Source organism: Coffea eugenioides, chromosome 3 (assembly GCF_003713205.1).
Source record: "Coffea eugenioides isolate CCC68of chromosome 3, Ceug_1.0, whole genome shotgun sequence".
Lineage (NCBI taxonomy): Eukaryota > Viridiplantae > Streptophyta > Magnoliopsida > Gentianales > Rubiaceae > Coffea > Coffea eugenioides.
Genome location: NC_040037.1, coordinates 6,678,781 through 6,780,789, shown reverse-complemented (window position 1 = coordinate 6,780,789; position 102,009 = coordinate 6,678,781). Strand labels below are relative to the sequence as shown.

General features: G+C 35.2%; 13 protein-coding genes across 14 annotated transcripts; 4 read left to right on the top strand and 9 right to left on the bottom strand.

Moving 5' to 3' along the window:
- Nucleotides 1-12,580: 12,580 nt before the first annotated feature.
- Nucleotides 12,581-13,392, bottom strand: LOC113767098 (late embryogenesis abundant protein 1-like). Its single transcript, XM_027311273.1, has 3 exons — nucleotides 13,296-13,392; nucleotides 12,889-12,990; nucleotides 12,581-12,775 (listed from the first exon to the last, which is right to left on the bottom strand). The coding sequence occupies exons 1-3, from the start codon at nucleotides 13,341-13,343 to the stop codon at nucleotides 12,686-12,688; spliced, it is 240 nt and encodes a 79-aa protein (XP_027167074.1). The 5' UTR covers nucleotides 13,344-13,392; the 3' UTR covers nucleotides 12,581-12,685.
- A 6,876-nt stretch (nucleotides 13,393-20,268) lies between these two features.
- Nucleotides 20,269-21,220, bottom strand: LOC113764522 (late embryogenesis abundant protein 1). The gene is made up of 3 exons (XM_027308444.1): nucleotides 21,124-21,220; nucleotides 20,716-20,817; nucleotides 20,269-20,619 (listed from the first exon to the last, which is right to left on the bottom strand). Exons 1-3 carry the CDS (start codon nucleotides 21,169-21,171, stop codon nucleotides 20,530-20,532), a joined length of 240 nt encoding a protein of 79 aa, XP_027164245.1. The 5' UTR covers nucleotides 21,172-21,220; the 3' UTR covers nucleotides 20,269-20,529.
- A 1,675-nt stretch (nucleotides 21,221-22,895) lies between these two features.
- Nucleotides 22,896-26,336, bottom strand: LOC113765198 (beta-amylase 1, chloroplastic). The gene is given in 5 exon segments (XM_027309288.1): nucleotides 22,896-23,933; nucleotides 24,015-24,125; nucleotides 24,235-24,445; nucleotides 25,557-25,838; nucleotides 25,840-26,336. Coding segments are annotated over 5 exon segments (1,749 nt in total). The 5' UTR covers nucleotides 26,178-26,336; the 3' UTR covers nucleotides 22,896-23,126.
- A 10,240-nt stretch (nucleotides 26,337-36,576) lies between these two features.
- LOC113764868 lies at nucleotides 36,577-46,327 on the top strand. The gene is made up of 15 exons (XM_027308901.1): nucleotides 36,577-37,018; nucleotides 38,289-38,447; nucleotides 38,586-38,702; nucleotides 38,950-39,034; nucleotides 39,313-39,421; nucleotides 39,520-39,587; nucleotides 39,659-39,784; nucleotides 39,863-40,791; nucleotides 41,082-41,285; nucleotides 41,380-41,440; nucleotides 42,689-42,802; nucleotides 43,979-44,092; nucleotides 44,179-44,265; nucleotides 45,338-45,384; nucleotides 45,854-46,327. Exons 1-14 carry the CDS (start codon nucleotides 36,873-36,875, stop codon nucleotides 45,362-45,364), a joined length of 2,346 nt encoding a protein of 781 aa, XP_027164702.1. The 5' UTR covers nucleotides 36,577-36,872; the 3' UTR covers nucleotides 45,365-45,384; nucleotides 45,854-46,327.
- Nucleotides 46,328-50,918: 4,591 nt separating this feature from the next.
- LOC113767141 (pyruvate decarboxylase 2-like) lies at nucleotides 50,919-54,098 on the top strand. The gene is made up of 6 exons (XM_027311319.1): nucleotides 50,919-51,458; nucleotides 52,409-52,572; nucleotides 52,667-53,317; nucleotides 53,395-53,512; nucleotides 53,600-53,788; nucleotides 53,928-54,098. Exons 1-6 carry the CDS (start codon nucleotides 50,919-50,921, stop codon nucleotides 54,096-54,098), a joined length of 1,833 nt encoding a protein of 610 aa, XP_027167120.1.
- Nucleotides 54,099-61,729: 7,631 nt separating this feature from the next.
- Nucleotides 61,730-63,451, bottom strand: LOC113765883. Its single transcript, XM_027310127.1, has one exon. It carries the CDS (start codon nucleotides 63,449-63,451, stop codon nucleotides 61,730-61,732), a length of 1,722 nt encoding a protein of 573 aa, XP_027165928.1.
- A 3,447-nt stretch (nucleotides 63,452-66,898) lies between these two features.
- LOC113765882 (F-box/LRR-repeat protein At3g58900-like) lies at nucleotides 66,899-68,590 on the bottom strand. The gene has a single exon (XM_027310126.1). It carries the CDS (start codon nucleotides 68,588-68,590, stop codon nucleotides 66,899-66,901), a length of 1,692 nt encoding a protein of 563 aa, XP_027165927.1.
- Nucleotides 68,591-72,507: 3,917 nt separating this feature from the next.
- LOC113765175 (cytochrome b561 and DOMON domain-containing protein At2g04850) lies at nucleotides 72,508-74,056 on the bottom strand. Its single transcript, XM_027309262.1, has 2 exons — nucleotides 72,803-74,056; nucleotides 72,508-72,753 (listed from the first exon to the last, which is right to left on the bottom strand). Exon 1 carries the CDS (start codon nucleotides 74,037-74,039, stop codon nucleotides 72,825-72,827), a length of 1,215 nt encoding a protein of 404 aa, XP_027165063.1. The 5' UTR covers nucleotides 74,040-74,056; the 3' UTR covers nucleotides 72,508-72,753; nucleotides 72,803-72,824.
- Nucleotides 74,057-82,004: 7,948 nt separating this feature from the next.
- Nucleotides 82,005-82,907, bottom strand: LOC113765881 (NAC domain-containing protein 18-like). The gene has a single exon (XM_027310125.1). It carries the CDS (start codon nucleotides 82,905-82,907, stop codon nucleotides 82,005-82,007), a length of 903 nt encoding a protein of 300 aa, XP_027165926.1.
- A 379-nt stretch (nucleotides 82,908-83,286) lies between these two features.
- On the top strand, nucleotides 83,287-84,399 carry LOC113765880. Its single transcript, XM_027310124.1, has one exon. The coding sequence runs from the start codon at nucleotides 83,287-83,289 to the stop codon at nucleotides 84,397-84,399; it is 1,113 nt and encodes a 370-aa protein (XP_027165925.1).
- A 2,434-nt stretch (nucleotides 84,400-86,833) lies between these two features.
- On the bottom strand, nucleotides 86,834-87,289 carry LOC113765191 (small acidic protein 1). Its single transcript, XM_027309281.1, has one exon. It carries the CDS (start codon nucleotides 87,226-87,228, stop codon nucleotides 87,028-87,030), a length of 201 nt encoding a protein of 66 aa, XP_027165082.1. The 5' UTR covers nucleotides 87,229-87,289; the 3' UTR covers nucleotides 86,834-87,027.
- Nucleotides 87,290-88,474: 1,185 nt separating this feature from the next.
- On the top strand, nucleotides 88,475-91,043 carry LOC113765317. Its single transcript, XM_027309450.1, has 2 exons — nucleotides 88,475-88,882; nucleotides 90,313-91,043. The coding sequence occupies exons 1-2, from the start codon at nucleotides 88,508-88,510 to the stop codon at nucleotides 90,841-90,843; spliced, it is 906 nt and encodes a 301-aa protein (XP_027165251.1). The 5' UTR covers nucleotides 88,475-88,507; the 3' UTR covers nucleotides 90,844-91,043.
- Nucleotides 91,044-91,755: 712 nt separating this feature from the next.
- LOC113765591 (carboxyl-terminal-processing peptidase 2, chloroplastic) lies at nucleotides 91,756-97,940 on the bottom strand. 2 transcript variants are annotated; one of them, XM_027309821.1, is made up of 13 exons: nucleotides 97,835-97,940; nucleotides 97,443-97,737; nucleotides 96,976-97,125; nucleotides 96,227-96,309; nucleotides 95,891-96,099; nucleotides 95,422-95,490; nucleotides 94,903-95,021; nucleotides 94,172-94,247; nucleotides 94,013-94,054; nucleotides 93,404-93,512; nucleotides 92,610-92,707; nucleotides 92,415-92,508; nucleotides 91,756-92,329 (listed from the first exon to the last, which is right to left on the bottom strand). In XM_027309821.1, the coding sequence occupies exons 1-13, from the start codon at nucleotides 97,934-97,936 to the stop codon at nucleotides 92,204-92,206; spliced, it is 1,572 nt and encodes a 523-aa protein (XP_027165622.1). In that variant the 5' UTR covers nucleotides 97,937-97,940; the 3' UTR covers nucleotides 91,756-92,203. The 2 variants fall into 2 exon arrangements, with proteins under 2 accessions (XP_027165622.1, XP_027165623.1); XM_027309822.1 differs by lacking the exon at nucleotides 95,422-95,490.
- Between the last annotated feature and the right edge of the window lie 4,069 nt (nucleotides 97,941-102,009).

Sequence of the window (102,009 nt, the reverse complement as noted above, 5' to 3'; positions counted from 1 at the left end):
ACATGCGAAGAGAATACAAGAAAAAAGAAAAAAAAATTAAAAGAATTCAAAATCAATAAAAATTTGAAATAAGTAGTACCTTTTTTTAGATATATATTCCACATTAACTAAACTCTTTTCTAAAAAACATATGATCATGACCTCTATAAATAAATCTTGTAAACAAACTATAATCTCCTATATTTGTAATACTATTTGCTCAATGAAATTGCTTATTTAACTCTAAAAACATTATTTTATAGTACGTGAATAAAAATTAAAAATAATATATATGTGTGTGCGCGCGCTAGACAAGTCAAGTATTCGCGAATTTTCAATTATATGACCCTAACTAGCCTAAAATCTAATTGGGTACTCGACCCTCTTTTAAACCATCAAATAATACAGATCGGATATTCTAATTTTCGGATCAAATTGGATCAAATATAGTTGGTTTTTGAGTTGACAAGTATTTTTGTTCACCCCTATCTTGTGGCCCATGGGTACAATATTTCTTATGCATTTTTTTAATGCAATATTTGTTATATTTAGTTTGCAAATAAGCTCAATGGAAAAAATTTTGAGCCAAAAGTCAAAGTGTCCCTTCTTGGGTATAGGTATGAGATTCAAAATCCCTTGCTTATATTTTTCGTTCAGGACTTCTAAAACATTTTTGGAGATAGTTTAGTCCTTTTTGAATTTTCAAAAATTTAGTTAGATCCATTCCCATTCCCCAACATATACACAGGACCAGTTATAAAATGTTGCATTTAAAAAAAAAAAAAAAGTGTCCAAACCAAACACATAATCAAGGTAGTATCGAATTTCTGTCCTAGCAAGTACATCGAGTAGTTCAACGAGAATGGATTTGGAAATTATTTCCTGAAATCTTCAATCCCGAGTAGGCCTATCAATGAGTCGGGTTCGGATCTGATCCAGACCCATTTTAATGTACTAGCCTCGGACCCGACTCGTATACCAGATGGGTCTTGTGCTTAAGATTCCAGAACCAAATTCGATGGGTCGCGGGTTGGGTCCAGATCTATCTGGAAAGAAAATGTCTAACATGTATCATTCATTTTTTTTTTTATCCAAGTTAGCAAAAAGGCCTAACATGATCTCAAAATATTTAGCAAAAAGCACTTATATGCAACTTGTGATAAATACATTTCTGGTCAAACAAGTTTGCCTTTACCAAATCCTAATTTCTTAGATGTTTCATCAAGGATACGGCTAATTTGGTTAATTTGGTAAAAGAATACTTTTGTTAATTTAGTAAAAGAATATATTTAGAAATATTTATATTTTATAATTATTAATGTATGGTTTGGGTCCGAGTCCGATAAGGGTCGGAATCATATATTTCGTATTCGACCCATATTTTTTTAGAGTAAACGGGTACTAGTCCAGATCCGAGTACTGGAATTATTTCTCAACCCATACCCGGAAAAATTTACCAAAATCGGGCCAAATTCGGTTTTGACAGCCCTAGTCCCGAGTCCTTGGCACAAATTCTGTGAATCAAAAAGGTAAATTATCCTAAGATGCGTGCAAGTTAGATAGAAAGCATATTATATAGCAATGACAATGAAAGGGTAAATAGATAATATTAGTAGTCAATATTAACTACTACAAATCTCCATTTTGCAAACGTAGCTGTAATTTCAAAACGTTGGACTTCGGTTCTGTAACTAGTCTTCTTGTGGAAAACCTGTTTTGGAATCTTAACAAGAAGTCAGAAAAAAGACCAAGTTGTCTCATTTTCTTCATGAATTCAGTATCTTTTATTATGGTCAATACTACCTTATTACACTTGAAAGAGAGTTCTCTGTATCTAGAGACTCTTCAAATCAATGGAAAATTAACATGCTCCCAACTCTAAATAAGCTAGAAACTGAAGCAAATCCTAAGCTAACCTAAAAATCATCAAAATGGTATAAACTCCACACTAGCAACAAATTCCTAAAAGCTCTTATTACATCATCTGAGAAATCCTTAAAAAGAAATCCCTACTTATGATTTCCTTATACCATTCGAGTGTAGGAAACTCCTAATTATAGGAAATGACCAACAAATAAATCAACTAAGTCATGATTCACACGAATGATTGACGTGTTTCTTTCACTTCTTAGTGCTGTTGTCACCAACTCCAAGTGTGTTCTTCACACCATCAATAGCACCCTGAGCCATGCTCTTCACTTGCTCGCCAGTCTGAAATAAAAAAGAAGTAACAATAATAAGAAGAAGATAACAAATAATTGAGTGTCAAGAAAAAGAATTTTAATCCTGAATTCTTCTTGGACAAAACTGTAAAAGTTGAAAACCTGTTGAAGGAATCCGGCACTCTGATCTGCAGCCTGGGCAGATTGGTCACGGGCTGCATTTGCTGCATCCTTGCATGAATCAACCAACTGCTCTGTCTTGGCCTGCGTATAAAAACTTGTTAGTAATAATCTTGGGATGGAGAGTCCTACGAACGAGTCTTCAAGAATTCGTCCCAAATCAAGAATTCTCGTTTTCTTATACTTGATGTTTGATAAGATGTCTCGAAAATAGAAACATATATCAGCTGTATATGACGATCTTAAATTAATGCAATAGCCGTCTTATACATGTAATTGAGAGGATAGAAAACTCATCTAGCATCTTATATATCATCAGCAAGACAAATTCTTTTTCCAACAGAGGAAGAATAGTACAGCAGTTTTATGCCATGAACAAAAAGTAGAATAATACTACAATGTCTATGGATAGCCAATCATTACAAACAGGACAAGGCCATGAAATTTGCTGCAACAACGAGAAAAGAATGATAATTGCTAACACTTAAATGGAAGAGGTTCAATCACCTGAGTTCTGCCATGGGTTTCGCCTGCATTAAACTGTGTGCTCGACATTTTTCTTAAAGATGAAATGAAGTGACTAAATTGTTTGATATCTTTGTAAATAAAACCGAAAGTCTGCATTTTTGCTTGAATTAAGCTCTTGAATTTATAGTAGAACATGATTGCCTTTTGAGGTATGACCGTATGAGGTAATGGCTCGTAGGAATAGCAGGTTGTTAGGTGTTGCATATTATGCTGCATTTGACCTGGACAATAGGCTTGTTTCATGTGGCTGTGGAACTTGAAGAATTTTCTTTTTTCGCCTTCTTTTTTCATCAATGAAGGGGTTTTCACTTTTCAAGAATTTTGCTGTTAGAAGGCAATAGAATTTAGCTTGAGATTTGGTAGCAAGAAGGCGGAGTTTAGTGGCATATTATTGGATGGTGGCGGTATAAGTGGCAAACAAACACATTTAACTAAATTTACCCATACTCACCCAAGAATAGATGGGTATGAGTATCTTAAATTTTTGTATATGAGTATAAATGGGTTATCCAATAATACCCATTTAATAAATGGGTATTATTGAGTAACCCATTAAACCTAATTAACCCATTTAAAATTGTCTTCCCCCAAACTTCTTTTCTTTCTCCACCCATTTTTTTCAAATTTTTCATTTTATCATGATGTTAATTACTTTTGTTTAATTATTATTATTTTTATTTTATCTTATCATTTTATTTTCTTTAGTTTGTTAATTTGTTTATTTTTCAGCATTACCAATTTATGATAAGTTTTAGCCTCTTTTCCTACCTTTCCAAAATGAAAATTTAAATTTATACACGAAAAAAATGCTAGGGTTTCAAAATTTTGGATTTAGTTTTTATGTTAACTTTTATAGTACTTAATTCAAAATTTTATATTCTTATTGTTCAATTATTAAATAGTATGTAATTTTGTGACATAGAGTGCGGATGCGAAAAAAATTAGTAATTAGGCTTATTGAGCATTATAAATAAATATTTAAAACTAATGATGGGTGCAAAGGGTAGTATAAATTTATAACTTAGTTTGCAAAAATAAATTAAAATGAGTTTATAAAAAGTTAAAATAAATGGCTTATAAATGGATAATTGGGTTACCCAATTCATTTTGGACTTACTCATTTATACCCATCTAATTAAATGGGTATAAATGGGTTGCCTTTTATACCCATTACCCATTTTAACTAAGCCAAACCCGTCTAAGTCACTCATTTGACACCTCTAGTGGCAGGAAAGTTAAAATGAGAGTTCTCACAGGAGACAGCCATCGCGCCAATCGATTGACGGTCATTCTAGATTTCTTATTTGGTTTTCTAATTTTTTTTATTTTTTGGTTTTGGACTTGAGAATTTTGGTTTAAATGTCTTTCATTAATTTTAACATTTCATAAGAGGTAGTTAAGATTTTTTTTTTTTGGTGGTTTATAAATACAACTAAGAAACATAACGATAGGTGCATTTTTTGTTGGAAAACTTGAAAGTGACAATTATTGGATCGGAGATGAATTATGATGTCAAGAATGCGTTAGTCCAGTGGTTAAAATTGAGATTCCGTGAATCAGAAATGTTGGTTAAATTGCACCTCTCCCCAGTTGAAAGATGTTAAAAACAAAAGAGATGTATTATGAAATTTTCTATTGAGAGTTGTTTTTAGAATATTGGCATAAGATTATAAAGATCAGCAGTGGGCCGGATCCTAGCAAGAATTCTAGGAGATTTTTGTGAAACATGTATTTAATTTTAATCGAGTGTTTTTTTTTTGTAATAAAGTATTTAATCCAGTTAGGAGTCTATAAATGTTAAGTATATGCAATGAAGAGAGATACATGGGACCTTATGGAATCGTCATAGGGGTGGGCATGAGTTGAATACCTACCCCGTGCACCATTTGACTGACCCACCCCACATCTTGCGGATCAGCAATATTCTGAGTCTTATCCGCCCCGCATATCAGCGAGTATCCAATTACATAGAATTGGGTCAACGGATACCCATCTCAACCCGCTTATCATTTAATTTTTTTTTAAAAAAATGATCTATACTAATTTAATTTTATATTTTACACATTCATTTAAGATTTAATAAAGATTTCTTCACAAAAAAATTATCCCACCAAGAAACGAACATGCGAAGAGAATACAAGAAAAAGGAAAAAATTAAAAGAATTCAAAATCAATAAAAATTTGAAATATGTAGTACCCTTTTTTTAGATACATATTTCACATTAACTAAACTCTTTTCTAAAAAACATAAGATCATGATGTCTACAAATGAATCTTATAAACAAACTATAATCTCCCATATTTGTAATACAATTTGCTCAATAAAATTGCTTATTTAGGTCTAAAAATTTTATTTTATAGTATGTGTATAAAAATTAAAAATAAATAAATAAATAATATATATATATATATATATATATATATATGCAGCATAAGTCAAGTATTCGTGAATTTTCAATTATGTGATCCTAACCTGTCTGGAATCTAATCGGGTACTTGACCCTCTTTTAACGCGATCAAATAATACGAATCGGAAATCCTAATTTTTGAATCGAATTGGATTGGATACGGAAAGTTTTCGAGTTAACAAATATTTTTGCCCACCCCTATCTTGTGGCCCGTGGGTATGATATTTCTTATGCTTTTTTTTAATGTAATATTTCTTATATTTAGTTTGCAAATAAGCTCAATGGAGAAAATTTTGAGCCTAAAGTCGAAGTGCCCCTGCTTGGGTATAGGTATGGGATTCAAAACCCCTTGCCTACAATTTCCATCTAGGACTTCTAAAACATTTTTGGAGATAGTTTAGTTCTTTTCCGAATTTTCAATAACTTAGTTAGGTCCATTCCCATTCCCCAATATAGGACCAATTATAAAACATTGTATTTTAAAAAAAGAAAAAAGTGTCCCAACCAAACACATGATCAAGGTAGTATCGAATTTCTGTCCTAGCAAGTACATCGGGTAGTTCAACGAGAATGGATTTGGAAATTATTTCCCGAAATCTTCAGTCCCGAGTAGGCCTATCAATGAGTCGGGTTCGGATCGAAATTGAAAATTTCGGATCCAGACCCGTTTAAATGTACTAGCCTCGGACCCAACTCGTATACTAGACAGGTCTTGTGCTTAAGATTCCAGAACCAGATTCGACGGGTCTCGGGTCGAGTCCAGATCTATCTGGAAAGAAAATGTCCAACACGTATCATTTATTTTCTTTTATCCATGTTAGCAAAAAGGCCTAACATGATTAGGGTGGCAATTGGGTCCAAATCAGGTTGGTGGGTCGGGTTGAGACTCAGGTATAACAGAAAATCCGCTGATCCGAACCTGACCCGCCAACCCAAAACGGCTCAGGATAATTGACTCGAACCCAAAAATTTCGGGTTGGTGGGTCGACTCGAATGACTCGAAACTTAATTTTAATTTATTAATTTACCAATGTAATTTCTAATAAAACTAATTTCGCACAAGACTAATTACATAATCAAGTAATAAAAATTTAAATAAATAATCCCAAACCAAATCTAAAATAAATTAAAACACCGTAAAAGTGTTTTATTCCAAACCAAATATAAATAAATTAAAATAGTATAAAAGTAAAAAATAATATAATACATTATTTGTCCAAATATAATAATTTCAACTTCACACAAGTTAAATAAATTCATTTAGGATTAAGCGATTAATGCCTTTGAAAAAAAAAAGAATAACATAGTTTAATTAAATAAAATAATTTTTATGTTCATTAAATTATTTTTAATTTGTAAACGGGTTATTGGGTCACCCACTGGTTGAATCGAATTCGACCCGTTTTCTTTTCGGGTTCGACCCGAACCCGCAAAATTTCAACCCAAACCCATTTTCGTGTTAGATTCGTGTCGTGTTTTCAGTTTCCACCCCTAAACATGATCTCAAAATATTTAACAAAAAGCACTTATATGCAACTTGTAATAAACACATTTCTAGTCAAACAAGTTTGCCTTTACCAAATCCTAATTTCTTAGATGTTTCATCAAGGATACGGGTAATTTGGTTAATTTGGTAAAAGAATACTTTTGTTAATTTAGTAAAAGAATATATTTAGAAATATTTATATTTTATAATTATTAATGTATTGTTTGGATCCGAGTCGGATACGGGTTGGAATCCTATATTTCGTATTCAACCCGCTTTTTTTTAGAGTAAACGGGTACTGGTTTAGATCTGGGTACCGGAATTATTTGTCAACCCATACCCGGAAAAATTTACCAGAACCGGGCCAAATTCGGTTTTGACAGCCCTAGTCCCGAGTCCTTGACACAAATTCTGTGAATAAAAAAGGTGAATTAATCTAAGATGCGTGCAAGTTAGATAGAAAGCATATTATATAGCAATGACAATGAAAGGGTAAATAGATAATATTAGTAGTCAATATTAACTACTACAGATCTCCATTTTGCAAACCTAGCTGTAATTTCAAAATGTTGGACTTCGGTTCTGTAACTAGTTTTCTTGTGGAAAACCTGTTTTGGAATCTTAACAAGAAGTCAGAAAAAAGACGAAATTGTCTCATTTTCTTCATGAATTCTATATATCTTTTATTATGGTCAATACTACCTTGTTACACTTGAAAGAGAGTTCTATGTATCAAGAGCCTCTTCAGATCAATGGAAAATTAACATGCTTCCAACTCTAAATAAGCTAGAAACTGAAGCAAATCCTAAGCTAACCTAAAAATCATCAAAATGGTATAAACTCCACACTAGCAACAAATTGCTAAAAGCTCTTATTGCATCATCTGAGAAATCCCTAAAAAGAAACCCCTACTTATGATTTCCTTATACCATTCGAGTATAGGAAACTCCTAATTATTGGAAATGACCAACAAATAAATCAACCAAGTCATGATTCTCACGAATGACGTGTTTCTTTCACTTCTTAGTGTTGTTGTCACCAACTCCAAGTGTGTTCTTCACACCATCAATAGCTCCCTGAGCCATGCCCTTCACTTGCTCGCTAGTCTAAAATAAAAAAGAAGTAACAATAATAAGAAGAAGATAACAAATAATTGAGTGTCAAGAAAAAGAATTTTAACCCCAAATTCTTCTTGGACAAAACTGTAAAAGTTGAAAACCTGCTGAAGGAATCCGGCACTCTGATCTGCAGCCTGGGCAGATCGGTCACGAGCTGCATTTGCTGCATCCTTGCATGAATCAACCAACTGCTCTGTCTTGGCCTGCGTATAAAAACTTGTTAGTAATAATCTTGGGATGGAGAGTCCAACTAACGAGTCTTCAAGAATTCGTCCCAAATCAAGAATTCTCGTTTTCTTATACTTGATGATTGGTAAGCTATCTCGAAAATAGAAACATATATCAGCTGTTTATGATGATCTTAAATTAATGCAATAGCCGTCTTATACATGTAACTGAGAGGATAGAAAACTCATCTAGCATCTTATATATCATCAGCAAGACAAATTCTTTTTCCAAAAGAGGAAGAATAGTATAGCAGTTTTATGCCATGAACAAAAAGTAGAATAATACTACAATGTCTATGGATAGCCAATCATTACAAACAGGACAAGGCCATGAAATTTGCTGCAACAACGAGAAAAGAATGATAATTGCTAACACTTAAAATGGAAGAGGTTCAATCACCTGAGTTCTGCCATGGGTTTCGCCTGCATTTAACTGTGTGCTCGACATTTTTCTTAAAGATGAAATGAAGTGACTAAATTGTTTGATATCTTTGTAAATAAAACCGAAAGTTCTGCATTTTTGCTTGAATTAAGCTCTTGAATTTATAGTAGAACATGATTGCCTTTTGATGTATGAGGTAATGGCACGTAGGAATAGCAGGTTGTTAGGTTTTGCGTATTATGCTGCATTTGACCTGGACAATAGGCTTGTTTCACGTGGATGTGGAACTTGCAGAATTTTCTTTTTCCGCCTTCTTTTTTCTCAATTAAGGGGTTTTCACTTTTCAAGAATTTTGCTGTTAGAAGGCAATAGAATTTAACTTGAGATTTGGTAGCAAGAAAGTGGAGTTTAGTGGCATATTACTGGATGGTAGCAGGTATAGGTGACAAACAAATCCATTTAACTAAATTTACCCATACTCACCTATGAATAAATGGGTATGGATATCTTAAATTTTTGCATATGGGTATAAATGGGTTACCCAATAATACCCAATTATTAAATGGTATTTTTGGGTAACCCATTAAACCCAATTAACCCATTTAAAATTGTCTTTTCCCAAGCTTCCTTTCTTTCCCCACCCTTTTTTTTTCAAATTTTTCATTTTATCATGATGTTAACTACTTTTGTTTCATTATTATTATTATTTGTTGATTTTATCTGATCATTTTATTTTCTTTTAGTTTGTTAACTTGTTTATTTTTCAGCATTGCCAATTTATGACAAGTTTTAGCCTCTTTTCCTACATTTTGAAAATGAAATTTTAAATTTACACATGAAAGAAATGCTAGGGTTTCAAAATTTTGGATTAAATTTTTATGTTAACTTTTATAGTACTTAATTCAAATTTTTATATTCTTATTGTTCAACTATTAAATAGTATGTAATTTTGTGACATAGAGTGCGGATGTAAAAAAAATTAGTAATTAGGCTTATTGAGTATTATAAATAAATATGTAAAACTAATGATGGATGCAAATGGTGGTATAAATTGATAACTTAGTTTGCAAAAATGAATTTCAATGAGTTTATAAAAAGTTAAAATAAATGGCTTATAAATGGGTAATTGGGTTACCCAATTCATTTTTGGACTTACTCATTTATACCCATCTAATTAAATGGGTATTAATGGGTTGACTCACTTTTACCTATTATCCATTTTAACGAACCCAAATCCGGCCAAGTTACCCATTTTGACACCTCTAGTGGCAGGGAAGTTAGGAGAAGCCGCAAGAGACAGCCGTCATGCCAATTAATTGACGGTCATTCTAGATTTCTTATTTGGTTTTCTAATTTTTTTATTTTTTATTTTTTGGTCTTGAGAATTTTGGTTCAAATGTCTTTCATTAATTTTAACATTTCATAAGAGGAAAGTTATTTTTTTTTGTGGTGTATAAATACAACTAAGAAACATAACTATAGGTGCATTTTTTGTTGGAAAACTTGAAAGTGACAATTATTGGATCGGAGATGAATTATGATGTCGAGAATGCGTTAGTCTAGAGGTTAAAATTGAGATTTCATGAATCAGAAATGTTCGTTAAATTTCTCCTCTCCCTAATTGAAAGATGTTAAAAACAAAAGAGATATATTATGAAATTTTCTATTGGGAGTTGTTTTTAGAAAATTGGCATAAGATTATAAAGATCAGCAGTGGGTCGGATCCTAGCAAGAATTCCAAGAGATTTTTGTGAAACAAATATTTAATTTTAATCTAGTTTTTTTTTTGTAACAAAGTATTTAATCCAACTAAGAGTCTATAAATGTCGAGTATATGCAATGAAGAGAGATATATGGGATCTTATGGGGTCGTCATAGGGGTGGTATGAGTCGAATATCTACCTCATGCACCATTTGACTGACCCGCCCCACATCTTACGGATCAGCCATTTTCTGAGTCTTATCTGCCCCGCATATCAGCGAGTATCTGATTACATAGGATCAGATTAACGGATACCCATCTCAACCTGCTTATCATTTAATTTTTTTAAAAAAAATGATCTATACTAATTTAATTTTATATTTTATATATTCATTTAAGATTTAATAAAGATTTCTTCTCAAAAAAATTATCCCACCAGGAAACAAACATGCAAAGAGAATACAAGAAAAAGGAAAAAATTAAAAGAATTCAAAATCAATAAAAATTTGAAATAAGTAGCCCTTTTTTTTAGATATATATTGCACATTAACTAAACTCTTTTCTAAAAAATATAAGATTATGACGTTTACAAATGAATCTTATAAACAAACTATAATCTCCTATGTTTGTAATACAATTTGCTCAATAAAATTGCTTATTTAGCTCTAAAAATATTATTTTATAGTATGTGTACGTATAAAAATTAAAAATAAATAAATAAATAAATATATATATATATATATGTGTGCGGGGTAAGTCAAGTATTTGAGGATTTTCAATTATATGATCTTGACCTGCCTAGAATCTAATCGGGTACTTGACCCTATTTTAACGCAATCAAATATTACGAATCGGAAACCTAATTTTCAGATCGAATTGGATTGGATATGGAAAGTTTTCGAGTTAACAAATATTTTTGCCCACCCCTATCTTGTGGCCCGTGGGTACAATATTTCTTATGCTTTTTTTTTAATGCAATATTTCTTATATTTAGTTTGCAAATAAGCTCAATGGAGAAAATTTTGAGCCTAAAGTCGAAGTGTCTGCGCTTGGGTATAGGTATATGGGATTCAAAACCCCTTGCCTACATTTTCCATCTAGGACTTCTAAAACATTTTCAGAGATAGTTTAGTTCTTTTTCGAATTTTCAATAACTTAGTTATGTCCATTCCCATTCCCCAATATAGGACCAATTATAAACTTTTTTTAAAAAAAAGAAAAAAGTGTCCCAACCAAACACATGATCAAGGCAGTATTGGATTTCTATCCTAGCAAGTACATCGGGTAGTTCAACGAGAATGGATTTGGGAATTATTTCCTGAAATCTTCAGTCCCGAGTAGGCTTGTCAACGGGTCGTGTTCAGATTGAAATTGAAATTTTCGGATCTGGACCCGTTTTAATGTACTAGCCTCGAACCTGACTCGTATACCCGACGGGTCTTGTGCTTAAGATTCTAGAACCAGATTCGACGGGTCTCGGGTCAGATTCGGGTCTATCTGGAAAGAAATTGTCCAACAAGTATCATTCATTTTCTTTTATCCATGTTAGCAAAAAGGCCTAACATGATTTCAAAATATTTAGCAAAAAGCACTTATATGCAACTTGTGATGAATACATTTCTGGTCAAACAAGTTTGCCTATTCCAAATCCTAATTTCCTAGATGTTTCATCTAGGATACGGATAATTCGGTTAATTTGGTAAAAGAATACTTTTGTTAATTTAGTAAAAGAATATATTTAGAAATATTTATATTTTATAATTATTAATGTATTTTTTTGGGTTTGAGTCGGATACGAGTCGGAATCCTATGTACCGGAATTATTTCTCAACCCACATCGGAAAAATTTTACTAGATCTGGGCCAAGTTCGGTTTTGACAGCCCTAGTCCCGAATCCTTGACACAAATTCTGTGAATCAAAAAGGTGAATTAATCTAAGATGCGTGCAAGTAGATAGAAAGCATATTATATAGCAATGACAATAAAAGGCTAAATAGATAATATTAGTAGTCAATATTAACTACTACAAATCTCCATTTTGTAAACCTAGCTGTAATTTCAAAACGTTGGACTTCGGTTCTGTAACTAGTTTTCTTGTGGAAAACCTGTTTTGGAATCTTAACAAGAAGTCAGAAAAAAGACCAAGTTGTCTCATTTTCTTCATGAATTCAATATATCTTTTATTATGGTCTATACTACCTTATTACACTAGAAAGAGAGTTCTCTGTATCAAGAGACTCTTCAAATCAATGGAAAATTAACATGCTCCCAACTCTAAATAAGCTAGAAACTGAAGCAAATCCTAAGCTAACCTAAAAATCATCAAAATGGTATAAACTCCACTTTAGCGACAAATTCCTAAAAGCTCTTATTACATCATCCGAGAAATCCTTAAAAAGAAACCCCTACTTATGATTTCCGTATACCATTCGAGTATAGGAAACTCCTAATTATAGGAAATGACCAACAAATAAATCAACCAAGTCATGATTCTCACGAATGACGTGTTTCTTTCACTTCTTAGTGTTGTTGTCACCAACTCCAAGTGTGTTCTTCACACCATCAATAGCACCCTGAGCCATGCTCTTCACTTGCTCGCCAGTCTGAAATAAAAAAGAAGTAACAATAATAAGAAGAAGATAACAAATAATTGAGTGTCAAGAAAAAGAATTTTAATCCTGAATTCTTCTTGGACAAAACTGTAAAAGTTGAAAACCTGTTGAAGGAATCCGGCACTCTGATCTGCAGCCTGGGCAGATTGGTCACGGGCTGCATTTGCTGCATCCTTGCATGAATCAACCAACTGCTCTGTCTTGGCCTGCGTATAAAAACTTGTTAGTAATAATCTTGGGATGGAGAGTCCTACTAATGAGTCTTCAAGAATTCGTCCCAAATCAAGAATTCTCATTTTCTTATACTTGATGATTGATATGATATGTTGAAAATAGAAACATATATCAGCTATATATGATGATCTGGCTATATATGCTGATTTGGCTATATATCAACTGCAATGTCTATGGACAGCCAAATCATTACAAACAGGACTAGGCCATGAAATTTGCTGCAACAGCATGAAAAGAATGGTAATTGCTAACACTTAAATAGAAGAGGTTTAATCACCTGAGTTTTGCCGTGGGTTTCGCCTGCATTAAACTGAGTGCTCGACATTTTTCTTAAAGATGAAATGAAGTGACTAAATCGTTTGATATCTTTGTAACTAAAACTGAAAGTTCTGCATTTTTGCTTGAATTAAGGTCTTGAATTTATAGTAGAACATGATTGCCTTTTGAGCTATGAGGTAATGGCACGTAGGAATAGCAGGTTGTTAGGTGTTGCATATTATGCTGCATTTGACCTGGACAATGGGCTTGTTTCATGTGGCTGTGGAACTTGAACAAGTTTTGTGAAATTGCCATCCCAGTGTTGTTTTTGGTTTATTACTTGGTCAATTCAGGTTATTAGTGAAGTGAAGCTGTGGAAGCCAACGTAACAACGGAAGTTGAGCTGCTAATTAGGAGGAACACACACACACGCCAATATGCAATAAATAGAATAATTTTAGGATCCATTTAGGTGTATCCTCTAATAAATTGATTGATTAACAAAAAGAAAAGGTTGATTAATGTCATTTATTTTTTGCAAGACTAGCAAGAGATATGTTTAACTATGTTATCGCTTGTTTAAATAGGCCCAAAAAGTATTTATTTGGATGGAAGATTATTTGAAAAATTATTTAAAGTAGTACTATAACATTTTTTATAATGTGATCTATGTAAAGTGGAAAGGTGCTAACAAATATTAAAAAAAAAGTGATTGAAAAATATATTTGTGATGCATTTTTTTTTTTTTTTTGCAAAAAGAAATGTGCATTCATATTCAAACAAATCCACCTGACATAACCATGAATCATGACAATAGGCCCAAAAGGCTAATCTTTAATACAAGCCAAAAATGGTGACGATTGACAAAAAAAAATACAGACCGAAAAATTGAAAAAAAAAACCAGTGATCATGATAATAGGCCCAAAAAGAAAACAAGAAATAACCTTTTAACCACGAGGATATATGTTGGGAAAATGCTCAACCTTTAACATTTACACCCTTTTTTTTCCTTGATTAATTACGCTTATGACTAGACTGGAATGTTAATAAATAAGAATATTGTTTCGACCCCCCTTTTTTTTTCTTTTCCTACTAGACTGCAATGTTAATAGATAAGAATGGTTCCACTGATTCTCTTTGTTCTCTACGCTATCTACATGAAAAATCACAATCTCATAGTTTTGTCGAAATCTTGCAAGTGCTCTACCTTCATTTACCAAATAGAATTGCCATTAATGGTTGTTGAGTCAAGTAACAAAGAGCTTAGTAGTCTTTAATCAAGGTCTCGATTTTGAGTCTTGTGAATGGAAAAAATAACATTGTCAAAATCTTCTCAAAAGGAGTCCGATAGTATTAGATTTTGAATTAGTCAAAATCTAAAAAGGAGTGTTTAGATTGCAATTTTCCAAAGAAAAATTGGATTGTAAATTATTTGAGATATTTTTACTGTAGCACTTTTTGTGATGCGATATATCTGCGATAAAAAGGTAATTGGGAAGATAAAAATGTGTATTGGAAATTGTAATGGTGATGTAAGCAAATATATTTGGGCAAATAATCTCCTGTCCAAACACAATATTTTCCATGGACACATCTCTCAATCACATTTTTACCTCACATATATCAAATCATTACAATAATTTTTCTATAAAAAGTCCAGAAAAATGCAATCCAAACAAAGCCTTAGCAGTCACCGAAGGCCAGGATTTAGACCAACAAAAAAATATATATAAAAGGACAGAATTGCCAATTACCCACCTTGAAAGCAACTTTTAGTCACATGGTTCTTGATAGCATATAGTTGCTTGCAATTTACAAAGTGGTAAATGGTCGGCATTAACAAGCAGAAGTGGCCTATTAAGTTTATGTGATGGGGAATAAGGTGGCAGTAGTTTAAATCATACGGTACCCAGTTTTCAAGCAATCAGCAGATTCACGTGAGAGTGTGAGACACCATAAATCCATCGCTTTGCTATTGAAATGGGCGGCAGATAAAAATCTTACAAGTACGTCAAGTCCTTGATGCAAGACAGCAGGGACCATAGACGTCTTATAAGAGTTCTTATAGATCACTAATAATGAGTACAATTCTCAATTCTTGTTGATTACCAGAATCTAGGGGAATTCTTATAGATAGTTTCATAACTGGATATTAATTTGCTTCTCTAAGAAGGCATTCAATTCATTATTCTTTTCTACCTTTTCTTTTGACATACGAATGAATGACCAAAACAGTTCAACATTCTGACAATTCATACATCATAATATATGCACGACAAATGAAAAGAAATACTACTTCTATTATTAATGCATCATTGATACTTGCATCATTTTGTCACTTTGTTACTAAACACCTTGGAGAATTTCTATATGGTTCTTGAAATAGGCCTAATGATATGCGTACAACAAAACAGACATCCATGGCCACAAAACCAGGCATCAGGCATTCTCTGCTTCTTGTTCATACATACAGAAACATGCATTAACCTGCTGCAGTACTAGTGCATCAGAGCTACAGCAGCTTCTTGCACAAATGGCTGAGTTACGTGTACGAAATGCTCAGCCTCGCGCTCCACTTGCTCCCAACACCGGTGGACGTCTTTTCCTTCCTTCATTTTCTTCACAAATGCCACAAACCTTCTCCAGTTATCAGCGTGGAACAAGTCTGGGTTCATCCTCAAGTATGTGAAAGCACACATTTCTCTATTGGTCGAGTTACCGTCAATATTTAATGCTGCTGTCTTTAGTATCTGCTCATGTGCATATTCATCATATCTTGGCAATGCATTTTCTCCAGCGAGAGGAACTTGAGCTTGCTAATGAGTCCCACTAATGAGTCTTCAAGAATTCGTCCCAAATCAAGAATTCTCATTTTCTTATACTTGATGATTGATATGATATCTTGAAAATAGAAACATATATCAGCTATATATGATGATCTGGCTATATATCAACTACAATGTCTATGGATAACCAAATTATTACAAACAGGACTCGGCCATGAAATTTGCTGCAACAGCAAGAAAAGAATGATAATTGCTAACACTTAAATGGAAGAGGTTCAATCACCTGAGTTCTGCCATGGGTCTCGCCCGCATTAAACTGAGTGCTCGACATTTTTCTTAAAGATGAAATGAAGTGTCTAAATCATTTGATATCTTTGTAACTAAAACCCAAAGTTCTGCATTTTTGCTTGAATTAAGCTCTTGAATATATAGTAGAACATGATTGCCTTTTGAGCTATGAGGTAATGGCACGTAGGAATAGCAGGTTGTTAGGTGTTGCATATTATGCTGCATCTGACCTGGACGATAGGCTTGTTTCATGTGGCTGTGGAACTTGAAAAATTTTCTTTTTCCGCCTTCTTTTTTTCTGAAAGAAGGGGTTTTCACTTTTCAAGAATTTTGCCGTTAGAAGGCAATAGAATTTAGGTTGAGATTTGGTAGCAAGAAGGTGGAGTTTAGTGGCGTATTATTGGATGGTGGGAGGGAAGCTAGGAGAAGCTGCGGGAGACAGCCGTCGCGCCAATTGATTAACGGTCATTCTAGATTTCTTATTTTGTTTTCTAATTTTTTTATTTTTTATTTTTTGGTTTTGGACTTGAGAATTTTGGTTCAGATGTCTTTCATTAATTTTAACATTTCATAAGAGAAAAGTTAAGATTTTTTTTGTGGTGTATAAATACAACTAAGAAACATAACTATAGGTGTGTTTTTTGTTGGAAAACTTGAAAGTGACAATTTTTGGATCAGAGATGAATTATGATGTCGAGAATCCGTTAGTCTAGTGGTTAATATTGAGATTTCATGAATAAGAAATGTTTGTTAAATTTCACCTCTCCCCAGTTGAAAGATGTTAAAAACAAAAGAGATGAATAATGAAATTTTCTATTGAGTGCAATGGTTTTAAAAATTGGACCGGACCAGCCGGTTTGACCAGTTGAATCGCGAATCGGCCATGCCTCCGGTCCGATTCAATTAAAAATCCAAAGAATTAATCAAACCGGTTGAACTGGTAAAAACCGAGAGATTCAACCGGTTTTTATTAAGTATTTATTTTCTAAAATAAATATTTTAATTTTATTCAAAATTTTTAATACTAAAATGAATAAAAAATTATTAAATCTTTGAACCGGGGTCGAACTGGTTGAATCATGAACCCGGAGGTTTTCCGGTTCACTCCCCGGTTCGGGTTTAAAAACATTGATTGAGAGTTGTTTTTAGAAGATTGGCATAAGATTATGAAGATCAGCAGTGGGCAGGATCCTAGCAAAAATTCCAGGAGATTTTTGTGAAACAAGTATTTAATTTTAATCTAGTGTTTTTTTTTGTAATAAAGTATTTAATCTAGCTAGGAATCTATAAATGTTAAGTATATGCAATGAAGAGAGATATATGGGACCTTATGGAGTCGTCGTAGGGGTGGGTATGGGTCGAATACCTACCCTATGCACCATTTGACTAACCCGTCCTGCATTTTGCAGATCAGCCATTTTCTGAGTTTTATTCGCCCTACATATCAGCAAGTACCTAATTAGTTAGGATCGGATCAACGGATACCCGTCTCATCCCGCTTATCATTTAATTTTTTTTAAAAAATGATTTATACTAATTTAATTTTATATTTCACATATTCATCTAAAATTTAATAAAGATTTTTTCTCAAAAAAATTATCCCACCAAGAAACAAACATGCAAAGAGCATACAAGAAAAAGGGAAAAAATTAAAAGAATTCAAAATCAATAAAAATTTGAAATAAGTAGCACCTTTTTTTAGATATATATTCCATATTAACTAAATTCTTTTCTAAAAAACATAAAATCATGATCTCTACAAATGAATTTTGTAAACAAACTATAATCTCCCATATTTGCGTACAATTTGCTCAATGAAATTGTTTATTTAGCTCCAAAAATATTATTTTATAGTATGTGTATAACAATTAAAAATAAATATATAAATATATATAAATACATATATGCGGGGTGAGTCAAGTATTTGTAGATTTTCAATTATGTGACCCTAACTTGCCTGGAATCTAATCGGGTCCTTTACCCTCTTTTAACGCAATCAAATAATACGAATCGGATATCCTAATTTTCGGATCAAATTGGATCGGATATGGTAAGTTTTCGAGTTAACAAGTATTTTTGCCCACCCCTATCTTGTGGCCCGCGGGTACAATATTTCTTATGCTTTTTTTTTAAGGGTTATTATCAGTTTACCCCCTTAAACTATATCACTACTATCAGTTTACCCCCCTAACGTTATCTTTTAATCGCTTTGCCCCTATAAGTAATTCAACTCAACACGTTAATAAATTTTGGACAAAAATATCCTTTTATTTTATAGCATTACTACGTTGTTATTATCACTTTATTCATTTGAATTATAGTAATACAATCATTTTAGTTCCTAACATTATTTTTTAGGCATTTTACCTCATCATTAATCTAACTAGTATGGTCAAAAAATTTTAAATGTATTTACCCTTTTTTATATATAATTAAAAACAAAAAGTTAGAATAGTTATTCTTCCTTTTTTTCACTTTAAGAGATTGAAAAACATAAAAATAAAAGAGTTTCTGAAATTTCTTTTTTCACACTTATTAATACTAGGAAAAGAAAAAGAGATAGGAAAGAATGAGACAAAAAATTAGATTTTGTAAAAAAATAAAATAAAGAAAAGTCTAACATTATCGCATTACTTTAAGGTTGTCGGGATTAGAATTGAAATTTGGTGGTAAACAAAAAAGTGAAATAATTTTAAAATAATAAAAATATTTAATTCTTTCTTATTTGTAATTTTTAAAAAAAGAATTGAGTTCTCTCTCTCCCCCTCCCCCTCTCCATCTTTCTATTTTTTTTTCAATATTAATAAGATTGTCAAGAAGAAAAAAAATTAATACTTTGACTTTTTTTCTTGATATTAAAAAGGAGAAGAGTCACTCTAAATTTTTTATTATTTTTATTATGCAAAGAGAAGAGTATTTTCTTCTAAAGTTTTTTAACTTGCTAAGTTGGTTTAATGGTAGGATAAATTGTCTAAAAAATAACTTTATGGGGTAAATTGATAATGAGACTATATTTTATGGAGGTAAAGTGATAATAATTTTAAGAATTAAACATGTCTTTTTACTTTAATTAACAAACTCCGTTAAGTTTGATCATTAGTTTTGGGGGTAAAATGGCTAAAAGATAACGTTAAAGGGGAAATTGATAGTAACACCAAACTTTAAGGGGGTAAAGTAATAATAACCCTTTTTTAATGCAATATTTCTTATATTTAGTATGCAGATAAGCTCAATGGAGAAAATTTTGAGCCTAAAGTCGAAGTGTCCCTCCGTGGGCATAGGTATGGGAATCAAAACCCCTTGCCTACATTTTCCGTCCAAAACTTCTAAAATATTTTCGGAGATAGTTTAGTTCTCTTCGAATTTTCAATAATTTAGTTAGGTACATTCACATTCCCTATTATAGGACCAGTTATAAAATGTTGTATTTAAAAAAAAAAAATGTCCAAACCAAACACATGATCAAGGTAGTATTGAATTTCTGTCCTAGCAAGTACATCGGGTACTTCAACGAGAATGGATTTGGGAATTATTTCCTGAAATCATCAGTCCCGAGTCCTTGAAACAAATTCTGTGAATCAAAAAGGTGAATTAATCTAAGATGCGTGCAAGTTAGATAGAAAGCATATTATATAGCAATGACAATAAAAGGGTAAATAGATAATATTAGTAGTAAATATTAACTACTACAAATCTCCATTTTGCAAACGTAGCTGTAATTTCAAAACGTTGGACTTCGGTTCTGTAACTAGTCTTCTTGTGGAAAACCTGTTTTGGAATCTTAACAAGAAGTCAGAAAAAAGACCAAGTTGTCTCATTTTCTTCATGAATTCAGTATCTTTTATTATGGTCAATACTACCTTATTACACTTGAAAGAGAGTTCTCTGTATCTAGAGACTCTTCAAATCAATGGAAAATTAACATGCTCCCAACTCTAAATAAGCTAGAAACTGAAGCAAATCCTAAGCTAACCTAAAAATCATCAAAATGGTATAAACTCCACTTTAGCGACAAATTCCTAAAAGCTCTTATTACATCATCCGAGAAATCCTTAAAAAGAAACCCCTACTTATGATTTCCTTATACCATTCGAGTGTAGGAAACTCCTAATTATAGGAAATGACCAACAAATAAATCAACTAAGTCATGATTCGCACGAATGACTGACGTGTTTCTTTCACTTCTTAGTGTTGTTGTCACCAACTCCAAGCGTGTTCTTCACACCATCAATAGCACCCTGAGCCATGCTCTTCACTTGCTCACCAGTCTGAAATAAGAATGAAGTAACAATAATAAGAAGAAGATAAAGAAAAGGAATTTTAACCCCGAATTCTTCTTGGACAAAACTGTAAAAGTTGAAAACCTGCTGAAGGAATCCTGCACTCTGATCTGCAGCCTGGGCAGATCGGTCACGGGCTGCATTTGCTGTATCCTTGCATGAATCAACCAATTGCTCTGTCTTGGCCTGCGTATAAAAACTTGTTAGTAATAATCTTGGGATGCAGAGTCCTACTAATGAGTTTTCAAGAATTCGTCCCAAATCAAGAATTCTCATTTTCTTATACTTGATGATTGATATGATATCTTGAAAATAGAAACATATATCAGCTATATATGATGATCTGGCTATATATGCTCATTGGGCTATATATCAACTGCAATGTCTATGGATAGCCAAAATCATTACAAACAGGACTAGGCCATGAAATTTGCTGCAACAGCATGAAAAGAATGATAATTGCTAACACTTAAATAGAAGCGGTTTAATCACCTGAGTTTTGCCATGGGTTTCGCCTGCATTAAACTGAGTGCTCGACATTTTTCTTAAAGATGAAATGAAGTGACTAAATCGTTTGATATCTTTGTAACTAAAACTGAAAGTTCTGCATTTTTGCTTGAATTAAGGTCTTGAATTTATAGTAGAACATGATTGCCTTTTGAGCTATGAGGTAATGGCACGTAGGAATAGCAGGTTGTTAGGTGTTGCATATTATGCTGCATTTGACCTGGACAATGGGCTTGTTTCATGTGGCTGTGGAACTTGAACAAGTTTTGTGAAACTGCCATCCCAGTGTTTTTTTTGGTTAATTACTTGGTCAATTCCGGTTATTAGTGAAGTGAAGCTGTGGAAGCCAACGTAACAACGGAAGTTGAGCTGCTAATTAGGAGGAACACACACACACGCCAATATGCAATAAATAGAATAATTTTAGGATCCATTTAGGCGTATCCTCTAATAAATTGATTGATTAACAAAAAGAAAAAGCTGATTAATGTCATTTATTTTTTGCAAGACTAGCAAGAGAAATGTTTAACTATGTTATCACTCATTTAAATAGGCCCAAAAAGTATGTGTTTGGATTAGAAGATTATTTTGAAATAGTAATGTAACATTTTTTATGATGATGTGATATATATAAAGTGGAAAGGTAATTACAAATACAAAAAAGTGATTGAAAAATATATTTATAATGCAAATTTTTTTTTTTTTTTTTGCAAAAAGAATATGTATTCATATTCAAACAAGTCCACCTATCATAACCATGAATCATGACAATAGGCCCAAAAGGCTAATCTTAAATACAGACCAAAAATGGTGACAATTGACAAAAAAAAAAAAAAATACAGATCAAAAATTGAATAAAAAAAAATGGTGATCATGATAATAGGCCCAAAAAGAAAACAAGAAATAACCGTTTAACCACGAGGATATATGTTGGGAAAATTCTCAACCTTTAACATGAAGGATGATTAATTACACCTATTGTTTTCCTTGATTAATTACGCTTATGACTAGACTGGAATGTTAATAAATAAGAATATTGTTTCGCCCCCCCCCCCCTTTTTTTTTCTTTTCCTACAAGACTGCAATGTTAATATATAAGAATGATTCCACTGATTCTCTTTTTTCTCTACGCTATCTACGTGAAAAATCCCAATCCCATAGTTTTGTCGAACTCTTGCAATCTTCACCTGTGTTGTTTAGCCATGTTAGTGCTCAACCTTCACTAACCAAATAGAATTGCCATTAATGGTTGTTGGGTCGAGTAACAAAGAGCTTAGTAGTCTTTAATCAAGGCCTCCATTTTGAGTCCTGTGAATGAAGAAAATAACATTTTATCAAAATCTTCTCAAAAGGAGTCCGATAGTGTTAGACTTCAAATTAGTCAGAATCGAATGCAGTCACCGAATACCGGGGTTTAGACCCAAACAAAAGAAAAGGACAGAATTGCCAATTGCCCACCTTGCAAGAGAAAGCAGAAGTGGCCTGTAAGTTTTTGTGATGGGGAACAAGGTGGCAGTAGTTTAGTCATTATGTGATGGGGAATAAGGTGGCAGTAGTTTAAATCATACGGTACCCAGTTTTCAAGCAATCAGCAGATTCACGTGAGAGTGTGAGACACCATAAATCCATCGCTTTGCTATTGAAATGGGGCGGCAGATAAAAATCTTACAAGTACGTCAAGTCCTTGATGCAAGACAGCAGGGACCATAGACGTCTTATAAGAGTTCTTCTTATAGATCACTAATGAATACAATATATGCACGACAAATGAAAAGAAATGCTACTACTATCATTAATGCATCATTGATACTTGCATCATTTTGGAATTTTGTTACTAAAACACCTTGGAGAATTACTATATGGTTCTTGAAATAGGCCTAATGATATGCGTACAACAAAACAGAGATCCATGGCCACAAAACCAGCCATCAGGGCATTCTCTGCTTCTTGTTCATACATACAGAAACATGCATTAACCTGCTGCAGTACTAGTGCCTCAGAGCTACAGCAGCTTCTTGCACAAATGGCTGAGTTACGTGTACGAAATGCTCAGCCTCGCGCTCCACTTGCTCCCAACACCGGTGGACGTCTTTTCCTTCCTTCATTTTCTTCACAAATGCCACAAACCTTCTCCAATTATCAGGGTGGAACAAGTCTGGGCTCATCCTCAAGTATGTGAAAGCACACATTTCTCTGTTGGTCGAGTTACCGTCAATATTTAATGCTGCTGTCTTTAGTATCTGCTCATGTGCATATTCATCATACCTTGGCAATGCATTTTCTCCAGCGAGAGGAACTTGAGCTTGCTGTGTAGCTAAAGCCACTTGCCTAACAAGCTTCTCAGGTGCGCAAAGTGCATCTTGTGGCTGCTCATGGTCTCGCATCTCAATGCAAGTAAAGTTGAATATTGCACCGTGGCGCGCCAGCATCTGAGCAATGGGAAGGTATCCATCACGCAATCTAGTATTGTAATATCCAGCTGTAAGCTCAGGGGCATGGGACCTTGTTCCGTAATGCCAGTGGATTCCAGCAATTTTCACTGATATTTTGACCCCTCCATTCTCAAAAATAGCTTTAGCAGATTGCAGTATCCTCTCGCCATGATCTAAAAGCATCTTGGAATACCAGGTGAGGAAGAACTCTCCATATTCACTGTCCCAGCCACCACCTTCCTTTCTGAAGAAGTTTGTGTCATCTGGCCAGTTGTTATAATGGCCAGCATCTGTTGGGCCAGTGCTTCCCCATTCAGGCTTTCCATATGCTTCTGCTGCAGCTTTTAAGCTACTTAGCATGTACTGCAAGAGATACATAAAGTTAAGTAATCAATAAGCACAAGTAAGATGTAAACTGAAGAACAAAACTGAATGAGAACATACCTTGTCATAGCACTGAAAAGCTCCAATCCCAGGGAACTTCCACGTTCCGTTCTGTTCAGGATATGAAGGATAGCGGAGCTCACCAGCAGGACCCATTCCAACCTGTATTTCCTGATGTCATGACAAGATAAAAGGGTAAGACAATAATGACTACTTATTCAAAGACAACACTCCAGATTAATCTATTCTAATGTAAAAAATGCTGAATTTATTTGCTTACCACAATGGTATCTCCCAGCAGGTGCTCAAATTTGTCTCTGAAAGCCAGCATAAAGTCAGAATAACACTGGACAGGTGTCCTTCCTTTGAGTACTGGAAGGGTGTCACATCCAAGAGAGATGTATTCATAATTTCTCCTCCCCCATTGATCTGTGTATGCAAGGCCAGGATCTTTGTCAATCTCTTCTGTCGCCCATCTTGGGAGAGGGATACTGAGAACCCAAATGGAACAATCAGCAAAAAGAATATGCAGCAGAAAATTAAAGACACATTATGACACCATGAAAAGAAGGTAGAAGCTACACACCCATTAATCACTGACCAAATGCATGGAACTAACATTTGCAAGCTTTACCCTCTGATAAACCATACAATAGGTTTAATTTCAGAAAAGCAGCAATTTTTTCAAGAGTATGGACAACACTTGTGCTAAAACTAATATGCCCATTCATAAGTTCAAAGCACTCAAAGGTTATTCATCCAAATTACCCACATGAATATTAGAATGACCTTTCCTTCTACAAAATGCAAAAATTGTTAATTTGAGTTTCACATAAAGGCAATAAAGCATTCATGGCCATGTTCATTTTTTTCCTGCTTCAATTCTAATATCTTCAAGAAAAGGCAAGTCTTACACGAAACAGGGAAGAATTTTCCGAGGATGAGATATTATCCATACTGAGGAGTTTTTATTACAGTACTAACTTATGCAATCTTCAAACAAATAGGTACCTGGGCCTTATTTTTGGTATTAAATTATCAATTTGGTTTCCTAGTCCCTAGACAGACAAGAAACTACACAGTACCTACTCGCCTTGACTTCAATAGGAAAATAAGTACGACAAAATTTTACATCTTCTTATCAATTGATATATCCCTCAAAAACAAAAAATGAAAAAAACCAACTCCAAGTTACAATCTTTAATTAGATACTACTTTGTTGTCTTTTGAACCCCAAAAAAAAAAAAAAAAAAAAAAAACTACTTTGTTGTCGATTACAATTAAAACTCTAGCACGTCTCTTTCACCCATTGCCAATTTTCCATTTTACATTAGCTTCTTGTGACCACTAAAAAAGTGAATAGGAAAAGCTAAATTCGACTTTTCCAGCTCTGAAGCCGCTACCACCACATGTTAAAAGCTCAGATAAAAGCAACATCTTTTTCAATCCATATTAAAACAACCAACAAAGAAAATACAAAATTTTGCCAGAATATTCCAAATCCAGACAATATTTACTACTTATTATTCAACCAAAATGAAAAAATTAAAACTTTTTCCAATAATTAAAAAAAATGATGCAGTGAAGTTGAAAGTAACATACGTGCAAGAATCACCAACGTTTCCTCCACATTGATGGAAAGACATGACCGCCTGAACTTTCAACCCATGTTTTTTCGCCATTTCCAAGAGCTCAACATAGCCACCGAAATTATACTTCCCTGGTTCATCCCTCTCTACTAATCCCCACCAAACATCCATCATTATCCCTTCTACCCCAGCACTCTTCAGCGCCTGCAAACTTGCATTCATCGCCTTTCTCCTATTCACCGTGTTATCCATTTTCACACTATCCAACGGCATCATCACGAAAACCGGCAACCCTTTTTTCCTTCTTCTGGGTAGAACTTTCAGGAAAGCTATGAACTTTTTCGACCGCCGTCTCTGTCTCCGCGGCGGTCGCAAATGCTTGGCATGCAACCGAGAGATCTGGTCGCATGCCGGCCCTTACCGGGCTCAACGGCGGCGACGAAAGGGGTGAAACCCTTTCTACATCTCCCGGTTTCTGCACTGAAACCCGGAGATTCGTCACCGGTGATCTCCACACTGCCGACGTGCTAACTGTTGCTGCCGATTGAGCTCCCTCTCCTGTTAGTCCTCCGGACTCCGCTGCTATCGGCGTTCCGGCCAATGCTCCGATCTGATGCGGCATACTCATTGCCATAATAGAAAGAATCAATCACAGAAATATTTCAAAAAATGGAAAATGAAAAAAAGTGGAATATCAAGAATTAATATCCTTTGGATTTCTGGGGTTTTCTCCCTTTTCTTCTTGTTTTTTGCTTTGCTTTGCAGCGAAAATCACAGCTGGTGAAGTGTTGGAAACGGCGGAGGGACAGGGATATATATAGGCTTAGATGGGAGATGGGATAAGATTTTTTTTTTTTTGTCCCGGAAAAGGATAAACCGTTAATTTGGGGCCAAGTGGCGAGTTGTGAGCGAAAGCGGAGGCGACGGCTGGGATGGCTATAGCGACAAGTGAGAAGGACGGTGGAGATGGGTTGGAGAATCCGCGTGAAGGTTCAGGTTGGAAGCGCGTGATCAAGTTGAACCAGCTAAATATTTTTATTTACTAATGAAGGTTCGGATTACTAATGAAGGTTCGGGTTGGAAGCGCGTGATCAAGTTGAACCAGCTAAATATTTTTACTAATTACTAGTGTGCTAGTATAACAGTTGAATTGAGCTGATCCTGAATGTTTTTTTTTTATGTTTGATTTCGTCATTCTTTGAGCTGAGCCAGGCAGATTTTATTGCATTTGAAAACTTTATTTTAAGAGTAGATTGATTTTTGGTCACAAAATTTTTGTTTTTTTTTCAATGCTATGATATTTATCAAAATCATACACATTGAATGAGATTTTATCGAATCAAACTTAAATTCAATTTGGAGAATAAGACTTTAGGGTGCGCGTTGGATAAAACTGAATTCTAAAAAATGAAACATGAAATTTGAATTTATTAAATTTTTAAATATTAAATTTGATACATTTAAGTATAAATTATATTAAGTGATAAATGAATAAACTATCACATTTATTTTTTGAAGCAAATTTTATTTAAAAAATTCAGTGTCACCTAATTAATTCAAATGTTACCCTTTTTTTTAATTAATTTGAGATTTCTCACTAACGTTTTTTCCACCGAATCACCCAATTCATCTATACCCCTACCCTTTCCTATATTTCTCTTCAAATTTTGAATGCTTTCTTATTCCTTTTTTATCCCATAAAAAAAAAAGCTTTTGAATTCAAATAACAAAGTATGTATAGTAGATAAAATATCTAATAGTTACGTCCATGAGAGTTTTGGCGAGAACTGTTGGTAAGGCAACTATTTATGAACGGTTTTACAAATATTTCAATAAGTTATAATTAATCACAAATAATTTACATAATTTCGTAATACTAATGTTAAAAATCTAACACTATTCATTCATAAAGATACATTGCTGAAAAGGCTCTAGTCCAGTGATTGAGGTTAAAATTTCAATTCTAAAATTTAGAAAGGCCCTGAATTTTAATTATTCTTTTCCTTCCTCGCTTCTTAAATCTCAATTTTTCCCTGCTAAAAAGATGCATATAATTTGAGTCAAGGTTTTGTGCCGTAAACATCGTTGTACATTTTGAATTGTACTTGATGAGCCAAATCTTGACCATTAAACACTCGTATTTGGATAGTTGATTATTTAAAATAATTTTTTAAGAAAAATATTATATTATATTTTTAATATGATATATTTGAGATAAACAATAATTTAAAAATATTTGTATGATACAATCAAATAAATTTATGCAAATATCAGTTTGGGAGGCAAGTTTTTTACCTAGTTTTTCTTTTACAAAATTTTTAACAACTTTAACTATAATAATCTTAAAAAACTCCCCAAAAATTTTAAAATATATACCTTATATGCCAAAAAACACATAAAAAAATTTTTCCCTTGCACGTGAGTCTATCAACACTTCCAGACCAGATCTAGTCCAGATCAGGGTAGGGGAGGGATCTGGTCCACATCAAAGGTGAGTCTATCAACACTCCAGACCAGATCTAGTCCAGATCAGGGTAGGGGAGGGATCTGGTCCACATCAAAGTAGGGGAGGGAGGGTCGTGAGAAGTGAAGGGAGAGCGTGGAAGGCAGGAGAAAGGGGGGAGAGGGAGGAGGAGAGGGAGGGAGAAAAGGGGAGAAAACATTGTCTACCAATTGTTCTTTAAATTTAGACCAATTTTTATTTGTTCTTTCTGAAAATTAATAACGGAAATGGAATTTACACGAAAAATGGAGTGAAGAAGTGTGAAATTTAGTCAATGAAGAAGGCAGCGGCGGACGGCCAACCAATGTCGGCAATGGCATCACCGCCGAACACTCCATAGCTGTTGTTGCTATGTGAGCAAAGAAAGAGAAGAAGAAGAAAGGAAAGGGAGGAGGGAAAAAAAAAAGAAAAAGTGAAGGAAAAGAAAAAAAATGAAAAAGAAATCTTTTAAAATTTTTCCAAACCCTTAAATACACACAGGCTTTTTCTGCTGATTTTATGGTAAGTTGTAATAAAATTTTATACAAACAACTAAAAAAACACACCTTCCATGCGGACGCAAATCCGAGCATGCTATCGCAATCTGCAACTTGCAAGTTGCAACCAGTCTTGGAACCATCCCTTGTAAACGAAAGTTAGAAAGAGCGTACGAATATTACCGTCATAAAATCAAAAAATTAGTGTACAGTTGGTTCCATGGAGTGAGCTAATGGGACCGGGACATGTGGAAATGGCGCGTCACACGTCGGGTTAAAGTCACCTTGGGGGACAGTTCGCCAATTTGGGTGGCTGTGTCCTTTATCTTTCAACGGCGGTTTTAACGTCCACGAAATAGAGAGAGAGGAAGGTGGAAGTGACACGTGTCTGGTAGGAAGGTGCAAGGGTAACAGGCTCACAGGCTCACAGTCAGTAAGTTTAAGACACGTATGTAATGACTAATGAGGCAATCTTGTGTGGATGACGTCCAGTGGATTTTGTGTGGACGTTTCTTTGAAGATTCTGATGGATGGAATGAAGTATCCGTGAATGGCGTCCGATTCAGGTCTGATTCACTTGTGGGCCATCGCTCTGTTAATGGTGAGCTTGATTGAGGTCTTGTGTACTTGTGGGCCCGTGTGATTATCAAGATTTTGGAAAATGGCCGGGAACTTCTGTACATCTTGGAGAAGAAGTTTGATCATCTTTCTGTGATGGTTCTCAGTCACTGGTCTTGTGGCATGTGTACACGTAAATGGAGGTTGGAAATTTGGGGGAGTTGGGGAGATTTGCAGACCACATCATTTGCTTGCTTATGGATTTATTTATTTATTTATTTTTTGCTTGCTTATGGATTTAGTTCTGCATTTTTCTTTTCTTGGACATTTTTAAAAAAAGCTAAGAAGGGGTGGTGAACATTGAGCCTTGAATGTTAGAACTTATTTGGATCCCTTTTTTTTTTGAGTTTTTATAAAAAAAATTTACTATAATGATTTGATGTATGTGAGATAAAAAATAATTAAAAAATATGTTCATGAAAAATATTTTAAAAAATTTTGAGAAGAAACTAATAATCCAAAAATTTAAACAACTTCGAGAACATTTAGGTCTAGTAGTCGATCATAATTGTCATGTGGATACGTGGATAATAGAAGTGAACTATTGTTAAGATTTAGCTCTTGGACAAGAACATTGATTAAATAATTGTGTGGTCGAATGATGGACCCGAAAAACACGAGGAAAGAGCAATTTTCCTTTTGATTGGTTTTGGAGCAACAAAATAATGATATGATTGTGAAATAAATTCTAATTACAGTTAAATGAAAAGATGACAGAAAGCTAATTATATATGCCTAAATAAATCAATTTCTTTGTCATATGTGTCTTGTAACTACTCTTCGATTCCTTTTTCTTGACAATCAATTGGACGAGATAATGATTTGTCGTGCCTTTTCTTTTCTTTTTTTCGCTAGTAATTTTTCAACTCCCACATGACCGTGGACCATCGAGCAGGGAGAACCCCCTTTAAAATTCTTTCATACACTTGTCGTTTAATCTTTGATAACTTCAAACTCTGTCGGTGCATCATACAAAATGCACTAATTTCACCTGGTAAAAATAGAGAGGGTGCAGTAACACTTATTTGATTTCGTAATTTACCCCCTATCTCTACACAAGCCTCTTTAGTTTCCTCCCATTGAAGCAGGAGTAGATTATTATCGCCACCAAAAAAAAAAAAAAAAAAATTCTACATGACCGTGGATGGAAATAATAGACAAATACCTACCTATTGTGTGAGAAAACCTAATATTCAAGCTTTATATTCACCAATTGGCTGAACAGTGGTTCTTTGTGGGTTCCCCTTAGATTGCTTTCGGGCCGATTTCTCGATTAACTCCTGCGTTTGTCTAAATTAGTTGGGTGTATGTGTTTTTTTCGTTTCGGGAAAAAAAAAAAAAGATTTACATTCACTTAAAATGAGAAGAAGAAAATAATTAAACTTCCAGCGGCAGCTGGCAACGTGATCCACTGAAATAACTTTGCGAGCCAAAAGCTAGTTGAATTGTTGCTGCATAACCATTACCAGAGAGGCACCTCTTTGTTTTGGTCACAAACGTATTTGGATATTTGAGAAAAAAAAAATAAATCGCATGCTTATAAATTACGTGATGCCATTTTCAGCATTTAGTCGTCCATAAACATCATATTCTTCATTACAAAATAAAAAAAAAAGAAAAAGAAAAATTTGTTTGGTGTACAAAACTCCAAAAGAATGTAAAAAGAACAACCAAATGTTTCTTTTGCATCTGATGCTGAGTTATCATCAGTTTGCACTTTTGTGTTGGTATAAGATACTGAATTTGCAACAATAAGGGCAAGTCTCAATATCCCAAAAAAAAAAAAGAAGAAGAAGAGGAAAAATTCATATATTGTTGGATGTGATGGTTAAGTTGTTTGATTTACACTTGGAAGTTAGATTAATAAAATAATTAATGTCGTGACATCTGTTTCGAATGTGATTCCAGAAAAAGATTAACCAAATCCAAGTAATCTAAGATACAATATATATTCTTTAGAGATTATAAAAAAAAAAAATCATACATAAAAACTATTGTTAAAATCATACATAAAAACCTAGGATAATCCACGTATACAGTATACTTATGAATCGATGATATTTTTTAGCCACTCAAACCTCCAAGCTATATCCCCTCTTTTCTTTTTCTTTTTCTTTTTTTTTCCCTTAAATTGTATTAGTTCTGTGGTTAGTGTTATAATTTTCTTGATTTGGAAAACTTGAACTTGATTAACTTCGAATTAATGGAACACGAAAACATATACATATTCATAACTCTTGGTCATTATAAATTTTAAGAATTTTGAATGATTATCATCACTTAATTGTTGATCCCACAATATTATTGTTACAATACCTAGGGTTTGGCCTCGTACAGTCTATAGCTTATTAGGTTTGGTATATGTTGATATTGGTACTTGATTGGAAATAGGAGAAAAATTATAATCCATTCCTTTTCCTTGAAACGACAATGATATACAAACACAAGTCGATGGGTGTAAAAATCTACTTGAGTTGGTTTTTATAAAAAAATGTATTATATTGATTTGATGTATGTGAAATGAAAAATAGTCGAAAAATATGTTCGTAAAAAACATAATAAAAAGTTAGCGCAAAACTACGATCCAAATAAGGCCAATTGAAGACTTTTGAGTTAACAATTTTATTACATCTAGTTGCTGGTTCCACATCCTAACAAACCTCATAATCAAGAATTCGAGAGAAGTCATGCGACAAAACTTTATCCTAATCTCAGTTTTTTTGCTTTCTTTGTGGAAGCATATAATTGTTCTTACATTTCACATCCGTAAAACAGTTCCTAGACACCAGCATATTCGAGTTTAATCACGTTGAATCTCAAAGGATTGAGACTTGATGACTTCTGTGTTTCTTTGCATGGCAAGAGAGGGAGAAATTAGAATGAACTGTCGGACTGGAATTACCGAAAACTGATTTAGTGGTTGTGAGATTCTACAGATTCGAGGCAATTGATTTCTATTTTTAATTGGAGGTTGGCTACTTCAAGGAATCTGCTGCTCAAATCCCCAACAATTCAGTAGATTCGAGAAGAAAGATAGCATATTCCGTAATACTTGATGAAGACTCTGTGAGAAGAAAAATTTACGAACGAAAATAACCATTCAATGTGTTGTCGCGTTGCAAGATGTGATGGTGTAATGATGTCCCCTTCAAAGTAGTGGAGATTCTACCCTTTGGGCTTTTCTGGCCTGATCTTATAGAGATGAAAAAGAAGCAAGCAGACAAATGAATATCTACATCAAGGGATCAATAATTTAGATATGGTTTCATCTAGAAGTGACTATTGGAATTGAAAAGCATGGCTACACGAGTTCTTGTTTATCGAATTTGGTGTTCATGGAAGATGTAGGACATATGGTTGAAGCATATTACTTCGATTCAGAAGGATTTGATTTTGCTACCACTTATAAGAAATCAACTCTGAGTTTAGCAGTAATAGTCATAGTTTTGAAATTGAAAACTAGATGTAGGGATAACAATCAGGTCGAATTGTGGGTTGGTGGGTCGGATTGATACTCAAGTATACTGAATAACACGTTAACTTGAACGTGGTCCACAAAATTAAATGGATCAACTTCCTTGATCCAAACACGATCCGTTAATTTCGCGAGTTACCTGATCTAAATAACCTATTTGCTTAACTTTGTTTTTTTTTTTTTTTTTTTGAGCTTCTCACCTTAGTGGTAGTAGGTGGACTTTTCTATAAGAGCAAATTATCTAGATGCCCACCAAACTTTTGGAATTATCGAGTTTTGATCATTGAACTATTAAAAGTTTGATTTTGCCCACTAAACTATCTAAAGTTTAGATTTTGGTTATTTCGTTTGATTTAATCGTTAAACATGACAGATCTGAGTGCTTGCACGATTCACTAGACAAAAGAAAAGGGTATAGTTAACGATTAAATATAATGAAATGACTTGAAATCTAAACTTTAAATAATTTAGTGGTCAAAATCAAAATTTTAATAGTTTAGTGGTCAAAATTCGATGATTCCAAAAGTTCAGTGATCATCCAGATAATTTGCTCTTTCTATAATAAAGTTTCCATAAAATTATAGAAAATTTCACCCTATTCCTAGATTTCATGTATGTTGCTTATAGTACTTTTTTTTGGCTTTTTATGAAAAAAAACATAAATAAAAATACAACTTTGACACTTTCACAAATAAAATCTATCGTTTTCACGTACAATTCATGATTGCATTCTCGTAATACTAGTTGATAGTCTAGATTAGTTTTTTTATTTACTTTATGTCCCCAAGTTATTTATTAAATTATAAAATTACACATTAAATGGTTCAAACAGGTTGACCCGTGATTGAATTGATTTGGATTTGTTTGCTTGGCGAGTTATTTGGGTTAGACCTGATTTTGACCCAAACTCGTGAAGGGTAAACCTATAGGTCGTACCTGTAAATTTCGTGTTAGGTTCGAATTATATTTTTTGATCATGTCGAGAATTGCCGTCCCTAAATGAAAATCATAAGTCAAGAATAAGGATCCACAATAAAAATGGGTTTAAGAACGAGGATGAAGATTAAGACGGCTTTATGAGACGCAATATTCTCTCATTTTCCTTTTATTCGTTATGTCTTCCAGAGGAGGGTTGTTAAATCAGAAGTAATGAGGTGGAAATGATAGTTACGTTCTAGGACATGAAGTAAGAAAATTATTCACCTTTGTCCTATTCCTGTACATTAAATTGGTATCGTTTTCAACAAATTTTATAAGAACTTTTTGACAAAATTAGTAACTTTTAATTAGTCTTTGAGCTAGTTTTTCCATACAAGATCTGCATGATTTCAAAGTACTAATGTAGAGTTGGTGCGGAACATCAAGAGAGGAGAATATGATAGTTGTCAAGTTCCGAGCCCCATCTGGCACTTTGTACTGGGCAGTGGGGAATAATAAAGACCGGCAATTGCGAACTAAAGCATGTCAATTATCTTGAATAGGACCAAGGGCATAAATGGTTATCAGTAAAAATCATTCCGAATGATGTAACATTTTTTGAATAAGGTGTAATTCTACGTAAACTACTTGTAAAATATATCAACAGAGATACAATTATTATATACAGGACCCACATGAACAGTAATAAAAAAAATCACACTTCTATTATAAAAGTGTACAAGAAATTTACATAGACTTACAAAACGTTCAAAAAATATTATATTATGCAGGGACGGTTGCCCCACTTCCTCCTGAATAAGGCCCCGTTGGGATTTTTAGTTTCTGTGGAAAAAATTTGAAATATTCTCCTCGCGTGTTTTTAAATGATTTTTTTTATCTCACATATATTACATCGTTATAATATAATTTTCTACAAAAATTTCAAAAAGTGATCATCCAAATGAGACCTAAGATTATTCAAGCTTTAAAATGCAGAAGGGGAAAGGGGAGGATTTGAGCACCAAACATCCTAGAAGTTGAGCTGAATTTTAGATATTTAAGTTTTAGGTGTAATATAAACGTGTTGATAAGAGCTTGTATATTGCCCTATTTGAACTTAGCTCAAATAATTTTGTATTTGAATTTGAACTCGAATTTGATCAAATACTAAATTAAATGCTGGATATGAACATGGTAGTATCTATTTAAACTCAGGGCCTGTTTGGAAGTGAGTTTTTTGACCAAGTTTTTTACCTACTAGTTTTTAACAACTTTTGCTACAGGAACCCCAAAAAACTTCTTAAAATTTTTTCCCTACACACTTCAAAAATCTAATACACAAAAAATTTTTCAAAAATTTTTCTTCTTTTTCCTCCCTCATCCAACACACCATGCTAGCCACCATCTCCACCACCTGTATCGGCATCGGTCACCTCAAAAAAAATTTTTTGTCCCTCACCCTCACCCCCTCTCCTCTGCAGAAAGAGGAGTAACGCTGTCGTTTATGCCGGAGGTTGGGCCGACTGTCTCTCTTTATTTATTATTTTTTTTTTTTTACAAATCACCCAAAGTGGAGTTAGGGTTGGGGGATCCGTTATTTCCATGGCGGGCATGGAAGGAATTGCAGCGGCGGGAGGAACTGGAATTAGAAGTGGAAGTGGAATAGGGGGGAGGAGGAGGTGTCTCAGTCTCAGAGGGGGGGAGAGGAGAAAAGCAAAAAAAAAAGAACAGAGCCAAGCAGGGGCATGGAGGTCGAATGACTGCGCGCACGTTACGACTGGAGTGCGCTGTGGTCGCGCTGTGGAGAAGGCGCACCAGGAGCTGGGCTAGCTGATGCGCGTGTGGAGGAGGTCGGGGGCGCTGGCGCTCTGGTGCACCTGCGTTTCTGGTCGAAGAGGAGCCGAAGGTGGTGGTCGGCGCTCCAAGAAACAAGGGGAGGGAGAGGGGGAAAGGGGCAGTGGGGGAGGGGGTGGCAGGGCAGAGGAGGTGGCGGGGCAGCGGGGGAAGGGGTGGCGTGCAGAGGGGAGGGGGAAGAGGGGGAGGGGGTGGCGGAGCAGCAGGGGAAGGGGCAGCGGGGAGAGGGGTTGGCATGCAGAAGGGAGGGGGAAAGGCAGAGGAGAGAATCGAAGGGGAAAGGGAGGAGAGGGGTGGCGGGAGGGGGAAGGAACAAGAAGAAGAAGAAGAAGAAGAAGAAGAAAGAGAGGAAAAAAAAGAAAAAGGAAAGAAAGAAAAAGAAAAAGAAAGAGAAAGAAAAAAAGAACTGGGAAAAAAATTTCACCTTACAAAAACTTCTACAAAAAATTTTTCCACCTTTCAAAAATTTCTACAAAATTTTTTCAAAAACTTCTACAGTACACTACAGTAAAGTTTTAGACAAACCCTCAAAAAACTCAGGTTTCAAACAGGCCCTCAAACTCTCGCGCAAACTCGCTCAAGCTCAACTACTCTAGTTCTCGATCAAATTGAGCTCCTTCAGTCAAAGATCGCGCCATCTATTGTATAGTGCGATTTGTATAGTCAAAGATTATTGCAAAGTGTCCTCATGCTTGATTTTGATTTGTTAGTCTCAACAAGTGGGTTTAGACTTGCTCGAAAGAAACTTCAATTCTTTGACAACCTAAAAATTGCAAAATTAGATATTGTACAAATCTTCTCCCCCTCTTACTTCGTGGGAGTAACCCTCTTTCAAATCTCCGGCAACATCATCAAGTATATTTTATTCATCAGATAATACAATAAACCAACTAGACTACTACTTTAGTAGGTTTATAATTTAATTTTTCTTAATAAATGGTTAAAGTACTTCTAATGAAGAAGAAAAATCATAAACAAATCAAGCTAACAAATATATACTCAAAACCTAGTTGTCATAATTTGATCATAATCAATCATCACATTAATCTTAGGTACCGTCCACTTTTTTTTTTTTTTTTTTGGAAGGAAAAACCGTCCACGTTCAAATCCAGTAAAAGGATATTTCCAGCCATTTAACACTAATGTATCCCCAGATCAGCCGATACAAACCCATCCCATCCCTCAATAACTTTTTAACTCAATTCCCAAACACCCCCTAATTTTCCTCACGCTCCGGAGTCCGGACTCATTTAGCTCCATCTCCATCTTCTTCCTCCCCACCCTGTTTTATTTTCTCCCCCCAAAATTTTCTTCCCATTCTACCCTTCTCTTCAGTTCCTCAACCCTCAGCATCCTTCGCCGTGAAATTGAATCAAAATTCTGAGGTCACTTCAGGCAATTCACCAAAGCCCAGCTCTCTATTTAAATTAATCCGCTGAAATTTTTCAGAGCATGCAAAATTTCTTCTGGAGAGGAGAATAAATAATGAGGTCGTCGTCGTCGGCGTTATGGCCGGAGAATTCGAATTCCTATCCAAATACTGCTCCATCGACGTCGTCGTCGATGAATCTGCAACAGCCGCTGCTGCAGGCGGCGGCTTGCGCCACCCATACAGCAAATCCGAAAAGCAGGTTCAGTTCTGAACCCTAATTTCATCTGAATTCTGGTTATTGAGTTAGGTTTTACTGCGTAGATCTGAGTTTTGATCCCTTCTGGAAGTTATTTTCGTGTTTTTAAGCTGAAATTTGAGTTTTTGATGGGTATTATATTGTAATTCGGGGAAATTTTGATGTTTGATCTGAGCTATCGGATTGAATTGTTAGATATTTATGTATTTGTTGCGTGTTTGTTCAAATTGTGGTCCTGATTATTGGAATGCCAATTCAATAACTATCCCAGATGTCAGACTGTATTTTTTTTTTTGGTTTGGTTTTGATGAATTTTAGTTTTGTTTGATAATTCAGATAAATCATATTCTTTGATATTTAATGGAAATGAAGTACGGCACTCGGCAGTGATTTTTTGTGGAAGAAATTTATGACGACGACCTTGTGAATTGAGTTTTATTATATATTTTTTGCTCTTATTTGTTCATGAAAATGTTGATTGTCTGATAGTAATGAATTTTTAGGTCAATCCCTTCACTGCTTATGGTTTTGTATTGGCCTAAGAAGTTTAATTGGAGAACCTTGAAAACAAAAAAAGGAGTAATTTTGATTTCTTGGCTAAAATTCTGTGTGATAGGATATCTGGAATGCTGATATTGTAGTCATGCTGGGAACAAGACACAGAAAATGTTAGACCATTTAGCCTTTAGTGGATTGCTCATGGGCTAACAGTTGTACCATTTTGGTTATTTTGATACATATGGCATACGTTTCTGCATGTTTTACTAATATAGGAGAGAACCTAAACTTGTATTAATTTTTTTATAAAAGCTATACATTTGTCCTAATGGGATGGGGTTCATTTTTTAGTTTGGATTTTGCATTAGTTTTTTCCCCCTGTGATTTAGATTTGTTTTTGATGCACAAATGTGATGCACTGGTTGTCACTGTGTTGGTCTTTTGTGATGAGACATAATGCTGTTTGACGCCAATATCTAAGATGCCTCTTATGGCTTGTGTTTGTTCTGATTTGGTTCAGTTGCCAAATTTATATGGCTCTAGGTTTGTAGACTGATCAGGGCTTTTTTTTGCATATGAGGGACTGCATTTTTAAATTTCGTTGGGGTTCTGAATTTACATCTTCTAAGCTAACAGATTCTTGTAATCTTCTACATATAGATTTCTTTCACAACATTACAAGTAGACTCATTTTGTGGTTATCATAAATCACATTGTTTTGCATTGGCCGTACTGAACTGTTTCTGATTTGGTTATGCTGAACATCATGTACCAGTTGTTATAATGTATTTCGGTTATTAGCTCGGAGAGAGGTTGCCCCTCGAATGAAACATTCTTCAAAGAAGCTTTGGGGAGAGGCTTCTGCACGTCATGTGGATGCTTTTGGTACAAAAAGTGATGCAGAAATTGACGCAAGGCGAGGTCTCATCTCATGGTAAATATCTTACTTCTCTTTTTAATGGTGTCTAATTGAACATGCTTCTTTTGCGGTTACTCTATAACTATATTAAAAGTTTCGAAAGCTGCCACTGTTAGGTTTTTGAAATTTATGTCCTTTCCTTACTGTTTCTAGGGTGGAGGCGGAGTCTTTGCAACATTTAACAGCTGACTATTGTCCTCTTCTGCCTCCCCCAAGGTCAACTATTGCAGCAGCCTTCAGTCCTGATGGGAAAACACTTGCTTCTACGCAGTTAAATCTCTCTTCCTCTTTTGCTCTGTGTGTGGTTGGGTGTGTGCATGTATGTGTGTCTTTGCATGTTCCTGTTTCTGTATGTCTCTTGTATACAGATTCACAATGTGCGTGCCCCTCGCTGCTGCACTCTTGTGAATGTGATGATATGTAGAAGAACAGTCTAAATGCTAATATAGGTTTGTTTTACTTTTCTGTTCTAGAAAGCTCTAATTTGATGGACTTCTTGTTGATTTCTTGCTGGTAGTGGTGACCATACTGTAAAGATAATTGATTGCCAGACTGGGAAATGCTTAAAGGTGCTGAGTGGTCATCGGAGGACACCATGGGTGGTAAGGCTTTCTTTTGGGACAGCTTTCATCTCAGTTAGTGACTGTAGTTGGTAAAGACTACCTGACGAACTTCTAACTAACCTGAGAAAAATATATAGAAGAAAATGTTAATTTGAATGAAGTGAAACACTAATATGTGCATCATTTCAAGAGTTGCCCTTGAATCTTGTGTATGATTTATCTGGATGCATTTTATAGATGATTACCTCTGATTTTGTTGAGTTATCTGCTTTTCTATTTTTACCTGATTATCTGACATGCTGGTGGAACATTTGTAGGTTAGATTCCATCCACTGTATCCTGATCTTCTAGCCAGTGGAAGTTTGGACCATGAAGTTCGATTATGGGATGCAAAAACTGCAGAATGTATAGGATCGCGTGATTTTTGTATGTCTCTTTAATACTACTCTAAGTTTAGGAATTTTTTGCCTGCTTCATATACATATTGCTGGCGTGTGCAATTGCTGAAAATTTTTTCCTTGCAGACCGCCCTATAGCTTCCATTGCTTTCCATGCTCGGGGGGAATTTCTGGCTGTGGCTTCAGGCCACAAGGTTTGTATTCTAAATCAACATATGATTGAGTTAGGTGTTGGATCCTTAGATTGACCTTAATCATCTGGCAGCTTTACATATGGCACTACAATAGGAGGGCAGAGACATCCCCACCAACAATTGTACTTAAGACACGCCGTTCCTTACGGGCTGTGCATTTCCACCCTTATGCTGCTCCATTTCTTCTCACTGCTGAGGTAACATCTTGGAGATTTAGATGCTCTTAATTTAGTTATCTTTTTACTGGAATCAACCCTGGTCTTACTCTTTTCTAGGTTAATGACCTTGATTCAACTGATTCTTCAATGACACTTGCAACTTCCCCTGGTTACTTGCGCTACCCTCCTCCTACCGTTTATTTGGCAGATGCTCATTCAAATTCGCGGTCTAATCTGGCTAATGAGTTGCCTCTTTTATCTTTACCATTCTTGATATGGCCTTTGGTTGGTAGAAGTGATAGCAGATTACCTTTGCAGCAGACTGATACAGATGTGGGTCTTGATAGTGCACAACAAAGAGTGGATCCATCTAACTCTGTGCGACTTCTCACGTATTCAACTCCAACGGGTCAGTACGAAGTTTTGCTGTCTCCTATGGAACCGAATAGTTCGACAGAAGAGCAACAACCTAATTCTTTGATGGGGGAGACAGATAATGCTGTATCCCAGCCCGTGGTGGATGCGATGGAGACTGATATTCAACCTGAGGAAAGAAACAATCATTTTTTCCCTTTCAGTGATCCAGCATACTGGGAACTTCCATTTCTGCAAGGATGGTTGATTGGACAAAGCCAAGCTGGCCTCCGTGCCATGCGTTCACAAAATGGTGGTGGTAATGAGCATATTTCTTCTTTTAATAATATAGAGAATCCTGCTCCATTAAGTTCCTCTATGTCAAATGATGCTGCTCATTCAAGAGTTACTGGAAGATCCGGCTCACGGCACCGCTCCTCACGGCCACGTGTACCTGGAGCTGGATCTGGTGATGGTGCTACTTATAACAGTATTGTACATGATGATGGCAACACTAATCCTATCATAAGCCAGGTTCAGCCTGAGGTAGCCACTTCAATGGCAGCAGCAGCAACTGCTGAGTTACCATGCACCGTGAAACTTCGGATATGGTCTCATGATGTTAAAGATCCTTGTGCACCTCTTGATGCAGAAAGATGTCGCTTAACCATACCCCATGCAGTTCTTTGTAGGTATGTATATCTTCATCCATGTTAACGCATTAGAGAGTTTACTGTTATATCCTAATGCTGCCTAGTTTTACCAAAACAAGAAAATGGAAAAACTGCCTAGTTTCTTTGACAACTGTTTAGCAGAAAGATTAGCATTCTACATATGGAAGTTGCTTCTTGCTGATCTTTAAACTTAGTTATGGTGATAAGATCATGTCTGCATATCCTAGATCTTGACTTTTTTGCTAAAATGTGAAATTATGAGCTATATTTCTCTTGATGCTTAAGCGTCCTTTACATTCTCTTTCCAGTGAAATGGGAGCCCATTTTTCGCCGTGTGGTAGATTTTTAGCAGCCTGTGTCGCTTGTGTCCTACCAAACATGGAAGCTGATCCTGGTTTTCCGGGGCAAGTCCATCATGATGCCACTGGGGTTGCGACATCCCCAACCAGACATCCAATTTCAGCCCACAAAGTAATGTATGAGCTGCGAGTATATTCTCTTGAGGAGGCAACGTAAGTCCTGTACATGGCTCAAAAACCATTCTGTAATTACCCCTATCACATTGGCAAGTAATTTGTCTTACTCGAGCCCTTTTTTTTTTGGTAGATTTGGGATGGTGCTTGCATCACGGGCCATCAGAGCTGCTCATTGTTTAACTTCCATTCAGGTCAGTATTATTGCTGAAATTGTTGGCGCGATATCTCTCCATGGCTTTATGTGATCGTGCAAATACTATTGAATTTTACCTATCTGAAGTTATTTGTTTTGGTATAGTACAACACTGTTAGTTAGAGCAGAATTATCCCCTGAATGAACTAATGTCATGTACGCCAATGTTTGAAATTTTTACAGTGCGTGATCTTACCATCCTATTGTAGTGTGCATCTTCATGGAGTTTAGGAAGAAATGGAAATGGATTAGTAAAACAGCAATTGTTTCCCAGGCTGATTTCTCCATAATTGGATTTTATTGTTGACACAACTAGTTTTGAATATTACTTACAATAAGTTATCAGTATAACATGGTTTCTTTCTTCCTAAATGAAATAGTTCACTGTGTAAATTGAATGCCAAGAAGACTTAGTCTTCCTAGCCCTACCTTTTCCTTCTCCTAAATGGGGGAGGGGGAAGAGGGCGTGGGGTGGGCTTCAAAGGAGAAAAAGAAAAAAAGAAGGAAAGTTGAATCCTACTATCCATTTGCATTGCAGTCCATTGTACTCAGCATTGAGCAGATGGATTGTTCATATGAGCTCAAAGCTGAGTTACAGTTGAATTGGGGTAACATATTAATTTTGAACTGATAAAGTTAAAAGAGAGAGTGATTTATTTTCTGTTTTCCCTGTTAAGAACATAGAGAAGGCAATTGATTAGAGAGCCCAAATGAAAAGAAGAAAAAAATGGCAAAGTTCATTGCTTTCCTACATTCTGCTTTGCCTTGAGTTGAATGTATTCTTAACTGCTTAATTACCAGATTTAAGCCTCTTAACTCTAAGCTGTTGGAAAGGAGATTACGTTGGTTTCCTTTGCACTCTGATAAAACTCACTCAGAAATTTTCTATTAGCACAACTCCTGGGCACATTTTATACTAGGTGGTGAGGAGAATTGCAAGGCCTTTGCCTATGTTTGTGATATGTGGAGTTGCCATCTCGTTCAATGACTTAAACTATCAGATGATAAGAGGTGATCTGTTATGATAAGTCAGCATCATCATTAATCAGTAGTCTGTGATGATTGAGAAGCTATACGTGTCATGGTGGTTAAGTAGTTTATCTAACAAGTTGCTGTTTCATTTATGTGCAAGATACTTTAGTTTGTAAGATTTTACAAGATATGTTTCTTTGTCTGGTTAAATGCAGGAAGAAATGGAATTGCAAGAATTTCCTATTTTAAGATGTTCTATATTTTGTAATTGCAGTTCTCCCCTACGTCTGAGCATCTATTACTTGCTTATGGCCGTCGTCACAGTTCACTTCTCAAAAGTGTTGTGATTGATGGAGAGCTGACTGTACCAATTTATACAATTCTGGAGGTATATTTGATAATTAGACTTATTATACTTGCTTTCTGGCATTGTTTTTTTCAAATTACATTAAGTTCTACTTTGAATGATTCTCTGTTTTTCTGTCATCCCATTTGCTTCTTACCTGACCCATTCTACATGATTGACATTTGCTTGTTAGTGAGTCGTTTGTCAGGGTCTTGAGCTGTACATCCAGATCTTTTATGATTAGGGAAGGACAAATTTCTAATAATTTGGCAGATCCTTGATTTTTCTAATTGATTATCACCTTGCTGGGATGGGGCAAAGGTGGATCCCTTAACAGGCATCAAGCATTCAAAATAAATATCATTGGCTTGGTTTTTTTTTTTTTAATGAATTTGTTATTAGTACCGTCAGTTCTCAACTTAACAGAAAAAGTAAATATGTTGAAAGAAAAGAAAAAAGGATTTGAGATGTTAGTTTTAAAGAGCAAATTATGCAAAGCTTTGGTATCTTCTTTGCATATCATTATTTGCATGATCTCCATGCACAGAATTTGGGTCATAGAACATGTAATGGTTTGAATCCTGCATCAGCTTCATTTTCTCCTAATGAAATGTTAGAGTTGTAATTTGAAGTGAAATGGTTTGCTTGTTTGATTTCTTTGCATCCTAAACTGGAAAGATTCGGATGCAGCTATGTTTCATTGTGGCAATCACCCCCCAGCACCATGAGTCTTGAGAAAATTATAAAGCAAGCTAGAATAAGACTATTAGAAGATACATTATTTCTTGAAAATTTGGAATCAGCGACATGAGACACTTGCAGAAACATAGATTCCACATGCATATATAACAATGGTCATTGTAATAATATGAAAATGGAGTCTTGTGGGCTCTGATAGGAAAAGTTATGGCATGCAAACTGGCTTGCATTCTTTTGCAGTGGCTCAGTGCTGGAGGATGTTGTCAAATTGTATACCATTTTTCACATGCGTTATGTGTTGTTGGCCATCAAATGAAGTTATTATCCTTTGCTTTAACGAAGTTATTATACTTCCCATTTGGAGATCTCTTAAGCATTTTAGATACAAGCTAATTGTAGTCTTTAATAATTTTATAAGATGATGGTTTTTTAGTTTCCATGAGTAGAGGTATGTCCAGGAGCCTTCTAATTCACTGATGCTGTTCATTTGCATCCAAAATTCTGCTTTGTGCTGCCCAGATATACAGAGTTTCTGACATGGAACTTGTAAGAGTTCTTCCCAGTGCTGAGGATGAGGTCAATGTGGCTTGTTTTCATCCTTCAGTTGGTGGCGGTCTTGTGTATGGAACCAAGGTTCGCAGAAACTTGTCATGATTACTTGTATGTTTCAGGTTTCCCATTAAGTTGTCCATGTATTGACTTTCTCCCCAAAATCGCAGGAAGGCAAGCTAAGGATCCTTCAATTCAATAACCCTAATGGTTTAAATCCTGCATCAGCATCTTTTTCTCATGAAAACATGTTAGAGGTATGCATTGGTGTCGTTTCTTTGCTTGATGCGTTTCTTTGCTTGCTACAAGTCTGTTAGAGGTAGTCATTGATGTCAGTTCTTTGCTTGATGTGTTCTTTCAAACACCGTCTTATTTAGTCCTTCTGTACTTTATGTGGAGAGGCTTAAAATTTAATGTGAGAAGTGTTTCAGCACACAATAAAACATTCATCAGATGTATTGCATGTGCTTCAAATTGAAAGATCTTATGTTTTCAGTTCATGCATTTAGTTTTGCGAAGAAAACCATTGCTACATTCAATCTTGGTGGTCAAATTTTCTTTGAAGACAAATGTCTAAAAGAATTTCTTGTATGTAGGTTGAAAGTAATTATACATATATTGGGAGGAAGTCATTTGTTATAGTATGGGAGGCATAGGAGTTGTGATTTATTTGATTAGAATTAAGTAAACAGCTGATGGTGTATTTTGGATTTCTACAAAACTAAATAATGAATCACCCTGACACAGTAATGTTAAAGGATTGAATTTGAAGATTCTCTTTTGTGCTCTAATGTTCCATTTATGTGAAGTTTATTGCACAAAAGTTTTCACAAAAGTTACCCGGAAGCAGGCTCCAGATGAGGTAAGCAAAGATGAATGTAAGATGCAAAGCTTGACGACTTATTAGGATCATATTGTCACACTGCTGGTTGGAAAAGAAAGGGAACAGACCACCTTAACCTCTGTTTACCTGAGATTGAATTGTTACAATGCTGTCATTAAAATGCAGTAACTGGAGTTAAGATGACGCTATATCAAGTGTCTAATCCCCTTCCTCCTGACCCTAGTCATTTCTGCTTAAGATTCTACAAAATTAGGCATTTATGGTTTGGATAGATGAGGTGGTTAATTTGTCAAAAGGAAACATTATTTAGCCTTCAAGTGAGGATGGAACAAAGTTGATTTGGATTGTTCTTCTGTCAGTTAATCAACTTACAACTGTAAAATTGAGGCAATCTGATTAGGTGTTAGTAGCTTCTAATCAGTATAGATTTCAGGTTAAATGGAATGCTAATGCTTACTTGTCATTATCTTGCTTATTAATTGCAGGTCCCCACATATGCTTTAGAAGGCTAATTGCAACCCACATATTAGAGGTACAGGATTGCTAAATCATTTATTGCTTTCACTGTATGTTCTCTATATATAATTTTTTTCCCATTTGATAAGCCTTTTTTAACTGTTTTTTTTATACCTTTTAGGTAGGATGATTGCTTGTGAAAAACAGGTTAACATGATGTTTCATATTTAACTATCTGTATTAGCTTATTAGAGTGTATTGTCTTGTAGTATTAGATTATCAAGCATTAAAAACCAGATTTTAAGCTGTCTGATTAAAGCCATCATTTGTGTCTAGGAGACTAAGAGTTATTTATGTTCTCAATTAAATAATTGGTATGCAGTCCTTTTACCTTTTTTGGTTATTATGAAAAGTGAAGGTATTAAAGGACAAAGAAATAAGAACTTGTATCTTTTGGAAATACCTCTCACTTTTTTGTGCTATGCTTTCTTGAAGTTTTCCTAATTGGTGCAGAGATTTTTTACAGTATCTTCATGTTGTGGCAGGGTTTGACAGTGCCATACAGATTGGAAGTTCATCTTAGATGTGGCAACTCTAAGTTTGATTGTTGATGTCAACATGAGCATTAGGTCGTGTTTGGGTGTTGATTGAAGGCTTCTTTACATGTAGAGTTAGGAATGCAAAAGAAGTTTGTATACTCTCTATCTTCTGTTGTATACATCACTTGGGCTAGAAACACCATTGTGAAAGGAGATTCAACTCCCTCATAGCTAAAATGGGTGCAAGAAATTTCGACAACTGGACTGCTAATGAAGCTTTCAGCGATGTTACCGTGTTCTCTGTTTCGAGAGCAAGAAGATGGAGGTACTGGATCGAGTTTAGCTCCTTGGAACTTTTTAGATGATGGATAGGAAAATTCATGTATCCGGCCCCTCTTGTTGTAGATGGCCTTGGTGTAAATTAGAAAATGAATCATATTGCTCAAGTTTTTATGAAAAAGTAATATGTTTTCTGTTTTTTTCCTTAAAAATATCATAGTGTTTATTTTGGTCTTTCCTTCGGAGTCTCCAGTGTGCCAAATATAAGTTGCCGTTGCCTGTTATAATTCAGAGCAATAGAGCAATACGATGAGAACTAGATATGTTGGACAGTGATGTTACCCGTCCGCCATTCAACAGCGAAATTGAACTACTGGAGCTTCTAACCAAAAGGCAAGATAGTAGAATCGCAGAGACCTGAGCAGATGAGTTATTGAAATCATTTGGCGTCTGATTTAATTTAAGGTTCTGTCTAATAGGTGTTCATTAGGCACTTGTTAAAGGTATATTTTAGGAATTATATTTCTGAAAATGTAAGATTAATTAACGAAAGAGATGCAATCGAATTTGAGAAAGTTTAAATGGTCACCCCTTAGGTGTCATACTAAAGAAATTGAGCAGTCAAGAGGTGCAACTAAATTCGAGAAGTGCAAATGCTGAAGACCCTCAACAAGCTGACGGTCGACGAGATGTTGGTTCAAGAGGCTGAGGTGGTGACACAAAGAGGCGTAATCTTTAACGAGGCATGTTGAGTGGTGGAACTTGGAAGTGAGGAATGTAGAAAATGTCAAGTATGAACCCAGTGATTCATATGATAAATTTGAGTTGGAGCTCATAGAGGTTCCAAAGGAAATTAACAATCTCCAAAGAATAAGTACGCGCGTTAAGACTAAAGACAAATACTTGAATGGATTCGGTCCACCAACAAGCCTGCGGACCATGTGGCCATATATATCACCACGTCATTTCTTTATTGAAGATTGTAAAGCAAAAGAGCGACCTGACTTATTTATATCTATAGGATTTATTTTCAGATAGTGGAACGAGTCTATGCAATAATTGATGACCGGGTGATTGGGTGGTACTTGGTTCAAATCCCTGATTAGTTTCCATGGCTATGGTGTATAGAGTTTGTGTTGGTCTCTATTTTCATATGGGTATAGGTCTATCATCAATAAGAAAAGGAGGAATGTTGAGGGAAATGAATGACTTGAGCTAGCACTTCATTTTCAGGATTGCTTATGTGTTTACATGACTTTGGGAGCTAAAATTTGTTGATTTTGACAACTATGGAGGTTGGAAGATGACTTAACATGGAAATGGGACCTGAATATCGAATTTGGAACTTGTTTTTGTCTTGAAAACTTGTTGAAAATTCATGGCTAGATTGCTCAAAAATACTGGCGGATTCAATTTTCTGTGTAGACATACTTCAGTGTTTTGGCATAACTTGACGTAGAAACCTCAAGTTTTCATATTAAATGTTGGCGGTTAACAAGTTTATCAAGCTCACTTATCAAGCACAAACAGGTTTAACAAGTTTTCAAATTAGATTTTTGTTTAACAAGTGAGGTTACCTTTCAAAAGGTGTCCCAGTCTGAAAACTTAGGCTGTTGAACTCTTTGGTGCCCTTCCTTTTCAGAAACCTCAAGTTTTACATCCTTAAGATCCTGTTGCCAAAACTATTTGCTGCAAATTGCTATGCTTGTGATCTCTTCTAAGCGTTGGCATCTCAAGTAGCACATTCACCCCGTCATTGTACTCAAAGGTCAAAAACCCACATCAAGCCCAAAAGAATTCGTCCAGAACTATGGTTTTTGGAGGACAAGTCCAAAAGATACCACAAAAACATGCAGCATTTAGACAATCCCTATCACCAAATCCTATAGACAATTTTTGAACTTGAGGCAGCGGCAATGAGGCGATGTTTCTCATGTCATTGAAACCCTCGACAGTTGGGGGTAAAGAAAATCTGGAATGAAACTTTGAGATTGATTTAACATTGTCAAAAGTTCTTCAATCTGGGAAAGAAAGAGGTGTCCAAAACATTTAACTTCATAAATATAACTCAATGTCAGAAACCTTAGGGTAGGAGCAAGCTGTAAAAGAGATTGGGGGAATGAAGTATCCTCTCAATTCAAAATCGAACAATGCTCAAGGACCTCTTTCAGTTCTCTCTTTGAATCCAAATGTATGTGTTTAATCGAGTGACTCGAAATCTTGATAATTTGCAAATGGAGTCAATCTTGGATTGTCAGCGCTGCAAGGTGTGGGAAACTTTCTGCAACGCCTAAGAAAAACTCATCAGTGATGGCAATGTCATCCAAGGTTAACCTCAGATTTTCACATATATGCATGTGAGGCCTGCAAGGGAATGATTCTGAATCTAATTCAAAAGAAACTTCTGTTATACAATTATGAATTATTACAGTAAAAGGGTTCAAGACCTGGTGCTTCGACTTCAACATAACCATTTCCCTGTATAACAATACTACATTGCTTAAGTTTTAGAAGCTTGCTGACCTTTACGTTCACAAGATCTCTACTGGAATAAATATTCAAGATTTCAATCAATGGGCAGCTCGACATTATGTTTTGAAGCATCTCTTTGCCTAAATCCACGCTAAGATACGGCTTTTTGAGATGATGACGCCATGATTACTTGGGGCTTTAACTGGAATTGGCCCATAAGACACAATTTGACAAGTAATTTCGCTTCAAAAATTGTTTTGAGGCAACGTAGAGTTACAAGGGTGTATAAAAATTCAAGGTTTCTGATCCCACCGTTGTCCACAGCATTTTGGAGCCATGTATTGACATGATCAGGCGTGAGCGCGGGGAACTCAAAACGTTCTACTGCAATCTTCAAAGAATCAATACAACTTAATTGGGTAGTCAGCCATGTGCTCAACCATGCCTTAGACAATACACTCATTTTTGCTGGTTCTTTGGGTTTGAGGAAAGAAGGTGCGTGATGCCAGTGATGTGTTCTGGCAGCTTGGACATGCCCATCATCTCCAAGACTTCCACTGTCGGCCATGGAGACAAACCCCCCAAGCTTCTAAATTTAAGACTACTAGAAGACATTGAAAGCCAACCTTTTGTTTTCTTATTAATCGTGATTTTCTTCTAAACCAACATGTATATAAAATATAGTTAGCTTTAAGAATATAATAATTAGAGATAATTTTAACACATACAATAATTGGAGACGGAGAAAATGATTGGTGAACATAGTTGTAAATGGGCATTTTTAAATTTTAATTACCAACATTTTTAAGATATAATTTCTTGAAACTTTTCATTTTTCTTATTAGTGTCATGACTGAAATGCAACGATTCTAATTAAAAGACAAGAGGGTAATTTAGACACAGTAAAAATTGAGATCAAAATGGTTGAGTATTCATACAGTACAAAAAGTGCATATGGCATTCAATGTTTGATATATTAAGAACATGACAGTCATTTTTTTTTCTTACACTGAACTTCTTATAAAATAATTTCAAATGTCTTCTAAAATATTTTGCTTTTCCTAAGAAGTAGGAAGAAATTTTCTAATATTCCAAACACTCATAATATAGGTAACTAATTAGAGGAAGCTATTAAGAAAACCAAGCAAAACTGGAAACTAACAGTTAGATGTGGATAGGAATTATAATAATCTAGTCCCAAAAACTTTTTTCGACCCTTAAAGCATTTCATGACATTCTTCCAGAAACAACAAAAAAAATCAAATTTGAAGATCATTAACATCCATCTCAATCATGCCCACATCACAAAAAAGTTTAAACTGAAATACCACTATCAATCATTAACACCAATTGAAAGAGCACTATCAATCATTTACACCAAACATTAATAGCCAAAAATCACTTACACCAATCCTTAATAGTAAAAAAATATCCACTAAAATTGAAAATACAATCTTAAAATCACATGAAGGTAAACAACAAATCAATCACAAAAAGTGAAAATTTAATTCATAATATACAACATAAAATGATTGGTGAATATAGTTGTAATTGGGCATTTTTTAATTTTAAATACCAATATTTTTGAGATATAATTTATTGAAACTTTTCATTTTTTTAATTACTATCATGATTGAAATGCAATAACTCTAATTAAAAGACACGAGGGTAATTGAGACATAACAAAAACTAAGATCAAAATATGCTTACACTTATAATCCCTATTATCAAGACTCATCATACTTTTTATATAGTAATAATAATAATAATAATAATAATGACTAGTTGTAATTTGTAACAATGACTTACAATTGTCATAGCAGCCAGATTTTGTGTAATAGTAGAAAAGGACTCATGATGAAAACAGACGTGTCACCAAAAATGTGTCATAAAAGGGTGAAGGGCAGGAACGGTTACACTGGCAATGGTTCTTGAACAGTGTAATTATAACTCATTGTTAACTGCTTGTACATCTTTGTAATAAAGAGCTAGTATTCAAGTTGGCTCATATATGTTAATTGATTTAGAGTTATGTATGGGATGTTTTTTGGACCTTACAATTTTAATTTTTACATTATTAGCGAAATTTGATCCGTGAAATTTTCTAAACGGTTGTCACAACAGTCCGTGCCCCTTGTCCATCCTAAAAACCCTTGACTAACTCTCTCCCCCCCCAATAAATATTCCTCCTCCACCGACCATCACCAATTTTCTTCCTCACCTTGGTTCATATTTTTTTCTCTCACGATTCATCGTCAACTTACAAGTAGTAATTAAGCAGTAAACCTCTTTCCCCCGCCTAAACCACATTTCTTTAAACATGGACAGCATTTTGAGTCCCATAGATTCATGCAAACCAGCTGAAAACAAAAACGTGGGCTGTCCCGCCACCAATGGCAATGTTTCCGCCGTCGAAGGCTCCTCCAGTTCTCATCCTCCTTCCATGATAGTCGGGCCTGAAGCCACCCTGGGCCGCCACATCGCTCACAGGCTGGTTGAGATTGGCGTGAACGACGTATTCTCCGTGCCTGGCGACTTTAACCTCACCCTTCTCGACCACTTAATTGCTGAACCAGGGCTCAACAATATCGGATGCTGTAATGAGCTGAATGCGGGCTATGCTGCTGATGGCTATGCCAGGGCTCGCGGGGTAGGTGCATGCGTCGTTACCTTCACTGTGGGTGGACTCAGTGTGCTTAATGCTATTGCCGGGGCTTACAGTGAGAATCTTCCAGTGATTTGTATCGTTGGAGGGCCTAACACGAATGATTATGGGACTAATAGGATTCTTCATCATACTATTGGCCTTCCTGATTTTAGCCAGGAATTGAGATGTTTCCAGACCGTCACTTGCTATCAGGTAATTAAGGATTCTTACACTTGCTCTTTGATGTGCAGTTCTATTCATACACAAATTTTTTTTTTCTGAATTTGGATTCTAGATTCATTTTCCATCAATTTTTTATTTGTCAATTTATTTGTTTTTTCTGAATTTGGATTTTTTCGTCCAAGTTTTTATTTATCAATATGCAGTGGAAGGTAATATTTAAAAAATCTTCCTTGCTTTGCATATAACTAATTTGGTTTCTTATGCCATAAATTTGCACTGCAGACAAATTCTATACTTGAAAATGTACATTGCAGATTAAAAAAGAATCTGAGAAATCCTCAAATGTAATTTCCACACTTTTGCGTTCATCCATAGCCATTGTGGTACCTACTATTTTGAGAAAAATGTCTACAAAGTAGGAACTTCTATTTTTTGAGTCCCCAGTTACAAGCAATTTAATCTCAGAACTTCCTACTTTCTAAATCTGCATGAACTATTGTTTATCCAAGGACTTAATCGTTTGAAGTGCTCAAATTACAAATTTCGTGCAAACTCTCACTCCCATCCATAGGAACTTTTCATTGTTTATAGTGGCTGGTATTTCAATTATTTTTTTCCTGCAAATGGCTGACAATACCTTTTTGCGTTTCAAGCTCCATTCCTTAGTCTTTGCACTTGTCCATTTATGATTAGTATTCTTGTTAATGGACTACTATTACTGAATTTTACCGGATGATGCTTAAAAACTAAACATCATTTAGCTCAACATACACAATTTGATCAGATCTGCACTATACAAATAACCCCTACCATTGACCCGACTAAGACAGACATATTGATTTAAATCAGGTGGATGTCAAATCCTCCACAATTGTCACCATTGCATGTTTTGGAGTTTTTGATTGCTGCTCTTTGTCCTGAAGGCTTGAGAATGGCCGTGATTTTTTTCCTTTTTGTTGGGGGTGAATTTTCTGTGCTAGGCCGTGGTTAATAACTTAGAAGATGCACATGAACAAATTGATAGAGCCATCTCCACCGCTCTGAAAGAAAGCAAGCCAGTCTACATTAGCATCAGTTGCAACTTGGCAGGCATCCCTCATCCAACTTTCGACAGAGAGCCCATTCCATTTTCAATCTCACCAAGGTACATTAAATTGATTATAAGCTTAAATGCTTGTTAGATTCATTCTTGGATTATAGGAAATCAACTGATGCCTGAGACTATTACATGGATTCAGATTGAGTAATGAGAGGGGACTCCAGGCTGCAGTAGAAGCAGCAGCAGCCTTCTTGAACAAAGCAGTGAAGCCAGTCATGGTTGGAGGCCCAAAGCTGAGAGTTGCAAAAGCTTGTGATGCATTCGTTGAATTGGCTGACGCCTGTGGTTACGCAGTTTCCGTGATGCCATCAGCGAAGGGCCTAGTGCCAGAGCACCACCCTCACTTTATTGGCACTTATTGGGGTGCAGTTAGCACGGCCTTTTGCTCTGAGATTGTGGAATCTGCTGATGCTTATATATTCGTCGGTCCAATCTTCAATGACTACAGTTCAGTTGGATATTCACTCTTGCTCAAGAAGGAAAAAGCCATCATTGTGCAGCCCGATCGCGTTGTCATTGGCAACGGACCTGCTTTTGGATGCGTGCTCATGAAAGATTTCCTTCACGAATTGGCCAAAAAGATCAAGAAGAATAACACTGCCCATGAAAATTATCGACGGATCTTTGTCCCTGAAGGGCTTCCCCTGAAAAGTGAGCCTACTGAGCCATTAAGGGTCAATGTACTATTCCAGCACATCCAGAAGATGCTTTCTAGCCAAACAGCTGTGATTGCTGAGACAGGTGATTCCTGGTTCAACTGCCAGAAGCTCAAATTACCAGAAGGATGTGGGTAGGTATCAATGTCATTTAGTGCTTTTCATCCCTTTTCTTTCTATAAAAATTAACGAGCAAAAATTGGTGCTGCAGATATGAGTTTCAAATGCAATATGGCTCCATTGGGTGGTCCGTTGGTGCGACGCTAGGCTATGCTCAATCCGTACCTGAAAAGCGGGTGATTGCTTGCATTGGTGATGGGAGCTTTCAGGTGAGAAACAATGACATTTAATCGGGGAAATCTCATTGATCTTTAAGAGCATGAGGTTTCGGGGCTAATAAAATTTTTGGGTTGCAGGTGACTGCCCAAGATGTGAGTACAATGATTCGTTCCAACCAAAAGACTATCATCTTCTTGATTAACAACGGAGGATACACCATAGAGGTTGAAATTCATGATGGTCCATACAATGTGATTAAGAACTGGAACTACACTGGATTAGTGGATGCACTTTGCAATGGTGAAGGCAATTGCTGGACCACAAAGGTAATTCCTGCTTTTGTGCTAACCCCCCCCCCCCCCCCCCCCCAAAACACCAAAAGGAGAGGGGAGTAATATATTAATGACTGCAATATATTAATATTCTGTTGCGACGGATTATTATTATGGTGATACAAATTTTCAGGTCCGCTGTGAAGAGGAACTAATTAACGCAATTGAAACAGCAACCGGGGAGAAGAAAGACTGTTTGTGCTTCATTGAAGTGATCGTTCACAAAGATGACACAAGCAAAGAGTTGCTCGAATGGGGATCCAGAGTTTCATCTGCCAATAGCCGCCCACCAAATCCTCAGTGAAGAGTGGAAACTACTTCCAATCCAAGTTAAATGGATGGGTTTATATCACTAATTTCTTGAATTTGGATATGACTTGCGCTGGAATAAATGGTGCTTTTACCAAATATATGTAATGGAGTTCAACTTTGCTTAATTATCTTTATTGGAGTGTTGGCTGCAAGTCACTAATTCAAATGTGAATTTGAGAACTGCGTGCTTTTCTCAGACTACTGCTACTTCTTCTTTTTCTGTTCCAGACTTCATTATGCATAATCTTGTATATCTTATCAGTGCAAGTGCCCATGTTTGCTTCCATAAAGCAAATCAAACCCTGAAATGGGTAAGATATGCATGGTGAAAGTTATTTTACCATTTGGTTGACCCATAGAAAGGCATTAGCTCGCTAAAGACTCCAAAAATAGTCAGGGCAAATATGAGAAAAAAATTTATATATATATATATATATATATATATATATATATATATATACTAGTAATGGAGCACGTGCTTTGCACGTGAACATGATGCTTTTATATTTTTTTCCTTTTAAACTTTTAGAAAATCAATTATTTTGAAGGAATAAATATAATTGAGGAAAAAATGTGATATTTAATATTTATATTAGTTTACATTTTTTTGAACTTAGTTTGCCCTAACCAATACAATTGTTCAAGCAATAAATCATTCTTTGTTCCAAGAGCACTTTTATTTTGTAACAACATTGACATTTTTTGTTTTATTTTTGTCTTTTGGTTAAATTCAGATGATCTAAATGCTTTTTTTATGCCATTTGAGTTTAAATTTTAAATTTTTTGAATAATTTATTGCTTCCCTTTAAGTCATTCTATGAATTGTTTATTAGTTTCAGTAAGATTTTCTAATTATTATTATTTTTTTGCTAACAGTGGATTGTAAAATGATCTATAATGCTATTGTAATTATAATAGTATATAAACATATTGAAATTCCATAATTTGAATTTAAATAGCTTAACTTTGAAGAAAAATATTTTGATTTGATGAAATTTATTGTATTTCTCACTGATGACATGCTTTATGATTATAAAGTTTATATGATTAAAATTTGTCGGACTTTAAGATTATTTGTTATGTAATAGTCAAACTGAACATGGATATATTTTTATTCACTTGTAAAGTTCACCTTGAAATTGATATTTATAAAAAAATATTTTTTTGGCTTAATTCAACATAACTCAAAGGGATGTTTCACCTTTGTAATTATTATTATGATTGCCATTGATGGATATAATATGCATTAATTGTAGTTTAATATTGTTAGTTGTTACAAGAATATGATTGATAAAGTTCATTAAATTTAATCTTTATTGCAATTTAAATAAATAAATTCCTAATATAAAACTCTTTGCCTACCTTGGTACTCTATTTCCTATTATATTTTAAATTAAAGTTTTTTTTTACTCAAAACTGATAAACGCATATTAAAATGGTGCTCTTAAGGCTTAATTTAGTTGCATCCAAAAAATAAAAAGACTTGTGGTACTTTTTAAGAGACTCATAGTACCAATTTATTATGTTTTGTTTCATGTTTGAAGTACTCTCTAAACTTGGATTTTGAAAAAAAAAAATTTGTTCTTCTTTCTTTGGTAAATTAAAAAGTAAGGAACCTTTCATTTTTGTAACTGTTAGCATGTTTGATATTATTTATTAACGATAAAATGCAGCACAATTTGTCCATTTATTAGAGAGGAATGTAATTTTGGCATCACAAAAACTAATATAATTTTTTATTACACTATTAACCACTAAGATTCACCATATTATTTTATAATTCATAAATAAAATTTGTCCTTCTTTTTTCGATTTAATTCACTATAACTCAAGGGAATGTTTTTCATTCTTGTAATTGTTGGCATAATTGATATTAATATTGATGAAATGCAATGAATTTGTTGTTCTTTTTTTGGTTTAATTCACCAAAATCACCACAATTCAAGAAATGTTTATTTGTAACTATTAGCATAAATCTTATTAATTATTAAGAAAATGCAATGTAATCTTGTCTATTTATTAGTGTCAAGGGCAATATTGGTATCATAAAAACTAAGATCGATTTTTCCTTACACTCGCAATAAAGACTCATCATGCTTTTTATATAGTAATAATAGCTAATAGATAGATAGATAATAGATAATAGATATATTATTCGTTGGGCCATTGTGTGTGTGTGTCAAATTGGCTTTATGTTATTCTTACTCCATGATCGCCCATCACTTTTCACCTACCAAGTGAAATTGGGAGAGATGGGCACAGAAACAATTGAATGGTGCATCAATATGAAGCCGAACTCTTGTTCCGAAAAGGAAAACGACAAATGCGAGACCTACACACATATAATCGGCCAAATTTAATTTTTCATGTTTAAATTAAATGTCACTCATTAATCTTCTCTCTTGGCTTTTCTTTTGATAGTCTTGTTTTAGTTGTAATTGAAATTTAATTGACCAATGGAACAGTTAAGAGTTCAAAATTTTTTCACAGGATGAATCTGAAGTGAGTCAGGTGGTGACTGAAAGTGATGAAGGACCTTATCAGGAAGCAGCGTGAGTGGAGAGAAATGGGGAGTGTCTGATTTTGCATTTCAAGTGTCCCTCTGGCAAAGGCTACAAATTGTTACTACAAATTTGACTGCTTTCTGAGCCAGGGATTCACTGCCTTAAAAGGATCAAGACACCAATTCTGTGAAAGATATCAGTGATTTCCACTTCTGAACGTCTATCAAGGATTAATTTGCTTGGATTGGTCCATTAATTTGTTCTCCATCTATTGCAGAACTGTCATTCGCTGGTATCCAATTAGGATCCAGTTCCTCCATGGTGATCCAAGCATTAGGATCGTCTTCAACTGGTAAAACATTGAAATTAGAAGGGTCATACACAATATCTCCAAGGGCTGCATCAACAATAGCTCCACTGCTGCCGGCAATATCTGGCTCCTCGTTGTTCATGTTTGATGCTGCAGGTGGAGTACTGGTACTTAGTACCATACTAGTAATCCAATCAGAGCAATCGTTAGCACTAGAGTCTGATATCATCAATTCCTGGACGTCAGGCGAATCAGTAGGGTTAGTTCTCAAATTCTTAGTGCGTCCAAATTGATCAATGTCCAATTTTCTCTTTGCTGATTTAGTCAACCCCTGATCATTGGATTCGACAATGCCATATCTTGATCTTGATACTAGTTTTCCTCCTTTAGAGCTTTTGGAGTCATCTCTATTTATCCAACAAAGTACTAAAGAAGTATCTAATTCGTTGTTTAGCCCTTCCAAACAATCACCATCAATATAGTACTCGTACATAGTCCACTGGCCCTGAGTCTCCTCTTTTGACTTAAACGTAAACGTCCTCTTCTTGCCAATTAGCTCCCCAGTGCCCGTCTTCTTGATAGGTTCTGCGGCTGTATTGCCATGCCATTGCCCACAACCAGCTGTCCTGTTCTTATTCTTGTCTCCCTTCTTCTTACCAACGCTGGATAGCCTCGTAAACACGTAAAGTACTTTCTGATCACTAAAGACTTTGCCCAAAGGATCCACTCCTGTCTGCCAAGGATCATTGTTGCAGAACAGATCCCATGGCGTCCCTTTCTCACCGTAGATATTTCTTTCGATCATGACCCTTTTCCATTCCAAACGCAATAGCTGATTCTTTACCATAGGTAGTACGTGATCAACTCTTCATCGGTAAGACAGAACCGAATTCCTAACCCGAAACTGGCCATCCTATTGCTTTCTTAATGTTTCTCGGAATCGAAAGTTATGAAATTGGAGGCATGGCGCAATGTATATATAGAGGAGTGGGGAGGGGCGTAAAAGTTTAGAAGTTGCCTAATATTGGTTATCCTACTAGATTTGGAATTTGCTCACACTCAAATTCCTAAACATCGTCGCGCCTTGCATAACCAAGTTGACTTTATTATTATTACTACTAGACATAGTATATATATAAAAAAAAGATCCAATCACTTAAGAATTCCACATGCCCTTGAAATCTATTGTAGAATTTAAAATAAAATTATTTCATGTGAAAAAATCATAAAACAATTACATAAAATGTAATTTTAACAAAAAAAAATTTATTTAAATATTTAAAATTTCACAACATGAGAGATATCTTACAACATTTGCATTTTATCTCCATTTATTAATGTTCATAATTTGAGAATGAACAGTTTTAACAATAGAAAAGTTTTCAAATTTAGTTGGTGTAATATTTTTTTAATAGAAGTGAAATATTTTGGAAACCTAGTTCTTGATTTTTCCCAAAAAAAAAAAAAAAGTATCGCAAGACATGGGTGATATGAAAAGCTTGGGCAAGGAGAAAAAAGAATAGAGAAAAATGGAGATAAGTGTATTCTTATTGAAAATTTTGACATGTTTTAATGTAAAGGCTGATGTGGCTTAACAGAGGGAGTAAAATGCAACAAAAATAACGTTAAAAAGAAAAGTATAAATAATATCAAGCTTTAGGAGGGTTTGGTGTCTTTAACCCTATCTTCAAGAAAATATTGTAATATATCGTACTAGCATCAATTTAGCAGAGTTAAAGAGGAGGTGGTGAGATTGACTTTGTGTTTGATATCGTCAGTAGAACATTGATGCGTCAGAGTTTACCAAGATAAATTGTAAAACTTGTCTGGTAATTTCTCATTTGCCAGGATAAATTTGCTAACTTTGGTCATAAGAATTTGTAATCAAATTGACCCGCAACGTATCTTCTATCTCACTGTTTCATCTTCTATCTCACTTTTTATTATATTACTATTTTTCTTTTATAAAAATCATATTTTAATTATTTTTCATTTCCTTGAGATCCAAAAACTATTAATCGAAGAATACACAAAATTTAACAACTCAAAAAATCAAATTGCATAAAAAAGCGAATTTTTTTAATGAATTTTTTGCTTTATTTTTTAATTTTTTATTATACATTGTTTTTTCGAGACTGTTGTATTTATATATTACTCAATTAACAGTTATTGAATTTTAAAGAAATAAAAAAGGACTAAAATATAATATTTATGAAGAAGAAATAACAATATAATAAAAAGTGGAATAGAGAGTAGCGTGACAAAAGATCTGCTGCATGATTGACCCTACTTGAATTTTAGTTGAAGGGATCGTTCAAAACAAAATTGATGATTTCAGGGCGCTTATAAATGTTGAAGGGCCGAATGAGAAGACGGGCAAAATTGCAAAGACTATTGCATTATGCGACTGCACCTTAGGTAAATGGGTTAAAAAGTACAATAAAAGCCATTATTTATGAAACTTGATTAAATATTGATAGAAATGGTGCAGGTGAGATACGGAAGAGAGGAGGGTGGGGGCCTACGGATTTTTTTCTTTGATACAGAAAATAGTGTCTATATTAGCATATTTTCTTTGACACAGAAATTTCATGTCATAGAAACTCTCCTACGAATTTTTTCTTTTCTTTAACACTGCTGATTTTCTTAGGACGAGGATAATTTCATCTAAAGTTCTAATTGGTAGAAACAGGCGATCAAATATAGCTTCTGATTGACCTATGTGTATGCCTATAAAATTATGAGTCCACCATCAGCAGAACCATCACAATTGGCTTACAATTTTTTGGAGCTTCCTTCTACTTGTGGAATCCATTGACAACACACTTCTACCTTGTGCTAGAATTGGACAGTCAGAAACTTGATTATGCTGTGACAAATTCTGGGATGTGTTATGATTCATGCACTGATGGTTATAAAGTGGTAATAGGGAATAGAGCAATTGATACTCAGGATTCCCATGAATATGTCCTGCCTAATAAGGTCAAGTGAATGAGGTTTCATTGCAGCAAAACTGCAGAAACAAGGAAGGAATTGTCATATACTTTGGTTTGGGGGTTTTAGAGGGCTGCATTTGTATGGCTTGTCAGGACAACCAAGTTGAAGTGTACCTTAATTTGGTGTAGAAAAAAAAAAAAACCAAGAATTCTAGTAATCTGTTAACAAGAAACAACGACTTCATCAGTTGTATTTGAGAGTACATCAAACAAAAGTAATTTACGATGAAGGAAAGTGCTGCAAGGATTATTTGACAGGGTTTAAACAAACAAAAAATAAAAGTATTATTTGAGGCAAACATTACTAAAATATTCACTAGACAGTCACCCAAATCAGCAGCTTTTGAATCCAACTCAGAACAGAATTAAGATGGTGGCAACTAGTTAATATAATCCCTATTTGCCCAACTTCCATTACAGTATTGAGTTACACAGGATGAATCTGAAGCGAGTCAAGTGGTGAGTGAAAGTAAAGGAGGACCTTGGGAGGGAGCAGTGTATGGGGGAACAGAAATGGGAAGTGTCTTATCATTTTGAATTTCAAGTGTCCCTGTGGCAAAATCTATCAAGTTCTTCTCAGAAGAAAGAATTTACTGCTGCTTTTTAATCCTGGAATTCGCTATCTTACAAGCATCAAGCCACTAATTCTGTGAAGCCATCAGAGGATTTCTAGTTCAGAAAGTGTTCAAGGACTTGCCATTTCTGCATGTAATCTTCTCAAGATGTGTTCCAGTATTTCTAAAATTGGTAAAATAGGGGCAAATCACGAGAATAGATACCCAAAATTTGCCACTTTCAACTGCCATTAGTTTTTCCAAAACTCTATCAAGAATGTTTCCTGAACCAAAAGAGACGAGGTCTAATTATCAAGTGTTACTAACTCGTAAAAAAAAGAAAACATACTAATTTTTTTTAGTCCAAACCAGGATGGACTAAAATTCAAGTACGTAGGATGGAAATTCCACCTGAATCAGGTTCAGGAGGATTTTCTAGCCCTTAGAATGATTTGAGACAAGTACAAGATCAACCCACAGAAAAAGACAATTTGTACAAGGTTTGACAATCTGTAATCTGAACTGACGGAAGAGAAAAAGTGCTGCAACTTTGATTGTTTGCCCTCTACCTGGTTATGCTAATAAATATTCACACAGGATTTGGGCAAAGGCTTATAACTACAACTGCCCAAAACTTTAATACATCCGTTCTACTTATGATCTTCTAAAATCAGATAAGCTTTTCCAAGAATCAAGCAACAACAAATTTTTTGAACCATACTCATTTGTTCTTCAAGGTATGCTGCTACTGAAAGATTCTCATCAGGAGGTCCACTTGCGAAAAATCCAAAATATGCTTATTTTACAATCTGCAGATATTCGAATTTAACGTTATAACTGAGCCAGGTGATGATTGGAAGACATTCTGCATTTTTGGCCGATGGTCTGAAGAAAGGACCTGATTCACAATGACCCTCCTAGTCTGCGTTATAATATCTGCTGTTTAAGTTTTGATTTTAAAGTTTAGACTATACAAAAATTTCTTGTCAATCATCAATGAAGCATACCAAACAACTGATGCCGGTTAGTACCTCAGGATGTGTTTATAGAACAGAGAAAGCTAAGAAATGATGCATTACAGCAAGACTATCATTTCTTCCCTTATTTGTGGTGTCTCAATCAAGCAAAAGAAAATAAAAGCAGAAATAACAAAATCCAACATGTTCAATTCAATCACAATAATGACCATATAGTACATATGATGAGTCGACTAACCGAAACAGAACTACCTGAATGAATAATATTACCAAAAGAACCCGTTACACTATTTTGTTATTGCCAAGTTCCAATGATCGAGTTCTTTTGCGCTTCCTATTCATGCCAAATGGTTGCCATTCCAATTCAAAGACAAGATAATAACTGCGTTTTTCAGTTTCTATTACCTTCAGGAAAGTTTCCCAGTCTGAAAGTTGAGGCTGCTGAACTCTTTTGCCCTTTTGAAACATCTCAAGCTTTACATCCTTAAGATCCTTCTGCCAAAACTTTGGCTTCTGCCAACTGCTATGCTTCTGATTTTTTCTGAACATTAGCATCTGAAAGAGTACCTTCGCCCGGTTAGTGCAATTTACATTGAAGTGCAAATCATGGTAGCAATATTGAACCATGGTTTTAGGACGACAAGTCCAAAAGATACCATCCAGTATCGAATGTGCAACATTTAGAGAATCTGTCGCGTTGAAGCTGACAGACAATTCTTGAACTTGAGGCAGGGGATGTATGGCACTGTTCCTCGTCTCAGCCTCAATGAAGCCCTCAAAACTTGGGGGAAAGATGAGTTTGAGTGAAATTTCAGATCGATTGAGCTCTTTCAACAACTCCTTCAACTTGGAGAAAAAGGAAGTCTCCAAAATGTTCCTATCATGCCACGATAATTCAATGTCAGAAACCCAAGGACCAGAGGGAGCTGTAAAACAAAACAAGGGAATGAAGTTTCCTTTATACTCGAATCGAACGATGCTTGGTACATCAATGCAGGCCTCTTTGAATCCCCTGTCCACTGCGAATCCTAAATTTATGATTTTAATCGAGTGGCTTGAAATCTTGATGGTTTGCAAATGGTAGCAGTCCTGGATCGCCAACTCTTCAAGGTGTGGGAAATTTCCCGCAATGCCTAAGAAAAACTCATCCTTAATGCCAATATCATTCAAGGACAACCTCTTCAGATTATTACATGTATACATACGAATAGGAGGCAATGGCCGTAAATAGCTTCTTACAATACTATTCCAACAATAAAAGTCTTTAAGACCAGGTGCTTCAATTTCAACACAACCAATATTCCTCAAGACAATACGACATTCTTTAAGTTCTTGAAGCTTGCTCAACTTAACATTCGCAAGGCCTGCACAAAGTGAAATTTCTAAGACTTCGATCAACGGGCAGCTTGACATTATTTTTTCAAGCATCATTTCATCTAACCTAACATCTACAAGACACAATTTTCGGAGGCTATGACACCTTATCATCTTAATTACTTCGGGCTCTAACTCGGATTGGCCACTAAGACATAATTCCACGAGTGATGCCGCTTCAAAAATTGCCTTAGGCAAAATAGGGTAACAATAATAATAATCGTTTATACAAATGTTGAGACTTTTGACACCAGTTTCTGCAGCAATTTGGAGCCATGCATTGACGTGATCAGGGGCAAGAGAGGGAAACTTGAAAGCATTAATCTCTAGCTTCAAAGAATCAATGCCATACTCATTCTCATGGTACCTCTGCAAGGCGGTGTTGATGCAATTAATGAAATCAGTACGTCGTTTCTTGAGATCTTGCGTATTAGCATGACGCAACATAGGACTGACTTCGTCATAATCGAAGTGCAAATTGGGGCGGGTGCGCCATGAGCTCGACCATGCCTTAGATAATACACTTGTTCTTGCTGCTTCTTTGGGTTGGAGGAAAGAAACAATGTGATGCCTGATGGGTTCCGGCAGTTTGGATGTGCTATCATCTCCCACAACTCCAGTGTCCTCCATGGAGACAAAACCCTCGATGCTTGGATTTTGAAAGCTCAAAAGTTGATAATACCCACGCCTTTACAATCTTGAAATTTCTTCAATTTGGTGCCCTATTAATTTTTTTTTTTCGAGGAAGGGTTAATTTTTTTTTTTTGGGTGTGATTAAGTAGAGTTGTAAATGAGTTGAGTTAAGCCGAACTTTTGGGTCATTAAGTTATCAAGCCGCAGCTCGGTTCGTTAATATATGAGCCTAAAATTGTGTTTGTGCTCAACTTATCAAAGCTATCTCGAATTGGAATTCGAGTTCGATCTCGACTCGTATGACATAAACGAGCTAAACTTGAATGAGCTTGAGTTCAAATAAAATAAAATAAAATAAAATGTGTTTGAATATCTTATATAACTTTGCAATTTAAGAAATCCAACCAATTTAATTTCTATATTGAACGGGAAAACTTTCACCAAATATAAGAATATTACCAATATTTAAGCAAAACAAAATCCTAAACAATCAAGACAAAATAAATCTACATAATTACTAAGAAAAATTAACAATATTAGCTTGAATAAATGTACAAACGCGTTTAGATGAGTTTAAATGAGTTATTTGCAAGTCGAGCCATGTTCGACTTTTTTAGAAACAAGCCTCATTTAATGTTTGAGCTAGATTCGTTTAATTAAATAAACGAATCGAACTCGAGCCTATACAATTTGAGTTCAGCTAAGTTCATGACCTGCTCATTCATTTAAAAGCTCTATAGTTGATGCAGTTCATTGTAATTAATATCTAAATGATGTAATCTTAGATAACTGGTTGATTGGCAAGTTTGACCGGTAGGATTTAGTATCCTTTTACGTGTTTTTTCTAATATTCTTTGTAATTCTATAAATAGACGTTCTCTATATTACTTGTAAATGTACACTTGATACACACTATTAGTTATCCTTTGTCATTACGACTTAGGAGAGGTCTCATGTGCTAAGAATTTTTTTTTTTTGAAAATTAACTTCAAATAGGAAAGGTGATTAAACCCAAGCAATCATCAAGTACACTAACCAGTGTGTAAAATAACATCGACATTTCATTTCCATCAACTAGCAATGCCTCCAATGCTTTGCACTGATTATATTATCTCAAAATATATTACGATATTAAATATTACAAGTTTTTGTGAAATTCTAATTGTGATCTCGTATGTGTGTTTCTATATATATATCGTAATTCTTAGAATTTCAACTACTAAGTCAAGGCTTGCTCGGCTAATGGCCCTATGTTTATCATTTTCTTTAACCAATTATTTTCCAAAACTTATTTAAATTTGAAGTTATGAATGTAAATTTATCAATTTATTCAGGTTTTCAGTTTGTCATTTTTTATCAAAGTTATTTTATACTCTAATGTCAAAGCATGAAAAAAAAAAAGCAAAAGAATGTACAAACATTAAGGGATTAATCTGTAACACCAATTTATGGATAGTCATTAGTGTTAAGGAATTGAATTACTGATTTTTGTTATCCCTGACCACTTCTTTTTTTTTTTTTTGGGTAAATGTCATTTCAGACCTCTAAGTACCTTCCTAGCAGACTTCTTTACCAACGATCTCATAAGTTTCCTGAATAAATTCTTAATGTTTATGACCAAGGAAAGATCAGGCGAGAAAAAACCAGTTTCCAAGGAGCGCAATCAATATGAGTAATCCCTACTAAAACCCAGGAGGACTTCAGGAGGAGTCAAGTGTTAATCACTACGAAAACCCGGTTGAACTCAGTAACGTGAAACAGTATTGAGCTGCATAACGTAAAGCAAGAAAACTCAAACGGCAACCCTCTGTCAAGTGTCAGCAATGGATGATTTCTTTCAGATTGGAAATTGATCTTGATAACTTTGTCAATTTTCATTGTGAATGCAAAGCCACATTCAGGTGTGTGGGCTGGCTGTTTCTTCAGGTTGGCTTCCATTCTCAATTGTATTTTACCACGTAAATAATATATTAACAGTAGCACTTCGATTTCTCCACTGAAATTTCCTGTAGAATGTGTTCCAGTGACCTATTGAACCGAGCTATTTCCAGAGTCGCTCATCATTTGAAGATGTAGGGATAATTTCAAAAACCTCCCTTGACGTTTTTGACTATTTCATTAGCCTCCAGTTAGATTTTGAAAATTATACTGACTTCCTTTAAGGTTAATTATCTTGTAATATTAAGGGCCAATCAGAAATTAAAAGAGTGATATTAGGAGAAAAAAGATAATATAATTTCATCATTGCCCTTCATCTACTATATTATTTAGTTAATTTAATACCAACGCACTCATTAAAGAAACATACTCAGATTCGTTGTATATTAGCAGAGATCCAACCACATATAGCATCAAAAAAGGTATATCATTCCCTATTTCTTCACTTAATGCAAGATCTAAATTACTCTTTTCAATTGCATACCTATTATCAAACATGACCAACAACAAATAATCAAAAAATTTACAATCGGAACATTACAAAGAGTGAACTTTATCATCATAAATATCTTTGTCAGCATATTAAGATTATTTGCTGAGATTTTTATAGTATTAAAGTTCGCTCTTTGTAATGTTTTGATTGCAGACTTTTTTTTTGTGTTATTTGTTATCGATCATATTTGACAATAGATTTGTAATTGAAAGGAGTAATTTAGATCTTACATTAAGTGAAATATATAGAATGATACACTATTTTTCGATGCTATATGTGATTTAAACCCTGATGATAAATAGCAAATTCTAGTGTTTTGCTTTAATGTGTTGGCTGGCATTAGATTAACTAAATAATATAATAAAGGGGCAATGGTAGAATTATATTATTTTCTCTCTCCTAATATTACTTTTTAATTACTTATTGGACGTAAATGTTACAAGACAATAAATTTCAAGGGTGATTAGTGTAATTTTTAAAATCTAAACGGCGACCGTGAAATAGTCAGAAACCTCTTATCCCCTGGATGTAATACCCTCTCTAGTTGGGAACATCATAAATCTACTTTACTATGACCTCCTAATTTGCATTGTACATGGGCTGCCGTTCAGTTTCGAATTTGCCAAACAGGCAGAGTTTGAAGTACATAAAATTTCTGACAAATCAATCAATGAAGTATACGAAACAACTGATACGAGTTAGATTCTTAGGATCTGTGTTCATAGGATGGAGAACGTCAAGAAATAATGCATTAGAAACAGCCAGAATACCTTTACTTCCCTTTTTTGTGACGATCAGTCCAGGAAAAAGAATAGAACTACAAATAAAGTCCAGCATTTTCAATCCAACCACAATACTGATGATTAACATGGACAAAATGGCATAACATATAATCAGTTGACTAAATCATCATACTTCCAAGTTTTAAACAACAGAAATATCAGTGCCTAAGAGCTGAATCTCTAAGCTATTATGTTATTCAAGCCAAGTTCTCATAATCAAGTTCTTTTGCACTACCTAATCATGAAATATTCCCATTCCAACTCAAAGACAACATACAAACTGCGTCCTTCAGCTGTTATTACCTTCGAAAAAGCTTCCCAGTCTGAAAGTCGAGGCAGCTGAACTCTTTGCCCCTCCTTAAACATCCCTAGTTTCACATCCTTCAGATCCTCCTGCCAAAATTTAGTTTGCTGAAAATTGCCATACAGATGATTTCTTCTGAGCATAAGCATCTGAAAGAATACGTTCAGCAGGTCACTAGCATCTTTGTGTGAGTCCAGATCTTGGCAGCTATGTTGAACAATGGTTTTAGGACGACACGTCCAGAAGATACCGTCAAGTACTGAATATGCAACATCTAGACAATTTGCCTTGTCGAAGCTTATGGACAATGTTTGAACTTGAGGCAGGGGATATATGGCTTTGTTTCTTATCTGATCCTCAACAAAGCCCTCGACATTTTTGGGAAAGATGATTCTGAGTGAAATTTCAGATAGATTGAGCTTCATCAATAGTTCCTTCAGTTCGGAGAAACAAGAAGTCTCCAAAATGTTCCTGTTCTGCCATGACAATTCAATGTAAGACACCCAAGGACCAGAGGGAGGAGCAAAAGAAAGTAGGGGAATGAAATTTCCCCTGTACTCAAAGCGAACAATGCTTGGAACATCAATTTGGGCCTCTTTCAATCCTCCTTCCTTCCGAAACTCCAAATTTATGAGTTTAATAGACTGGCTCGAAATCCTCACAGTTTGCAAACCATAGCAGTATCGGATTTTCAACTCTTCAAGGTGCTGAAAATCTTCTGCAATGCCTGAGAAAAACTCATCAGTGATGCCAATGTTATCCAAGGACAACTTCCTTAGATTTTTACATCTGGACACCTGAAGACATGGCAATGGCTGTTCTTCCTCTTCACTAAGTAGATAGCTAGCTGGCATAGCTGGCACACAAGTCCCGTAAGAGAAGTCTTCAAGATTTGGTGCTTCAACTTCAACATTACCGATTTTCCATAAGACAATACTGCATTGCTTTAGTTTTTGAAGCTTGGTCACCTCAATATTCTCAATGCCTAAACATTGAATAATTTCCAAGAATTCAATTGAAGGGCAGCTCGACATTATTCTCTGCAGCATCACTTCGTCTAAGCCCACCTTGTTAAGACACAATTTTCTGAGATCATGGCACCTTATTATCTTAATCATTTTGTGCTTCATATAGATTTTTTCACTAAGATATAACTCCACGAGTGATGTTGCTTCAAAAATTGTCCGAGCCAACTTAGGATGATAAGAGTCACATTTTAAAGAAATCTCGAGGCCTTTCACACCGTTTTCTGCTGCAATCCCGAGCCATGTTTTAACATGATCAGGCTTCAGCGAGGGAAAATCTTCATTATAAACCATAAGCTTCAAAGAATCAATACCGTACTTATTCTCACGGTACCTCATCAAGGTGGTGTTGATGCAATTTATGAAACTATCACGTCTTCTTTCAAGAGCTTGCCTATCATCAGAACCCGATTCATCTTCATCATACTCGAAGTGCAAATTGGGGCGTGTGCGCCAAGTGGTCAGCCATCCCTTGGACAGCAAACTTAGTTTTGCTGATTCTTTGGGTTTCAGGAAAGAGAGAATGTGATGCCTAATTGGTTCTGGCAGTTCGAAACTGCCATCATCATGTCGTAGACGTCTAGTATGCGCCATGAGAAAAAACCTAAAGTTTAGGGACTGATGTGCGTCAAGCTACATGACTATACATATATATATATACCTAATACCTAATAGCCCTAATAGCATCTGCGTATTTCCCTAATAGCCCTAATAGCATCTTATTATTCAAGAAATACAGAAGTAAGACCCAATATATGTATAGCTTGTAGGTTGCTATCTCTATTAGGATTGGATCAAATAACATCTTACTATTTAAGCCCATCTCCATTAGGATTAGATCAAATATCATCTTACTATTTAAGAAATACGGAAGTAGCAACCCAATATATGTCTAACTTGTATTCCTATCTTCATTTAGCATCATACTAAGTTTTTTTTTTTTTTTGGGAAAATAATAGCAGAAGTTATGATTGTCCTCACCAATTTGACTAAAATTTTGCACAGAATTGCTGACGAATTACAAGATCAAAAGTCGGTAATCAAAATTTGCCAGGATTTTTCAATTGCTATTAGACTCCAAAAATCTCGAGAAAGTTTAGGATTTCTAGGTCCTTATAATGATATGGGACAAAATATATGATGAAATAGAAGAATTACAGCAATTGCATGGGATAGTTTGAGATGCCCCCTGAGATCTATTACAATCAGAACAAGCTAACCAAATATTTTTTGGACAAATTACACTTTACCCCCTGTGATTTAGTATTTTTGTACATAATCCCCCTATGGTTTCAAAAATTATACATAACTCCCTCACAGTTTGAATTAAAGTGTCAAAATGACGGAATTTATAATCCATAACAGAGTCACCTAAATGTCAAAAATACCTCTTATGTAAAGTTGAAAATTATTTATTAACCACAGGAAATTATGTGTATATTTTGAAAATCATAAGGGGATTATATGATAAAACATTAAATCATAAGGGGGTTATATGGTAAAACATAAAATCATACGGGGTTAATGCATCATGTATATTATGTTTATATATTTTGATCACTTCAGCCATTTTAATTTTTAAACAACGGTAATTTCGATATTTTTAACAGTTTTGTTACGAATAATCATTTCCGTCAGTTTGCACTTTAATCTAAATCATGAGGGAGTTACGTATAGCTTTTGAAACCATAGCAAGGTTATGTACAAAAAATACTAAACTATAGGGGGGTAAAATGTAATTTTCCCATTTTTTTTTGTTAAAGAGTTGACGTGGGAAAGTTAAAAAAAAAAAAAAAAAAAAAAGGTGCTATTGCTCATTCAATTCTTCATCTTCACAACCATCCATCTCAACCTCATGTCCACGTTCACGTCCACGGCCTAATTCCCAATTTTAACCCGCACTGTCCAACTGTATCTTTTTTTTCCTTAATGATAATATTTTTATAACCTGATATATTCTATTATTTCTATAATCTGATCTATTTATTTTATAAGGAAGGAGAGTCAAAAGAAGTTGTATAAGGACTAGTAGATATATAGTCCCCCTAGATTAAAAGTAAGATTCAAACTCCCAATATATAGCCCAAGTCCCTTTTGGTGGCCATTGAGCAAGCTCAATGGTTCACTGGTCCAACTGTATTTGATCGGTGTAATTTGAAATCAGAAAAAGGTAATTTAGTTTGATTTTAAAAGTAGCGGTTGGTAAGTAGACAAAATAACGTGTAGTACTGTCCTTTTAGATTTCAAGTTTGTTTATTTTTGATAATGATAAAAAATAAGCACTTTGATATTCCCCACTCAGTCTAGATAAAGAATATTTTGCAGCCTGTTTTTTAGTTTAATCATAAGAGGGATTAGAAGACATTCTTGCAAATCATCAAAGAAGTTTATAAAACAAGTGAAGCAGTTATTTCCAATTTGCCTCTCTGCTTAATACCGCGCCAAGTCTTTCAAGAAACGGTTGACAGTTTTTAAAAAGAGAAACAGAGCTCAACAGAAGAAATTGATGAGCGATCAAGATTCTGATTTCTCCCCAGAATTCTCCCATCACCAAGAAATCACTGCAATCGAAGCCATAGTTCTCAATCTCCTAGCCATGCTCCACCTCAACTGCACCACTACCCTCAACCCCGGCAACCACCATTCCACCACCACGGCAGCCCAATTTTCTGCTCCTCCTCCATGGACCCCCGCAACAAATGCCGCTCAACCAAGAGACAATCCCCTTCATCTTTGTCCTCCCTCCAAGAACCCTCTTCAAAACGGGCCACTCTTTTGCCTCCATCTTCCGCCACCACTACTTTTCCCGGTGACCACCGCATTCTTGGCTTCAGTAAACTCCCACTTCCGGCCAATGCATTTTCATCATCGTCGCCCCCTGCTCTTCTCCGGACTATTTCTGATCCAATCAACTCTCCAGGAGCAAGCAGCCTCTCTGATCAAGCTCCAAAATCATTGGGCAATTTCCTGAATAACCAGTTGCCGGAGAGTTATGCGGTCAATTCTGTGCTACTTCGCCATCTCAGTCTGTCTCTACCGTTCAGTATCTGATCCCACTCCAGCTTCTTACCCGGTGGTGACAACCACCACCGCACCACGGCCTCCAGCGGCAAGGAAAGCCATGCAGTCACCAGCTTCTTACCATGGTGGAATGAAGTCATAAAGGAAGGTGAAGAAGACAGTGGCTCCGAAGATATTGATACTCTTCCAAAGGTATCAAAAACGATCATATTTCCTTTGAATTCCCCCCCCCCCCTTCTTTCTTGAAACTTTTGTAGTACTTTGATTTAACTTTTACTTGTGAATTTGTATTTCGGGCTTGTTTCTAGTCATTGCTGATAGATTTGTGAAACGAAGGGTTTATAAATTTTTTTTTCAATATCTCTGGACTTTCCTTGTCTTTCTTGATTTCATTGTAACATGATGTTTTGGTACTTACTTGGATTTATCGGCCTTTTTTGGTGTTATTTTCTCTGTTGTGGTTCTTTCTGGAAAAGTCTTTGCTTAGGAGTTAATTCAAATTTAGTTCACCACTTGAGCAGTTTAAGTGCCCCTTCTGAATCTTTAACTTGATCACACAGGATGAGTCTGAAGTGAGTGAAGCGATAACTGAAAGTGAAGAAAGACCTTTCGAGGAAGCAGTGTGGGTGGAGAGAAATGGGGAGTGTCTGATTCTGCATTTCAATTGTCCCTGTGGCAGAGGCTATCAAGTTCTTCTTAGCGGAAGCAATTGCCATTACAAATTGACTTCTTTCTGAGCTGGTGATTTATAACTTTCTGAGCATGACTACTACACCGTTTCTATATCAAGCCTGGTGAATCTCAGTCCACAATGTCTAAATCAAGATTTACTTTTTCTGAATGTAATCTTTCCACGCAACTGTACATAAAAGAGAGCAAAAAATTCTTTTGTCAAGAGGGAGACAAGATGAGGGTTCTGGACGGTATAGTACATTCTATGCAGAGTTGAGTAAAATTTCTTCCATTGATCAGCTGAACTGATGGTTTAGGGCTATTGCTTAAGATGATGAACCAAAACACTGGTTCAATTGTATTTTACCAACAGGGAAATGAACAAACCTTTGGCTTTCCCCAACTCTGCTCTGCACTAGATTATCTTTTATTGATCCTGCAGATCAGGCTCTGACATTCATATTTTCTCAATTTGAAAATCTCTCAATTAGGGAAAGTTACAGAAAGTTAGGTACTTTGGAAATCACTAAATATAGCTCCTGAACATACTGAGAAGTATATACCGAAGCCTGACAAATTGTTGGAGTAGTTTTGCTTACCAAAACATTTAATCTCCTCAACAAATCTCAGTTCAATTTGGACAAGTTAGGCAGGGAATCCTGGCTTTTGCCTTAAACCTCATCCTATCAACATGCATTTTATTTGACTTTCATACCTGAGAGAGAGCTTTGGCTAGAGATAATGACAGAGATTTCACAAATAATATCATGTCCTACATAAGCTCCTGCTAGAATGCTACTAATACAGAGAGAGACACGGAAAGATAAAGTAATACTTTGTTTTGGTATTTTACCATCAAAAAACCAATTTTCTCATATTGCACAACAAATCTACAAAACTTTTGCAACTTTTTGATTTCAAGGAAAAAAAGAAAGAAAGAAGACTTACAAATATAAGATCAACAAATGTTATAGTCTTTGTTGACCACAACGTTGACTGGTACCATGTGCATGGAGACTTGTACAATTTCGAAGAGTATTAACTTCTAATGCACATGGTACAATCTCTCAAAGCCACGACATGGATAAGACGATGGTCCATATAAAAAATGTCCTCCCAAAAGTAGTGATTCGATTTAACCTCGGCTTGAACCACTTGCTTTGTCAGAACATCCGCTGATGAATCCTTCTCTTCTCAACTTTTCTTCTTTGGCCTTTCTACAAAAAATGACCCAAGAATTCACTTCCAACGCTATACAAACGCCAATCAACGTAGAGAGGCCTAAACAATAGGCCAACTTAGCATAAGATCGACCTAAACCCATGACATCAAATCCTTGAAAAACATTAACCACCCCTATAACCACACAAGCATATCCTACAAAATGGTGATAAGATTTCCAATACTTCCTAAACTTATTTGTAGTTTTAGGCCTAAACAACAGAGCAAGAGTCTGAAGCCATCCCAAGCAAAATATCGCGAACCCAAGTTTTCGATGCAGCCCAAAAACTCTCCCTGGAGACAGTTCCCCAAGCCTAATACCAATGGCAAATCCAACAGTTCCTATGAAAATTGCAAAAAGTTGTATCCCTGCATGAGCATAAAACCATGCAGGCCCCAGTGCTTGAATGTGTCGAAAATATCGTGCTGTGATGGCACCAATCGGTAGCAGAAGTCCCCAGGAGATGGCATTTATGACCCCATGAATGATTTTAAGTGTGTAAATGTTGTTGTTGTTTCCTTTGGCTGCAATGCCGGATAAAACATCAATGGTGGCTGTGGATGAAAGGTCATTAGCAGTCGTCGGATGGATGGTTGGAGAGTAACCTTGGACGTACAATCCTCGGTTCCAAACATGATGTATTTTGGTTTTATTTGGTACAAGTTTTAATGTTGCATATATTTGAATGGTTGCACCATTATGTACCGTGGCCATGCGGCCACCGTATAGGGTGGCAGAAGAAGAGAGGAGATGAACATCCAAAGGCCGCGAAAGGAGTGGATCTTTTTGTAGTTTCACAGTGGGGTCTATAATGTAGGGTAGAAGGACCAACTGGCCGGAGTTTGGGTCCGGAAAGGCGATAAGGGCACGTGTTCCGGTCATCTCGGCCGAAGTAGGGTTCATACCCCATCCTACCCAACCTGAAGGGGATATAAAAGTTCCAAAAAAGACAAGATCAAGAGTGGCATTGTGTGCATGAAACGTCCAAGCTATAGAGGCATCTTGGCTAGGTAATGCCATACATTTCTCGAAGGTTTTGGTGTTAGTAACTGTTGTGCAATGAGAAGAAAACACCAAATGTAGTGGGAGGGAAGAAAATATTAGGAATCCTAGGAGGAAATGATTCATGGCTTTGGAGAAATGGATTTACAACATATGAGAAGAAAAGTTGGAAGGAAGAAAGGTTTGTTGGCCATATATGTTGTGTGTGGATAATGATGTTTCTTCAGATTATAGCAAACATTGATGTGTTATGGAAAGTGGTCAGTTGAATGAATTATGAGGGAACCACCCAACTTTGTGCTTAGATTAGAAGTAAGGTAAGCATAGGTAGTTGGCACAATGTAGGGGACCTTGTGGTTTCTCAAATGTGCATTTTAAATTCTAAAGTGAGAAAAAGAAATTCTTTTCCAAAGGCAAATGATAGTGGGCTAGTAAAAAGGTGGAGCGTATATCTTAAGTTTTCCTCCTGTGTCACTTTCTTTTTTCTCATACCATTTGATGGCTGATTTCTCTTCATTTGTCTTTTTCCAATCTTTATTATCCTTTAGAATCTTTTGAGGTTGTTGGTTTCTTGATGTTTATGATTCTCTGAAATTGAAATGAAAATTGCATATGGGTTTCAGTTACTATCACCTAAAAAGTGAGAACTGGAGTTTAATTCACGAGATAGAATGAACCTGCTGCATAACTTTAATTTTTTTTATTTTACATAAATTTAATATCGGATTCAAGAAACATTCTTTGGAATTCTTGTTTATCTTTTGGCAGCATTTTGTTTCACCCAACAAGTGCAATTCTCGTTTGTTTTTCGTTTTGATGACCAGATTCTTAGAAACATGATCTATAAGTTGAAATAAAGAAACATTTAGAAGAAAATTTACACAACCATTTTGAATAATTGATAAAATTTCATTTTTTTCCCCTGCTCTTTATTCCTTCACAATATTTCGCAATCTCAAGTTAATTTTTTTTATTTTTATTTAAGCAGACAAGGGATGAGATTTAAGAAATGGAAAGGAGAAGTTGTAATTGAATCAAGACCTCCACAAGCTTTGATTTTCAGTATTGATTCATAGTATACAGCTGTTCTGTATACGTGCTTTCTGTATCCAGCTTGGAAACAGAAAAGTACTGAAGTTCATTTTGCGTTTTACAAGCTCCTAAACTATGAAATCGTTGCCAAACCATTATCTACATAAACTTAGATGCAGCCTCCTCTTTTTCACATCAACTTTGGAGTTTAATGATAAAACGAAGCTAGCTAACAAGTGGAAAATATTACTCATTTTGCTGCCTTAGGTACCGTCTTTGCTACTTCCTTATATTCCATATGCTGTTTGACACAAAAAAAAAATGCATTTCTTTTCTTTTTCTTTTTTGGGATTGCACAAAATGCATGCATGCTTCGTCTGTTATTCAGGTCGCATTTCTATTGTTTATCCAAGAAAAAAGGCCCCTTTTTCATATGCCTTTTGCAAAATAGTTGGAGAATGAACTCGTGCTTTTTCTAGAGAACGTTAAAAGGCATGACAATTATGAGTCGAAAACCACGCCTTCCATTTGAAATTCAAAATTTTTTTTTCTTTCAGTAGAAAAGCATGGTTTTCTTATTCTTTTTACTAGAAAATTTCCCCCTTTCGTCATAAATTAACAAGCAGCTGGAATAATATTGCCTCAACAAACTAGGCCTTGCATGTCCTTGCTTTCATTGTAATGGCGATAAGTATATTCCTAAACTTATTAGATTTTGATGTTATCTCATGAATATGGTTTATTTACATAATCTAAAATGTGGCAGGTTTGGCTGAACTCTTTGTGGCTTTTTTCTTGAATACTAGAACAGAAAACCTCTAAATTATACTCCAATGTTACTTTCACTGGGAAAAAAGAAAAAGAAAAAGAAAAAAAGAGGGTAAAAAAGGAAAAAAAAGAAAAAGAAAAAGAAAACTACTTGTTTGTCTATGCATCACTAAATCCTCTCGTCAACATTTCTAAGCGGTACTAGGAGTTTTTGAGAGGAAAGATTTCAATTTGCCACCTATATTAAAAACCACGTATTTGCCTAGATATTGAAGACGTGAAGCCAATTACCCACGCCTTCCATTTCAACAAGAAAAGTTCATAATTGAATTCAATTATGGCCGTGCGTGATGAAGTAGTAACAAATAAACTTCGGGTGTTTCTTATTAATAAAGATTTTCCTTTTCTAGCAGCCGTAACCCTTCCTGATAATGGTTAATGTAAATTAGTAATTATGACATAGCATCTATGGGTTAACTCTCTAACCGTCCCATTTTAACTTTTCCTTTGTAAGTTTTTTTTTTTTTTTTTTGCCTTCGTAAGGTTTGAAGTCCCCTCTAACCAAAGAAATTTTTATACAATTAATTCCATTTTTTTTTCTTACTATGCATCACATGAAGGTAGGTTAACAATTATATAGGGCACATTGTCGTTTGTCGTCGATTTTACAAAACCTTATTGTGAAAATTGGTTGTGAATAAAATTTGATGAAATATTTCTACAATAACATGTATATACACTAATTGATCTAGATACATACCATATGTGCATAATTTAGAATTCAAATTCAAAATTTATTAATGTATCATGGATCTAAATTGGAAATCTATTCGTGTAAACTAACATATATTTGTTTTTTATTTTTTTTTCTTTCACACCTTTTACCTCGTACTTGATCTTTGATTTTCTCCTAAAAACTAGATGATCACATTTGGTGGTATATTTTTGGAAATATAAGATTAACTAGAGGAAGTAAATAAATACAAGGGATGGTGGATAAGATTATATAAGGAAAGTATATAAATACAAAAGATAATAATAATTGTTAGTATGCATATATATATGGTAGGTTAGATGAATATTAAATGTGTTAATGAGTGCCCTAAGAGTATCCATTAAAACTATGTGTAATTTAGTCGCTAATCGGAAGAAATCAAACGTCTTTGTTTGTTTAAATTTCTCAAAATAATTCTTGACTTTGTAGGGATTTTAGAGGTTGGTTGAAATAAGGATTGAACCTTTCCTTTTCTTATTTTCCTTATGAAGTTTTGGAGTCTCACATGAACATTAAAAAAAAAAAAAAGAGAGAGAGAAATAATTGAGCCCTTATGAAGTTATGATTCTTAGATTTGACGGTCAAGTTTTGCTCATAACTAACGCAAGCATGAACTTAATGAACAGAAAATAATATATCTAACAATGTAATTGCAAAAGTTATCATCGATCGTCTTCCCTTAAAAGGAAAAAGAAAAAAAAAAAAAAAGGCGTTAAATTGACTCTAACAGTTCCTCATGATTTTATTCATCTTCTTATTCAGTCCTTCAACATTAAGGTGCCTGATTTTATTCATCTTCTTATTCAGTCCTTCAACATTAAGGTGCCCTTAAGTCTCTGGGATTATCAATTTTGATTTGAATGACCCCTTAAATGGAAATTCAAGTAGGATAACTTAGATTTCTAATTTGCCTACGAAAGATTTGACTTAATGTTAGTTTGGTCCCTCCAAGATTAAAGATATGGTATGACCTTTTGAAAAAAAAAATTAAAGAAATGGCAATACATTTCCCCACTAATTGTTCTAGGGTTTTTCTAATGAATACCCATAGGGTACTCGTCATCGCACTTAATAATCCCTTTAATCTGCCATGTATATACACATCCTAATAATTATTACTCTTTCTTACATTTACATACTTTCCCTATTTAATATTACCTACCCTCCCTGTATTTATTTACTTTCTCTAATTAATCTTACATTAAAAAAATATGACACTTGAAATATATCTTTAACTGCTTACTGATTTGCAAAAGAAAAAAAAAGTAAAAAATTAGTCCTTTTTAATTTAGATATTTGCAAGATATAACACATGGTTGATTCCGAAATTTCTAAATTTTTGCTGTGAACAATTTATTTTCTTCTGTCTTGTTTGTACCATTAGTCCATAACGAATAACATTTTACCAACAAAATAAATAAAAATAAAAGTCAACCAATATTAGGCAAATCGGTGAGCAAATTCGAAGATTAGTAGGATAACAGCAGCTTAGGCAACCCTTAAAATTTTCCAGCCCTTCTAACGGCTAAAGCTTGATATTATTTGTACTTTTCTTTTTAACGTTATTTTTGTTGCATTTTACTCCCTCTGTTAAGCCACATCAGCCCTTACATTAAAACATGTCAAAATTTTCAATAAGTATACACTTATCTCCATTTTTCTCTATTCTTTTTTCTCCTTGCCCAAGCTTTTCATGTCACCCATGTCATGCGATGCTTTTTTTTTTTTTTTGGGAAAAATCAAGAACTAGGTTTCCAAAATATTTCACTTCTATTAAAAAATATTACACCAACTAAAATTTGAAAACTTTTCTATTGTTAAAACTGTTCCTTCTCAAATTATGAACATTAATAAATGGAGATAAAATGCAAATGTTGTAAGATATCTCTCATGTTGTAAAATTTTAAATAAATTTTTTGTTGAAATTACATTTTTTGTAATTGTTTTATGATTTTTTTTCACATGAAATAATTTTATTTTAAATTCTACAATAGATTTCAAGGGCATGTGGAATTCTTAAGTGATTGGATCTTTTTTTTTTTTAAATACTATGTCTAGTAGTAATAATAATAAAGTCAAATTGGTTATGCAAGGCGCGACGATGTTAAGGAATTTGAGTGTGAGCAAATTCCAAATCTAGTAGGATAACCACTATTAGGCAACTTCTAAACTTTTACGCCCCTCCCTACTCCTCTATATATACATTGCGCCATGCCTCCAATTTCATAACTTCCGATTCCGAGAAACATTAAGAAAGCAATAGGATGGCCAGTTTCGGGTTAGGAATTCGGTTCTGTCCTACGGACGAAGAGTTGATCACGTACTACCTCAAGGATATGGTAAAGAATCAGCTATTGCGTTTGGAATGGAAAAGGGTCATGATCGAAAGAAATATCTACTGTGAGAAAGGGACGCCATGGGATCTGTTCTGCAACAATGATCCTTGGCAGACAGTAGTGGATCCTTTGGGCAAAGTCTTTCGTGATCAGAAAGTACTTTACGTGTTTACGAGGCTATCCAGCGTTGGTGAGAAGAAGGGAGACAAGAATAAGAACAGGACAGCTGGTTGTGGGCAATGACATGGCAATACAGCAGCAGAACCTATCAAGAAGGCGGGCACTGGGGAACTAATTGGCAAGAAGGGGACGTTTACGTTTAAGTCAAAAGAGGAGACTCAGGGCCAATGGACTATGTACGAGTACTATATTGATGGTGATTGTTTGGAAGGTCTAAACAACGAATTAGATACTTCTTTAGTACTTTGTCGGATAAAGAGAGATGACTCCAAAAGCTCTAAAGGAGGAAAACTAGTATCAAGATCAAGATATGGCATTGTCGAATCCAATGATTAGGGGTTGACTAAATCAGCAAAGAGAAAATCGGACATTGATCAATTTGGAAGCACTAACAATTTGAGAACTAACCCTACTGATTCTCCTGACGTCCTGGAATTGATGATATCAGACTCCAGTGCAAACGATTGCTCTGATTGGAGTACTAGTATGGTATTAAGTACCAGTACTCCACCTGCAGCATCAAACATGAACAACGAGGAGCCAGATATTGCCGGCAGCAGTGGAGCTGTTGTTGATGCTGCCCTTGGAGATATTGTGTATGACCCTTCTAATTTCAATGTTTTACCAGTTGAAGACGATCCTAATGGTTGGATCACCATGGAGGAGCTGGATCCCAATTGGATACCAAGTGTTGGGTTTTCTTGGGGATCTGGTACCAGATGCCTAATTGGATCCTAATTGGATCACCATGGAGGACGTGGAGGAGTGGCGGTTGTCACCACCGGATAAGAAGCTGAAACGGGATCAGAGTTTGAGGGGTGAAGAGGCTGAGAATGCCATGTACCCACAGAATTGGCTGCAGAACTCTCGGGCAACAGATGATTCAAGAAATTAGTGTTTTCCAAATCATTCATGTTTCTAGTATCCAAACTTATGTTTCAACTCCTTAGATTATTATTGTTCTTGCCCTTAATCCCAACTCTTATGGTATACTAAGCAATACAGGTTTTACTATAAATATGGAAGAATAAAGTCTTTTACATATTCTCACCTAATGCATTTGTGAGTGAAAATTATGTAACTTTCGTTTCAGATATTTTGTATAATTTTTTAATTAATGTATTTTGGTTAGATTTTTTTCTTAACCATTTTCATTCTCTAACAATCCCGTATGGATTGTTATTTTCTAGAGTTTTTGTAGAAAAATATATTATGTATAACGATTTGATGTATGTAAGATAAAAAGGTAATTGGGAATATATTAATGGAATAGTAAAAATTTGTTTTTAGAAAACTCCAATGCAAATATGTCCTTAGATCACGAAGTTAACAAAAACAATTTTCTTTGAAAGTCTAAGTTAGTTCAAAATAAAAAGTCTCCCTGTTATAAATATTCCTTTAATATCTATTTAAGTTTTGGGCCATCACAAGACATTGTTCAATTTCGATGGACATAGCACCCTATACAACAATTTCCTTCCAATTCAAGATTTTGTTCCTCAAAAAACAAATTAAAAAAGCTAAATTTGTGCTGAAAAAATTTATGTCACTATACTGTACTACCTACAAACCGCATTTACTTGTTTGCTTGAAGTGAAATAATTGCAAGAAAGATCACAACAAAACATAAATTGGCACCTAATGGATCTCAGCTAAAGAGAATCTTTCAACTTTTCCAATTCCAAAACAATTTCCTTCCAATTCAAGATTTTATTCCTAAAAAAAATTAGAAACTTTTTTCTTGTAAAACTTTATATCAACATTACATGGAAAACCACATTTACTGTTTTTTTTAGGTGCCACATTTACCATTTGCTTGAAGTAAAACAATTTCGGAAACATCACAATGGATCATCCGTTAGTGCCTAATAGACCTTAACTAAAGAGAATATTTTTAACTTTTCCATGATGCAAACCTTTCCGAATTTCTTTGGGAGAAAAAGAAGAAAATAGAAAAATGGAATAGGGACAATTTCCACTTAGTTGGGGTTTGTAATAGGATTATAACATTGAGGTTTAAAGTGGCGTTTTGGTGAAAGACATAACCTAATGAAACCACTATTCAATTAGTCTCAATCTGAATAACATTCCAACTCCAATTCCAAGTAGCATTGGCCTTACTTGATTACAATTCCAAATTTAGTAGTATTTCCAAAGCAATCTCCTTTTCTTAACAAATTGACATAAAGGTAATTTGATTTCGAATCTAACTATAATTCCAAATTTACTCTAAAATAAACAAATCCCTCAATAATATTGGAATGGCATTATAATTTGCAACCATAGAACAATTACAATTAATCTTAGGCAACGATATTATTGAAAAGTGAAAACTAAGTCACCAAATCACCAAATCATATTGATGCTTTTAATGTAGTACAGATATAGATAAAATATAGTATAGATAAGAGAAAATTGAAACAAAAACAAGAAAACCAAAATCAGAGTTTATTTTATTGAGTTCAGAGGGCATCCCAAATCCCACTAGGGCCAATCTCATCTTTTGCCTTATTGTCTTGTTTAAGGTCTAGCCTTCCAAATTAGTTGGACCAAGATCCGCATTAATTAAACACCCTTGATAATAACAATTTGGTGGATAACAATTAGGTAAATTATTAGAATTCAATTGAATCTTGAATATCTCAGAGTTTCGTACATCACTAGTTACAAAAGTTAAAGGCAATGTCTGAAGACAAGGCCAATGCTTTTCCGGGAAAGGAAAAAAAAAAAGAAGAAGAAGAATGCCAAAGTAATAATCTCTATAGATTTGCATTGACCAAAAATTAAAAAATAAAAATAAAAATTTAGGAACGTCAACCCTTCATACGATGATACTCTCGTCTATCCCGAACAAACAAACATAAGGGTAAAAAAATCTCTGCTGAATTTATTCTATGAAGGTTGGACAACCTCACTGTGTATACGGCTGTATAGCTTAGTCCAAAAACCTACCATGCTGATGATGGTGGCTTTATATGGACAATGAAAACTAACAAGTTATCACGACAAATTTCCAGGTTGAAATTGAAACAAATCATCCATAGTTGATGAAGAATCCCCGTTTGAGTTTACTTGCTTTACATTCTTCAGATCAAACGGGTTTGAGTAGTTGTTAACACTTGTACTTGACTCCTCCTGGACTAATTTCAAGCCAGAAGACTCGATCCCATCTCCACGATACTGGATATAACCTCTTCTGAAATTCTCAGTCTCCTCAGGTTGTTTGCCTTCCCCAGAAACTGATTTTCTCTTGCCTAATGTTGCCTTAGGAACTGAATTTCCCATCACTGGTTCGACTATTACCTCGTCATCTTCATTAAATTGCACCATGGCAAACCTGGAATTCTTCCAAGATAGAAGTCTTCCTCCCTTGGAGCTTTTCGAGTCATCCCTCTTTATCTTACAAAGTACATAATTGTTTTCTAAATTTATCCCTTGCAAACTTGCACCAGCAAGCTCATACTCGTGCATCGTCCAATGGCCGACAGTCTCCTCCTTGGATCGATAGGTGAACGTCCTCTTGTTGCCAATCAGCTGATAACCCCATCCCCAGTTCTTCATGATAGGCTCTGGCGCTGAATTGTTATGCCAATTGCCACAACCCGCGATTCTCTTCTTATTCTTGTCGCTGGACTTTCCAACATTCAACAGCTTTGTGAAAACATAAAGTACCTTCTGATGAACAAACACCTTACCAAAAGCATCCACCACTGGTGTCTGCCATGGAGCATCCTCGCCAAACAGAATCCAAGGCGTTGCTGTCTCGTTCTCCCCATAGATATCTCTTTCTATCGTGAATTTGTCTGATGGTAATGGCTGTTCCGTTACCTTGTTTTTTAGATAGTGCGTGATCAACTCTTCATCTGTGGGGCAGAAACGTACTCCAAAAGGCAAATTGTCCATGTTGGATTTCGTTGCTATTCCTTCTCTGAAAGAACGCTCAATTCCCAAATTCTGTTTGCTTGGCGCCAATGAGTAACTGATTGGCTTTTCGTGATGGTGAGGAAATTCTGATGTTATTTAAACGGGAAATTCTGATGGTATTTAAATTCCATTTTTGTTATTGATTTATTGTTTCCTATTCTTTCTATGATTCCCTAAGTTGGCTGGATCCAACAAGGAAACTGGACTCCAAGTCCAAGTCAAATTTGGATTTGATATTCGCAATAGGGAACAGGGAGACTTATAAATACCACAACTTCAAAGACAGGGAAGACCACAGCTTCAAATACTTGAATCCTTCTACTTCATATCTTATTTTTTCTAAGAATCAAGAATCAATATGGCGAATAATAAGAAACTCGTTTCTTCATCATCAGGTCCACTTCTGATCGTTCCTCTCGATAAAATAACTAGTCAGCCTAATTGCAGACTTGGCTTATTCAGTCCGAAAGACAAGACAGCCTATGATCTCAACCTTGTTTTTGAAGAATCTGAAGATGTTATTGCTTCAGAATACGAGGATAATCGGATTGTCGGCTGCTCTCATGGATGGGTGATGATATTAAGCAAGAATTCTGAGTTTACTCTGATGAATGTACTCTCAAGGAGTATTATTCAACTTCCGCAGGCAAAAGTAAAGCCTAGTTCCCATACATCTTCAGAGCAGTTACGACGAACCCTGATTGATAAAGCAATTTTATCTGTTGATCCATCTCACAATGACAACTACAAGGTCATAATCATTTATGGTTTGAACAAGAAACTTGCTTTTCACTGTTGTGGAGACAAAACATGGACAACCTTTGGTGACTCTCAATATTACCATGATCTTGTATGGTTTAGCAATATGCTCTATACGTTGAGAGGAGGGATTACAATCGAGGGATGGGATTTTGCTGATTCTTGTACACCTACGAGAAAGGTATGTGTACAGTGCAGCTATACACCAACCTTGTCTTTTCCTTCTGATCGTTGTACTACTCAATGGTACTTAGTGCCATTGTTGGGGGAGATGCTGTTCATTGTTAGGTTCGTTGGGGAGTTCGTGAATCATGAAGGTGAGCTGCTTTGTGAAGGAGATCTTCTAGGTGAAGAAGATATCCATCCTTTGACTTGTCCATATAGGACGTTTTACTTCCAAGTTTACAAGGTAGATGTGATTGAAAAGAAAGTGGAAGAGGTCCGATCTTTGAAGGATCAAGTGATTTTTCTTGGCGGAAATCATAGCTTTTCAGTTTCTGCTAGAGATTACCAAGAGCTCAAGGGAAACTCAATTTATTTCACAGATGATTATTGGGACCGGATGTTTGAAGATTACTTGTATGGAGGTCATGATATTGGCGTCTTTAGCTTAGAAGATAAGAGTATTAGTCCAATTTATGAGTGTGATTTTGTGCAAAGATTTTACCCAACACCCTTTTGGATCATGCCCAATAATTGTAACTGGAGTTAGTGATTCTCAGGAAACTCATGATGTACCGGTCAGACTATAAGTTCAACTTTAGTTAATTTGCAGATACTTTGAACCAATACCCTTCAAGCCTAAAGATAGATTATATGTTTCTTTGGCCGCTTTAATTTTCGTTAAGTTTTTAGCTTGTCTCGACACTTTGGCATCAAGCAGACTAGAGAACTCAAACGCGTACACTGAAAAACATCTGCATAAATCTTGGAAGATTGGATTCTAGCTTCTGATTGCTTTATGCTTGTTCCGAGAAACAAGGATAAAACATCATCACAACCTCCCAGTCACCACTTAATAGTGTGCAGTCATAATGACAAGTGCAATTGCTCCCTCCATAACATGCCACAGAGGAGGCCAAGACCAAGGCCAGTCATGCTAGACTTGTTCTTACCATAATCCAATCAATCATAAGCACAATTAGAGAACTACTTCAGGTAAAAGGGGTTTATCAACAAACAGGACATCAATACTTGGACGAAGTGTTAAAAAGTACCACAACAAAGAAATATGCATTTTCTCAGAAATCCATTCAGATCATACACTCATTCAATGGATCTCATTATGAGTTCCCCTCTGCTCGATCAAAAAAGATAAAACAATGATATTCTGTAATACCAATGCATTAACGCATTCACAAGATGCACAACAGTATCGTCAAGAGATTGTCCTTGATCAAACAAAGATTTAAGTAAGAATGCAATCTCTCCAACAGTTTCACCCTTCAATCACCAACCATGAAAATTTATGCCACACACACAATCCTTGATAATAAACCTCTAAACTGAGCCACACACATTCTCAAAATTGAGGAACAAAACTAAAGAGCTGATAGTTTACTTCATTCCTTCCAAATTGTAATAACAATTGCAGAAACTTCCTTTGAGATAAAATTACACACACTACTGTTTTGAAGAGAGCGTATATGAGTGTACCTAAGAAGCCTAGCACGCAGTAAATTTATCATGGAAGCCCAGATGCCAATTTGCCAGATAAAACTAAAAACTATCAATACTTGTAACTAATTCACCCATTTCTCAGATAACACAGACAGAGAAAAGAACAAGAAAAAAAAATTCCATACATTTCAGCAGCAGAGATTCAATTATGTATATAAAATTTCATAATCCAACATCCACAAAACCACTATTTCATCAATAATTCTCATAACTAATTACATAACATAGGCAATTAGGGTTTAGAAATCGAAATTTCAAAATTAGCATATTCTGTAACTGTAATTAGTGTATTTTGCAAAAAAATTTTAATTTACAGGTTATATTGTACACACTAGTGATTTACAGGTTATATTGTACAGACTAGTAATAGCACCCTTTTGGGTTCTCTACCAAATTAGCTTAGCTGAATTAGCGTTCCCACATCAGTATAACTGTCATCAATATCCTGAGGTACATTAGGATGTAATAACAGATATACTGATTAAATTTAGCTATTTATTTGGCTGTTACCATTTTCCATAGTTTTTAGCTTATCTTGATAGTTTTCCATGTTCTGTTATGCAGACTAAAGAACTCAAAACATATCCACTGAAACATCTGCAAAAGTCTTGAACTATGGATTCTAGCTTTTGATAGCTTGATGCTTGCTTCCAAAGCAACAATAAACCAAAATCATCACAGCCTCCCCAATCCCCAGTTTAAGAGTATGTAGTTTCATCCATTTAAGTGCAATTTGCTCCCTCCAAAACATGCCACAGGGGAGGCCGAGGAAAATCATGCTGGACTATGGCTCACCAGATTGCAAACAAGCATAAGCACTATTAGAGAACTACTCCAGGTGAAAGGTTTCTATGAGAAATCATAAAGGTATTAAGCCCAAAAAATAAATAAATAAATAAATTGCATGCAAACAGTGCATAAAGTAATAGGCATTTTCTCTGAAATCCAATTAGATTAAGATTCCCCTCTACTTGATCAAAAAAGATTCAACAACGGTTATATCTAACACTGATGCATAGATGGGTTAACAAAATGAAGAAAAATATCAATACATCGTCCTTAATCAAACAAGATGAAGTAAGAAAGCAACCTCTCAAACAGATTCATGCTCCATTCCTGTTCCAACTATGAAATTCTGTACCACACGTAAAATTCTTCAAAATAAACCTCTCAATCAAGCCACATTCTCAAAAAATGAGGAAGGAAACTTAAGAGCTGATGGTTGAATTCGTTCCTGCCAATTCATAAAAACCTAGTTGCTGAAACTTCCATAGAAATAAAAACCCACAAAACTACTGCTTTGGAGAAAGCATACATTCCTGCAAATGAAGTCTTAACAGGCAGTAAATTTGTCCAGAAAATGCACATGCCAATCCCACAGCTTAAACTAGAAATTAGCAAAAAGAAATAATTAATACCCGCAGAATTCAAATAAACAACCAAAAAAATACGAGAACAAAAACAAATTGAAAAACTTCAGCAGCGGATAATTCAATTATCTTTATAAAATTCCATAATCCAACATCCACAAAACCACCATTCCATCAACAGCCTCATAGCTAATCACATAACATACGTAATTAGAGTTTAGAAACCGAAAATTCAAAACCCTGGGGATGGGCGATTAAGGACTGGTAATAACTAGCAATTGATTATTATTTTAGTTGATGTCGGAGTCGTCGAAGTCGTCCTGGAAAGAATTGAAGAAATCAGCATCGGCGAGACGGTGGTGTTCCAAGGCGGCGATAGGCCCTTCTCCGCCGCCGAAGATCTCTAGGGCTTCAGCATCGTCCACGTCCATAGCGACGGTTGTTCCTTGCTCCTCCAGGTCCGCAAAGAAATCGATCGGCATTGGCTTCATAATCTTTCCCTCTGATTTTTTCTGATTTTTTTTTCCTGAATTATTTATTATTGTGGGAACCGAGGGGAGAAGATTCTGGACTTTAAAAGAAGGGGATGAAGATTTTCATAAAATTTGAGTGCAGTCCCTGACGGAAGCGTGTAATTTACTTTGGAGACCGCAAGTTCTAACAATTGTAGTAGCACCACATGAGTAATTCTCTTTCCTTTCATTCACTTGGATAAGTTGGACTCCTATTCCACACCTCCTCAATTTCAAATGGTTATCACTTTATGCCACATTCCAATTCTAAGGGATTTAACCTAATTTAAATTAAAAGGAGACAAATCGGTGATTTTTTTTAAGCTTTACTTTATTGTTTTTATTATTTTCCTATCAACATACAAAAACTAAAAGTATAAAATGCTCTACATTCAACATAATTTGATAGCAAATTGTGTTATGTTTAGTGAAAAAGCTTATGTAACATAAGGCCAAACTAATATTAATTAATTTGGTGTTATCAACCAAAAATATGAGCTCAAGATTTTTTAGTTGATAACTGTTAACAGCCATGCTTCAAGTCTTATTTGGTTGCACACTAGAATGTGCAGAAGAAGAGGAGCTAATAAGGGAAGAAGGTTAGGAAATTCTTAGGATTGGAAAAAAAGATTTCAGAAATTATCATTAACCATTTGAAATAATGTATAAGATTACAAAAAAAAAAAAATACTATACTATTGAATAAGAATGGGATCTCATGATTATGAGAACGTAAAATTGCTAACCAAATCAATTTGGACAGTTAATTTTGACATTAATTAGTTATGAGTTGCAAAATTTCTAAAGTAACTATCTCTTCATCTTTGACCTCAATGATGAGATGTTAGTTTCTAAATAAATTTAAATCAAGAAAGTGCAGAATTATAAATGGTAACAATAACTATGAACAAGCACACTTAGATTAACAAAAAGTGTGTGCTTGGGAAATAAAAAATACAAAAAAAAGTATTCATATCGCTTATTAAGATACAAATAACAAAATTACAGTAAAAATTTTTCACATACACCTGTCTAATCCATGCGGAGCCTCGAGTTTAGTATAACTATAACAAATCCCCTCCTCACAAATCCATGAGGTTTGGTTTATTTATCCCAAATCTAAAGTTGCATTGACAAGGGTAAATATAAAGAAGATGACAGGAAAGAAATGCGTAAATATAAGTTGTGTTGGGGACAAAAGCTAATATCACAACGATCCCTTTTCCCAAAGCTTGAGGATGGTAACGACTAACGACTAATGAAGACCACTAACACTCGTGGTCTTCTCCTCCAACCGTGTCATTCTCCCTCTCCTCCACTTCTCATACTCCACCACCACCACTACCACCGTCAACAACCACCAGGGAGTTGGCAGCCACGCCTCCAGCTCACGTCCACCGCAACCACTACTATACCGTACAACCATAATCTTCTTCTCCAGCCAGTGCTCCAAATTTGCAGGTGTCGCAGGTGGGACTCCAATGCAGAGTCTTTCAGAACCCGGAACTTCAATCATAATTTTGATGAAGAAGAAGATGATGATAATTATGATGATGACACTGGAAATGATGACATTGTGGAACAAGGGCTGGGGGTTCTTGAAGATTATATTGACAGTATTTGGATTATTAAGGTATTCCTTTCTTTGTTTTTCTGTGCTTTCCTTATAAGAGAATGATTATTCTTGTGTTGAAATGGAAGTTTTCAGTTCCATATTAAGTTAATTATGTTTTTAAGCATGGACTTAGAGGAATTGTTCATGCTAATGGTTTTGTTGGATGTATGAAAGTTTTAACTGGCACTATTTTTGAAGTGTTTCTCTTGTAAATGGTTCCTTTAATATCTGCTAAGTAAGTACTTAAGCTCAACTTCCTTGAGTTTGATGTAGTGGTACAGAAAAATGAGTACTTAAGAATTTAGCTAATCAGATGCTAATTGCAGTTGATGATGTAATTATGCTTGATCCTACAGTAAGTGCTAAAAGAAATTGCAAAAGAAAAGGTAAAGATTGAGGAAGGGAAGAAACTAAAACTAACTCGATTTCTCCTGATCAAAGTGTTTCCTAATTTCCTGCATCTTTTGCCAAACAAATTTACTGTGACAAAGAACCAAATCTGTTGGGAATCCAATTCTAATTCATTGCAAATGAGAAGTCTGCAATAACATAGAATTCCAAATAAATTGCTGATTTTGGCTGTTCTGCTGCATATTGTACTTTTGTGCACTGTAGTACATGTATTACTTTATACCTTCCCCTGCATTCTTCACATAGCTACATGACAATTTTCTGCAGACCAAATAGACATCTAACTTTTTCCAACTCATGTTTCCTTTAATAGTGACTGGACTACATTCAGCCATTACTAAATTCTGGATTTAGATGAAGAGACCACTTCCACTTCGCTATGTATGCAAAAGAATGCTGTCAGATGAAGCCTCAAGGTCTTTGCTAGAAAAGTACTATCGGCCTTTATCATCCGATTTTTATTTGGTAAAAGGCTACGCAACATAAAATTTTTCATAGAGGTCAAACCGACTTTACAATGGGGAACAATTGGTGAAACTTTAGAGTATACCCATGATATTCAGAAAAGGAATTGAATTACATCAAGTGTAACTACTATTTTGTAAACTCTACAAGCATATTATTCTAAAATTTTACCATTGAATTGTTAAATGTCTTGAGAGTTTATGATGCATGCTAAATTTTAAACTAAATATAGGTCAAACAGTGTCTAATTGGAATGCTGGAAAAATAGAATTTTAATAGAACGCAAGGACTTGCAGTTATCAAATCCAACACATTGAAGGTGATCGATGGTGAAATTTTGCGTTCCTCGCATGTAATATGTAATTAAGTAGAATAAGTTTGATTCTACCTATGAGTTGTTAATCAATATAGCACTTCAAATATACTCTTTTGAGGTTTTATCCAATTAATGCTTCAAATTAAGCTACACTTTGCATTATCCAAATAAAGACATTTCCACAGCTTTTGGTTTCAAGTTGGAATAAAACTGGTCTAAGTTGTGTTTTTGAAAAATCTCTTGTTGGCCAGTGCAGGTCTTCAGATCGTTTGGTTGGGCACTTCCCTTCATCCTTGTTTCAATACTGCTAGCAACTGGTCTGAAAGCATTTCTTATGGCTTTAGCGCTTCCTCTTGGGCAGTCTACTTTTTCATTTGCAATCCAAAAGATGCGGGATGGGAAAGACAAGAGACCAAAGCGCAAGACCAAGACTAAGAGTAGATCATATCCCCGATCTTCAAGAACTGTCGAGCGGGGTAAAGAAAAAAGAGCAACGAATCCAGGAAAGAAAAAAGCAAAGATGGGGTATCAATCATGGGTTCCTGGACATCATGATTCAACTGATCAAGTTGAAAAGAATGCACCAACATTTGGCGGATGGGATGAGCTAGACGGTTTGAGTGAGTTTGATATAGGATCTTCAAGTAGTTCAGGTCAAAGTGTAGGCAAATCAAAGAATTCACCTCCAGAGAACGGTAGGTTGAGTATGAGAACTGAGAAAAGTGATACACCTTTGTTGTTGAGATTGCTCATCGCGGTTTTCCCATTTTTGGCTAAGATGCTGTAGTTATAGGGGAAAAAAAAAATCTTGAATCTGCAGCACTATTTGGTGTCATTTCCCGCATATTTCACTTTGGTCAGTGAAACCTAAAAGACTGGGAAAGACAAGTTACAAGCAATTTTACAATACATACATGTAGGTACGGTTATGAATCTACAATGAAACCTTGGGTTTGTAGGATGACTTCAAGGCTATGTTTTGGTATCGTTGATTAAAAACTATACCAGAATTGAACCAACGCCAGTCGATGCAGTAGTTGGTGCGTTTTACTGGCACTCAACTGGGGAAAGAATGTCAGCTATGGGGACGCTGGAACCGAAGTCTATACCTCAAATCAACATTGCATTATAGGGCTTTTCTAGTCTCAGCATTTTCTGATAAATGTCATCTCTCAAGTAGCCTTTGGACTTGAAACTCTCAAGATTCTTATTTGATGCAGAATGCCCCAAAGATTGGAAGTGGAGTTACTGTTCAAACATAAAGTGCCTTACTTGTGACTCCACCTTTTCTCTAGTTCAACCCCACCCTAACCCAGGGTAGCAGCCCTGACGAGTTCCACCTCTGAATCAATCCAAAACAACAGAAATGCAAGACTAATAATCCAGGATATATCTTAAATTAGTATGCAACTGCACTAATCTGTTTTTTTTGTTCACTTTCTGTTTTGTCATGGAACTTCTCGTACGCCAGATTCAATAGCTCGCGTGCCACTGGTGTAGGAGAATTTAGGGTAGGTATCTTATTCCTCCGGCCAGTTTAACGTTACAACCATGCTTGAGAGGTTTATGATACGAAAGAATTAGGCCATCAAGCTGATTTTAATATGTCAACTATTACAAAATTTCTCCCGAAAATCCCAATTGGATTATAAAAATAGTTGCAGCTCTAACATCTGAATGAAACTTTTGTATCATCGGAGAAAGAAGAATCAGTTATTGCTTTAATATTCCACAGTACCAAAAGTTATGGTACATCTGGCTCCCTTGCAGGGTTTTGGACTAATATTTGTATCAGTGTGGTTACAACAATTCCACCCAACCAAATGAAGGATTTTGCTTAGGGAATTACAGCATGAGACAAATGTTCTAGATTTGGAGTACATCAGCGGACAATTTATGGCTCAATCAATTCCTCTTTCTATAGTTTCAAAGGGCCTAATCTCAGGAAGAAAAAAGCCAAAAAAAAAAAGGGGGTCTTCGACTCCTCGTAGAGCGCACCCAAAGCGAGAAGTCTGGAGTTTCTGTATTTCCCAATTGGGGAGAAACAATGTAAGATTGCACGTTAAACCAGTAATTTGTCAGCTCGATCTGCCGGCATATCTACAGTTGCAAAAGAATCCAAAGTGACCACATTTGGAAGGATTCTGTCATCTTGCGAAGAGTTTAACTTTGTCAAGATAGCAAGCAGAGACTGGGTCCTGAAGGCAGCCGCAAAAACTCTCATCATCTCTAGGAAATGATGCTGGAAGACGATAATCCGGGATTATGCCAATCTACAATAAATAATAAATGTATTATGTTTATCAGACAATAGGATTTTCTTTTATAAGAAGACATGGAATATGTGCCATGATAGACCTTGTCTATATCTGTATGAGCTGGAGTCTCATAACGAGCAACTGTTACTGCCAAGCCAGAGCCATCAGATAGCTCAAAAACAGACTGAATCTTGCTGTACATAGGAAGCAATCAAGCCTAGTTAGAACAACATAAGAATACTATAACATTTTGATAGAAGTACCAACATGTGAGTAAAAAGTATGTGCAGCCCACCCTTTTCCAAAAGTTTGTTCTCCAAAAAGCGTAGCTCGCTTATTATCCTTCAAAGCACCAGCCAGAATTTCACTTGCACTGGCAGTTCCTTTATTCACCTTAAAGTAGCATGGGGAAAGAAAATGAGAAGAAAAGGAACAGATAATAATATTTTGTTCTGATAATTGGCAATTAAATTTTGTAATTCAAACAGCAGGATCCCTGGGTTTGAACATAATGGATTTCAAAACACTATGTCAGATCAACTGCACAACATTTGAGATGGATGAAGTTGTTGAGCGATAAATTCCATCAAAGATTTTGACTGACTTCCTTTTCAGGGATGATAAAAACATCATATCTAATTGTAATCTGAAATCCGCTCTCGATCTTTATTAACTTCAAAATGATGGATTGCAACTCTTTTAGAAACTTTTGGTTACCACAGTCATAACAATGCTAAATTATAAGCTTTACATCCCACCCAAAAATCATATCCAGCCCAACGGTAACATAGAAACTCCAATGCCCAACTTTCCATTTTTTTTCAAGTATAAACACACAACAGAAAACTGATTTATATGTTTATATCAGTTGTAGGATATCATCGAGCAAGTTAAGGTATCAGGACTTGGAATCTAGATCCTTGAAGTTATGAGTCTCGAGCAAACCAACTCTATCAGCTAAACACAGTAAATAGCATAGGGACTCTTTTCATACAATTTAGTAGCTGATTGTATAGTAGAATACGGAAATATTCAATCAAATTGCCGAGCTTAAAATTACTTGAGTGGTTGAGAAACTGCTCAGCGTACCAGCACTACTAGAGGCTCTGAAGCTGCTACTGCATTGCTTCCATCTGTATCATATATATCTCGAACACCACGACTATCACAGATGTACACAATCACTCCTTTGTCCAGCCTGGTTAGGAACAGGAAGCAGAGGGAGTAAGGTGATTTTCGATGATTTTTTTTTCCAAGCAAATAATCAACCTTGTTAAAAAATCAGTTCCTGATACATGCAAGGACGAATGAACAAGTTGATAAGCATGCATTCCTTCCAAAAGATACTCATGACAAGGGGTTTAAGAAAGCTACAAACTTCAAAGATTTCATACCTAGTTAAAACATCTAACATTAACAGTTTGCTGTTCAAAGATGCTATGAAGTATTTAACAGTAAGAAGCGTAAAATATAAACAAAAAGAACTGAAATAATGTTAAAACATCTACAAAAGATACTCATGACAAGGGGTTTAAGAAAGCTACAACACTTCAAGGATTTCATGCCTAGTTAAAACATCTAATGTTAACTTAGTCTGCTGTTGAAAGATGCTATGAAGTACTTAACAGCAAGAAGCATAAAATATAAATAAAAACAACTGAAATAATGTTGTTTGCAAGTATGCAGTAAGAAACTCACCAAATCTTGGCAATCTCAATTCCTTCTGGGAAAAGACCACCACTGCACCAAAATTTTAGCTTTTTAGAAAGCAAAACAGTGGAATAACTATAAGATGAAGCACAGAAAAAGCAAAACAATGGAATAAATCTACGATGAAGCACATCAAAAGCATGTCACCTATTATCTCGGAGATCTAATACAAAGGCACTGACATTGTCCTTTCTCAGAGTTTCAATTGCTTCTTTTACTGCACCTAAAATGGATATTTGGCAGACGAAGGATTAAAGAGATATATTATCTAAATAGATCACTATATTAGCACAATGACGACAAAAGACAAAGGAATTTCACCATGCCCCCTCTGCCCTTAGTGAGGCATAGCTGCATCATCAAAGAACAAGAGTTTATTTTCAATAAGAAACTTTTATTAGTATGCTGTTTGCCTCTGAGGCAAAATTGAAAGACCATATTTCCAAAGGCCAGACAAAGTAGTAATGAAATTCCTGAAATTCCAGAAGGACACAATATTTCCCAAGTTACATATAGCTATAGGTACCAAAAACCACGTTCCAGTACGTGATGGGAACAGAACGATGTTTCAGAAGGGAACCGAAACATTTAGAGCAGGATTGTTAGTAAAGTAACAACATTGAAAATGGTTCAAAATAGCAGAATGACAAAGTTCAGATATTAAAAGGATTCTTCATAGATTGAACAGATATTAAAAGGATTCTTCCTATATTGAACAACTAACCAAAGGCTCGAAGGATGTTAGGGAAGATTTGTAAAAGTGAATTATTACCAAGTAGAAGTCAAGACAAAAAAGATTGCTTCTCAAGCAGAAGAAAAGATTATATGAACTCAAATAATTTTCAAAATCTGATGTCAAATAAGTAGCTAAATTATACCAGATGCATTTTGGTTGAAAGATGTTAATTTGATATATCCAACCCGAGCGCCGTCCTTCCCCATACCAGGAGTCTTGCAAATTTTTGACTTCACAGGATTCAGTGAAACTCTCTCGCGTCTGAAAAGCAGCAGTAATTTTTTTCAATGAGTAAAAGTTTAAAATAGGACTTCGTAAAGTGTCAAGCATGTGATATCGACAAGCATGCCAATATAAACATATATCCAATCAATCTCTTCAAGTAGTAAATCATGTCCTTCCTGCCCCTTTTCCTCCAAAAAGACAGTCAAAAGGAACTTCAGACATGAAGACCAATTTTTTTGAAAAATCTGATACTATATGCAACTTTATACCAATGGAGAGCACTAATTCGTACATATTTCTGATTAAGCAAAATCCATGATGCGGTATTTAAAAGAAAAATAAGCCAACGCAAAGATAATGGCATGAAAATTCAGACAAAGAACATGTCATTTTAGGCTAATAATTGTTTAAAATAAAGCAAACATGGTCAACGTACATCAAAGGGACATTCCTTATCTCTGAACCCTGACGTACGGTTAGGTCTACTCCTGTTCCTTCAGGTCCCCTGCATTCAGCTCAAATTTAGACCCACACAGCCATCAATACTGACTTGAAATTTTCCATTAAAAAAATCTCGAATCTTTAGTTATCACTGCTTATCCAGGAAAGGACATTAAATACATGATACAAGTCCAGGTATCTATTGGTTTGTTTTGCTTGTCTCTTTTGCCCTCCCATCCCCCCCCCCCCCAAAAAAATAAAAATCTTTCACATTCTTTTGTTGGGGGTGTGGGGAATTTCAGTTGTTCCCTTTTTCCGCATTCATGTAATGAGAAAACAAAAACTCTATGTCAGTTCATCCCTTCTCCTGGAATATCTTGTATGATTCAGTTAAAGAAGCAATGGCCCCACCCCACTTCGTTTATTGTTGTATAAAGCAGGCGATTGGTAGAAAACAAACTCACTGCAAGTGCTCAGCAGCATCATAAATGGTCATGCTTTCTGTACTTTTATCATCAATTGCCAGGATCAAATCACCAGGAGAAATTCCCGCTCTATATGCAGGACCTCCTGGAGCAGCTGAAATAACTACCAGTCCAGAGGATAATCCATCCTTTCCTGTAGGATAGCCAATTGACAGCCCTACTCCAGTCAGAGAACTTTGTATTCCTGACTGCCTTCAAAGAATGTTTAAGACTTTTTAATTTCAGGGAGCATCGGTGAAATCAATGATTGTTCAAGCTAATTTGCCACACAAACTGAATATAGCATACAGGAAACAGAAGTTAAGAGCTCCATACCCGCAGATTCTTGAACTTTTCAGGCTCCAGAAACCGGGTGAAAGGGTCATCTAAAGTAGAAATCATCTTCCTTATCGCTGCATCTGAAAGGAAGTGAACAAAGGAGACACATTCTATAAATGGTAAAAGAAAATTGTACCAATGAGTATAAACAAGAAAATACAAATTCTTCAGCTATTGTATTCTTTTTCTTTCTTTCTTTCTTTTCCTTGTTAGGATCTGCAAGCTTGTAGATCTGCAAAATTGCATTTTTTTTTATAGGTATACAAATTTAAAAGTTAATGGAAATTTCCCAGATGTTCGAAATGCATAATCTTTTCTAAACCACATGCAGTAAAACATCATGATGTTAGCTTCAGAAATTTATAGTAGCTGAGAAAGACTATGTAAACAATAGGGCGAAAGTAGAATCAAACTCGAGTTCCCCATGAGAAAACTATAAAACAATACAAGGTCCATATTTGTTTCATTTGGCCATGTAAAGATATGCAGATGTCCTCTCACCCAAAGAAAGCACAAATGTATCGAAAAGACAAGCTAGTAATCAACCGTTCAGCAAATGATAACCACCATATATTAATCCTACAAAATTTCTTAACACAATATTGACTCAGTGGATGTTGTTGGTTAAAGAAATTTTTGACCATCACATAAGGATGCAAGGAAAACATGCTGATTCTACCATTCTAATTTATATGCAATGACAGGTATATCTACCTATTACAGCTCAAGGAGATCAGAATTCGTACATGTCTCTTCTCGAGTGGTCATTGGCTCGTTGCGCAGCGCATTTTCCCTGTATCTAAACCAACTCTGTCCATTGAATGTTTTGTCAACATAAGCCCTATCAATTGTTCTCCATGCTTCCAGAAAAAGAAGATTTTCTTCACTCAAGGCCCCTACAGTGTACCATTCTTAATCATATCAACAAAGTACATCATCAAATCATTCATCATCAAAGAACAGTTAACAAACACTAACAAAAGTTACATCTTGTTTTATAAATGTCATTTTAGGATATCCCATCAATAATAATTATATAACCACAAAACCAAAAACACCAAACATGCATTTGCCACATCAAGAAAAAGGGCCATAATCAAGGGGTAATAACAACTTCATCACTGTATGTCAGCTAAAAATATGCAATAATGTCAACTTATAGGAAAACTGGGTATATTATAAAACCGCAATGCAGGCAAGCAGAAACACTTACAACAAGGACTTTTGCTAACAGCAGCAGAAAGTGTCACAGCCAACATTACTCCACAAACCACCCGGCAGAAGGAAAGAAGAAATCTTTCATTAAATTTTGCTGACAATTTACTCAAACTCTTGCTACATTGCTGAAAAGTGAATCTTTTATTAAACCTCCAAACTGGTTGGAGATCAAATTTCTTCTTCCGGGAAGCATTTTTATGGTAGTAAACTTTATTTACACGACAAAGGGACACCAAAGACCCGGTCTTTTCAGTTGGTCTCAGCAATTTTTGAGACTTCCATGGAAGCTCCTACATATATCAAAATGATCAAACTTAGGCCGATATATCAATTGAGAATTGATTATTTTTCCGGATTTTTATTAACGGTGGTGAAGAGTTCCAGTACCTGAGAATCGATTGGGGGATTTTTGTGGGATTTTGAGATGATTAAAGATCGGGAAGAAATTGAAGCAGCAGTGGTTGTAAAAGTTCCCAAGATCAGTTCCATTGATAAGTGGTTCTTTCCAGCCAGAAAAATGATTTATAATTTTGAGATGGGATAATTTTAGAAACCTACTTTGAGGTTTCTGACCATTTCACTGGGCTCCCTTCAAGTTTTGAAAACTACACTAATCTCCCCTAAGGTTTATTATTTTGTAACATCTAGATCCAATCAACAATTAAAAATTGATATTACGAGAAAAGATAACATGATTCCACCATTGCCCGTCGTCTACTAAATTATTTAGTTAATCTAATATCAGTCCAAATATTAAAGAATATATTAAAATTTATTATTTATCATTAGGGATTAAATCACATATGGCATTAAAAAGAGTATATCATTGTATATATTTCACTAAATATAAGATTCAAATAACTCTTTTCAATTACAAATCTATTGTCAAATATGATTAACAATAAATAATCAAAAAAATCTGTAACCAAAATATTACAAAAAGTGAACCTCAATACCATAAAAATCTTAATGACTAACCGCAATATGCTAATAAGAATGTTTATGATATTAAAGTTTGTTCTCTGTAATATTTTAATTGGAAATATTTTGATTATTGGTTGTTGATCATCTTTGACAATGGGTATGTAACTAAAAAGAATAATTTGGATCTTATATTAAATGAAGAATATAAAATAATATACTATTTTTTGATATTATATGTGATTTGATTTCTAATGATAAAGAGTAAATTTTGGTGTTTTTCTTTAATGTGTGAGTTTGTATTAAATTAATTAAATAATATAGCAAATGAAGGACAATGATGAAATCATATTATTTTCTCTTTTGTAATATCACTTTTCAATTATTGATTGGGACATAAATATTACAAGATAATTAATTTCAAAAGAGGTTAGTATAATTTTTGAAATCTGAAGGGAAGCCAGTGAAATAGTTAAAAATCTCAAGGGAGGTTTTTGAAATTTCGTTTTAATTTTAATATACTAGAAAATTTTATTTTATTTTGGGCCTTTAATTTTTTATTCTTTATATGAAAAGTAAAGGTTTTTATATACAATACCCACAAACTGTCCTTTTTTCCTTTTCATTTTAAATAGGTTATCAGAATTTGGTGGTGCAGGATTATTCTTAGCATTTTTCTTTTTCTTGTGGTGATGATCGTTTTTGGACTTTTTATACTCCATTATATGCCTTCTTCATGTTTGGTTGGAGCTTTGAAGTTCACTTATTTTATTGTAGGATTTCGTAAATTGTTTCTTGTTAAAGTAGATGATACTTATCTTACCATTAGAAAAACCAACAACAAAAATGGGACTAATCTTGAACATATTAGTTAGGAGACCAAAATTTACTCGTAGAGCAGTTATAATAAAACACAAATTTTATTAGTAAACTAATTGATTGCATATTCGTTAATTGATATCAGCAAATTTGTTTCTACCACATAACTACTAATGGTATTATCTTAATATATTTTGCTGAATAAACTTCCTTTCAATATCAACTTTTTCTTTGGAAACTTTCCGAAGGAAAAAAAAAAGTTTTTCCTTTGGAAGGGAAACAAAGATCATCTTGTCTTTTTTTTTTTCTAATTACAAAAAAGTAATCTAGTCCCAAAACAAAAGCACCCCAGTGTTTCAAATTTTTTCCCTTATGAAAAAAAAAACCATCATAATTCATATAAATGCACTTCTTAGGTTGTATAATTATAATAGTCAACCTCATTTACAAAAAAAAATTATAATCAACCACCTGAAAAAGTTTCAAATTTTATTTGGGTTAGCTAAAATAGTAATCTTGATAGTTGGTTATAAACAAACCAAACCCTTAATGAATGATTCAAACTCAATTAATTCATTAAGGGCTCGATTTTAGTTTGATTTTCAATGCATTCGATCTCGAATTCAAATAAGTATTAAAATTCAATCAAAGTATCGAATCAAATTTGAATTTGTATATATTCGGTTCATTAAATCTTGAATATTGAAATATTTTTATTTAAAATATTTATCATTATTTTATGTAAAATTATACATTTGTTATTTGTAATGGAATAGCCAACACATTTTTTGGTAGCTGAGTTTTATGAAGGGATGCTTGGAATGAGGATAAACTGTTGCGATGGGTGCCAAACCATGTGGTTCGGGCAATTAAGGAAGCATACTTCCACAGTTCGGTAAAGAACGAGTTGGTATGACTTCCTCTAGTTTGGATTCTTTCACTATTACATTCGCATGGGAGTGCATACGACACCGGAAGAATGTTTCAATGGTCGACTCGTTGTTATGGTCTTCTATTTTACCGTTGAAATTATGGTTTCTTGATTGGAGAGCGACTCAAAATCATCTGCCGGTTGATGCTTCAAAGACGCAGAGTCTGTCTTCCGTCAAAATGCTATTGTTGTTGCAATGCAGAAGAGACATTGCTACATCTTTTTTTGTTGGGCCCAGTAGCGGTGGAGGTATGGTCTCATTTTGCTAATAAATTTGGGGTGATCATGGATGGCTGTGGGAGTTTGTCCTCAGTCTTTTTAACGTGGTTCCACTCGAATTCGTTGATCTCTAAAAATCATATAAGAGTATTTTTTTCCCGGTGGTTATTTGCTAGTGCCTATGGTTAGAAAGGAATAATGCTCGGTTTAAGGGCGTTTCTTGTGAGTCAGTAAGTGTTATACATCAAGTGGACCAGTTTATGCAGCTATTGGGCGTTTCAAGGATGTTGAAGTCACAACATTTTAAAGGGGGTAGGGACTATGTGTTATTTCGGTTTGCTCTCGTGTTAGCCAAGAAGGTTCGACATGTTGCGATCGCTTGGGGGAAGCTCCCGCTGGGACATGTCAAGCTTAACTTGGATGCGAGTGTTTTTCAGGAATGTGTCTCTGGGGGAGATTTGGTCAAGACTCATGAAGGGAAATTGGTTTTTGCTTACTACAAAGAGTTTGGTGAATGTGATCTGCTTTTGGCGGACGTTTATTCGTTGTTATATGGTCTGCAGTTGTGTAAGGACATAGAGGTTCAATCTTCGCAGGTTGAGGTGGATTCTCGGGTGCTCGTTAGCTTGCTCTTGTCAGGAGAATTGGCTAAATGGCCTTTGTGTATGGCGTTAAGGAAGATACAGAGGTCATTGCTGTATTTCTCAGCATCGGTGGTGCATATTTTTCGCAAAACTAATTCAGTTGCTAATAAATTAGCTGCGCTTTATTTGCTGTTAGATAGGATCTTTGAGGATGTATCAGATCTTCCCGCGGCTATTAGAGGTGCTATGGTTTTAGATGCTCGAAGTGTTCTGCCTGTAAGGACTATAGTTGACAACATTTAGCTCTTGTGCATTGAGGTGCTATGGTTGGCGTCTCTATCCTATGAATGGGGTTTAGCAACAAAAAAAAATACATTTGTTATTTGTTGTATCGATATTATATGTGCAATACTGATAATCTAATATTTTAAATAAAAAAGTAAATAAATTTCTAGGTTGAGAATCGAATCAAGCCTATCAAATATAAAGCAAACCGAATTTGAGCTTAAATTTTGAGTTCCTACAAGATTCCAACTGAATTTGAGCTCAGAGTCCAAAAATTCGAATTGGAACTGACAATTTGAAATGGACTATGATTATGGGTGTTCACTCAAATACGCATGAAGAAATATAGGAATGTTGGATCTTAAACCCAACAAGCGAATATAGGAATGTTGGATCTTCAACTTGTCCCGGACTCGTCTTTTGACTCTGTAGGAGTCAAAAAAAACTTGTTGCGGGCCTGTTCCAAGCCCATAGACTTTAAGTTAATAAATTATGTAGATATTTAGAGCAAGAAAATACAGCTTTATCTCAGCAAAAAAAATATTTAAATACCAATTTTGGGCATGGCCATAAGATTTGAACCAGGGAATGTTGTGCGGGGCATGAAGGTAAATCCACTTTACCCAACAACATACCAACAAAAGATTTAAGTATGTGCTGCTTATAGAATGTCCTTTTTGGGGGAGAAAAAAATTTACTTAGACTAACATCATGCTTTTTTAAAATTGGAAAATATGATTCTTTTTTCTTTTTTTTTTTCAAGAGAAACTCCAAACGTTACAAAGAGAAAAGGGAAAAGGGGT

Excerpts from the sequence above, each read along its gene's own strand:
- LOC113767098 (XM_027311273.1), bottom strand. The coding sequence starts at position 13,343 with ATGTCGAGCACTCAGTTTAATGCAGGCGAAACCCACGGCAAAACTCAG. Across the intron at positions 12,991-13,295 it reads AAACCCACGGCAAAACTCAG|GCCAAGACAGAGCAGTTGGT; the intron begins GTGATTAAACCT and ends TTTTATACGCAG. Across the intron at positions 12,776-12,888 it reads GTGCCGGATTCCTTCAACAG|ACTGGCGAGCAAGTGAAGAG; the intron begins GTTTTCAACTTT and ends TTTTTATTTCAG.
- LOC113764522 (XM_027308444.1), bottom strand. The coding sequence starts at position 21,171 with ATGTCGAGCACTCAGTTTAATGCAGGCGAAACCCATGGCAAAACTCAG. Across the intron at positions 20,818-21,123 it reads AAACCCATGGCAAAACTCAG|GCCAAGACAGAGCAATTGGT; the intron begins GTGATTAAACCG and ends TTTTATACGCAG. Across the intron at positions 20,620-20,715 it reads GTGCAGGATTCCTTCAGCAG|ACTGGTGAGCAAGTGAAGAG; the intron begins GTTTTCAACTTT and ends TTCTTATTTCAG.
- LOC113764868 (XM_027308901.1), top strand. The coding sequence starts at position 36,873 with ATGAGGTCGTCGTCGTCGGCGTTATGGCCGGAGAATTCGAATTCCTAT. Across the intron at positions 41,286-41,379 it reads TATTCTCTTGAGGAGGCAAC|ATTTGGGATGGTGCTTGCAT; the intron begins GTAAGTCCTGTA and ends TTTTTTTGGTAG. Across the intron at positions 44,266-45,337 it reads CTCATGAAAACATGTTAGAG|GTCCCCACATATGCTTTAGA; the intron begins GTATGCATTGGT and ends TATTAATTGCAG.
- LOC113767141 (XM_027311319.1), top strand. The coding sequence starts at position 50,919 with ATGGACAGCATTTTGAGTCCCATAGATTCATGCAAACCAGCTGAAAAC. Across the intron at positions 51,459-52,408 it reads AGACCGTCACTTGCTATCAG|GCCGTGGTTAATAACTTAGA; the intron begins GTAATTAAGGAT and ends TTTCTGTGCTAG. Across the intron at positions 53,513-53,599 it reads TTGGTGATGGGAGCTTTCAG|GTGACTGCCCAAGATGTGAG; the intron begins GTGAGAAACAAT and ends TTTGGGTTGCAG.
- LOC113765883 (XM_027310127.1), bottom strand. The coding sequence starts at position 63,451 with ATGGAGGACACTGGAGTTGTGGGAGATGATAGCACATCCAAACTGCCG.
- LOC113765882 (XM_027310126.1), bottom strand. The coding sequence starts at position 68,590 with ATGGCGCATACTAGACGTCTACGACATGATGATGGCAGTTTCGAACTG.
- LOC113765175 (XM_027309262.1), bottom strand. The coding sequence starts at position 74,039 with ATGAATCATTTCCTCCTAGGATTCCTAATATTTTCTTCCCTCCCACTA.
- LOC113765881 (XM_027310125.1), bottom strand. The coding sequence starts at position 82,907 with ATGGACAATTTGCCTTTTGGAGTACGTTTCTGCCCCACAGATGAAGAG.
- LOC113765880 (XM_027310124.1), top strand. The coding sequence starts at position 83,287 with ATGGCGAATAATAAGAAACTCGTTTCTTCATCATCAGGTCCACTTCTG.
- LOC113765191 (XM_027309281.1), bottom strand. The coding sequence starts at position 87,228 with ATGAAGCCAATGCCGATCGATTTCTTTGCGGACCTGGAGGAGCAAGGA.
- LOC113765317 (XM_027309450.1), top strand. The coding sequence starts at position 88,508 with ATGAAGACCACTAACACTCGTGGTCTTCTCCTCCAACCGTGTCATTCT. Across the intron at positions 88,883-90,312 it reads ACAGTATTTGGATTATTAAG|GTCTTCAGATCGTTTGGTTG; the intron begins GTATTCCTTTCT and ends TGGCCAGTGCAG.
- LOC113765591 (XM_027309821.1), bottom strand. The coding sequence starts at position 97,936 with ATGGAACTGATCTTGGGAACTTTTACAACCACTGCTGCTTCAATTTCT. Across the intron at positions 96,310-96,975 it reads GACCACTCGAGAAGAGACAT|ATGCAGCGATAAGGAAGATG; the intron begins GTACGAATTCTG and ends ACTTCCTTTCAG. Across the intron at positions 93,513-94,012 it reads ATTGAGATTGCCAAGATTTG|GCTGGACAAAGGAGTGATTG; the intron begins GTGAGTTTCTTA and ends GTTCCTAACCAG.